Source organism: Pistacia vera, unplaced genomic scaffold (genome assembly GCF_008641045.1).
Source record: "Pistacia vera cultivar Batoury unplaced genomic scaffold, PisVer_v2 Contig1318, whole genome shotgun sequence".
Taxonomy (NCBI): domain Eukaryota; kingdom Viridiplantae; phylum Streptophyta; class Magnoliopsida; order Sapindales; family Anacardiaceae; genus Pistacia; species Pistacia vera.
Window position 1 is genome coordinate 160,072 of NW_022195378.1, and position 144,179 is coordinate 304,250.

The window sequence follows — 144,179 nt, forward strand, 5'->3', positions numbered from 1 at the left end:
GGTAATTCCTAAAATACTTGATCCACTGGAACACAGTCAGTAGCTTATGGAACTTCAATGATTGGTTGTTCAACACTGGTTTGTACTTTAAGGGTGTTGTGAACTATGACCAATCTGTCACTTGAGGTGGAAGGTTGAGAATCTGAATGATCATGTTCAAGAACAATGTTCCTAATTTCATTACTCCCACTAATCAAGTCATACTCAAGAAACTAGTGATGTGAGATGGACAATAAAATATGTACAACTTAGACCTTTCAGCGTATCCAACGAAATACGCACTAATGGTCCTTGGGTTTAGCTTCTTCTCTTGTGGATTATATATTCTCACTTTAAACGGGCATCCCCAAATGCGCATATGTTGCAAACTTGGTTTCCAACCTTTCAATAATTAAAATGGTGTCCTTGGGATAGCCTTGGTTGGAACTTAGTTTAATATATACATAGTCATCTTTAGTGCTTCAGTCCACAAGGATTTAAGAAGATTGGAGCCGTTAAGCATGCTCCTCACCATGTCCAACAATGTTCGGTTTCTTCTTTTTGCCACACCATTTTGGTTTAATGAACTAGGCATGGTATATTGGGCAACTATTCCATGTTCTTGAAGAAACTTAGCGAATGGACTAGATGCTTGTCCATCCTTAGTGTATCTGCCATAGTACTCTCCACCTCTATCTAATCTCACGATCTTTATTTGCTTCCCACATTATTTCCCTACTTCAGCCTCAAAGGTTTTAAACGTATCTAATGATTTGTTCTTGTTATGAAGTAAGTAGAGATACATATATCATGAGTAGTCATCAATAAAGGCAATGAAGTATCTTTGACCATGTAAGTCCTTGTTTGGACTACATATATCAGTATTTATGATTTCTAATATGTCTCAACTCCTATTGGCATCTTTCTTAGATTTGTTGGTCTGCTTTCCCTTAATGCAGTCTACACATGTTTCAAAATCAGTGAAATCTAGAGTACTAAGTACTCCAATATCATTGACTAATCTCTTAATTCTATCTATGGCGATTTGTCCTAATCTCTGATTCCATAACATAGAGGAGTCCTCGTTGATAACCGCTTAGACTTAGTGTGAACATGCATTGAATTATAAGTGATATTATCTTGTAAATTAATACGATAAAGACCATTAAACAGAATACCATTCCCAACACAATAAAAAATATAAAATAAATTGAATGATGTTTCTGAAAAATTAAAGGAATATCCCAAAGGTACAAGTTTGGAAACTGAAATCAAGTTTCATGAAAAACTTGGAACATAGAAAGTCCTATCCAATTCTAAAACAAAACCACTACTTAAAATTTAAACACATGTTCCTATAGCCTCCACATGTGAGCCCATCTTGTTTCCGGATAAGATGCTTTGCTCATTTCCCATTGGCTTCCTTAGATTTTGCATGCCTTGGAAGGAGTTTGCAATATGGATTGTAGATCTAGAGTCAATCCACCAGGTGTTAATATTAACATTAATCATATTAGATTCATAACAAACAAACAATGTTGGATTACTTTTATCCTGAAGCTATTTCTAAAATTTGGCACATTCTTTCTTCACGTGTCCCTTCTTTTTATATAAGAAACATTTGGCCTCTTTCTTGATATTAGCTTGGGGAGGTATTTTACCTCTCCCCTTTTGATTGGCTTGAGGTTTGCCTTATTTGCGTGTTGCTGCCAGCATTGCACTTTCACCGAGCTCCATCACAAGCCTTCCTTCCTCTTGAACACACATGGTCATTAATTCATTGATTGACCATTTGTCCTTATATGTGTTGTCCGAGATTTTGAATGGCCCGCACTGTTGTGGGAGGGTGTATAGGATATAGTACACTAGGAAGGATTCAAACATCTCAACCTAGAGTTTCTTAAGTTGAGTCACAATGTCCCTCATATGCATGATGTGCTCACGCACACCTTTCACATTGGTGAGTCTGATGGATGAAAACTTCATGATTAAGGTGCTTGCCAATGCCTTATCTAAAGTGATGTATTGATCATCAATGACTTTTAGGTAGTCTTGGACCTTTTCATGTTGATCGACATAGCCATATATACTAGCAGTAATTTTAGTCTTAATGAACATCATGCTGAGACAATTAGATCACTCCTATCGCTCATAAAGCGCGATGTCCACTAGAGTGTTGGTATCAATGATAGTTGGTGGTTCGTCTTTCCTAATAGCATAGTCAATATCCATCCATCCTAAATGGAGGAGAATTCTCTCCTTCCATACCTTATAGTTATCACATTTCAGTTTAGGGATATCGCAACAAATATTAGAGAAATTAGCTGGTTGTGAAGCTGTATTAATTAAAATTGCTTATGTAAAAAATATGAGGTCTAATTAAATAAATAGCATGTTTTACCAATGCAAAACATGTAAGAATTGAATCTAATGACATAAAATTTGCTAGTGAGCTAAAATTTTAATTCAAGTAGATTCATGTATAGCTTATGATAGAATCATCAAATTATGTTCTTAATTAATAATTAGTAGGTATATTATGAGAGTAATTTGATATTCTATCCTAATCTTTATGATAAAACTATCAAATTATGTTCCTTCTCCTAATTCCTGTGGGTAAATTAAGAAATATAATCTGATATTCTACCCTAATTAATTATATAAGTATAAAAAAAAATCTCGTGGGATAAAATTTATTATATTAAGTATAATTAATTGCAATTAATGTCTATAATTCTTTACGTGATCCTAAACAATCATAATATATAATTTTATTTAACTAAAGATGCCGTGGTTAATCCCTAATTAATTAAAATTATATGGATCACAAGACATTATAAAATTAAGTTTTATGAGAATATTCATATATAACATAAGAAAAACTCAATATAAGAATAATAAATTGCATAATTTTAACTATAACTAACATGTTTTTATCATGCACAAAATATTCTCACAACTTATGTATAAAATATTGCATAATTTAAAGTTATAATATATATGCATAACATTTAATTTCATGCTTTTATCCATATATAATTGCGTGTATTAATTTAGAAAAAAGATAATCAATTCTTGGAAAAATAAATATGAACATAATTAATTTAGAATTTTGCACAATTTAACTTATCCAAATTGCATATGATTAAACCAAAATGAATATAATATGCATAATTAAAATGAGCAAAATTAGACATATTTCTAAATAAATGACCCAAAAAAAAAAAAAAAAATCGTCATCTTCAACCTCCAACCGGGTCGCATAGACCCGGTTCATACTTGCGGATCTAGCAGCCAAACTCGACTAGAAATCTGCCATCTAAATGCCAAAATCATTGTTTTAAAGCCCATAAATGATAGAAATCCAATTTCCTAATGATTTCTAACATTTATTTGCATTAAAAAAAACTAAAAAACAAACTTTGATATAGAAATTGTTTTTCAAATGGCCAAGAACAGAGAGCTCCAACAATTTTTGAAAAACATCAAGGCAAAGGTATTATCAGCTTGGATACCAAATGTTGAATAATCTTTGATTCTAGATGCGGAATTGACAAACTAAAGAGATCAAAATAACTTAAGATAATACAAGAAACTTACCTCTAACCATTGATGCTCTCAAGCACACACTCACTGTTTTCTGTCACGTTTTGGCTCTTCTAAGCTCTTAGAATGCTCAATATGATGGTGTATTTTGTTTGAGTCGAGTGAGTGAGCCTAGGCACCAAAATCTCAATTTATAGCCAAAGCTCCCATCAAACTTTAATGGCCAAAGTTAATGGCTACCATAACTTTGGTTATAATGGTTACAAAAACTGAAAAGAAATGTCCAAAATTGAAGCAAAACGTGGACCATTAATACAATAAACTGATTTAATACAAAATCAATTTTTAACTTTTATGTTGTATGTAACGTAAATGTTACATTGACCTCATTAAAATGTAATCAAGGGTGGTTAAGTTGAGTTTCATGGAATTCGGATAATTCTAGGAAGGGGAGGTTTTTATCTCAATACTTTTTATTGTTTGATTTAGTAGAGACTTTGAAATCAGAACTTCGAATGTTTATGGGATGTACGAGTTAATATTCTTGTTGTTGGACTACTCTACAGCAGAAGATTAGATCTTTGAAATTTTTAGATTTTCTTGGTTTTGAAGTGGTGTTGATTTTTGATTTTGTTTTGTTGGCATATGTTGAATGTTGAGTTCAGTTTTGTTGAACAGTTGTATTCAAATTTAAGCCATTTAATGTGTGTGTTTGGTTGATGAGAAATGAGTGAGTTTTGTGATATTAGTGCTATGAAAGTGTGGAATTTTTATTTTTGTTTTAACTTTTTTTTGGCTTGTAAGAGGTCATGATTTGTGTACTTTTTTTTGTTGGTAAACCTAGTTATTGTATGGAAGAAGAGAGAAAAATACAGAGAGACGAAACAAACCCCACAACCAACCACCCTTGGACATGCCCAAAGGAGTAGGCGTAAAAAGAAATAGCCATCACCCAGGATGTACACAATAATAGAGGCCCTACACCGAAAAAAAAAAAAAAAAAAAAGGACCTAAACACCGAGGACAAAAACTATACAAACGAAACAGGAAAACCTACTTATGAACATCCAGGATAACTTACAAAAACACAACAGCCAAATTATCAATAAATATCAGCACCAAACGAGCCACCACGCCAAACCAACCAGAACGCGGACAAATAACATGAACAGTCCACAAGAAAGCAAGGATTGACGAGAACCCACAAAGCCGTAAAATAGGAAGACACCAGATACCCAAACCAAATATCAATCAACGGAAGGGGAGCCTTTGAGGCAATAATCGATGGGTAAGCCCCACTCATCCAAAGCTTTACGAACCCACAAACAGTCTCTAAACTTCAGACTAAGCATTCTAAGTCTGACCTCTTCAAAGACAACCTTCTGGACTTCCTCTACAGTTCTTCTCCTGCCCTTAATAATACAGAAGTTCCTTTCCTACCATATGAAATACACGGTTGCCCCAAACAATAGTTTATTGATAACAGATCTTATGCTTTTACCTTTGAACAAACTAGAACACCAAGAGATGATGTTATCCTACCAAGTGGAAGGAGAGTTAAAATGGTCCTTAGAATGAATAAAACTCCAAACACCCCCTGGAGAAAGGGCCCATGAAAAACAAGTGATCGTGAGAGTCTTGTTATGCAAAATTAATATTATCAACCTCCTAAACTAACAAATAAACCACAAAACCAGACAGATCAAGAATCAACAATCCCCCAAAGCACAAGAAACACACACGAAACTTTTACCATAGTTCACCTATCCAATATTGGATAAACTACATCCATATTGAGCTCCAGTAAACTTGGGGCTCACAGCACTATAAATCAAGAGATTCACATGTACAACTTCTCCGAATTTACACAATACTCTCACTCTCTGCTAACCCTCTTAAATCCTATACTGTAACCCTTTTACCTATGAGAAATCTAACCTTTTTTCTTAGACATTGAACGAAACTCAGCCCCCAACTCACGATTACACAGATCATAGAAGATTACAAGATTTGAGATTGATTTGAATAAATCCTAGCAGAAGTTCTATTACAAAAACAAAGAGAGGACGAATCTGTCGACTTTATTGCTTAAATAGGTTGACCTGATTGATGACTAATGACTGTTAGATCAAGCTAGAAGCAATGGTCATGATTGACATCTAAGAAGGCTTAAAATGATAGTGTTTTGATTAATATCCAACGACACCGTTTTGAGCTTCACTTTAACAATCTCTACCTTGAAGCTCAAACTCTTCAACCAGATTCATAACTTCACTATTGTAGCTAGCACCCAAGAACCCTTCACAGCTCAGTTGCTGTTATTAATTCACAAACAACAGGTTCAAGCAATGCTTGAACTTAGCAGCAGTAACTACCTTTGTGCAAACATCAGTTGGGTTATCTTCAGTGGCCACATTTTTTAAGTTGATCACCCCTTGAGCAACCAAGTCCATGACATAATGAAATTGCACATTCATGTGTTCAGTCCTCTCATGGTAGACAGGATTCTTACTCAGGTGAATAGCACTTTTGCTGTCTGAATATATAGTCACCACCCTATCAAGCAACTCCACTTTTGATAGGTCTCCTTGAAGCCACAAAGCTTCCTTGAACACATTAGCTACAACAACATACTCTGCCTCAGTTGAGGAGAGTGCCACAATAGGTTGAAGTTGGGATTTCCAGCTTACACAATTTCCACCCAATGTGAAGAAGTAAGAAGTGGTTGACTTCCTAGTATCTTTGTCACCTACAAAATTAGAGTCTACAAATCCCATAAGATCAAGTGAATTTCCTCCTTTACAATACTCCAAACCAATGTGTGAAGTGCTATTGATATATCTTAATACCCATTTTAATGCATGCCAGTGTTCTGTCCCAGGGTTTGACATAAATCTACTAAGTAGTGAGATGGCAAAGGACAAGTTAGGTCTGGTGCTAATCATTGCATACATGACTGACCCTATAACATTAGCATAAGGTACATTTTCCATTTTAATTACCTTAGCATCAGACTTAGGTGCTTGGGACTTACTCAACATAAAATGACTAGCTAAGGGCATAGATACCAACCTAGAACCAGACATACCAAATTTTGAGACTAGTTTCTGTAAGTAAGAGGACTGATGAGTTTTCTGCTCATAGTTGTTTCTATTTCTATCTATTATCATTCCTAGGATCCTTTTAGCATATCCTAAGTCTGTCATATCAAACTCAGAATTGAGTTTTGCTTTTAGTTCATTAATTCTAGACTTAGACCTTCTAATTAACAGCATATCATCTACATACAAGAGCATATATATAAGCATGTCATTGTCCAAGGCATAATAAAAACAACTATCATATTCACTCCTACTAAAAGCAATACTTACTATAAAAGCATCAAACCTTTTATACCACTGTCTAAGGGACTGTTTGAGACCATATAAGGACTTATGTAACAAACAAACATGATTGGGGAGGTTATGATTTATAAACCCAACAGGTTGTCTCATGTAATATCCTATATAGCTAGTAATTCTGTAAGAAATATAAGATAAAATTTACTAAATAACTTTTACAAACATATATACATAATGTAAATCGAAAATTCTAATTTTTAATTCATATAAATATACACACAAAACATTGATATACTTTAGTAAACATAAGGTAATCTTGAACAGTGCCGCCAAACTCCACCACTTCTTGACGTCCTACCCGATTGCAAATCATCTAGTACCTGCAAAACAGTAAATTAATGGAGTGACCACTAATTGCTTAGTAAGTAAACCAAACAGCACTACTGTATTTCCTCCGTTACTCATGTTATGATTTTTCTTTTTCTCACTTTATTCTTTGATTATATTCTTCATTCTTTTCTGTTTCCGTTTCTCTTATGCTGTAATCTCTTTCTTTTCTTTTCTGTTTATGTTTCTTTTATGTTGTAATCTCTTCCTTTTCTGTTTCTGTTTTTGTTTCTTTTATTTCTTCTTTCTAGTTTGCCGATCGGACTAGGTTGATGCATGGATTTGGAACCAAGGCATCAGGTAAATTGCTCAAATGGGCCATGGAATTGAGTGAGTTCGATCTGCAGTACATATCGAAAGCAACCATCAAAGGGCAGGCTATTGCCATTTCATCTCAGAATTTTCATATCATCCGACTAAGGAATCCGAGCAACAAGCCAGCAAAGCCGACTAGGAAACTATTTAGAATCTATCGACCTGGAGCCTATACGTCAACGGATCATCAAACAGAAAGAGGGCTGGGACAGGTCTCCTCCTCTTAAGTCCCGAAGGGACCCGTATTCATGGCATCCTCTGGTGTAGGTTCAAAGTGACCAATAATGAGGCTGAGTATGAAGCTCTACTTACTGGGTTGCGGTTGGCCAGAGAAATGGGATCGATCGCGATCAGCATCCATAGCGACTCTATGCTGGTTGTCAACCAGATTTTGGGGGAGTACCAAGCCAAGGAAGAAAATATGATCAGCTATCTGAAGAAAGCTAAGGCCGCACTCAAGCTGTTCAAGCACTTCATGATCACACAGATTCCTAGAGATAGCAACTCTGTGGTAGATGCCTAGGCAAGGATAGTCTTGTCGCTAGACCCAAACGCACCAGAAAGTATTCCTGTTTGGTTTACTGAGGCCTTTAGTGTTAGCCCGACCGAACAGGCCGTGAATACTGTAGAATCAGTTTTCTGGATGACTCTAATAATTCAGTATCTCCGAGATGAGACCTTGCCCAACGACAAAGTCGAAGCAAGGACCTTGCGAGCAAGAGCTGCTCGTTACATAGTTATAAGAGACCAACTATACAGGCGAGGGTTTAGCGCCCCTTTCTCTGATGTGTAACCAGCGAAGAAGCAGACTACTTCATGAGGGAGATACATGAAAGGATCTGCGGTAATCACATAGCTGCATGATCTCTTGCCAACAAAGTTGTTCGTCAAGGGTATTATTGGCCTTTGATCCAAGAAGATACCCACAACTTTGTCAAAAAATGTGACAAGTGCCAGCGGTTCGCGAACATATCGCGAGCTCCTTCCCACCAGTTGATAACCATGACCAGCCCCTAGCCATTCTCCATGTGGGGAATCGATGTCATTGGTCTTATGCCATTTGGTAAAAGGGGAGTCAAGTATGTAGTGGTCGCAGTAGATTACTTCACCAAGTGGGTCAAAGCAGAACCATTCGCTGCGATCACCATTAAAAAGCTTCAGGACATCGTCTTCAAGAACATTGTGTACCGTTAGGGATTCCTACTACTCTGATCTCTGATAACGGAAAGTAGTTTGATAACGAGGAGTTCAAGCAATTTTGCGACGCAGCTAGGTATTCACAAAAAATTGGCCTCAGTCGCAAGACCGAAAGCAAATGGTCAAGTTGAAGCTGTCAACAAAACCATCAAGCACACTCTGAAGGCCAAACTTGGCTCAGCCAAGGGAAATTGGGCCGACGACCTTCCTGAAGTCCTGTGGGCATATAGAACAAGTCTGAGAACCTCTACCTTAGAAACCCCTTTTTCGCTAGTATATGGCTGCGAAGTGTTGATCCTTGTAGAGGTAGGGACTGGTTCACTTCCGAGGGACTTATTCAATGAAACCGACAATGAAGCGCTTATGCATGCAAGTCTTGACCTAGTTGAAGAACATTGTAGCAAGGCTCAGCTAAGAATAGCAGCCTATTAGCAACGCACGAAAAGGTTCTTCGACTCCAAGGTCAGAAAAAGAGACTTCCAAGTCGGCGACCTAGTTTTGAAAGAAGTCTTCCTCGGTACTAGAAAACCGACTGCGGGAGTTTTGGAACCAAACTGGGAGGGCCCATACCGCATCGCTAAAGTGATAAGACCGGGGACTTATCACCTTAAAAGGCTAAATGGTTCCGTAGTACCGCGAGCTTGGAATACTAAACATCTCTGGCCGTATTATCAGTAATTCCGAACTCAATTTTTCCTTGTAAAGATCTTAGTTTTCTTAGTCCTTACAAATGTCAATAACAAGTGTAATTCTGTTCGTTTGTAATCATTTTTACATGTATAATTCTGTTCGCATAGACTTGTTCCGATGTAATTATAAATAGTTAGAATGCGACTTTATGTAATGTAATACAGGGTACGAAAGTTATAAGTACTCATGAGAGATAAACGAATGCGATGTCTTTATTTATTTTAAAAGGGAAAATACATAAACGAGCAGGACAAAGACTATAAGAGAAGATCACTGATCCTCGTCCCGAGGCCTCAGAGGGGCAACCTCAACATCCCCGGGCTGGTCGCTGACCTCCTGTTTGGGTGCGGGCTCCTCTGGGACGTACTCTGGATGCTCCTCTTCCAAGTCAAGTCCTCGAGCCGCTTCCTCAGCCTCGGCCTACGCCATGAAAGCCAGTTTATTTCGATACTCGTCAAGGAGGTCAGACAGATCCATCTTAGGGTTCTTCGACTAAAGGGCGAAGATGGACTGAATCGTCCACTCTACAGCCCTCTTCTCGATCTCTGCCTCCTGCTACTGCATTTTCGTAGTTAGCAAAGTGACGCGACCCTGAGTAAAGTAGAGTTCGGCCTCAAGCGCTGATCGTTGCTTCTCAGTAGCCTCTCAAAGCTCCCCCCTTTCCTGTTCTGCTCGTAAGGCTCGCTCGGAGGTCGTTTACAATGCTTGGTCTTTCTCGCCAGCCTCTCTAGTGAGTCTGGCCACAATCCTCTGGAGCTCCTTTACCTCCTCGCTGCACTTGTCTAGCTCAACCTTCTGGAAGTCCATTGTGCGACGGGCAGCATCCCTCTCAAACAAATACCAGCTTGCCTGAATGATGGACGAGTCTCTGTCTGCTCATGCGGCTTCTAGTTCCTACTTAAGTTGTGTATTCTCCTCCCTTAGCTCAACCAATCCCTCGGCAGCCCCCAGCTGAACCTTCTACTGGGACATATGCAGGGAAAGCAAGGCCTGTATGATAGAGAATAAAGAGTTTAGCCAACTCATGCATGCAATTTCTCTTTGGATTTTCATCAAACACTTCATATGCACATGCAACTACCTTGTTGGATACACTTCCACAACTCTCTAATTCAACTAAATTGTGAGCCAAAAACTCACTAATTATAGCATCAAACCTGTCAATTTTCAACAATTCTCTACACTTCAAAAATTTCAACCCAAAATCTTCCACAACTTCACCAAATCATCACATAACCATACACTACTTCTCATGGCTAGAATTAATACATCAACAAACATCAAAAACAGCCCGTAATTCTCTCATACCATCACATACAAACATGCAAAAATTCATTCAACACAAGTTTTGCTCAAATTAAGGTTCAAATTAGGTTTACTTACCTTGAATATGTAAGATTACTTCCCTTTTGCTCTAAATCTCTTCCTCTTGGACCTAAATCATATAAAAAACCATAAGAATTTAAAACTTTAAAGTTTAATCACACTCCTTTTGCTAGAGTTTTACCTTAGGATGCTTGAAGATTGAAAATCTTCAAAAATCTAAACCAAATCCTATGATTTTCCTTTGAAATTTAGTGAAGAAAATTGAGAGAAAATAGGGTAGAGTGGCGTGAACAAGAGCTGAATATGTGTTAGGGTTTCTTCTAATAAAGCCTTATATCAACTAATATAAGCATGTGTTCCCATTTTGCCCTTGCACTTTCTCTAAAATTCCCTTTATGTCCTTTAGTCAATTACTAAAATACCCTCATTTTTATTAACTTCTCCATGTTATTCTATTCTTTTCACTCCCCACTCTTTCATCTAGTTAAGAGTGAAATGACCATTTTACCACTAATGAACTTTTAAGGAATTTTCTTCGCATTTGTTAAGGTAACTCCAAAGAAATCCAGCTAAGGGTATTAGGGCATAAGTAAAATTACGTACCTTAATGTGGGCGTTACATCTCATGAAAATTTTCTCCTCTAAGTTACCATGCAGAAAAGCAGTCTTGACATCAAGTTGCTCTAATTCTAAATTTTGATGAACTACTACAGATAACATGAGCCTAATAATTTTATACTTAACTACAAGGAAAAATATTTCATAAAAATCTATACCTTCCCTTTGTCTACCAATCTTGCCTTATACTAAGAGGGTCAGAGAGAATTATACCTTCTTTAACCTTCAATAACCATCTGCACTCCACCAGTTTTTGATCTTTGGGATTTGGAACCAAAGACCAGGTTCCTTCAACTTTAGGGAGTGCATCTCTTCTTCCATGGCAATCTACCACTTCTCTTTGTCCTTTGATCTGATTACCTTCTCATAGCTATCAAGTTCTGTTCTCTCAACTTTAGCACCAGCCACTAAGGCGGTGTAGATCAGATCAGCACAAGAAAATCTGGCTAGTGGTCTGATTTCCCTTATGGTTCTAGTGATCCATCTTGAGGTACTTTAGGGTTCTCTACTAGTTCATCTTTAGAGTCATGTTCCAGGATTGCTGTACCAATCTCAACATCTGGATCTTCTACTTTAGGTTGAGCTCTTAAAGGCTTCACCTTAATTTGTGTCCCTACAAATTGATCTTTACTCATAGAGTCATTGCTTGAAGTACTTGTATCATGGTTAGTGGATTTGAAAGGAAACTAATTTTCATTAAAGATAACATCTCTGCTAAGGATAATTTTTATTCCTGGTGCATTTCTCTCCTATAACCTATACCCCTTATTCCCTTCTTGATATCCTAGGAACACACATTTTATAGATCTTGGTTCTAATTTCCCTTCATTGGTGTGTGCATAGGCAGCACACCAAAAGCCCTAAGGTGATTTAGGTTTGGCTTCTTGTTAAACATATTTTCCTCGAGGCACATAAAAGTTATGGCATTAGAGGGGCTCCTATTGACTAGGTATGTAACAATGTTCAAGGTTTCCCCCTAAAAGGTTTTTGGTAGCCCTGATGTAAATAGTAGACACCTAACCTTCTCTAGCTAGGTTTTGTTTTTCCTCTTAGCATCTTTATTTTGCTGAGTGGTTTTCTTAACAATTATGTGCCTAAGTATGCCGTGATTACTATAGCATTGATTAAACTCTGAATTGCAGAATTTTAACCCATTGCTAGTCATAAGAGCCTTTACTTTCTTGTCTATCTAAATCTCTACTAGTAATTTCTAGCTCTTAAACCTATTCAGAGCCTCATCCTCAGTCTTAAGTGTGTATACCTACATTTTTCTACTATAATAATCTACTATGGACAGGAAGTAGCTGCTTCCCCATGTGATTTCACTTCTACAAGCCCCCACAAGTCAACATGTAGGTATTCTAAACAGTTTGTAGCAAGGTGACTTCCCGATTGGAAACTCTCCTTGTGTTGCTTACCCATTATGCATGTTTCACAGAAATTAAGAGTGTCAATAGAATCCTTACCAAAAAAACCATGATTGCTTAGGATATCTAATCCTTTTTTGCTCACGTGGCCCAATCTGAGATGCCATTTCTCTATAATAGTAAAGTTAGCTGAAAACAGTGTAGAATTAAAGTAATCTGAGTAGTAGTTTCCACATAGGATATATACACCATTTCTTTTTTCCCCCTTTAGGACAATGTTGTTATTCTTATACATATTAAGGCAACCCTTTTCAGCTCTATAATAGCATCTAGACCCATCCAGGTTTCCTAGTGAGATGAAGTTCCTTTTTAGTTCTAGGATGTACCTAACCCTAGTTAGCTTGACCAATTTCCCATTGTTAAGCCTTAGAGTTATACTACCAATCCCCTAGACCTTACAAGCATTATTGTTTCCCATGAACACAGTCTCAAGTTGATTTGTTTCAAAATCCTGGAACCACTCTTTGTTAGGACTCATATGGAATGAACAACCAGAATCTAGTACCCACTTCTGCATACTATTAGACTTAGACACTACGAGGACTTCAAATTCCTCAATATTGTTTTTAGTGGTGGTCAAATTACTCCCTATTATTTTGTTTTTGTTTTTGTTTTTGTTTTTGTTTTTGTTTTTGTTTTTGTTTTTTAATCCACTCGTAAGAATTCTTCTCTAAGTGTCCTGTCTTGTTGCAATAGAAACATTTTCTAGTTTCCCCCTTAGGTTTGGGTGTGTTTTTAGCCTTCTTCTTATTCCTAGGACTAGTGGTATAGTGAGCATTACTACCCATCCAACTTGATTCTCCCTTTGCCTTTACAAACAGGTTGTTCCCATTCCTCTTTTGAACCCAAAGTTCTAGTTCCCTAGCCTTTAATCCCAAAACATTTAAATCAAGGCTAGGGACTGTGCCAATGTATTATAGAACACTTTTTACAACTTGTTACTCTTCTGTAACTGAGTTCAACAAAATCATTACTAAATAGGAATCACTGAGTTCTTGATTAGTACCCTTAAGAACTAGGGTCATTTTCAAGAACTCTTCTAGATTTTCCTCCACAGTTTTAGAACTATCTTTTTTATATGAAATCAAATATGTTAAATTAGGTGCAGACTGTAAAGCATAAATGGTTTTTATTTTTTCCTAGAGAGTAATTGGCTTCTCAATGCCACTTTCTTTTCTTAAAACATTTTTTGAGAGATTCATTATGATGAGGTTGTAGGCTTCCTCATCAACCTTTGCTTTCTTCTTCAACTTATCCTCTAACCATTTAGTTGCATCTTTTTCTAGTGTAAGTGCCACCTTGTTGTGGGACAGCAGTGCCTTCATCTTCTTTTTCCAACTGTTGAAGTTGATCTTCCCATCATACTGGGTGATCTCGACTTGTGTAGTACTCATGGTGGTTTAAGTGTTTGTCTTCGTAATTATCTAAAGAAACCCAAGAAGAATTACAAGAAATCAAGATCGATTTCTATTTCTAAGAAATTGATAACACGAATTTGAGGATTTAATAACCCTAGACTACATCGAGGCTATTGAACCAAAAATCGCCAAAATTTGACAGCCTTAGATTTCAAGAAAAGAAACTCTAGAGATTGACAAACCCTAAACACAGGCTGATACCACTATTATGCAAAACAAATATTATCAACCTCCTAAACTAGCAAATAAACCACACAACCAAACAGATCAAGAATTAACAACAACCTAAAGCACAAGAAACACACATGAAACTTTTACTGTGGTTCACCTATCCAATATTGGATAGACTACATCCACGTTGAGCTCCAATAAACTTGGGGCTCGCTACACTAAAGATCAAGAGATTCAAATGTACGACTTCTCCGAATTTACACGATACTGTCACTGTCTGCTAACCCCCTCAAATCCTATACTGTAACCCTTTTACCTATGATAAATCTAACCCTGGTTCTCAGCCATTGAAGGAAACTCAACCCCCAACTCACGATTACACAAATCGTAGAAGATTACAAGATTTGAGACTAATTTGAATAAAACCTAGCAGAAGTTCTATTGCAAAAACGAAGAAAGGAAGAATCTGCCGACTTTGCTGCTTAAATAGGTTAACCTAATTGATGACTAATGACCGTCAGATCAAGCTAGAAGCAATAGTCACGATTGACATCTGAGAAGGCTTAAATCGACAACGTTTGCATTAATATCCAACGTCACCGTTTTGAGCTACAATTCAGCAAGTTTCTTATGCCTTGACAAAGAGAACATACCATATCCTCATTATCAGCCCAAGTTCTCAAATTGTCCTGAGCAAGGAGTTTCCATTTAGTGGCAAGCCAAAAAACAAATTGGTGGCAAGGGATACATGTCCCCGTCCAAATGAGAGAACTCTAGAAAACCAGTAGATTAGCAGGAGACAAATCAAAACAAACCTGCTTGGGAGAAAACTTCACCACATTCCCATCACAAGACATCTGAAGGACCGAGTCCCGCAATTGAGAGCCGAAAGGAGAACCATTGACCACCTCAGGAAACTCCATTTAGATGTTGTCTGGCCAATTCCAAATCCCATTAGAGAGCACATCCTTAACCATGGCTTCATGACTCAAACCAGATTAAAAAATATTCTTAGACAGAATGAAAACATTCAAAGGACCAATGGGTGCCAGTTGTCATACCACAAAGAAGAATCATGGCCATTACCAATAACAACCCCAATGTGATTTTTAACCTTACCTCTCAACTTCAAAATTTTATGCCAAGTCCAACTCGCATCCCAGGGAATTTTTAAGCTCTAGAAGCTTTTACTAGATATATGAAAGAGTGAATCCATTTAACCCATAAGAACTCCCTTTTAGAAATCGCTCTCCAAAGGTGAAAAACCGTAAGGTCAGAATTGCAAACTCCCAAAGGTCTAATAGCAAGCCTACCTTTAGACTTAGACATATAGATATCCTCCCAAGCAACCATAACTTCACCTTTAACCCACTCACTACCAGCCCAAAGGAAGGACTACATCAATTTTTCCACGGTTCTGGTCACAAGCTTAAGAAGGATGAAAACCGAAGTCGAAAAAACTTGAAGAGAAGAAAGAAGCGAAATGACAAGTTGCAATCTCCCTGCATACGAAAGACATTTGTTCTTCCAGGAATGGAGCTGCTTCTTAATCCTTTCAATTAACCATAAACAATCTCTGAGCTTTAGACTAGAACCCCCATGTATTTAATTGAAAGCTGGCCCTTTTCAAAATAATACACTTAATAGAATCCTTTAAAGCATGGTCCACCCCATAAAGAAAGGAGGAGCATTTAGCTAGGCTAGGAACAATGCTAGATAAACTAGCAAAGGCGGTGAGAGAATCTTTCAAAATCTGAATAGAAAGAGGCTTGCCATAATAGAAAAGAAACAAATCACCAGTAAAGCTCAGGTGAGTTATTTCCTGAGTTGCACATCTATAGTGAAACTTAAAACCTTTCCCCTCATGAATATTCCTATGGATGATAAAAGACAAGACTTGCACAACCAACGTGAAAAGGTACGAGGATAACGGGTCTTCTTCCCTTAACCATCTTGTTCCTTTGAAGAACCCATGGTTAAAACCTTTGATATAAACTAAAAAACTTGTAGTAGTAATACATTCCCAAATCCAACCAATAATTTTCTAAGGAAACCTAAATAAGGACAAAAAATGAATAATAAACTTCTAGGTGACGGAGTCATAAGCTTCCTAAATGTCGATTTTAAATGCACATCCAGGAGGCCCAATAGTCCTATGGTAATTCTTGAAAATTTCTTGGTCAAGGAAGATGTTGTCACTAATCCTCCTACTAGACACAAAAGTTGACTTCGTATCATCAATAATAGAATCCAAACACCCCTTCAATTTGTTGGCAATAATTTAAGAAATACATTTATAGAGTACATTGCAACAGGATATAGATATGTAACACTAACTCTCATAGGGACCTCAATCTTAAAAACCAAGGCGATGACAACAGCATTCAACTTCTTAAGAAGTCTGCCACTAACAAAAAAAAATCAATAATTGCTTTCGAAACCTTGTCCCCAATAATCACCCCTGGCTTCCTTGAAGAATTTGGCCGAAAACCCATAAGGACTCGAAGCTTTCTTATGACCACGTGAGAAAAGGACTTTTCTAACCTCATTTTTAGTGATCAGCTGGACCATACGGATCTTATGGTTTTTAGGAACCTTTTTCACAAATAAATCTTCAAGACCTTCCAAAGAAGAACTCGGTTGACTAGAACCCAAGCGGCTTTCATAAAAATCAACAAACTCTTTAGCCATAACCGAACCCTCAACAAATCTCACTAGACTCCAAAGTAACCTTCTCAATTCTTCTTGAAATATAATTAAAAAGAAAGAGTCCTAAGAAAGAAAGCCAAATTTCTGTCCCCAACACTCAACCAATGCACTTTGGCTTTTTGCTTGAGGAAACGCTCTTCATCCAACAGAGCTTCTCTGAATGCTGCTGAGACTTGAACTTTAAGATCACTATTGAGCGGGTCATTATGAAGCACCATCTGAATATTTTCCACTTTTTTTCTCAAAGTGAACACTATGGAAATAAGGTTACCCTGCTTTCTATTAAGAGCCCAGCAACACAACTTCAACAATTTAAGCTTCTTCACCATAGAAAACATAGGAAGGTCCCCAATATTATTCTCCCTAATAAAATATCCAGATTTTCTAGAAACATTCTGATATTTTGTAAAATAATAATAAAAAAGAAAATGAAATAATTAAGAAATAGAAAAAATGTAGAAAAATAGGGAGAGCTCTAGAATTCGTAGGTCGGTTAAAACCACCGACTTTACACGCTATAAATATGTGGTTGCCTTACGCTTGTATTAAGCCAAGCAAATAATAATAACGAAAGCCTTCATCAAATCCTATCAAGCTCTCTACTATTTCCTATAGCCCATAACCTATAGCCAACTTTCTCTACTTCCCAAAAAATCTTCATGTCCCTTCACTCTCACCTTCATCAATAAACCAACTCTACTATTTCAAACTCTTTCTCAAATACTCAAAATAGGTCACATCCCAATATCCTCTATATTTGCAAAACAATTAATTATTAGTGGTATTAGAGCTGCGTTCAATCATTTATCAGGCGTAGTAAAATTATGGTTGAGACTAGCTGTCCTATTATTCTACTTTCATTATTTAACGGAGAAAACTATGATTTTTAGTCCATCAAAATAAGGACCTATTTTCACACCTAAAATTTATGGAAAGTAGTTAAAGAGGGACTAATTCCTGAAGACACTTCCATTCTCATAGTTGCTTAGAAGAAAGTGTTTGATGAGAGTTTACAAAAAGGCTCCCAAGCTATTTGCTCTTTAGCAAGCAATGTCGGAAGAAATTTTTCCGAGAATCATGAGTGTGACAATTGCCAAACAAGTGTGGGATATGTTGTAGAGGGAGTTTCAAAGATCTAAAAAGAGGTACTGTTAAGCTTTAATCTTTTAGAAGAGATTTTGAAAATCTTAAAATGGAAGATAGTGAGACAACTAAAGATTATTATTCAAGAATAAAAGAATTAGTAAATCAAATGAGAACCTATGGAGAAAATATAATTGATAAGAAAATAGTACAAAAAGTACTAATAACTTGCACTAAAAAGTATGATTCGATAATTTCTGCTATTGAAGAATCTAAAGATTTAGAAAAATTAACACCAACTGAAATAATAGGCTCTCTTGAAGCATATGAAAAAAGATTAAATAGGCAAATTGAAAATACTATAGAAAATGAATTTCCATCTAAAACAAATATGTGGTCTAAAAAATTAAAAGAAAGTGGGAGAAAGACAATAGAAAACTTTAAAAATCAAAATCAAAATCAAGATAATTATTTTGAAAATAAAAGAATTTTTCCTCCATGTGGAATTTGTAATAGAAAAAGTCACTTGGAAAAAGATTGTTGGTTTAAAGAAAAACCACAATATAGAAGCCATAAAAAATCAGGGCATGTTGAAAAAGAGTGCCAACTAAAAAGAAATCATCAAGCTAATTTTTCAAAAGAAAAAGAAGAAACTTATCTTTTCCATGTCTCCCAAACTGTATCTAAAGAAGAAAATAATATATGGCTTTTAGATAGTGACTGTACTAATCATATGACAAAAGATGAAAGTATTTTCTGTAACATTGATAAAACAAAAACGAAAGTAAAAATTGGAAATGGTGAGTATGTAGAAGCAATAGGGAAAGGTACCATTGCTGTTGATACAAAAAAGGGCAAGAGGTACATTAGTGAAGTACTTTTAGTTCCAAACATAACTCAAAATCTATTAAGTGTTGGTCAAATTATCGAGAAAGGTTACTCCTTGCATTTTGAAAGAAATTCTTGCACTATATATGAAAAAAGGGATAAATCCCTTATAATTGCAAGAGTAAAAATGCAAGAGAACAGGTGTTTCCCTATGCAATGGAGATATGCAATTGACACAGCCATGACGGCACAAGTGGACGAATCATGGTTGTGGCATAGAAGGTTTGGGCACTTCAACTTCCACAGGGTTGAAGATCCTCAAACAAAAGAATATGATGTGAGATTTACCAACAATAAAAGAGATGGACGATACATGCGAAGGATGTATGCTTAATAAACAACATCGACAACCTTTCCCATCTGGAAAAGCTTGGAGAGCCAAGAAGCTACTAGAACTAGTCCATACAGACGTTTGCAGCCCAATGCGCACTCTATCAGATGATCAAAACATATACTTCATCCTGTTCATTGATGACTACACCAAAATGAGGTGGGTCTACTTCCTATAGGATCGATCACAAGTCTTTTGAATCTTCAAGAAGTTCAAAGCCTATGTTGAGAAACAAAATGGTCACTTCATAAAAACAATCAAAAGTGATAGAGGCAAAGAATACACCTCCAAGGAGTTTGATAAGTTCTGCGAAGAAGAAGGCATACAACATCAACTCACAGTTGGATATGCCCCAGAACAAAATGGTGTATCTGAAAGAAAGAATAGAATCGTGATGGAGACAACAAGGGCTATGCTAATAGAGAAGGGACTTCCGAAAACCTTTTAGGCAGAAGCTGTATACACTGTAGTCTACCTACTAAACAAATGTCCAACCAACAAAGTAAAAGACAAGACACTAGTTGAAGCTTGGAGTGGATGCAAACCATCAACAAAGTATTTGGTTGGATCTACTATGCTCACATTCTGCAAGAAAAAAGGAGCAAGCTAGATGAGAAGACCAAAAAAGGATTTTCTTAGGCTATAGTACTCAATCAAAGGGTTATCGAATTTATACCTTAAGAACAAAGAAACTTATCATTAGTAGAGAAGTCTAGTTCGACGAAGACGCAGCGTACAATTGGGAGACAGAAAAGATCGAAAGGAAAAGTATCAACTTACCGACACAACACATAACCAGGAAGAAGAAGAGACTGATTAGCTAGAGTCACCAACTCAAGTATCAATACAAGAATCAATCTAACAACATGAATCATCTCCTGAAGCATCACCAAGAAGAACTAGATCTTTATCAGACATATACGAAAGATGTAACTTGATTATTGTGGAGTGATAAACCAATATCTGCCTAGTATTTTGTTACGTTATTGGCTGTTTTTGTGTGTTTTACCTTAAGAATATGTTACTTTGAGGTAGTTTTTGCCATTTTGAAGGTACATGAGCTTTTGGAATGCATTTGGAAGAAATTGTGCAAAATGGGTTGAGAATCGAAGTTGAAAAGAGGAAGACAAATACGAAGCAATTAGATCGCGCTGCCGCAGAGTTTCTCTGTGTCGAGACGCAAAAAAAAGTTATCGGGGCAGAAAGTTAATGCCGTGTCGTGAAGAATTCGGCGTTGTGACGCTTAAAGGTGATCTGGGCAAAAAGTTAATGCCGCGACATGAAGAATTCGGTGCTGTGGCATGAAAGAGTTGAAGGTTTGTGGGAAGAATTCGGCACCGTGGCGCCATAAAATTACGCAGTAGCGTGGATCGCGAAGAAAATAAATTTCTCACATTTTCCAACTCTGACATGAACTTGGACTTTCCCAAAAACACCTTTAGCAAGAAAAAAACTAGAAATACAAAATTATAATTTATTTTAGGGAGAATTCTCTTTGACCTAAATTGAGAGTTTTATGTTCTTGAGAGTGTTACTTTAGTGAGAGAAATTGTGAGTTTTCAACAAGAGAGAGAAGGAAGAGGATCAATCTACTTCAATTCCTAGGTGATTTCTTTTCAGTTACATCTTATTTTGCAATATGATTAGTTTTTCATTCAATGAGTTCATTGGTTTGAGTTTGATTATGAACAACTAACAATATTGTGGGAGTTTAGTTTAACCATCATGATTGTATGGGGTATTTGGTGATTTGTTTTATGAAAATTTTAGATTGTTTCTTGTTTAATTGTTCTTCATGATATTAATTATAATTTGTTGATTGGCCAATTGCTTTTTATAATTAAAATTGAGAATTAGGGTTCTAGTGATCATCTTGCCTTAATTAAGCTCTATTAAACAAGAGTTCAAATTGAATACATGATCATTGTTTTGATTTGGATGGTTGTGTGATTTCCTAGTGCGGATTACAATTAATTAGTTAACAACTTGATCATAGAAGTTAATTAGTTAATTATAATTGGAGAATAAACATGATCATTGGAATTCTCTACGGTTTAGTGGAAAAATCAACAATATGAATTTATCGTTTAATTGTTTTATTTGCCAAATATTCCAATACATGATTGAGAAGTTACCTAAATCCCTACTATCACTCTCATTGATTTAATTCACTTCAGCAAATTGCATTCGTTAATTTTAATTAATTTACAGTTTTATTTTAGAATAATCTCATCCATCTTTTGGTTAAAGTGTTAGGATTTAATTAATTGTTTAGTTTCGTTGTTAAAGAAAATAAATTAAGAATTTAGACCACTATAATTTGATGAGAGATCAACCATGGGAGTAAACTTATCACTAGCTATTAGTGATTCATGTGCTTGCGAGTATTAAATTTGCACATCAAGATTTTGGCGCCGTTGCCGGGGAATTGACGTTTAAATTCTATATTTGTTTTCTTAGTTTTGTTTGAATTTTGTTTTGTTTTTGTTTTTGTTTTTGTTTTGTTTTGTTTTGCTTTGTTTGAATTTTTCTTGGTTTTGTTTCAGGTATATGCAAGGTCGAAGGTCCTTAGGAGGAAACCTTGTACCACCAATTGATAATATTCATAGGATAAGGGAGAATTTGCAGAAGATAGTTGAAGAACATCCTGAGGACATCTTTGAAGAAGAGCCATTACATTCTGAGGACGAAAAGGAAAACTTTGAAGAAACAAAAAACATGGAGCCAACAGGGAACCAAAGGACGATGAAGGAATATGCAAGGCCAATCATTGGGATTGCCATATCTTGCATACAATTGGGGGAAGTAGCAAGGAATTATGAGCTGAAAAATATCCATTATAGCATGTTGCCTTCTTCTACAGAGTTTCTAATGAAGATCCATTGACGTTCATAAGAGATTTTTATGCTATTGTGCAAACTTTTCCATTGCAAGGACTCAGTGAGGATCAATTGAGGATGAGATGTTTTCCCTATACCTTGAATGTAATACTTTCTCTCTAGTTAGTATACTCGGAAAATAAACAATATTATAAGAAAATATATAAATATAGATGAGTATGAAATAATGGGCCCATAATTAATTTTTCTTTATATATAAATCTTTACATAATATACTAAAGTCACAAATTAGTATCTCGACAGTGTCGCCAAACCCTTGCGCTTCTTGATGTTCCATGTGACCGCGTCTCACTTACTACCTGCAAAAACATTGAAAACAATGGGGTGAGAACTAATTTCTCAGTAAGTAAACCCGCTATGTTACCCTTCTCTCTCTATTGCTTAAATGCTGAATTTCTTTCCTTACATCACACTTCTCTATTCTTCTCTGTTCTTTCTCTATTCTTTCTCTATTCTTTCTCTGTTCTTTCTCAATTTCTAATTTCTCATTAGATAATAGGCATGGTATTTTGCATAGATATGATGCAAATGCACAAATGCATAGAATGTGCATTTTCTTTTCTATTTTTCTTATTCTGTTTTCTTATTCTGTTTCTTTTTCCGTATTTCTTTCTTTCTTTCTTTCTTTCTTGCCGATCGGACTCGGTTGAGGCATGGATTTGGAACCCTGGCCGTGTGAGTGTATTCTCTAATTCTGGGTTCATTCCTCATCCACATGCACTTCTAACAGACTGTACAATTCTTCTTTCTGAATTCTGAGGCCACTCACTAAAGGCGGCGTGCATGCGGGGCTATGTCACTCTCGAGTTCCCCATCCCAACAACCTTCTCTTCTTTTATCTTTTTACACTTCTTTAAATAAAAATTCAGATTTGAATTTCTTTAATATTCTCATTTCTTTCTATTTACTCTTTAATATTCTTTAATGCTTTTTCATGCTCTCATGAGTATGTATGCATGTAGATGGTTCATGCTTATAATTCTTTCTAAATTCTCATGTTTAGATGCAATAATGCAATATGGAATGCAAACATGTGATTCTCTACCATCTACTAGCTCATCTCAAAATAACACATAACCATACTCATACATGCACTTCTCTTTGACATTTCATCAAACAACTTATGTGCACATCTAAGCTCTAAATTGGCTACACTTCTACTTCTTTTCTAAGCCACCAAAATTTGGAACAAAATCTTCCAAGATTAACGCCAAACCTGTCCAAATGCAGACTCCATAATTTCTACTCCAATTCTTCCAAATCATCCAAACTCTCATTAAACATCAAATACACAAACACTACTTCTTCTCATGGATAAGTTCTAACCTCATACAACCTCAAATCCATCAACAATTCTTCATAAAACACATATATGCATAAAAGAAATTCTCTACACAATATTGCTATCATAACTAGGGTACGATTTACTTACTTAGATGTGAGCAATGTAACAACTGCTGTAAACTAATATAATGCATGCTAATAACAATAGAAAATTGGCCCAAAAATTTTCCTTTTTATTATAATTCATACGTCTTTTAACTCAAGAATGTCAATTACAAAAATGCCATTTTAAAAGACAAAACAGGGGAAACAGGTGAGCTATTGCTCCTCGCTTGCCGACGCCCCTCCGACTGCATCATCACCTAGATCCTGCATCCACAAAGGAAAATAACGGGGTGAGCACAAAATAATGCTCAGTAAGTAAAACCCTCTATCTGTCTATCCCCGTATGTATTACTCTAATTCTTTCCTCACACTTCTATTGTTCCTAATAACTCATGGCCTCATCTTACCGGAGGTACGGCCGGATGGCGTTCACACAACACCATCTCACTCTTCATGACTATCGGGTAGAATTCACACTGCACCAACCCGTTTCTAGTGACTACCAAGTGGGGATCACGAAGCACCTACCCGTTTTTCGTAACTATCGGTGAGACCACATAGCACCTACCCGTTCCTCATGAATTCGGGTAACGATCACAAGCATTAACCCGTTCTTAATCACTGTCGGTGATGATCACAAAGCATCAACCCATCTCTAATAAATATCGGTGATATACACAAAGCATCAACCCCTTCTCTAATAACTAACCGGGTGGTCACAAAGCATCCACCCGTTTCTAATACCCATCGGGTGATGATCACCAAGCATCAACCCATTCTACTGCTATTCGGGTGGTGATCACAAAGCATCAACCCGATTCTCATAACTGTCGGGTGATGATCACAAAGCATCAACCCATTTCTAATACTCTTCTCATTCACTCTAGTCTAGCACTTCTCATTCTCTCTACCCTTGAGTAGTTGCTCCACAAAGTTCTCTACTCATAGAGCAAGTGCATACACAAAGTTTCCTACTCTTTCTTAGGTCACTTCCAATGCACAATTAATGCCTATGGATGGTTCATCTCCATTATGCACTTATGAAATGCCAACTGCAATGTTGCAATAATTAAGGTTTATTACTGTACTCAAACCTCTATTAGGCATTTCATCAAAACACTAAGTGCATAATAAACTCTACTATAACAATAATTCTAAGTCTTTCTCTAACCATCCAAAATGGGGAGAAACCCCTCACATCCATAAATCCTGCCAAAGAAGACATTTCCAAAAAGGATTCTCAATATCCTTTAATTTAATCTCAAACTACCTTTCCAACCCACATGCATTTCTTAATGCAAGTATAAACAACCAAAAAGCACTAGAAATCTCTATTTAAGCCTCAATAACATGTATATAATATACTAAGTGCTATCAAAACCCTAATCAAGAAAATTCCCAAATCTCAACTTGGGTTAGGGTTTACTTACCTTGTTATGGAGAATTTCACTAACTCTTCCTTTCACTTGGTTTGCTTGACTTTTCTCTACTCTTAAACAAATGACAAAAACCCTCAATATCATATATACTAAAACTCACAAAGCTTCACAACCAAGCAAGAGTCCTTACCTTAGGATGCCTTAGGTTGATTTCTACCCTTAATCACTCCAAAAGCCCTTTAAAACTCCTTGATCAAAATAAAGAGAATTTGAGAGAGAAGCAAGAGAGGAGAGTGGCGATGGATAAGAAAATGAAGGGTTTGCAATGACTTAATTCCTTTTATGAAATTTATACCAAGCATTCCCATTTTGCCCTTACTCTTCTTTGGGAATTCTATCTATATCCTTTGATTCATTACAAACACACCCCCATAGCAACATATTCTCCATGAAAATTCCTTACATTTTACTCCCCACTTTTCCTGCTAATTAGGGGTAGAATGGTCAAATTGCCCTTAGGGAAGAAAATATCTAAAACTTAACAAACATTTTGGTCGGCCTGTCGCCGCGGCGAGGAAACTTCTGTCGCCGCGGCGAAACTGTCCAGCAGCTTCCTCGTGGCTTCAACACCTCTTCGCCGTGGCGAAGATTATTCTTCGCCCCGGCGAAGCATAAAATACTGAACTTCTTCTATTTTCAACCAATTTCAGGGCAAGTATTCAACATAACACTCAATCAAAGGTCAACCAAACAATATTACCAAGAAACCAACTCAAATAAGAGCAAAAGAAGAAACAATAACTACGTACCTCAAGTGGGGCGTTACAAGCAATCCAACACTTTAACACTCTTCTTTGATCCAACTCTCTTTCTTTTAAATCCTATGAACACAAATCATCAAAATTCAACACTTTAAAAATTGAAACTCACTTCTTAGTGCTAGGATCTTACCTAAGGATGTTTGGGATTGAAATTCCACTAAAAATAACCCAAAATCTATGAATTCCCCTTGAAAAAGAATTGAAGAAATTGAGAGAATTTGGGGATGAAGGTGGCGTGAGAGTGGAGGAAGAATGGCTAGGGTTTCATTTTTCCACTCTTGATGTAACATAATATTATTTATAGTTTCCCATTTTACCCTTGCACTTTCTATGAAATTCCATCTATGTCCCTTAGTCAATTACCATAATGCCCTCATTTTTATTGCATTCTTCATGAAATTCTATCTCTTTTCACTCCCCACATTTTCAACTAATTATGAGTGAAAAGACCATTTTACCCCTAATGACAATTTAAGGGTTTTTCTTCACACTTGTTTAAGATAACTTTAATAAAATTTAACTAAGGGTATTAGGGCATAAGTAAAACTACGTACCTCGATGTGGGCGTTACACTGAAGGATAGAGCTAAAGCTTGGTTTATGACTCTTCATCCTGGTTCATTTACTACATGGGAGGCGGTTTACAATAAATTCATGGGAAAATTTTACTCTCATCAAAAGACCGTTGACTTGAGGACCAAGATTGCAACATTTTCTCAAATGGAGGGAGAGCCTTTTCATGAAGCATGAGACAGATTTAAGTTGCTTCTCATCCAATGTCTTCATTATCATTACCCGTTTAATTACAAAATCAGGTTTTCTATGAGGGATTTACACAATAATGTCAATATATGGTGGACAACGCCGCTGGTGGAGCAATGGGTGAGAAAACTTCTACAAAAATGTTTGAGCTATACGAGATGTTGGGTGCTAATTCCCAACAAGAGAGTGTGAGAGGAAGAAGAGTTGGAGTACATGAATTAAGCTCCAACAATGAGATGGCTATGCAAATTGCTAATTGACTAAGCAAGTCAAACTTCTGACTACCAAAAATACAGTGAATAATGAGGTATGTGGAGTTTGTGGTGTTTTAGGGCATGGTGCTAACACTTGTTCTTTGTCTTATGACTCTTATGCAAGGAATGAACCAGAACAAGCCAATTTGATGGAGTCTTACCAACCTAAGCCTAGGAATGATCCTTATTCAAACACTTATAATCCTGGGTGGAGAAATCATCCTAATTTCTCCTGGAAAACTAATAATAATCCTGCCGTTACTCAAAACCCAAGTCCTAGTCAATTTCCAAACCAAGCCATACCACTTAACCAACCTAGAAATCCAACCTTGGAAGAAAGCTTGAATGCCTTTATTCAAGTTAGTAGAGAAAAGAGAAATAATCAAAGGCTGGATTCTCTAAAAGCATCTATGAAGAGGGTAGCAGTGCAAGTTGGGCAACTTGCGAGTCAACTACAAGGACATCAACAAGGAAAGTTACCGAGTCAACCTGAGCAAGCGAAGGCTATTACAATCCTTCAAAGTGGTAAGATTTTAAATAAAGATTTTGATAATAAAGATTCTAATGACTTACCACATGATGCAAAAAATTGGGACAAGGAGTGTGATTGACAAGAAATTCCTAAGGAAGTGCAAGAAAAGGATGTTCAATCATCCAAACCAATCAACAAGGATGAAGGAACAAAGGATTTTTGCTCACCAACAGTCCATGAGGTGATGGAGCCTTATAGACCTCTAATTCCTTATCCAAATCGACTAAAAGACAATAAACAAAATAAGCAATTTTCTAAAATTTTTGATATGCTTTCTAAAGTTAACATTAACTTGCCTCTTTTGGATGTTATTAGGAATATGCCTTCCTATGCAAAGTTTTTCAAGGAATTGATTACCAAAAAAAGGAGACATGGGAAGAACAAGAAAGTCATGGTTTCAGAAGTTGCTAGTGCGACGTTCCAACAAAACTTGCCTCTTAAATTGAAAGATCCCAGAAGTTTCAACATAAACATCACCATGGGAGACAAGAAAATCAAGAAAGCTATGCTAGACGTGGGAGCGAGTATCAATCTCATGCCTTACTCAATACTTACAAATAGGTTTGGGGGAGTTTAAGCCATCAACTATGACCCTTCAACTTGCGGATAGATAGGTCAAATAGCCAAAGGGGATAGTTGAGGATTTGTTGGTGCAAGTTGACAAGCTGATTGTTCTCGTCGACTTTGTGGTTTTGGAGATGGAAGGAGTACCTTCAAAGGACAAGGAACATACAATTTTGCTTGGTAGACCATTCATGGTGACAACCAAGACAATTATAGATGTCCATAAAGGGAAGTTATCCATGACAGTCTTGGGAGAGATTGTTGAATTTAAAGTGTTTGGTTCCCTACCTGTTCCTTCTACTTCTACTTATGATGAGTGTTCTTTTATTGATTGTGTGGACTCACTTGTTTGTGACACTTATTTGCTAGAGAAGATAGAAGATGAGCTTAAAGTTGCACTAACGCTTGATAGGGTAGAGGAAACACTTGATGAGGAAACTAATAAGGGATTCCATGAGATACTAGATAGAGCAATTCCTATTTTACCACAAGAAAAGTCTAGTAAACCCTTAGAGTTACCAACATCCCCACATAGGGACGAACCTAATCCACCTAAGCTAGAGCTTAAAGAGTTACCTAAGCACCTTAAATATGCATTTGTGGGAGAGGGAGATACTTATCCTATCATAATTTCAGCAAAACTTGACCTGAACCCAAGAAGAGCGATTAGTAAGGGAGCTTAGTAGGCTTAGGAAAGCTATAGGTTGGAGCTTAAGTGACATTAGGGGTATTAGTCGTGCAATGAGCATGCATAAGATAATTTTAGATGACGATGCCAAACCTATTAGAGAGGCCCAAATGAGACTAAACCCTAACATGCAAGAGGTAGTGAAAAAGGAAATTTTAAAACTCTTAGACGTAGGAGTAATTTATCCTATCTTTGATAGTAAGTGTGTTAGTCCTGTTCATGTAGTGCCAAAAAAACTAGGCATTATTATGGTGAGAAATGAGAAGAATGAGTTAGTTCCTACTAGGATGACTACTGGGTGGAAAATGTGCATTGACTATAGGAAACTAAATGCTGCCACTAGAAAGGACCATTTTCCACTTCCTTTCATTGATCAGATGTCAGAGAGATTAGTAGGGCATTAATTTTACTGTTTTCTTGATGGTCTTTCAGGTTATTACCAAGTTCCTATTGTGCCAAAAGATCAAGGGAAGACAACATTCACTTGCCCGTTTGGGATGTTTGCCTTTAAAAGGATGCCATTCGGTTTATGCAATGCCCCTGCCATATTCCAAAGATGCACGCTGTCAATATTTTTGGATATGGTGGAAAAAGTCATCGAGGTATTTATGGATGATTTTTTAGTCTTTGGAACCTCATTTGATGATTGCTTGCATAAATTGACTCTTGTACTTGAAAGATGCATTGAATGTAATTTAACACTTAGTTGGAAAAAGAGTCATGTCATGGTTCAGCATGGCATTGTATTAGGACATGTGATTTCTAGTAAGGGTATTGAAGTTGATAAAGCAAAAATTGTGTTGATTGCTAAATTGCCACCCCTAACTTCGGTAAAGGGTATTAGGAGTTTCTTAGGACATGCAAGTTTTTATAGGCGATTCATTAAAGTTTTTTCTAAAATAAGTTTCCCATTATGTAACTTGTTATCTATAGATGTTCCTTTCTTGTTTGATGATGATTGCTTGATTGCTTTTAATACCTTGAAAGAGAAATTAACATCAGCACCTATTATCATGGCACCTAATTGGTCATTGCCTTTGAAATTATGTGTGATGCATTTGACTATGCTATAGGAGTTGTTTTGGGGTAGAGAGTGGAGAAGCGTTTACATGTTATCTATTATACTAGTAGAACACTCAATGATGCCCAATTAAATTATTCCACCACCGAAAAAGAATTTTTGGCTATTGTGTTTGCATTAGAAAAATTTAGGACTTATTTAATAAAGTCTAAAGTCATTGTGCATTCAGATCATGCAACATTGAGATATTTATTGACTAAGCCAAATGCTAAGCCAAGATTAATTAGGTGGGTTTTACTTTTGCGAGAATTTGACCTAGAGATAAGGGATAAGAAGGGTAGTGAAAATGTTGTTGCGAATCACCTCTTTAGGTTAATTTCTCACTTTAACACACATGAACATAAAGAAAAAGACATTGCTGAAAATTTTCCTGATGAACAATTGTTTATTGTAAGTCGTGAGCCATGGTGTGCCGATATTGTTAATTATTTAGCTTGTGGTGCATTGTGGCCTAACCTTACTTTTCAGGAAAGGAAGAGATTTATATCCACTTGCAGGCACTGTTTTTGGGATAATTTTTATTTGTTTAAGCTTTGTCAAGATCAAATCGTCTGGAGATGTGTGCCCGAGGACGAGCATGAGAGCATTTTAACCTTTTGCCATGAACTTCATTGTGGGGGTCATTTTGGTGGTAAGAAAATGGCCCTCAAGGTATTGCAATCAGGTTTTTATTGGCTTACTCTTTAAAGATGCTCATACTTTTTGCGTGCATTGTGATAAGTGTCAAAGGAGTGGTAGCCTTAGCAAAAGGAAGGAGATGCCTTTAACCAATAATCTTGTGGTTGAGCTTTTTGATGTGTGGAGGATTGATTTTATGAGTCCTATTCCATCTTCGCATGGTTTTGAATATATATTAGTTGCTATTGATTATGTGTCCAAATGGGTTGAGGCTATACCTACCCGAACTGACGATGCCACATGTGTTGTAAAATTCTTGAAAGATGTGATATTCAACAGGTTTGGTATGCCAAGGGCAATCATTAGTGACGGAGGAAGACACTTCTACAATAAACTCTTTGATGAGTTGTTGAAGAAATACAATATCACTCACAAAGTAGCAACTCCTTATCATCCTCAAACCTTAGGCCAATTGGAGGTGAGCAATAGGCAACTCAAGGGAATTTTGGAAAAGGTAGTGCGACTTTCATGGAAGGATTGGGCAATAGAACTAAATGATGCATTGTGGGCATATTGCACAGCGTACAAAACACCCATTGGAATGAGTCCTTATCGATTGGTTTTTGGTAAGGCATTCCCCTATTGAACTTGAGCATAGAGCCTATTGGGCAATCATGGAGCTGAACATGGATTTGTAAAAGTGGGTGAGAAGAGTTTGCTTCAACTTAATGAGTTAGAAGAGATTCGAGATGAAGCCTATGAGAATGCCAAGATCTATAAAGAACGAACTAAGCATTACCATGACAAAGGCCTATTGTGTAAGTCTCTTTATCTGGGAATGAAAGTTCTTTTGTTTAACTCTTATTTTAATTTTTTTCTAGGAAAGTTGAAATCAAAATGGGGTGGACCGTTTCCAATAGTTCAAGTTTTTCCCCATGGAGCGGTTGAATTGTTAAACCCAAGGACTAATGAGACATTCAAAGTCAATGGGCATCATGTGAAGCCCTATTTGGAAGGAGTCCAAGGAAAGGGGACTGTTGAGTGCATTGATGTGCATGATCCTTGAACACGCAAGGGGAAATGTCTTGCCAAGACGTTAAAGAAAGCGCTTGGTGGGAGGCAACCCACCTATATTTGGTAGTTTCTTTCTTTTTTCTTGCTAATTTGTGTTTTTTAGGTTTTAGTTTTATTTATTTACTTATTTGTTCCCTTTAAATGCTTTTCTAAACTCATGCTTTCTTTGCAAACATTGAGGACACTGTTTAGTTAAGGTTTAGGGGTGCACAAATTTTGTTTTAAAAAAAAAAAAATTGATTTTTGGTTAGTAACTAGATCTTTTATGTAATTTGTGTTTATTTTGTTAGCATTTTCAAAAGTTTGATGTGTAAATTGATGCATACTCATGTTCCATAAACCATGCTCTTGATATTGAAGTTGAGATGAACTTAGGATTAATGATTAAGAAATGAATAGTGGAGACTACCTTGTGAGTTCTTTGAGCCATAAGCGTTTTGATTGAGAAAGTAAGTTTTCTTGAATGTCTTAAACACTTTTTTCAAATTTGTACTTACATTAGGATGGTCTCATTAGGCATTTATACTAGGTAGCTCCAAGTTGGAAGAACCTTGAGAGATGATGTTAGGCTATGCATTTTTTCCCCTATTAAAAGCCTTAATCCGTACCCTTTTGTGTGTGCCAATTACCACTTTTGAAGCCAAACACTTAGCCTTTTCTTTCATCACCTACATCAAGCCTTACCCATTCAACCCAATTTTAAGCCATACCTTATAGCTTGAGAATGCCAAAGTGACGAGCCAAGTTAAGAAGGCTGAACTTCGTATAAAAAATATGGTGAGTGCCAAGGAAATGTTTGTTGTTTCTTCATTGAAAAACAATAAAAAAAGGGGTATAGCATCCTGGTCACCAAAATGAATTCAAGGAGGAGAGCTTGCTTTTTAATTAAAATGAAGATGAAGCTTTGGTATGTTTCAAGCTCTAGTTTTTCCATACTTTTCTTTCTTAACCCCAACCGAGCCTTACGTTACGACCATAATAAAGACTTGACTGATCTTTTGGGAAATCTTGCTTGGAGATAAGGAATGTATGTCTATTCCATGTACTTGGTTCTTTTCGTGAGACCTATTTTGTGAACATATGAGCATTTATTGATTATACCCATATTCGTGTGCGAGAATATATTTGCTATTCATTGTCTATATAACTTCTACTTGCACATGCTTGATGAGTGCGTAAGTCTAAGATCAGTGTCATATAATGAGTGAATCTTGTGAGATCTAGAGTTGAAGCAAATTCCTATTCTTGACGTTAAGTTTGGGGAGATCGAGACATATATGTTTTGAGCATTGGAATATGGTAGTGTGGTGTGTATGGTATTTGCATAAAATGCTTTGTTGTGCTAAAATTTTGAATACCATGTACTAAATGTATTTAGTTGCCAATTACAGTGTAATTTAAAAATTGAGGTTTGAGTTGAGTTTTTCTTTTCTTTCTTCATTGTTGTTTTGCTCGAGGATGGGCAAAATCTAGGTTTCGGGGATTTTGATAAACAATATCGCCCTATTATTTTGTTATTGTGTGTTTTACCTTAAGAATACGTTACTTTGAGGTAGTTTTTGTTAGAGTAGGTGCCCTAGAGCCAATCAATTATTGTAGAATTGACTTTTTTGTAATAATGTTCATTGATCAATAAAATACATTTTATTCATATCGCGTAAATCATTATTATTGCAATATGTATTGATATTGTCCTTAGAATGGTAGAACCGTGACGAGGGTATCAAGTGTTTCAAATCTTGATAGTGAGAACCCTATGAGCACATATGGTGGCCATTCTAGAAACGTCCGATCCCCAGTATTATTCTGAAGTAAGGGCACAGAGAATACGGTAGGCTATCATAGTGTTGAACGACCCTGTCGAAAGCAGTGACTGATCTCACTTTCAAGGTTGTTTGGTGAAACTTGGTGCAACACATGGTGCTTATTGTAGGCAAGTTCACTAGACTGATCCACCGGAGGATTCCATATGGATGTAACCCAGTGTCTATGGAACAAATCCTCTAACGAATGGTGGTGCATGTGATCCTTAGACTTGGATCACCAGAGCACCTTGTGCACCGATTGGTTAGTTTGACACTAGCCTAACGCAGTTCTATTCCGAGCTGTCAATACGGTAGTGATTGGCTACATCAAAGAGTGTATCAAGACTATGTGGATAGACAGAGGATTCATCACTCCCAGGTACGGGAGAATTATCTCACGGCGCAATTCAGTAAATGACAAGGACATTAAAACTGTGGCCACAGTGGGATGAGTTTGTTGCTCTACCAGTTTATAATCCAGTCATTGGTCCAGTAACTGAATACACAATATCGGAGTAAACAAAGGTTTGACACTATTTCTATGCCTCGGTCTCGTTGAGATAACGGATGATGAAAGGATCGAATTGTACGGCTAACCATATCGTTGACAGGTAGCTACTTTGCTGAATCCGAATCTATCGGGTGGTCATGATGCCTTGTTAGGGGCAAATCTTGGTCTGTGTATTAGTGAGACGATTAATTGGTGTTAATCGCGATACTATACACTACCAGTATGATGAGGAGCCTATGGGTCACACACATAGAAGATAATTTAAGAGCCAAGAAGTTAGAAGGGAGTTTTCGTCTCTTTGGGCGAAAGGTTATTTTGGTAATTTTACAGTGCAATTAAATTTACTGAGGTTGTAGCCTTTATTTAATTTGTTAGAAAAATTAAATAAGTGAAATTACGTTTAAATATGTGTTAGCATATATTTAAATAAATTATCATTATTGTTAAATGTTAATATATCTATTAAATATATATTAATTGATTTTAATTGAGATAATGATGAATTAAGATAAATATCTAATTGGGAGTGTTTGGAAACAAGGGGTGTTTGGGTTGGAGCCCAAGCCTATTCCATATGGGAATAGGCCAATTAAACTTTACTATAAAAGAAAAAGGTTAATTGAAAAAGGTGCAGATTTTTCATTTCACTCATTCATTGAAAAAGAGAAAAACCTCCAGCCCCTTAAACACTCTCCCACATCAGAATGGTTTTTGCCTAAAATCAAATTTCTTTGATTTTTCTTATTTGTTCTTAAGGCTAAAGAGGATCTAGCAAATCCCTCTTAGTTCTTTGCGATTGTCTTCGTGTGGACTACATTGGTTCGATCCTACACTTGGGTCGGTAGCAAAATACATCCAGAGACAACTTGGAGGAGCCTACAAATGTGTTTATGATTCCTTAAAACTCTAAACTAATTTCTGCAGATTCTTATTTTGATATAAATTGTAAATTTGTACCCTGATCTTGGTTCTATTTAACGATCCGTGTTGTTATTAATTTTTGTTTTCCAGTGCCTCAATGGATCGTTTCCTAACAGTTTTTACAATTTTGAAAGTACATGAGCTTTTGGAATGCATTTTGAATAAATCATGCAAAATGGGTCGAGAATTGGAGTTGAAAAGAGGAAGAATTGCGAAGCAACTGGATGGCGTTGCAGCAAAGTTTTTCTATGCTACGGCATGAAAAAAAGTTACTGGGGTAGAAAGTTAATGGCACAGCGTGAAGAATTTGACGTCGCAACGCTTAAAGATGATCTGGGCAAAAACTTAATGTCGCGGTGTGAAGAATTTGGTGCTGTGGTGCAAAAGAGTTTAAGGTTTGCGGGAAGAATTTGGCGCCGTGGCGCCATAAAATCATGCAGCGGCGACTAGATCATGAAGAAAATAAAATCCTTACCTTTTCCAACTTCGATTGAACTTGGACATTCCCAAAAACACCTCTAGCAAGGAAAAACTACAAATAGGAAATTGTAATTTATTTTAGGGAGAATTCTCTTTGACCTAAACTGAGAGTTTTATGTTTTTGAGAGTGTTGCTTTAGTGAGAGAAAGTGTGAGTTTTCAACAAGGGAGAGAAGGAAGAGGATCAATCTACTTCAATTCCTAGGTGATTTCTTTTTAGTTACATCTTATTTTTGCAATATGATCAGTTTTTCATTCATTGGTTTGAGTTTGATTACGAGCAACTAACAATATTGTGGGAGTTTAGTTTAACCATCATGATTGTATTGGGTATTTGGTGATTTGTTTTATGAAAATTTTAGATTGTTTCTTGTTTAACTGTTCTTCATGATATTAATTATAATTTGTTGACTGGCCAATTGCTTTTTATAATTAAACTTGAGAATTAGGGTTATAGTGATCATCTTGCCTTAATTAAGCTCTATTAAACAAGAGTTCAAATTGAATACATGATCATTGTTTTGATTTGGATGGTTGTGTGATTTCCTAGTGCGGATTACAATTAATTAGTTGACAACTTGATCATAGAAGTTAATTAGTTAATTATAATTGGAGAATAAACATGATCATTGGAATTCTCTACGGTTTAGTGGAAAAATCAACAATATGAATTTATCGTTTAATTGTTTTATTTGCCAAATATTCCAATACATGATTGAGAAGTTAGCTAAATCCCCACTATCACTCTCATTGATTTAATTCACTTCAGCAAATTGCATTCATTAATTTTAATTAATTTACATTTTTATTTTAGATTAATCTCATCCATCTTTTGGTTAGAGTGTTAGGATTTAATTAATTGTTTAGTTTAGTTGTTAAAGAAAATAAATTAAGAACTTAGACCATTGCAATTTTGCAAGAGATCAACCTTGGGAGTAAACTTGTTGCTAGCTATTAGTGATTTGTGTGCTTGCAAGTATTAAATTTGCACATCATGGAGCTAGAAAGCTATGAAGTAGCTTCAAAAAAAGAAGTATGGAGAAAAGCTACGGTAGAGGAAATAAAGATGATCGAGAAGAACAAGACGTGGAAGCTCACAGACTGTCCTCAAGACAAAAAGGTCATTGAGGTTAAGTGGGTCTACAAAACCAAACTTAACTCTGATGGCTCAATCCAGAAGAACAAAGCAAGACTTGTCGCAAGGGATACTCACAACAATAAGACATCGACTAAGATGAGACGTTTGCACCAATAGCACGCCTAGACACCAATCGACCATTGATTGCACTAGCCGCACAGAAAAGTGGAAAATCTACCAACTAGATGTGAAGGTTGCATTCCTTAACGGCTATATGCAAGAAGAGATCTATGTTGAGCAATCGCAAGGGTTCGTGGTTCAAGGTAAAGAAGATAAAGTTCTCAAGTTGAAGAAGGCCTTGTGTGGGTTAAAGCAAGCTCCACAAGCCTGGTACAACAGGATAGAAAATTATTTCACAGAGTGAGGATTCAGGAGGAGCCAGAGTGAGCCAACACTATACATCAAGATTGACGAAGGTACGAAAAACACACTCATCGTCTCTCTATATGTGGATGATGTATTCTACATAGGCAATTGCGAAAAGATGGTTCGAGATTTTAAGGAAGACATGATGAGCACATTCGAGATGACAGATCTGGGTTTGATGCACTACTTTCTTAGAATCGCGATAAGCCAAAGAAAAGAAGGAACCTTTATTAGTTAGAAGAAATACACCAAAACTCTACTAAAGAAGTACAAGATGGAAGGATGCAAGACAGTTGCTATTCTACTCGACAACAACAAAGCTCTGTAAAAAGAAGATGTTTCACCAAGCGTAGATCAAACAAAATTTTGAAGCCTTATTGGGAGTCTACTCTACCTAACAACCACAAGACCAAACATCATGTATGTGACCTTTCTACTATCAAGATTCATGCAAAGTCCAACACAAATTCACTATGTAGTAGCAAAGCAAGTACTCAGACACTTACAAGGAACAAAGAAATCTAGTATGAATTCACAACTAACTCAAGACTAATTGGGTACACCAACAACGACTAGGCAGGATCCGTGGATGACATGAAAAATACATCAAGATATGCATTCACACTCAGTTTGGGAATATTTTCTTAGGCATCGAAGAAACAAGAAACAGTTGCACAATCATCAATAGAAGTAGAGTATATTGTAGCAGCATTAACTATAAGTCAAGCTGTATGGCTAAAGCGCATACTTGAAGATATAAGAGAAACAAAAAAAGAAGCTACGAAGATCAATTGCGACAACAAATTTGCAATAGCAATGGCGAAGAATCCCGTGTTTCACAACAGGACTAAACACATAAGCATCAAATATCACTTTATCAGAGAAGTAGAAGCAAACAAAGAGATCAAACTCAAGTACTGCAAGACCGAAGAACAACTAACCAATATTTTTACCAAAGCACTATCGAGAGGACCGTTTAAGTGATTAAAAGACTTAATCGGACTCATAAGAATGAGCATCAAGAAGGAGTAATAAAATATGATGCACATTCCAGATCTTCTAGAAACATTCAGATATTTTGTAAAATAATAATGAAGAAAATGAAATAATTAGGAAATAGAAAAAAATGTAGAAAAATAAGGAGAGCTCTAGAATCTGTAGGTCGGTTAAAATCACCAACTTTACACACTACAAATAGGTGGCTGCCTTACTCTTGTTTTAAGCTAAGCAAATAATAATAATGAAAGCTTTCATCGAATCCCATCAAGCTCTCTACTATTTCTTATAGCCTATAACCTATAGCCCACTTTCTCTACTTCCCAAAAATCTTCACGTCCCTTCACTTTTCTCTTCATGAATAAACCAACTCTACTATTTCAAACTCTTTCTCAAACACTCAAAATAGGTCGCATCCCAATATCCTTTATATTTTTAAAACAAATAATTATCACTCCCAAATACTAAGAACAATGCTCTGAAAATCAGATTTGGGCACCAGGTAAATGAAGAATTTGAATGGTCTTGATTGAGTATAAGAATGGAGAGGAAACGCTATAACCGAGGGACTGTTATCACTAATCCCTTAAGGAAGAAAAAAAGAATTTATTCTCAAGAACTGACTACAGAGAGAGGTTTCCCATGACGCTATCCAACTTCTTTAAAGCCCATCCAACTTGATGGGCATTCCAAGTCAAAAGAATCCCAGCTTGATAGATATCCTCCACCACTAGATCCTCCACAGAATCTCTAAACACCATCATCCCCGAGTTAAAATTCGAATTACCTCCCAAGCTTTCATTAAGGTTCAAAGTAACATTGAAATCCCCACAAACAATCCACAGGTTCTCACCAATCAACGCCTGATAGTTATGTAAAGAATTCCAAATATTTCCTATATGACCCTTATCCGCATCAGCAAACGAACAGAAGAAAGAACATCCCCCATTGGTCAATCTAACATCAATAACTGATGAACAATTTTATAACCTTGCAAGTGCATGATTCGCTCTCGTTTCTAGTATGCAAAGCAGGTCGATCCCACAAGATTTTTAGTAATTTACTAATCCTAATAACTATGCTTCAATTAAAACTAATAACAAGACTTAATATGAAGAATTAAGGAAGATCACTTGAAAAGCAATAACTGAATAAAACTAAAAATTAACAACTATTAAAATATCAAAAACCTAATTGACCAAAACCTAGGGCTCCAATTTCACCATAACTATCCAGTTCTGTGTCAACCATCTATCTATTATTTATCAATTAAGTTTCTAGGGTTCACATTCAATAAATCAAGGTATTACTAAGGCTTTTGGGATTAACCTAGTATTTTTAAACACAGACTAGCTAGGGTGTATAGTCTAGCCTATGAAAAAACCCATTAAACACAAGAATACTTGAAATCAAGAACAAAGGCGCATCTGTCAGGGCATATGCCATACACTAATTATTCAAGAAATCATGAACCTATTAATACTCTGTTAGGGTGCATGCACAGAGTACTAATCATTCATTCACATGAGTTATTCGACTAAAATATAATATATGTCTAATCTCAACCAATCAATCTAATAATTCACACAAGTGTCTTCACACAATAATGAAAGTAAGAATAAATTATAACATGAATGAATCAGATTTCCATTAAATTGATAACAATAACAAATTTTTAACACAAAGCCTTTCCATTAGGCTACATTGGATCCCTAGAGAACAAATTAGTTACCCACTGACTCAAGAACAAACCTTAATTCCCCCAAAAGCATAAAATCCAAACCCTTGGAAGAATCTACTTCTCTTTCTTACTACCAGTGGCTCTCATTTAGGTAAAAAGTATCCCTAAAATAAATTACAAAGTCTTATTTATACTTTTCCTTTGCAAGGGGTGTTTTTGGGAAAATACAGTTCAAGTCGAATTGGAAAAGGTGAGGTTTTTCTTTTTCTCCGATCCATCCCGCGACATGATTTCCTGCACCGTAGTGCCATATTCACTGTGGACTTGAATTTCCTTCGTGCCGCGCATTGACTTCTCCTGCCACGGCATGATCTTTCTGCCCAAACTTCCTCTTTCTGCTGCGGTGAAGAAAATCTTTGTCGCGGCGCCAACCTGTTGTTTCACTTTTTCTTCTTCCTCTTAATGATCTGATTTCTCTTCCTTAGCGTGTCTAAGGCCTCCAACCATCTTGCAAGCATACAACATCCCTTTTCCACCTGAAAACCTGAAACTCATACACATACCTGTAACGCCCCGCTTGAGGTACGTTGTTATTGTTTCCTCTTTTGCCCTTATTCGAGTTGGCTTTTGTTGTTATGTTGTTGAATGTTTGCCCTGAAAATTTGATGAAACAAAAGAAGTTCAGTCTGCCGTGCTTCGCCGGGGCGAAGAAGAACTTCGCCGCGGCGAAGATGTGTTGAACACAGGGGAACTCCCTGGACAGTTTCGCCGCGGCGACAGAGGTTTTCTCGCCGCGGCGACGGGCCGAATAAAGGTTGATTGAGTTTTAGATATTTTCTTCCTTAAGGACAATTTGACCTTCTACCCCTAATAGCAGAAAAGTGGGGAGTTAATTGTAAGGATATTTCATGGAGATAGTTTGAGATAGGGGTGAGTTTTGTATGAATCAAAGTATATGGATGGAATTCCCAAAATAGAACAAGGGCAAAATGGGAATGAGTGTGTTAATATTTCATTAAAAGGAATTAGAATCAAGAACCCTTCATTTCTTCTTCTCCAAAAGTGAGCTCTTCATTCTTCTCCTCTCAACTTCTCTTTTCTTTTGTCAAGGTTTTCCAAGGGATTTTTGAAGTGTTGGGTAGAAAACAACCTAGGCCCTAAGGTAAGGATTTCTCCTTAAGTTTGTGATTTGTGAGATTTAGTTCATTTTGGTGTTTAGGGTTTTCTTCTTTTGGTTAAGATTAGAGGAAAAGTCAAGCTATCAAGTGAAGGAAGAGTTTGTGAATTCTCTCCTTAACAAGTAAGTAAAACCCAACCCAAGTTGAGATTTGTGAATTTTCTTGATAGGTTTTGATAGAAATGATGTATGTTGTGATGTGCATGTAATATGCATGTAGAAGGATTAAATAGAGATTTCTATGCTTTGTGATTGTCTATACCTTGCAAATTTGAGAAATGGGTTGTTGGTTTGGCAAGGTAGTTGAGATGGAATTTAAGGGTTTATGTATTCCCTTTTTGGAAGTGTTTTCTATGGCGGTTTTTGTGGCTTTGTGAAGGGGTTTTTCCCCATTTTGGATGGCTAAGAAAAGTTTTAGAATCATGGCTATGATAGAGTTTATTAGTGCACTGAGTTTTTTGATAATGCCTAATAGAGGTTGAGTATCAGAAATGAACCTTAATTCTTGCAACATGGCATGTTGCATCTCATAAGTGCATTGGTGAAGATGAACCATCCATAGCACTAGTTGTATATGAAAAAGTGACCTAAGAGTGTAAGAAATGGGTTATGCAATTACCCTATGAGTAGAGACTTAGTGGTAAAAGTACTCTAAGGGTAGAGAGTTTGAAAAATGCTACAATAATGAATTAGAAGAGTAGTATAGTTGGGATGATGCTTTGTGATCATCACCCGACCGTTATGGGAATCGGATTGATGCTTGGTGATCATCATCCGAATAGCCCTTAGAGTGATGTTCGACGCTTTGTGATCTTCACCCGATGAGTAGTAGAGATGGGTAGATGCTTTGTGACCGCTACCCGTTAGTGATAGATAAGTAGGTTGGCTTTGTGATCTCATCCGATATTTAGTAGAAACGGGTTGATGCTTTGTGACCATCACCCGATAGTGACTGAGACGGTAATGCTTGGTGATCGTTACCCAAAATTCATGAGGAACGGGTAGGCGCTAGTGATCTCCACCCGATAGTTAGAAACCGAGTGGTGCTTTGTGATCCTCATCGGTAGTCACTAAGAACGGTTGGTACTGTGTGAATTCCACCCGATAGCCATAGAGAGTGAGATGGTGCTGTGTGAACGCCATCCGGCGTACCCTCCGGTAAGATGGCCAAGATGTTATTAGAAACAGAATAGAATCAGAGATAGCATAAGGAAAGAATTAAGAGTTGTTCATACGGGGACAGAAATAGAAGAGTTTACTTACTGAGCATATTTTTGTGCTCACCCCGTTATTTTCCTTTGTGGATGCAGGTTCTAGATGATGTTGCGGTCGGAGGGGCGTCGCAAGCAATGAGGAATAGCTACACTGTTCCCCTGTTTTGTCTTTTAAAATACATTTTTGTAAACGGTACTCTTTATGTATAAAAGACACATGTTTTGTAATGAAAAGAAAACTTTGGGCCCAACTTTTCATTGATATTAGCATGCATTTACAGTTTTCAGTAGATGTCCACTTTTTGGTATCAAAGCAAAGATTTTGGGATTGAACAGTGTACTATTCTCATCGCCACACGTCCATACCGACCGTGTGAGTAATTCTTTCCTTATAGTAATTGTCTCTTGAATTCATAAGTGTGATCATTTTGTAGATGAGCGTAGTTATCGAAATCACGGTAAGGTGTGGTGAATGAAGGAGAACCTTCTAACCCACCAGAGTCTCCGCCCCCTCCCTTGATGAAGCTAGAATCCGGGATATACAACAGCAAGTTATGGCTGAAACTCAGGGGAGAGTTGTACCTCCCGTACAGACACCGCCGTTATCCTGTCGAAGAGAGGCAACGGTCCCTCCCCCATACCGAACAGAGTGGAACCGATCTACGGTCTTTCTAGTCAGCATCAACCCTCAGAGTTTAAGGGTACTACAGATCCTGATAGCAGAAGAGTGGCTTGGGTCAGTAGAACGAGCCACAGGTTTTTTCCCATGACAGACCGGAGAAGATCCGGTATGCGAGTTTCTTGTTTCGGGGTGATGCCCGAATTTGGTGGGAATTAATGAAGAAACTCATGACACGACAGTGATGACGTGGGAGAGTTTAGGCAAGAGTTTGAGGCTGAGTATAGAACAGAGACCAGTTCATGAGAGTCCAAGAATTTCAGTCTACAGCAAGGACAAGCGCTGTGAAGAGTACTCAGTAAAGTTCAACGCTCTTGCGAGGTTTGCACCGGGATAGTTATTACTCCGGCCTTGAGAGGGATAAGTTTGTGCATGGATTGAAGCCGAGATAGCCCGGATATTATGACAAGCTCCAACCCTCCTCGGAATTACAGTGAGGCTTGAGGCGGGCAATAAAGGCGGAGATTTTTGAGAATAAAATCTTCCCCGTAGATCCTCGACAGGAGGACCAAAGAGCTACCCTCTACTCCCCAGAAGAGAAGCATGAGGGTGTAAGAGGCAAAGAAATAAAGAATCAGAAAGAATTTTCAATTTAAACAGAATAGAAAAGAGTGGAGAATAAACGACCTCGGACGAGGGGTTTCCTCTGCCCTAAATGTGGGAAGAATCACCCGGGAGAGTGTCTAGGGATCAGAGAGTGTGCTATAGTGCCGACAGCCAGGCACATGATGAGAGATTGTAAGCTCCTCTTCATCAACCACCCAGGGTTCAGGAGGTACTTGCGAATGCCAAGTGTTACTGTGGCACAGGGTGAAGCAAGGCCAGTCCATCACCGTTACTGGTCAGTTATTATTTCATGCAGTCCCTTTATATGCTTTAATTGATTCAGGTGCTACCCATCGTTTATTTCTTATGGGATGCTTAGAGATTAGGTTTGAAACCTACTAGAACGACACAACCCATTAAGTGAATTACCCGATGGGGTTAGTGTTGTGACTCAAGAGATTTTGTTAGAGAGTCCTTAGTATCCAGGGTAGAGAGTTAATCGTTGACTTGATAGTCTTCGATATGCCCGATTTTGATGTAATTTTGGGTATGGGACTTCTTAGGAAGATTGGAGTAAGATTGACTGTCGGAAAAAGAAAGCAGGTTTAACCTCGTTGTGGAGATAAGTTTAGTTTTGGAGAAGCCAACAGTTAAGCATGCTGATTAGTAGTGTGAAAGCCAGAAGATGTTGAGAAAGGGTGTTCGGGGTATATTGCCCATGTACTGCAGAGTGTGATGTTCCACAGTTAGAGATTCAGAGGTGCCGGTAGTTCGAGACTTCTAGATGTGTTTCCGATGAGTTACCGGTTTGCCTCCAGAGAGGGAGGTAGAATTTAGTATCGAACTAGCACCAGGAACAGCACCCATATCCAAAGCCCCTTATCGAATGGCCCCAGCTGAGCTCCAAGAACTAAAGAAGCAACTCCAAGAGCTTTTAGATAAAGGCTTCATCCACCGAGTCATTCCCCTTGGGGAGCTCCAATCCTGTTTGTGAAAAAGAAGGATGGATCACTAAGGATGTGTATTGATTATAGGGAGCTGAATAAAGTTACAGTGAAGAATAAGTATCCGCTACCCCGATAGATGACCTTTTTGATCAATTGAAAGGAGCGGCATGTTCTCCAAAATTGATTTGAGGTCCGGTTATCATCAGGTACGAGTGGTTGAGCAAGATGTGGCTAAGACTGCCTTTCGTACAAGATATGGGCATTATGAATTTGTAGTGATGCCATTTGGTTTGACTATTGCCCCAGCAGTTTTTTGGACCTGATGAACAGGGTATTTCATGAGTATTTGGATCAGTTCATTGTTGTCTTCATCGACGCACATTCTGATTTACTCATATCTAGAGAAAACGAGGAACACTTGAGATTAGTATTGCAACCTGAGAGAAAAGAAGTTGTGTGCTAAATTTTCCAAGTGTGAATTTTGGCTGAACCAAGATATTCCTGGGTCATACCGTATCAAAGGAAGGATTTCGGTAGATCCAGTAAAGTGCAAGCAATCCTGGAATGGCAAAAGCCGAGAACTTGAAAGAAATCAAAGTTTCCTAGGCTTAGCAGGCTACTATCGGCGATTTGAGCGGGATTCGCCCAATTGGCTAAACCGTTGACAGCTCTTACTAAGCAAAAACTCTCCTTTTGTCTGGTCCAGCATGTGAAGAAACTTCAAGAGTTGAAGAAGGTTAACATCAGCTCCTGACTAGTGTTACCACAGGAGGGTGTAATTATGACATTTATACAGACCCTCTTTGCAGGGACTTGGTGCTGTGTTAATGCAGTTGGTGTGGTTATAGCTTATGCTTCTCGAAATTGAAAGAGTACGAGACCAGATACCCTACGCTGACTTAAATTGCAGCCGTGGTCTTTGCCTTAAAGATTTGGAGGCATTACCTTTATGGTGTGAAGAGTAAATCTACACCGATCATAAGAGTCTAAAGTACTTCTTCCCCCAAAAGGAGTTGAACATGAGGCAGAGAAGTGGTTAGAGCTGGTCAAGATTATGATTGTGAGATCAAATATCAACCGGGGAAAGCCAATGTGTAGCCGATGCTCTTAGTAGAAAAGCCCATGTTTTCCGGCTTACCAGACAGAAATGTAATAGAGAATTGACTAAGGAACAGATGAGGTGGTTCCGAGGATTGCCAGCCTTAGGGTACGTCCTCTTTACTAGAGGAAATTGAGAAAAGCAATGGCTGATGAGTGGTGTCAGAAAATAGTTCAGCAAGTGCATGAGGGCCAGACATCGAATCTTTGTGAGAGATGGTATCCTCTATTTTAGAAATCGGTTGTGTATACCTCCAATTGAGGAGTTAAACAGAAATTCATATGGAGGCTCATGACACACCGTACACCGCTCATCCGGGAGCAACCGATGTATCAGATATTAAGAAAGGCTATTGGTGGTCGGGTATGAAGAAAGACATCACAGAGTTTGTGGCTAATGTCTAACTTGCCAGCAGGTGAAAGCGAACACCAACGCGTCAGGGTTGCTTCAACCATTGAGTATTCCGGAGTGAAAGGGAGAGCATTTCATGGATTTTATCACGATCTTCCCAAGTGCAGAAAGGGTGTAATGCAATATGGGTGATTGTGATAGATTAACCAAGTCAGCCCATTTTCTCCCAGTAAAGGAAGTACCACTACAGATCAATTGGCTCAGATTTACCAAGGAATAGTTGATTGCATGGTGTGCCCAAACTATAGTGTCAGATAGAGATTCCAGATTTGTTTCAGCCTTCTGGACGTTACAGGGATTTTGGGTACCCGTTTAGCATTCAGTACTGCCTATCATCCTCAGACAGATTGGCACTACCACCTAGTATGGACAGGGTGTATGATGTCTTCCATGTCTCGATGCTACGAAGTATGTAAGTGATCCCCTCCACATCCTGAGCGTAGAAGACGTTGAAGTAACAGAGAATCTAATATACAAGACGCCCAGTTCAGATTTTAGATCGAAGGTTAAAGAACTTCGGAACAAGAGTGTTCCGCTAGTGAAGGTCCTTTGGAGGAATCACAAAGTGGAAGAGGCCACTTGGGAAGTAAACGAGACATGCAGAATCGTTTCCCAGAGTTATTTGCATGAATTTCGGGGACAAATTCTTTTAAGGGGGAGATTTGTAACGCCCCGCTTGAGGTACGTTGTTATTGTTTCCTCTTTTGCCCTTATTCGAGTTGGCTTTTGTTGTTATTGTTTGTTGAATGTTTGCCCTGAAAATTTGATGAAAACAAAAGAAGTTCAGTCTGCCGTGCTTCGCCGGGGCGAAGAAGAAGCTTCGCCGCGGCGAAGATGTGTTAAACAAGGGAACTCCCTGGACAGTTTCGCCGCGGCGACAGAGGTTTCTTTGCCGCGCGACGGGCCGATAAAAGGTTGATGAGTTTTAGATTTTTTCTTCCTTAAGGACAATTTGACCTTTCTACCCCTAATTAGCGAAAAGTGGGAGTTAATTGTAAGGATATTTCATGGAGAATAGTTGAGATAGGGTGAGTTTGTAATGAATCAAAGGATATGGATGGAATTCCCAAAATAGAACAAGGGCAAATGGGAATGATGTGTTTAATATTTCATTAAAAGGAATTAGAATCAAGAACCCTTCATTTCTTCTTCTCAAAAACGTGACTCTTCATTCTTCTCCTCTCAACTTCTCTTTCTTTTGATCAAGGTTTTCCAAGGGATTTTTGAATTGATTTGGAGTAGAAAGCAACCTAGGGCTTCCTAAGGTAAGGATTTCTCCTTAAGTTGTGTGTTTGTGAGATTTAGTTCATTTTGGTGTTTGAGGTTTTCTTTCTTTTGGTTAAGATTAGAGGAAAATAAGCTATCAAGTGAAAGGAAGAGTTTTGTGAATTCTCTCTTAACAAGTAAGTAAAACCCAACCCAAGTTGAGATTTGTGAATTTTCTTGATTAGGGTTTTGATAGAAATGATGTATGTATGTGATGTGCATGTAATAGACATGTATAAGGATTAATAGAGATTTCTATGCTTTGTGATTGTCTTACCTTGCAAATTTGAGAAATGGTTGTTGGTTTGGCAAGGTATTTGAGATGGATTTAAGGTATTATGTATTCCCTTTTTGGAGTGTTTTCTATGGCGTTTTGTGGCTTTGTGAAGGGGTTTTTCCCCATTTTGATGGCTAGAAAAGTTTTAGAATCAGGGCTATGATAGAGTTTATAGTGCACATGAGTTGTTTGATGAAATGCCTAATAGAGGTTTGAGTATCAGAAATGACCTTATTCTTGCAACATTGCATGTTGGAATCTCATAAGTGCATTGGTGAAGGAGACCATCCATAGGCACAGTTGTATATGAAAAGTGACCTAAGAAAGTGTAAGGAAATGGGTTATGCAATTACCCTATGAGTAGGGCTTAGGGGTAAAGTACTCTAAGGGTAGAGATATTGAAAAATGCACAATAGAATGAATTAAAGAGTAGTATAGTTGGGATATGCTTTGTGATCATCACCCGACCGTTATGGGAATCGGATTGATGCTTGGTGATCATCATCCGAATAGCCCTTAGAGTGATGGGTCGACCTTTGTGATCGTCACCCGGATAGTAGAGATGGGTAGATGCTTTGTGACCGCTACCCGGTTAGTGATAGATAAGGTTGATGCTTTGTGATCATCATCCGATATTTAGTAGAAAGGGTTGATGCTTTGTGACCATCACCCGATAGTGACTAGAGACGGGTAAGCTTGGTGATCGTTACCCAAAATTCATGAGGAACGGGTAGGCGCTAGGTTCTCCACCCGATAGTTAGAAAGAACCGAGTGGTGCTTTGTGATCCTCACTCGGTAGTCACTAAGAACGTTGGTACTGTGTGATTCCACCCGATAGCCATAGAGAGTGAATGGTGCTGTTTGAACGCCATCCGCCGTACCTCCGGTAAGATGAGGCCAAGATGTTTTAGAAACAGAAATAGAATCAGAGATAGCATAAGGAAAAATTAGAGTTGTTCATACGGGGACAGAAAGATAGAGAGTTTTACTTACTGAGCTTTTGTGCTCACCCCGTTATTTTCCTTTGTGGATGCAGGTTCTAGATGATGTTGCGGTCGGAGGGGCGTCGGCAAGCAATGAGGGAATAGCTACACTGTTTCCCCTGTTTTGTCTTTAAATACATTTTGTAAACGGTACTCTTTATGTATAAAGACACATGTTTTGTAAGAAAAGAAACTTTGGGCCCAACTTTCTATTGATATTATGCATGCATTGTACAGTTTTCAGTAGATGTCATAATACCCGTGATTCTTGAAAATAAACATATATAAAGAATTTGCATAAAATTAATCCTTAAAGTCAATGAATTTCATACAATCTGCCCCTAGAATCACAGAATGTAAATACAATTTCACCACTCATCAATAACACATTTTGATCACATCCCAACCACACAAAGATTAACCATGTTTGGATCCCACTCATAGCTATACGACAATCTCTATTCCCAAACCCACATTAGAGACCCACACCAACTATGGAACACCCCATTGACACCCATTCACAATTAATACTAGAAACTCTCGTTTCTCGTTTCCAAAACAACACACAAAGCAACCTCTTTTCTTTCAAAAGATTTTGCATTTCCTTCTGCTTACAAGGTGGTTGAGCCCTCTAACGTTCCAACAAGCCAGACTAAACATGAGGAGACATGGTTTTTAGGGGGTTTCCAACCCCTCCCCTATAGGAAACTCTACCAAGAAAAGTCCAAAACATCACCCCCATCCTAAATAAAACCCATAGTTGAGACATTATCTGAGTCCACATCAAAGCTTTCCCACTCACCCCCACAGAGGAAAGGCATTGAAAGGAGTTACCGACAAGAACCACATGACTCCTATCATGGGGAATATCTCTAACAGCAGGAGACTTTACCTTGTTACCTCTAGGGTTCATCTTTGGGAAATATTGCTTCCCTTTACCTTTACGGTTATTGGCTTGTAACCCCTTCTAATCCATCAAGGTAGATTTTAGCTCATTGATTTCTTTGGATTCATCATTGGGCTAAAGAGGACACTTAGAAGTTTTGTGGCAAAAAACACAACAAATCTCACACTGGGAAGGCCTCCACTGTTATTTAACTGTAACCTCCACCTTAATAAAACCACATTTTTCTTCCAATGACAGCTCTACCAAAATCTCCTTAGGTAATTTTCTATCAGCTTCCACCTCCACCAGGACACAAGCAAATGCAATGTGGCCTATACCATGCCGACAAGTCTCCTCAGTTAGCCTATCCATGCCTAGAGGCTTCCCCACAACACTCGCTAAATAGCTTAAACCTTTCCAACTCCAATATTCCAACGGCATGGCATACAATTCAATCCACATGGGAATAAACCTCGGTGACTCCTTGTTGAGAACCATAGTTAGTTGTCATTTCTAAAGAAAACTCGGTCTATTGTGGAACATCCAAGGACCATCCTCAAGGCATTGCTCCACGTTTTCCACTGAGCCAAATTTGAAAATGAAAAATCCTTTTTCGTTCATCATAACTTCCATTAAACTAGAATGCTGCCAAATTTTATATGCCAAGGATTGCACTTCCAAAAACAACATTTTTTTTCTCAATGAAGGAACCAATAAAGAGCTAGCCCACTTTCTCCTCCCTTTTATTGCCACAGAAATGGCGGGTGCACTCTGACCATACCATTTGAGCTAACTGATAAGTGCTTGAAAAGACACTTATACTTAGTGGTTTATAGGTACCGTTTATGGGAAATTAGGATTAATTTGCATGAATTAACATAATTGTTTCATAAATGCACTTTTCGAGATCACATGTATTTTTGTTGTGTTTTCAGGGAATAAAGCTTAAAAATAATATTTAGATGAGAGATGATGTTGGCGAGATAATTTTTGATGATTGGAAACAAACAGCTCAAGAATTGGAGTTGAATTGAAGAAGTTATGGAGCTTTGAAGTAAAGAGGAGATTCTAGATTACGCTCCAGTTTGAGCACACCTTAGTTGCTTGTGTGCTGCCATGTGTGGGAGGTGCTGGCCACATGCTCCAGCATGTGGCCTTGGGCTGTGGTGTTGCAAACGGCATAGTAGTAGCCTTGTGCAGCAGCGCATGCAAATGTGTTGTTGTTGTCCCCCCTACTTGCTGCTGTTTTGGGGCTACCTCGTGGTGGCCAAGTGCTCCCAGCACTTGGCCTTGATTGAAACTTGGTTTTTTAGCCAAGGGCCTGATCTGGTGTGCGTTAAAATGTACACCAAATTTGGATTTTTTGGGCGGCCCACGTAAAGATGTAATGGGCTGAATTTTGGGTCGTGATCGCATTGTTATGCGATAATTTTTTAATCCATAATTTTCTAAAATGTTACTGCATGCTAGAAACATTCTGGAGGCCCAATTGAGTGAGGCTTGTTAACAAGGGACTAAAATGAGAATTTCAAAACTTGTTGGACTTAAAGAATTGTCAAAAATCAAGGGTTAACTTGTAATTTACCAACCTAATAAAAAATTCAATTTTGATTGTTTTATGCATGATTCTTGTATGTGAATATGCATGGTGTATGGTGCATAAGCCTTTGGACCTAGTTTAATTTTGGATTATGTAATTTGAAAATAGGGTTTGCGTGCCCTGCCTTTGTTGCATTTCTCTCTCTCATCTCACTCCACTCGAATGTAACTCGAGGTTTCTTTTCAAATATGTAAAATTAAATTTGTAATTTTATTTTGAAATTTGTGTAATATTCGAGAAGAAGTAGCGAAGGAGGAAGAAGGCGAATTACTTGAAGAATCCAAAGTTGTAATTAAACCTAGGTTGACCTACCGATTCCTCTAGGCTCAGAGAATCGGTTTTAGTTAAGGCTATGCACCAACATGTTTATTTTACGCTTAATATGCATGCTAAGGGTGTATGTTATGACTAAAACATGCTAAACAAGATAAAACTGGTGAGACACACAAAATAAAAATCCCTCGATAAAGAATATTAAATCATTAATAACCTTCTATCCACGAGTTTAATCAAACCACTGTTTGTCAGAACCTTGTTCGCCGAAGCAAAGGGTACACTTCTACTAGTGGGAGGTTAAACTTCATTAGAGTTTTCCTTAATGGTGATGGATCGGCTTAAATGATATGTTTTGCTTGTTCACCAAAGCGAAGGTTGATAAGCATATCATAGACATAGTAGAGAAGTGCACTTTACAAGTCTACGTGGTGAAATATAGTGTCCACTTTACTGATATTGAGAATTTCACTTGAGGACAATGGCAATGGTTGGTGCCATTGAATTGTGTAATTGGCTTGTTGACTTGGTTTACATTAAAGGTTGGTAGTTGGAGCTATCAACTAGTGTAAGTTAAGTTTGTTAGCCTACCTAATCAACCCATTTTGGCTTGTTCGCTAAAGCGATGGTTTGAAATGGGCTACATGGGATCTCAGTCTACTAGGAAAAGCCAACGAGCTTTCCTAGGTTAATAGTGAGGGCTATTAGCTTGAGGAAAATAGTGGGAGCAATTATTTAATAAAAGACCTTATTAAATAATAATAATAAACATGATAATAACTTTTTCTTTTTCTTTTGCATTTATAGATTCATTAAAATGAGCAATATGAACCTATCATCAATGTGACAAATCATCAAACTGGGAAACAAATGGAATGGCGAGAATTTTGTTGACTGGTATAGAAGTATAAACAATATACTTAAGTCAAGCAATAGATTATACACCATTGAGCAGGTTTTGTCACTAGAGCCTGCTGATAGTTCTATTTATCAAACTAGGTATGTATATAAGAAGCATACATATGATGCTAAAGTAGAAACGACAAGATACATTGTGCTTGCATCAATGACACCATTACTGCTATTGTAATGCCAAGATATGGACTTAGATTCCATTCTTTATACTTTCTAGAAAAATGAGAAACATATGGTGTCTCAATCACTGTTTAGATGTAAGATGGAAGAGGGTACCAAAATTGGCAATCATATACTCAAGTTGACCGAGTATATGAACAAGCTTGAGATTTTGGGATGTAGACTTAATGAGGGTCTAGCAATAGACCTAACATTTAGAATCTTTACTAGATTCTTATTCTCAATTTGTCCATGATTTTATTGAGGATGATAAGAATAATACCCTTTCCGAGCTTCTAGATATTTTAAAGGCTACTGAGTCAGGTATCAAAATGTCAGAAACATTGATATTGGTTGAAGCTAACTCAAGTGTGAATGAAAAGGCTTAGAAGTCGTTGGAAGAAACTATTGTAGATAGGAATGGCGTTTGTCCTCACTATAGGAATCCCAACCACTAGAGGAAACATTGCAAGACCTTCCTAGCGAAAACAAAGAAGAATGCTGCTTCTTCATCACGCACATTCATGATTGAGATTAACTGCTCCCCTTCAACATCATGGGTCATTGACACAGGATGTGGTACTTATATTTGTACTAATGTGTAGGGACTATGGCAGAGTAGATTGCTCGCCAAGGAAGAGGTGAACCTACTAGTTAGAAATGGAGCACGTGATGTTGCATTAGTTATAGGATCTTATTGTTTGACTTTTCCTGTGGGATTGTTATGGAACTTATGGATTATTATGATTTTCCCTCAGTTCCTAGAAATGATGTTTCTGTGTCCACTTAGGACAAATGAGAATATTGCTTTTATTACTAATGGATTGTTGTCTCTTAGTATAAATTATATTCTTTATGGAACTGTTTCATAATATTTTATATGTTCTTGAAATAGACAATATGAATAGTCTCAAGGTAACAACTATTGCCAAGAATAACAAGTTGAGTTAAACATACCTAAAGGAGTGTGGGATAGTTTCACAACTCACCCCTCCGTATACACCCTAACATAATGGTGTGTCTGAAAGAAGGAATAAAACCTTAGTTGATATGGTTAGGTCCATGATGCATTTTAGTGATCTACCCGCATCATTTTAGGGTTATGCCCTAGAGACTGCGACTCACATACTTAATTGTGTGCCGTCAAAGTCTGTGGATAAGAACTATGGAGTGGGCAAAATCCCAGTTTGTCTTATTTGAAGATTTGCGGCTGTGAAGCTTATGTCAAGAAATTGACTTCGAACAAGTTGGGCGCGGAATCTAATAAATGTATATTTGTGGGGTATCCTAAGGCGACCAAAGCATATTATTTCTACCACCTAGAAGAGCACAAAGTTTTTGTTGCTCATACTGGTCTCTTCTTAGAGAAGGAATTTCTTCTAAGAGGTACTAGTGGAAGAAAAGTAGAACTTGATGAAGTTCTAGTACTATAAGATACATTAGATGAAGGACGGGATGATGTGCCATAAGAAGTGGTTGAGCATCATGAGGAGGTTACTCCACGATCTGTGGATCAAAGTGAACCACCTCAAGTAGCACAAGAGCAATGTAGATCTAGAAGAGTATGCCATGAGCCTGAGAGATATGGTTTTCTCATGACTCAACATGGCGACGTACTAGTCTACTAAGACAATGAACCCAGGACCTATGATGATGCTATATTAAATATAGATTCTGTTATATGGCTTGAAGCCATGAAATCCGAGATAGACTCCATGTACCAAAACCAAGTATAATCTCTGGTGGATCCACCTGAAGGGGTAAAACCCATAAGGTGTAAATAGGTCTTCAAGAAAAAGACTAACATGGATGGCAAGGTGCATACCTATAAGGCATAACTAATTGCCAAAGATTTCAAACAAATTCATGGTATTGACTATGAAGAAACCTTTTTGCCGGTTGCCATGATTAAGTCTATCCGGATTATGCTTGCGATTGCTACATTTCATGACTATGAGATTTGGCAGATGGATGTCAAAACAACTTTCTTGAACGAAAACCTTGAGGAGGATGTGTATATGACACAACGTAATGGTTTTATTCTTGATGGATAAGCTGACATGATATGCAAATTGCAAAGGTCCATTTATGGACTCAAGCAAGCTTCAAGGAGCTGGAACATTCATTTTGATGAAGCCGTAAAAGAATTTGGTTTCATCAAGAATGAAGATGAGCCTTGTGTTTACAAGAAAGTAAGTGGGAGCACAATGACATTCTTTGTGTTGTATGTTGATGACATACTTCTCATCAAGAATGATATATCGAACTTACAGTCAGTAAAGACTTGGTTATCCAATTGCTTCTCCATGAAGGACTTAGGAGAGGCAGCCCACATCTTTGGAATAAAGATCTATCATGATAGATCGTGTAGGTTGCTTGGCCTAAGCTAAAGTACATATATAGACAGGGTACTAAAGAGATTCAGTGTGGAAGAATCCAATAAAAGAATTCTCTTGATGTCACATGTTGTCTATTTTTCTATGGATATGTGTCCTAAAACACACGATGAGAGAGATAGAATGAAGATGATTCCATATGCGTTAGCAATTGGATCTATCATGTATGCCATGTTGTGTACTCGGATTGTTGTCTTATATGCATTAAGCACTTGAAGTAGATATCAATCAGATCCAGGTAAACGACACTGGATAGCTATCAAGAACATCTTTAAGTACCTAAAAAAGACTAAGGATATGTTCTTGATTATGGAGGGGAAGATGAGCTTACTGTAAGAGGATACAGTGAGGCTAGTTTTCAAATGGATAAAGATGATTATCGTTCATAATTTGGGTTTGAATTTTGTCTTAATGGAGCTATAGTGAGCTGGAAGAGCTCTAAGCAAAGCACTGTAGCAGACTCTACACTAGAGGCTAAGTATATCGCATTATCCGATGTGGCTAAAGAGGCAGTTTGGATTAAGAAGTTTGTCACTGAACTTGGTGTGTTTTCCATGATGTTGATCTAATAGATGTTTATTGCGACAACAATGGAGCAATAGCTCAAGGAAAGGAACCACAACCTCACCAAAAGTCCAGACACATACTCAGGCGATTTCATCTCATCAGAGAAATGGTTGAGAGGAAAGATGTGCAGATTAGCAAAGTACATATTGATGACAATCTCACCAATCCACTAACGAAGCCCCTGTCACAGTAGAAGCACGAAAAGCACTTAAGGTCATTTGGTATTAAATACATGAATGATTGGCTATAGTGTAAGTAGAAGATTGTCAGAGTAGCTGCCTTAGAGCCAATCCAATATTGTAAATTGACTCTTTCTAATCATGTTTTATTATCAATAAAGGCATTTATCTATATCATGGGATCTGATTATATTTGTATAAGGAAATGATATATGTCCTTAGGATGGTAGAACCATGACGAGGGTATCGAGTGTTTCAAATCTTGATAGTGAGAACCCTATGATCACATATGGTGGCCATTCTAAAATGTCCATAGCCCCAGTATTACTTTGACAAAGAATACAGATAATATGGTAAGGCTATCATAGTGTTGAATGATCCTATCATAAGGTAGTGATTGGTCTCACTTGTCAAGGTTGTTTACCGATAACCTGGTGCAACACATGGGTGCTTGGCATAGGCAAATTCATTGGACAGACCCACCAGAGGATTCCACATAGATGGTAACCATAATGTATGTGGAATAAATCCTCTAACGGATGGTAGTACATGTGATCCTTAGACTTGAGATCATTGGAGCACCTTGTGCACCGATTTATGTGGTTTGACACTAGCCCAATGTAGTTCTACTCAGAACTATTAGAACAGTAGTGATTGGCTACATCGAGAAGTGTATCGAGACTATGGTGTATTGACAGAGGATTCATCCCTCTCGGGTACAGAAGAAATTATCTCACTGATTGATTCTATAAATGGCAACAATAGTAAATCTGTGGCCACAGTGGGATTGAGTTGTAGCTCAATCCAATCTATTCTGGTCATTGGTCCAATAATCGAATACCGAGATATCAGGGATATTTGAGGTTGACACTACTTTTGTACCTCGGCCTTGATGAGATAATAGATGATGAAATGATTGAATTGTACGGTAACCATATTGTTGATAGGTATTGGTTTCACCGAATTTGAATCTATCGAGTGGCCATGATGCATGGCTAGAGACCAATCTTGGTCAATGTCTAGTGGAATGGTTGATTGATTGTCAATCATGGTGCTATTCATTGCCAATATGATGAGAAGCCTTCGGGTCGCACACATAGATGACAGATTAAGAATAAGATTCATGAGAGGGGCATTTTTGTCTTTTAAAATGGAAGGGCATTTTGGTAATCTCACAGTGCAATTAAATTTGCTGAGGTTCTTGCCTACATTAAATTTCATATGGAAATTAAATTATTGAGATTGTATATTTAAATATTTAGTTTATACATATACATATATATATATTTAATATTAATATTGATAATGTGAAATTCAAATGTGATTTTAAATTTGAATTGAAATGCCATGTTTGGTCACGAGGGGAATTATTCAAATTAGGAATAAGTTGTTAGCTATTCCAAGTTGGAATAGATGGCTATTCCAAGTTGGAATAGGGTTTTAGTGGGCATTACTTAAGTGCAACTAAAATTAAATGAATTAATTGAGAGAAATTCATAAGTTGCAAAATTGAAACCCTAGCCTCCTCTCTCTCTCTAAAAATGTGAGCCTCCATTTGTGAGAAAGAATTTTTCTCTCAAAGAAAAATTCTATAGAATTTATTCTTATAGTTGAGTAATTTCCTAGCCTAAAAATTCCGCAATGGCCTTTGTCTTGTCTTCGTGTGGATATCGGGAGTTCATTCCTAACGTGGAGTGGGAGCGATTCACATCGATCGGAGGAGCCTCCAAACGCTGGTATAACATCACACTTTAGTTTAAATATTTTCTTGTATTAAATTGATGTAGGTCTGTAAAAGGATCATTGGGTCTTATAGTTTTGTGATTGAAAAATTATATTTTCCACTGCGTAATCGACCTGAAAACCAAAATTTATTTCTAATGATAGAGAGATAAGATCCTCTCAATCACTTTACAAAGTATGGTATATGTTCAATTTCCTGTTCTGTTTCTGTATTTAGGTCAACCCAACAAAACCTTCATCTCTTATCTGGAGGAGAAAACTAAATTATGACAATATCACCCTTTCGTTGTTTTCAATGACTTGGAAGGAGATAATTCACCTGGTATGTTACTTATTTAGATATCAAAAGCTTTTAATGGTGGAGATTATAACATGTATTCTTAATTAGAACTCAAGATCCACATGTTTTGTTTTCTGTCTTTACAAAATGCACAAATGAAATTGTCACAAGCTGTCTTTTCGATAATGCACGATAGTTGGGAATTTAGGTTAATTGCTAAGATGTTAACAATGACAAATCTTTGTCTCCCTTACTTAGTTCTTAATGTCTTTAATACTATTTCTTTTGTTTGGATAGGCCTCCAAAGGTATTCGAATTCTGTAGCATATTCGAGAACAAGTTGCTAAAGGAAGGTAACTTTACTTTACCATGTGTATCACAGCTTTGAAGAATCTTATCTGATCATAATTTCTAAACCTTTTTGTGGCATGTGCATCCTTATGATTTCATTTGCAGTGGGTTTTTATCAATCCATTTATTAAGCGATTTTAATATCTTCTCAAGGCATTCCCCTTGAGGGAGTTTGGTAATTTTTCTCCTTAAATATTCTATATTTATATTTTTTATAAGGGCATTTCATAGCATAAGAAATCAACTATTTATGTTAGTTTATTAATTAGATATTTATAATGAATAGCCCTACATCTCTATATCATATGTTTTACCTCAAGCTAGATCCTAAATCTGTCAAGTGTGTCTTTATAGTATATTTCCCTACTCAGAAAGGGTACAAATGCTTCAATCCAGCCACTAGGAAAACTTATGTGTCTGTTGATGTCACATTTGCTTAACCAGAAAGTTATTTTTCAAGTCCTTATCTTTAGAGGGAGACATTTGTTAGAGTAGGTGCCCTAGAGCCAATCAATTATTGTAGAATTGACTACTTTTAATAATGTTTATTAATCAATAAAAGGTAATTTTCTTCTATATCATCTAAATCATAATTGTGTGCATTGATATATGTCCTTAGGATGGTAAAATCGTGACGAGGGTATCAAGTGTTTCAAATCTTGATAGTGAGAACCCTATGATCACATATGGTGGCCATTACAGAAATACCTATAGCCCCAGTATTATTTTGACCAAGGACATAGATAATACGGTAAGGCTATCATAGTGTTGAACGATTCTGTCGAAAGACAATGACTGATCTCACTTGTCAAGGTTGTTTATTGATAACCTGGTGTGACACATAAGTGCTTGTTGCAGACAAGTACACTAGATAGACCCACTAGAGGATTCCATATGGATAGTAACCCCAGTGTCTATGGAATAAATCCTCTAACAAATGGTGGTGCATGTGATCCTTAGACTTGAGATCACTAGAGCACCTTGTGCATCGATTTGTGTAGTTTGACACTAGTCCAAATAGTTCTATTCAGAGCTATCAATACAGTAGTGATCGGCTGCATCGAGGAGTGTATCAAGACTATGATGGATCAACAAAGAATTCATCAATCCCAAGTACGGGAGAAGTTTTCTCACGCCGCAATTTAGTGAATGGCACTGAATCTGAATCTATCGGGTGACTATGATGCCTTGCTAGGGGCCAATCTTGGTCTATGAGTAGTGAGACAATTAATTAGTGTTAATTGCGATACTACTTACTACTTACACACTTAGAAGATAATTTAAGAATCGTTTTTTGTGAAAGGGGTATTTTTGTCTTTTAAGACGAAAGGGTATTTTGGTAATCTCATAGTGCAATTAAATTTGCTGAGGTTGTTGCTTGTATTTAATTTTAATATTAAAATTAAAATTAGTGAGATTATATTTAACTATATGTGCGCATATATTTAAATGGATTATTATTGTTAATTAAATGTTAATATGTTTTTTTTTTATATATTAATTGATTTTAATAATAATAATAATTAATTAAATTTAAAATACCATTAATGGGGTGTTTGGTTGCAAGGGTGGATTAGGGTTGGAGCCCATGGCTATTCCTAAGTAGAATAGGGTTTTTAATTGTTGCACTATATAAGTGCAACATAAAATTAAAAACAAATAACATTATTCAATAAAATAAAACCCTAGCCACCCTCTTCTCTCCCTCTCACGTTTTTGACATTGGTGGAGAGAAAATCCTTTTCTCTTCTTGGATTCTTGAAGCCATCAAGTGGATCTAGAAAATCCCTTAATGGTTCTACGGATTATCTTCATGTGGATGACATGAGTGCGATTCTACTTTGAATCGGGAGCGAAATCAAATCAGAGACATTTGAAAGAGCCTCCAAACGTACGTAAGTATTTTGATCTTTGTATGGACTTGATTTTATACAGATTTGTTAGTTTACATTAGTTATGTTTTAACATGCAAAACATTATAATCGTTGCCTGGATCTTTGGGTTTTAGAGTAATGACAAATTCAGTTTTAAATATTATGATTTTTATTGTGTTTTTCTGCTGTGCGAATCTGTTCATTTACTTACAACATCATCTAAGGAAGATAAGGTTTTTATTTTTTATTTTTTATTTTTTTATTTTTTTATTTTTTTATTTTTTTATTTTTTTATTTTTTTATTTTTTTATTTTTTTATTTTTTAAGAGAACCATCCATGTTAGTCAAAACATCTCCTATGCAAATTGACTAACTGAACTCCTATCTATACCTAATCTTGAAGTCGAGCCTATTGAGTCATCTATTGAATCATCTCCTAATCCTTCTAAAGAACCATCAATCCCTACACTCACACAACCAGTATAGGTTGACTTAAGAAGAATAAAGCCCACGATCGAACATGTGCAAGTTCAAGAAACTGGATCATCAATTAGGAATAGGGTAAGTCCTTCTACTAGAGTATCACCTACTATTCTTGATTTGGATCTACCCATAGCCACAAGAAAGGGTGTTAGAAAGTGCACAGAATACCCTTTATCCCAATTTGTCCTTTATAAAATTGTTAGCCCCACATAAAAGCTTCCTTACTCATCTGAACACTATAACCATCCCAATGACCTCATCTGAGGCACTTGATAAAGAGGAATGAAAGCATGCAATGAGAGTAGAAATGGAGGCCTTGGAGAAGAATACAACATGAGACGTAGTGGAATTACCAACTAGTAAGAGACCCGTAGGATGCAAATGGGTATTCATAATGAAATACAAGTCGGATGAATCCACTGAGAGGTATAAAGCGAGACTAGTAGCCAAGGGGTATACATAGACCTACGGAGTGGATTATTAGAAGACATTTGCACTAGTGACAAAGATGAATATAGTAAGGGTGTTGTTATCTCTTGCAGTAAACTATGATTGGACTTTACAACAGTTTGATGTGAAGAATGCCCTTGTACATGGAGATCTAGAAGAAAAAATTTATATGGAAGTTTCGCCTAGCTTTGGCATAAATCTTGGAGAAAACGGAGTGTATAGATTGAAAAAGGCATTGTATGGGCTCAAAAAATCTACCCGAGCAGGGTTTGGAAGTTTACTAAAGCAATGTTAAATATGAAGTACAAACAAAATCAAGGTGATCAAACATTGTTTATCAAGCAATTTGCTTCAAGGGGAGTCACTGCGTTGATAGTTTATCTAGATGATATTATAGTGATTGGAAATGATCTAGATGAAAAGGAAGCTCTTCAGAAATATTTACCAAAAGAATTCAAAATCAAGGACCTTGGGAAGTTAAAGTACTTGTTAGGAAGAGAAGTAACTTGGTCCAAGGAAGGAATCTTTATTTCACAACAAAAATATGTTCTTGATATGTTAGAAGAAACATGTAAACTCGGTTGTAGACCATCAGACACGTCTATTGAGCCAAACATAGACTTTGAGAGTCTATGGAAAGAGAACCTACTGACAAAGGCATGTACCAACAACTTGTTAGGAGGTTAATCTACTTGTCACACACAAGGCCTGACATTGCATATGTAGTGAGTGTGCTAAGTCAATTCATGTAAAATTCTAAGGATGTCCATCTCCATGTAGTATACCGGATATTGTAATATTTGAAAAGCAATCTGAGAAAAGGGATTCTCTTCAAAAAGAGCACAAGTATGGAACTAGAAGCCTACATAGATGCTAATTATACTGGCTTTGATACTGACAGAAGATCAACGTTTGGGTTTTGTATCTTTCTTGGTGGAAATTTGGTAAACTGGAAGAGTAAGAAACAATCAGTAGTAGCAAGATCTATTGTAGAGGCATAGTTCCGTTCAATGGCACAAGGTATTTTTGAGTTGTTATGGCTCAAAATTATCCTAAAGGACTTGAAGATTAAATGGAGACCCCAATGAAGCTTTATTTTGACAATAAGTCTACAATCAACATAGCTCATAACCCAGCTCAGCATGACACAACTAAATATGTGGAAGTTGATAGACATTTCATATAGGAGAAGCTTGAGAGTTGATTAATTTGCACTCCCTACATTTCTACAGAGGGTCAATTAGCAGATGTCTTAACTAATGGATTGACTCCACATTTCAAAGGATTGTAAGCAAGCTAGGGATTGAAAATATCTACTCCCCAACTTGAGGGGTAGTGTTGGAAATTCAAGATTAATTTAAATCCCAAGATTCTTGTGATTAGTAGTAATTACAAGGATTGACTTATATTTACCAGTAATTATAGGGATAGTAGTAATCATAGGGATTATAATAAATTAGTTGTAAATTAGTAGTTAATTGTTTCATGATTTCTAGGGATTTAACTTCCTAGAATAACAATTCATTACTGTATAAATTCTTTGTATTCAGTCATGTTGAATAAGAATCAAGAATTCCAGAATTCTCTTCAATTGGTAATTGCAATTATGTGTTAAATATTAACAATTTCATTTGGAATTCCAATCATAAACATACAAAAAACCAATCATAGTGAAAGCTTTGAGTGTAGTAGACCCATAAACATCTAAGTCTGAAATCAACCAAAAACGTATCTAAAAATGCTAGATGCATAGAGATTAAAGACATGTTGGGACATCGTTAATGGATGAAATAAAAAAAAATTGAGACTAGAAGAAACTAATAATTAGACTCTAGAGCTGATATTTCCATAAAGCCTCAACTCATAAAATAACACAAAGTAAATTGATCTTTGTTTAATAAAACCAAGAATCATTTGATTCAAGTTAAGAACTCTTGATCAAGAAATGTTGACGTTGGTTCTCGAAATTTTGACAGGAAATTATCTGTACCCATTCAATAGTAATCCAAGTAAGAAAGAAAAATAAAGGGAAGAGACAAGGAACTCATGGCTTAAACTAGTAGTATTTAGAACGTTTCCATCATCTTACCGAAATGACATAGACTAAACCACAAACAAAGAAGCATATAGCATGCTATATTTTGAAGAAGAACATGATCCTTTTGGCTTCCAGAATAATCAAGGAAAGCTTTTGTCATGACTGCAACATTGAAAGGAAAAACCATAACTTTAAAAACTGTATGTGATAGCTAATCGGTATTTGTTTGAGTATGTTAGTGAGCGTGATACTTTAGTTGAAGTTAAACCAAATTATACAAGGGGGATAGAAATATTGTACTAAAACTTAGGTAGTTAAAATTATTTAATACCTTATATCTACAATAATCCTGTTCAGGCATTGTTAATGAGGAAGAATCAAACACATTTTGACATGTTCTTAACAAAATGATGTGTTTGCTACAAGGTCAATCAAATCCTGATTTGCCAATTCAAATGGCCTTAGAGAACTATAGCCAACAGTAGAGAAAGAACATATATATAATTCTATGCCAAAAAGTTGTTGTTTGGGTTGATCTTATTTTTGGAGGTTGAATAAAAAATTATCACCGACTAGCCATAAGAAACAATCATCTAGAGAAGAGGGAAAGAAGAAAATAGGGAGGAAGAAACAAACAAATAAAACCTATGCGTACAAATTCTAATCAATTTAGTACCATGTGGTTTGGGCCGATCAACATTTTTGGAGTCTTCAAAAGGAACAAATATAGGGACAAAAAATATCATATATCTTACTAAACTAGAAGACATACAAGTTCTGCAGCATACTCCTTCCAGCCCAATACTCCAATACCTGCAAAATTTTACTAGAACATTATGTTCAAGACAACAGAATGCAAACAAAATCAAATAGTAACAACAAGAATAGCAGAATGAAGTATGCAAATAATGAAAATTCCCCCGAAAACGACTCTAAATTATTGTGTGAGACAAGGTTAGGAAGACGCCATATGCCAACTTTGAATAGCTCTCTTGAATGAATGATTTGTGTTTGTGCACACACCCCGTCAAATGCAGATTGGTTCTTGTTATAAGTGCTTCTTGTTCTTAATGGGTTTTAATTGTTAGACTAGACTACATGCCCTAGCTAGTTTAGTGTTAAAGATACTAGGTTAAATCCAGATGCCAAACAGTAATACCATAATAATTGAAGTACAAACCCTAGAAATTGGATTGAGATAACAATAGATTGATTATTGACATAAAATTGGATTATTATGGTGAAATTAGATACCTAGGTTTTAGTTCATTGGTTAAATTAAGATGAATATTGGTTTTATGATAGTTTATCTTGTGTTAGTTTATTTTTATTTTAGTTATTAGTTCTTTAATCTGCTTAAATTTATTTGGTTAATTAAGGCATATTATATTAGGATTAATTGAGTACTTACAAATCTCTGTGAGACCAACCCTTGCTTTTGGAGACTTTACTATGATATCGATTCGTGCTCTTGCGAGGAATTAAAATTGTTCATCAAGTTTTTGGCTCCGTTGTTGAGGATTTGATTTAAGTTACTCAGTTTTCTCTAATAAATTGTGCTTTAATTTTTCTTATTCAATTCTAGATTTATTTTTTGTCTAGGTTTCCTTTGTGTTTTTGTTGTCTTTTGTATTTTTAGTTAGTGAATGCAAGGTCGTTGGTCATTGGAAGAAGAATTATTTCCACACGTCGATGGAGTGGATTTAATTGGTAGAAAGAGGAAGGAACCAGAAATTTCTCAAGAATCATCAGAATCGATTTCAGAGATTAAAGAAAAGATGGCTGAGTTACCTTGACCCATGAAGGAGTACTGTAATACTTTCTTTCTAGCTAGTATACTCGTAAAATAATCATGAAAACATATATATGAAAATGCACATATAAACGAGTAATAAAGTATGGGCCCATATTTAATTTTTCTTTATATACAAATATGTACAAAATATACTCAAAAATAGCAACTCGGCAGTGTAGCCTAACCCTTCCACTGCGTGACGTTCTGAGCGACCGCAACTCACCTATTACCTGCAAAAACATTGAAAACAACGAAGTGAACACTGATTGCTCAGTAAGTAAACCCGTTATGCTACCCTTCTTTCTCTGTTGCTTAAGTTCTGAATTTTCTTTCCTTACATCTCATTTCATGATTATTCTCTATTCTTTCTCTGTTCTCTTCTCTGTTCTTTCTCTGTTCTTTCTCATTCTTTCTCTATTTTGCTGTCTGTTTTTCTTCTCAATTTTCTAATTTTTCACTACTCATGATAATGAGCATGGTATTATGCATCTTCACGATGCAAATGCACAAATGCATAGATTATGCATTTTCTTTTCTGTTTTTCTTATTCTATTTTCTATTTCTTTTTCTTTATTTATTTCTTTCTTTTCTAGTCTTTCTTTCTATTCTTTCTTTCTTTTCTATCTTTCTGTTCTTTCTTTCTTTTCTATTCTTGCCGATCGGACTCGGTTGAGGCATGGAATTGAAGCCTTGGCTGTGTGAGTGAATTCTCTAATTCTGTGTACAATCCTCATCCACATGCACTTCTAACGGACTGTATAATTCTTCTTTCTGTATTCTGAGGCCACTCACTAAAGGCGGCGTGCATGTGGGACTATGTCACTCACGGCTCCCCATCGCAACAACCTTCTCTTTCTTTTTTTTTTTTTTTAATTATCTTTTTACACTTCTTTAACTAAAAATTCAGATTTGAATATCTTTAATATTCTCATTTCTTTCTATTTTCTCTTTAACATATTTTAGTGCTTTTTCATGCTCTCATGAATATGTATGCATGTAAATGGTTTAATGCTTATAATTCTTTCTAAATTCACATGTCTAAATGCAATTATGCATTACGGAATGCAAACATGTCATTCTCTACCATCTACAAACTCATCCCAAAGTAATACATAATCATACTCATACATGCACTTTTCTTTGGCATTTCATCAAACAACTCATGTGCACAAATCAACACTAATTTGGCTACACTTCTATCTCTATTTTAGGCCACCAAAAATTTGGAATAAACTCCTCCATAATTAACGCCAAATCTGCCCAAAATACACACTTTAAAATTTTCACTTCAACTGTTCCAAATCTCAACCAAACACTCATCAAGTATCACCTACACCAACCCAACTTCTCATGGATAGGTTCTAATTATTATTCAACACCAAATCCATCAACAATTCCACATATAACATATATATGCATAAAGGAAATTCTCTACACGACATAACTTAAATCATACTTAGGGTAGGATTTACTTACCTTTGATATGAGCAAATTCAACCCTTTAAGAATCTTCTTTGATCAAACTCTCTTCCTCTTAAATCCTATGCGCATAAACCATCAAAATCAACACTTTAAAAACTAAAAATCACTTCTTAGTGCAAGGATCTTACCTAAAGGTGCTTGGGATTGAAAATCCACTCAAAAATACCAAAGATCTATGAATTTCTTTTGAAAAAGAAGTGAAGAAATTGAGAGGATTTGGAAGAGAAGTGGCGTGAAAATGGGTTGAAGAGTGGCTAGGATTTCACTCTTCAATCCTTGATATAACATTAAATTATATTAGTTTCCCATTTTGCCCTAGCACTTTCTTTAAAATTCCATCTATATCCCTTAGTCAATTACCATAATGCCCTCATTTTATTGCATTCTCCATGAAATTCTATCTCTTTTCACTCCCCATTTTTTCAACTAATTTTGAGTGAAAAGACCACTCTACCCTTAATGCAAGTTTAAGGCATTTTCTTCACATTTTCCTTAAAATAACCTTAGCAAAAATCAACTAAAGGTATAAGAGCATAAATTAAATTCGTACCTCCACGTGGGCGTTACAAGTACGCGTCCTACCATTGGAACATCACCATCGTGCATAGTCCTGAATGATGTGTCACGACCGGGGACTATCCTCTATCTCACCACCTTCAGGCTCAAGGGCTTTCCCCGCATGTCGGACACGTCCAAGGTATTGTCCGCTATGGGTCCTTCTGGCCACGCCTCCTTCGAACCCTCACGGCTTTGCTTCTCTTCATGGTCTTTTTTCCACCTTGCGAATGCCTCCCCCATGACTTGAACCTTGGCCAAGTAACATGAGTACCATTGGGCCATATTGGCCCAATGGTACTCATGTTACTTGGAAAATAAATAAAGTGGTCATTTGGATAGCTGATTTGGCTATCCAAATGACCACTTTATTTAGAGGGATAAATAAAGTGAATTCCAACATTGATTTGGCTGTGCAGGTTTAAGAGTTGACCAAACAAATGAAAACCATGTGCACAATGATTATGGGGCAAAGATCATCTAATGCTAATGAGGTATATGTTATGTGTGGAATCAGTGGTCATTTGGATAGCTCTTGTCTTTCTAATGGGAATTTTTCAGAGTATACACAGCAGCAAATATAATGAACTCTTATAACCCGAGGTCTAAATATGATCCATTCAAACATGTACAACTTGGGTTGGAGGAGTCATCCTATTTTTTCATGGAATAACAATCAGTAGCAGTCTAGCTCAAATGATCAATCAAGGATATCTTCACTAGAAAAGACATTGAATAACTTCATCCAAGTTTCTTAGCAGAACCAACAGAGCAATGAAAAAAAAATCTCAACAACAAGAAGCATCGCTGAGGAAGTTGGAAATTCAAGTTGGGCAAATTGTGGAGGCATTTAAGGCCATGTTCCTGGGAAATTTTCAGGCCAACTTGGGCAAGCTAAAGCGACCATAGTGCTTCGAAGTGGTAAGGTTATTGATTAAACAATTAATTTTGAAGCTAATGAAACTATAAATGATCATGTAGGGGAAGGCAGTGATAAGGAGAACCAACCAAATGCATCCAGTTAGAATGAGGGATTTAGTCCTGCCATTGTTGCACCAGAAGTCTACAAGGAGCTGAAGTCTTATTTTCCACTCATTCCTTTTCTAAGATGATTGAAGAAAAGCAAATAGGATAGTTAATTCTCTAAAATTTATGATATTTTATTTAAAATTAATGTGAATTTACTCTTGCTTGATGTGATAAGGAATGTGCTAGCTTACACAAAGTTCTTGAAGGATTTGATTACTTGCAAGCGTCAGTTTGAACCCAATGAAAAGGTAATGGTTCCTAAAAAGGTAAGTGCTATGCTTCAAAGGAATTTGCCACCCAAATTGAAAGATCCAGGTAGTTTCATCATCAACTTTTCCGTGGGTGATGAAAAGGAAGAACGAGTAATGCTAGATTTGGGAGCAAGTATTAATCTCATGCCCTACTCCACTTATCTACGATTAGGATTTGGGGAACTAAAGCCGACAACAATGTCTCTACAACTTGCTAAATGTTCAATTAAATATCCAAGAGGTATTGTAGAGAATGTCTTGGTTAAACTTGATAAACTAATAATTCCTATTGATTTTCTAGTCTTAGATATGTAGAAGTCGTCAACTCATGATAAAGATTTGCACATTTTGTTCGGCCCCTCGTTTATGGCTATAGCTAAGGCAATGATTGATGTTTAGAATGGCAAGCTCACTATGATGGTTTTGGATGAAACAGTGGAGTTCGTAGTTTTTGACTCCTTGGTGTTTCCCTATGATTCTAATGATTGAACCATAGACCGTTGATGCGCTCTAAGATGTGTGTTTAGCAAGTGCACAAATCGTAAGAAGTAATAAAGAGATATGTAGAGTATCATTCCCATGAGGATAGTGTTACTAAGTACCAATTTCGCTTGTTTTAATACTAACTGAAGAATCAAACAATAAAGTGATAGAATATTGACAATCTAAAGAAAAATTAACAACTAATGAATGAAAATGAAATTAAAGTAAAAACCCAAAATCCAAACAAATCAAATAGTACTAAACAATGCTAGGGTGTTAATTACACCTAGATACATAAACTCAATTTATAAAATCTAATACACAAGTTCTAATTCCTTTGATTGAGAATCAAATTCCCTATGTTGTTTGGTACTCCTCAGGTTATGCCACCCCACCTATTCCTATTAACCTTCCGAACCCATAAAATTGAAGTGTAATAGTGCAAAGTCTCCTAAGTTTTGTTGAATTCTTCATAGTTTATCTATCTCTACTTTTTGCTCAATCTATGGTGTTTATCCCAAGAAGTACACATCATGAATCACTTCTTAGTCTCATCATGAACAACACATCATTTGAATGGTGATCAAGCATCTAAAGACAATAAGCATAGAAATAAACACTCAAATCATGAAATTAGAACTAAAAGCAACTCAAATCATATAAATTGAATCATTGTAACAAGATTACATCAAACCCTAGCTAAACAACTTAGTTCACACTAGAAAATGAAATAAAACAACAGGAACAAGAAGAATCAAGGTTCATCATGGAAAAATAAACAAAGTTGAAGAATCTTCTCTAGGATTTTGCTCTAATCTTCACTTCTCTTCTTCACCAAGGTTGTTCTTCTTCCACAAACGAACCAGAGACCTTCTAGCGTCCTTTTCCCTTCATTTTTGCTTAAATTTATACCCCTCTCACTTAAGGACAAAGCCTTAGCAAGCCAAAACGCATTGTTTTATGTATTGCCATTTTGCCCTTGCACTTTTTATGAAATTTCATCTATGTCCTTTAGTCAATTACTAAAATACCCTCATTTTTATTATCTTCTTCACATTATCTTGCTTCCTTTCACTTCGCACTTTTTCATCTAATTATGAGTGAAAAGACCATTTTACCCCTAATGAAGTTTTAAGGAATTTTCTTCACATTTGTCTACAGTAACATCAAAGACATCCAACTAAGGGTACTAGGGCATAAATAAAATTACATACCTTGATGTGGGTGTTACATTACAACAATATGATAAATCCATACAAGGATTCAGAATGCTTAAACACCTTTGGAGGCTTCTCCCAATATATTTGATTTTGCTCACGAACACTGTTCACAATACTATTCACCGGCTACTGTTCATCGATATCGTTCATCGACACTGTTCATGTGATTCTTTGCTAATCGATCCAAAGTTGGATCACAGTCACGAAAATCCACACAAAGACAATTCGCAGAACCTTTGATTATTTTGCTAGAACAATCAAAGGGCTTCAAGAATCAAGAAAGAAGAACAAGAAAAATATTCTTCTTCACTCAAAAGTGTAACGTGAGAGAGAGAAAGAGAGAGTTAGGGTGGCTAGGGTTTTTTTTTTTTTTTTTAATGAATAATTCTTCTTTGTTTTAATTTTAAGTTGCACTTATATAGTGCAACAATTAAACCCTTTATGGTATTTTAATTAATTAATTATTATTATAATTAAAATAATTAATATATAATAATATAATAACATTTAATTAATAATAATAATTCATTTAAATATATACATAGATAAATTTAAATATAATCTCACTAATTTAATTTTAATATTAAAATTAAATACAGGCAACAACCTCAGCAAATTTATTTGCACTGTGAGATTACCAAAATACCCTTCTCACAAATTGATTCTTAAATTATCTTCTAAGTGTGTGACTTGTAGGCTCCTCATCATATCGACAGTGTGTAGTGTCGCGATTAACACCAATTAATCGTCTCACTACACACAGACCAAGATTGGCCCCTAGCAAGGCATTATGGCCACCCGATAGATTCGGATTCAGCGAAACTACAACCTGTCAATTGTATGGTTACCGTACAATCCAATCCTTTTATCATCTGTTATCTCATCAAGACTGAGGTACAAAAATAGTGTCAACCTCAGATATCCTTAACATGCTTGTATTTAATTAATGGACCAATGACCGGAATAATAAATTGGATTGAGCATCAACTCAATCCACTGTGGCCACAGATTTAGTGTCATTGCCATTTACTGAATTACCCAGTGAGATAAATTCTCCAATACCCAAGAGTGATGAATCCTTTGTCGATCCACCACAGTCTCGATACACTTCTCAATGTAGCCAATCACTACTGTATTGATAGCTCTGAATAGAACTACGTTGGGTTAGTGTCAAACTACACCAATTGATGCACAAGGCACCTTGGTGATCTCAAGTCTAAGGATCACACGCACCACCATCCGTTAGAGGATTTATTCCATAGACACTGGGGTTACCATCCATATGGAATCCTCTAGTGGGTCTATCCAGTGAACTTGCCTCTAGCAAGCACCAATGCATTGCACCAGGATGTCGGCAAACAACCTTGACAAGTGAGATCAGTCACTACCTTTTGACAGGATCGTTCAACGCTATGATAGCCTTACCGTATTATTTGTGTCCTTGGTCAGAATAATACTAGGGCTACGGACCTTTCTAGAATGGCCGTGATCATAGGGTTCTCACTATCAAGATTTGAGAAACTTGATACCCTCATCACAGTTCTACCATTCTAAGGACATATATCAATACATACAATGATGATTTACGAACCTTGATTGCGATCGATAATCATCTTTATCCGTTTGGAAACTAGCATCACTGTATCCTTTTACAGTGAGCTCATCTTCCCCTTCATAAACCAAGAACTATTAGAGTAGATGCCCTAGAGCCAATCAATTATTGTAAAATTGACTCTTTGTAATAATGTTCATTGATCAATAAACGGCATTTTATTCTATATCGCGTAAATCATCGTTGTATGTATTGATATATGTCCTTAGAATGGTAGAACCGTGATAAGGGTATCAAGTGTTTCAAATCTTGATGGTGAAAACCCTATGAGCACATATGTTGGCCATTCTAGAAACGTCCGTAGCCCTAATATTATTCTGAAGTAAGGGCATAGATAATACGGTAAGGCTATCATAGTGTTGAATGACCCTGTCGAAAGGCAGTGGCTGATCTCACTTGTCAAGGTTGTTTGGTGACAACCTTATGCAACACATGGGTGCTTGCTATAGGCAAGTTCACTGGACTGACCAACCAGAGGATTTCATATGGATGGTAACCCTAGTGTCTACGGAACAAATCCTTTAACGAATGGTGGTGCATGTGATCCTTAGACTTGAGATCATTAGAGTGCCTTGTGCACCGATTGGTGTAGTTTGACACTAGCCTAACATAGTTCTATTCAGAGCTATCAATATGGTGGTGATTAGCTACATTAAGGAGTGTATCAAGACTATGGTGGATAGACAGAGGATTCATCACTCCCGGGTACGGGAGAAGTTATCTCACGGCACAATTCAGTAAATGGCAATGACACTAAAACTGTGGCCACAGTGGGATTGAGTTGTTGCTCTATCCAGTTTATAATACAGGTCGTTGGTCCAGTAACTGAATACAAAATATCGAGAGTAACCAAAGGTTGACACTATTTCTATGCCTCAGTCTTGTCGAGATAACGGATGATGAAAGGATCGGATTGTACGGTAACCATATCGTTGACAGCTAGCTGCTTCGTTGAATCTGAATCTATCGGGTGGTCATGATGCCTTGCTAGGGGCCAATCTTGGTCTGTGTGTAGTGAGATGATTAATTGGTGTTAATCATGATACTACACACTACCGGTATGATGAGGAGCCTATGGGTCACACACATAGAAGATAATTTAAGAGCCAACTTAGAAGAAGGGCGTTTTCATCTTTTTAGGCGAAAGGGTATTTTGGTAATTTCATAGTGTAATTAAATTTGTTGAGGTCGTAGCCTTTATTTAATTTGATATTAAAATTAAATAAGTGAGATTACGTTTAAATATGTGTTCACATATATTTAAATAAATTATCATTATCATTATTGTTAAATGTTAATATATATATATATATATATATTAATTGAATTTAATTGAGATAATGATAAATTAAAATTAAAAATATCTTAAAGGGGGTGTTTGGGTTGTAGCCCAAGCCCATTCCATGAAGGAATAGGGTATAGTGTGCACTATATAAGTGCACACTTTGTGACATATTAAATTGATTCATTCATTTAATTGAAAACAAATATTCCAGCCCCTTTTCTCTTCTCAAGCCAGTTTTTGCTTTTTGCTAAAATCAAATACATTTGATTTCTTCTTGGTTCTTAAAGGCTAAAGAGGATCTAGCAAATCCCTCTTTAGTTCCTTGAGGTTGTCTTCGTGTGGACTACATTGGTTCGATCCTACACTTGGGTCAGCAGTGAAACCCATTTAGAGACAAATTGGAGGAGCCTCCAAACGTGGGTATGGTTTCTAAACCTTTAAACTAATTTTCTGCTGATTTGATTATAATGTATAAACTGTAATTTTTGTACCCTGATCTTGGTTCTAAGGAACGATCTATCATGTAATTTATTTTGTTTTTCGCTGCCATAAAATGATCGTTTCCTAACAAGAACATGTCCTTAGTCCTCTTCAGTTACTTAAGGATGTTCTTTACAACTATCTAGTGACACTCACCTAGATCCGATTGATATCTACTACAAGTGCTCAATGCACATGAGACATCAATCCGAGTACACAACATGTCATACATGAAGGATCCAATTACTGACGCATATGAGATCTTCTTCATTCTATCTCTCTCATCGTGTGTTTTAGGACACATATCCTTAGAGAGATATATACCATGTGACATTGGAAGAAATCCCTTCTTGGATTCTTCCATACTAAATCTCTTCAGTATCTTGTCAATGTATGTACTCTGACTTAGGCCAAGCAACCTACGTGATCTATCTTGGTAGATCTTTATTCCGAAGATGTAGGCTGCTTCTCCTAAGTCCTTCATGGAGAAGCACTTGGATAACCAAGTCTTTACCAACTGCAAGTTTGGTATATCATTCTCAATCAGAAGTATTCATCGACATACAACACTAGGAATGCCACTGCATTCCAACTCACTTTCTTGTAAACACAAGGCTCATCTTTATTCTTGATAAAATCAAATTCTTTTACGGCTTCATCGAAATGAATGTTCCAGCTCCTTGAAGCTTGTTTGAGTCCATAAATGGATCTCTGCAACTTGCATATCTTATTAGCTTGACCATCAAGAACAAAACCATCGGGTTGTGTCATATACACATCCTCTTTAAGGTTTCCGTTCAGGAAAGCTGTTTTGACATCATTTCCCAAATTTCATAGTCATGATATGCAACAATCGCAAGCATAATCCCTATGGATTTAATCATGGCAACCACCAAAAAGGTTTCTTTATAGTCAATACCATGAATTTGTTTGAAACCTTTGGCAACCAGTCGTGCCTTATAAGTGTGCACCTTGCCATCCATGTCAGTCTTCTTCTTGAAGACCCATTTGCACCTTATGGGTTTTACCCCTTTAGGTGGTTCCATCAGAGACCATACTTGGTTCTAGTATATGGAGTCCATCTCAGATTTCATAGCTTCGAGCCATTTAACGGAATCTGGATCTGATATAGCATCTTCGTAGGTTTTGGGTTTATCATCTTGGTATACTAGTACGTCACGATGTTTAGTCACGAGATAACCGTATCTTTCTAGCTCATGGCATACTCTCCTAGATCTACGTAGCTCCTGTGCTATTTGAGGTGGTTCACTTTGATCCATGGATTATGGAATGACCTCCTCACGATGTTCAACCACCTCTTGTGGCACATCTTTCCGTCCTTGGTCTAATGTACCTTGTGGTTCTAGAACTTTACTGAGTTCTACTTTTCTCCCACTTGTACTTCTTAGGAAAAATTCCTTTTCTAGGAAGACACTAGTACGAGCGACAAAAATTTTGCGCTCTTGTGGGTGGTAGAAATAGTACCCTTTGGTTTCCCTATGATACCCCATGAAAATGCATCTCTCAGATTTTGGGCCCAACTTGTTCGAAGTCAATTTCTTGACATAAGCTTCACAACCCCAAATCCTTAGATAAGATAAGTTGGGCTTTCGCCCACTCCATAGTTCATATGGAGTATTATCTATAGACTTTGACAGCACATGGTTCAATATCTGAGTTGTAGTCTCTAGAGCATAACCCTAGAATGATGCAAGTAGATCACTAAAACTCATCATGGACCTAACCATGTCAAGTAAGGTCCTATTCCTCCTCTCAGACACTCCATTGTGTTGGGGTGTATACGAGGAGGTGAGTTATGATACTATCCCACATTCCTTCAGGTATTCAGAAAACCCTGAGATCAAGTATTCATCTTCTCGATCCGATCGAAGAGCCTTAATACTTTTGCCCAACATATTCTATACTTCATTCCTGAATTCCATGAACTTATCAAAGGCTTCATATTTATGTCTCATGTGCTAGAGTAGATGTCCTAGACCCAATCAATTATTGTAGAATTGACTTTTTGTAATAATGTTCATTGATCAATAAAAGACATTTTATACTATATCGTGTAAATCATCATTGTATGTATTGATATATGTCCTTAGAATGGTAGAACCGTGACGAGGGTATCAAGTGTTTCAAATCTTGATAGTGAGAACCTTATGAGCACATATTGTGACCATTCTAGAAACGTCTGTAGCCTCAATATTATTCTAAAGTAAGGGCACAGATAATACGGTAAGGCTATCATACTGTTGAATGACCCTGTCGAATAGCAGTGACTAATCTCACTTGTCAAGGTTGTTTGGTGACAACCTAGTGCAACACATGGGTGCTTGCTGTAGGCAAGTTCATTGGATTGACCCACCAGAGGATTCCATATGGATGGTAATCCTAGTGTCTGTGGAACAAATCCTCTAATGAATGGTGGTACATGTGATCCTTAGACTTGAGATCACCGGAGTGCCTTGTGCACCGATTGGTGTAGTTTGACACTAGCCTAACGCAGTTTTATTCAGAGTTGTCAATACGGTAGTGATTAACTACATCAAGGAGTGTATTAAGACTATGGTGGGTAGACAGAGGATTCATCACTCCCGGGTACGGGAGAAGTTATCTCACGGCGCAATTCAGTATATGGTAATGACACTAAAACTGTGGCCACAGTGGGATTGAGTTGTTGCTCTATCTAGTTTATAATACAAGTTATTGGTCTAGTAACTGAATACACAATATCGAGAGTAACCGAAGGTTGACACTGTTTCTATGCCTCTGTCTTGTCGAGATAACGGATGATGAAATGATCGAATTGTATGGTAACCATATCGTTGATAGGTAGCTACTTTGGTAAATCCGAATCTATTGGGTGGCCATGATGCGTTGCTAGGGGCCAATCTTAGTCTATGTTTAGTGAGACGATTAATTGGTGTTAATCGCGATACTACACACTTCCGGTAAGATGAGGAGCCTATGGGTCACACACATAGAAGATAATTTAAGAGCCAGAAAGAAAGAAGGGTGTTTTCGTCTTTTTAGGCAAAAGGGTATTTTGGTAATTCCACTGTGCAATTAAATTTGCTGAGGTCGTAGCCTTTATTTAATTTGTTAGAAAAATTAAATAAGTGAGATTACATTTAAATATGTGTTCGCATATATTTAAATAAATTATCATTATTGTTAAATGTTAATATATATTAATTGATTTTAATTAAGATAATGATAAACAAAATTAAAATATCTAAATGGTAGTGTTTGGAAACAAGAGGTGTTTAGGTTGGAGCCTAAGCCTATTCCATAAGGGAATAAGGCAATTAAACTTGCACTATAAAAGAAAAGGTTTAATTGAGAGAGATGAAGGATTTTCATTTTTCATTTCATTGAAAAGAAAAAGCTATAGCCCATTGAAAAACTCTCTCACGCCAGATTTGGGTTTTGGTTTTAAATCAAATACACTTCATTTTCTTCTTTGTTCTTAAGGCTAAAGAGGATCTAGCAAATGCCTCTTTAGTTCCTTGTGATTATCTTCGTGTGGACTACATTGGTTCGATCCTACACTTGGGTCGGTAGCAAAAAACGTTCAGAGACAAAGTTGGAGAGCCTCCAAACGTGTGTATGATTTCTTAAACTCTAAACTAATTTTCTGTAGATTCTTATTTTGATATAAACTGTAAATTTGTGCCATGATCTTGGTTCTATAGAACGATTCATGTTGTTATTGATTTTTGTTTTTCGCTGCGTCAATGGATCGTTTACTAACATCATGAGGTAGACATAACCATATCTACCAAAATCATCAGTAAATATGATGAAGTAGGAATATCCACCTCTGGTTTCAACTATTAGTGGACCACATACATCACTATGGATGATGCCTAAGAGTTCAGTAGGCCTTTCACTCTGTCCTATGAAAGGTGACTTGGTCATCTTGCCTAAAAGGCATGACTCGCATACCTCAAATGACCGGAAGTCAAAAGGGTCCAAAACTCCATCCCTTTGAAGTTTTGCAATGCAGGTCTGATTAACATGACCCAATCTACAATGCCAGAGGTATGTATGGTTTTGATCGCTATGTTTAGCTTTCTTAGTTTCAATGTTGAGAATATCCTTATTGTTTAAATCAAGAAAATATAATTTGTTATATAACCTTGCAATTCCAAATAGAATACCATTCAAACTAAAGGACAACATCCATTAGAAATTTCAAAACGATATCCTATATTATCCAAAGCGGATACTGAAATAATGTTTTTAGAAATCGCAGGTACAAAATAACAGTCTTTGAGTTCTAATAATAAGCCTGTAGGCAAAGACAAACAATAAGTCCCTATAGCTAATGCAGCCACATGTGCTCCATTTCCAACTCGTAGGTCAACTTCTCCCTTAGCGAGCAATCTACTCTGCCTTAGTCCCTGTACATCAGTACAAATGTGAGTACCACATCCTGTGTCAATGACCCAAGATGTTGAAGGAGAGAAGTTAATCTCAATCATGTACATACCTGAAGTCGAAGGATGTGACTTCTTCTTGTTCACGAGGAAAGTCTTGCAGTGTTTTCTCTAGTGGCTAGGCTTGCCACAATAGAAGCAGATTACCTTCCCACCTTTCCCAACGCCACCCTCAAGTTTGAGAGCATCATGTCCTTTGGGCTTGAGTTTGGGTTTAGGATTGGCATTGGCCTTTCCCTTGCCCTTACCCTTTCCTTTATTGGTAGCAACCAGTAAAACAGGCTTAGACTTTTTCATGTCCTGCTCTGGAGTCTTCAGCATGTTCAAAAGCTCTGACAAAGGTTTCATCATGGTGTTCATATTGAAGTTCATTATGAACGATGAAAAAGTATCAAGTAAGGATTGCAGAATTAAATCCACTTGTAATTCGGCATCCAACCCAAATCTAAAAGTCTTAAGCCTCTCTATGTACCAAATCATCTTGAGCACATGAGGACCAACTTGGGCTCCCTCAGTCATGTGACTTCTAAACAATGCACTCAACACCTTGTACCTCTTATGTCGAGTGTTTCCTTCGAAAAGCTCCTTGAGGTGTAGAATTATGGCAGTCGCGTCCATATTCTCATGCTACTTTTGCAGCTCAGGTGTCATCGATGCTAACATAAGGCATTGAATAGTATCAATATCATCAAGGAACCTTTGGTAAGTTTCCTGTACTTCTTGAGTGGCATCAAGATCAGGCTCAGCCAAATAAGGCTTGCCAAGGATATATAATTTCTTTTTAGACTTCAGTATAATCTAAAGATTTCGATACCAGTCCAAGAAATTAGATCCATCCAACCTGTTTTCTTTCTCGATTATCGATCGTAGGTTGATGTTGCTCATTTTAAATGAATCTACAATACAGAAAAGTAAAGTTATTATCATGATTATTTTCATTATTTAATAAGGCCTTTTATTAAAAAAATCGCTCCCACTATTTTCCTCAAGCTAATAGCCTTCACTATTAACTCGGGAAAGCCCGTTGGCTTTCCTACTGGACTAAGATCCCATCTAGCCCATTTCAAACCTTCGCTTTGGCAAACAAGCCAAAATGGCTTGATTAGGTAAGCCAACAACCTTAATCCACACCAGTTGATAGCTCCCACTACCAACCTCAAATGTGAAGCAAGCCAACCACACAATCCAATGGCCTAGTCGTCGTCCTCAAGTGTGATTCCTAGTATCAGTAGAGTGGACACTACATGTTGCCACGTACACATAACGAGTGTACTTCTCTACAATGCCTATGACGTGTTTATCAACCTTCACTTTGGTGAACAAGCAAAACTGTTATTTTAAGTCGACCCATCACCATTAAGGAAAACTCCAATGAATTTTAACCCTCCACTGGTAGAAGTGTACCTTTCGCTTTAGCGAACAAGGTTCCGACGAACAGTGGTTTAATTAAAACCATGGTAATGGAAGGCATACGTGACTTAATATACTTAAGTTGAGGGTTTTTTATTTAATGTCTCACCAGATTATTATCTTTGTTAGAATGCCATTGTTTGGCATATTATTGAACATTCAACCTTAGCATGCATTCTAAACAAAATAAAATATGCCAATACATGGCCCACTAAAACCGATTTCCTCGAGCCTAGAGGAATCGGTGGGTCATCCTAGGGGTTTAAAAGTAAATCTTGGGTCATCAAGTTATTCCTATTCATAGCTCCTTCGTTTCTTCTTCACGGTCATTACAAAGTATTTTTATAATAAAAAAATCCTATTGTAATTTACATCGATAAAATAGAAACCTCGCATTACATACGAGGGGAGTGAGATGAGAAGAAGAAATACATAAAGATATAAGAGAGAGAGGCAGGACACGTAGGTCCTATTTCTTTATAAAATTACAAGCAAACCCAAAATTACAAAAATATACCAAAGGTCTAAGGCTCATGTACCGGGCACCATGCAATTTCAAACAAGACATTGTATACATCCAAAATTAACATTTTGAATTTAGGTGGGTGGAATTATTAAATTACCCTTCTTATATGTACAGAATTATTATTGGTTTTATTGGTTCAAAAACTGCAATTTGGCCTCCTGTGCGAAAAATAGAAAAGCAAAACGGAATAAAAGCTTTCTTGCTACGACAAAGAAATTTCTTCACCGCGGCGAAGTTCATACACACATGGTTGCTACAGCGAAGTTTTATTTCGCCGTAACAAATGCCATAAACTTCCAGAAAACACAAAATGTTCTAGAGAGATTAATGTCGCAGCGAAGTTTTATTTCGCCACAGCTAGATCTACTTTTCCAGTAGTTAGCTGCAATAAAGGTTTATTTCGCTGTGGCCAGATTCACTTTTTGCATCTTGGCTAATGCTGCAAAACAGTGAATTGCATAGTAACCTTTTTTGCAGTTTTTTTGGATCCAAATCAAATCTAATGCACAAGCACTCGACCAGGACATCAACCAACCAATACGTCACTCATCAACACATCATTAGTCAATTGATCAATTAAACTAATCAATATACAAAACCTACCAGATTCATGAAAACATATTATGCAAAAACATGTTATCAAACAAATCATGTTATCAAACATCAATGATTAAACAAAATAATCTGGTACCCAAGGCTCTGATACCACTATTAGCATGTGATCGAGTTTATGCAGTGGAAAAACACAATTTTAAAATAAATAAAAACCGATCATATGCTTTAATCCCAAATCTAGGTACAAATTATAATGTTTACAAGTTTTGCATTACAGCAATATGATAAATCCATACAAGGATTCATAATGCTCACACACGTTTGGATGCTCCTCCGAATATCTCTGATTTCACTCACGAACACTGTTCACAGCACTGTTCATTGACACTGTTCACGTGATTCTTCGCTAATCGATCCAAAATACGATCGCACTCATGGAAATCCACACGAAAACAATCCGCAGAACCCTTGATTATTTTGCTAGAACAATAAAAGGGCTTCAAGAATCAAGAAAGAAGAATAAGAAAAATATTCTTCTTCACTCAAGAGTGTAATGTGAGAGAGAGAGAGAGAGAGAGAGAGAGATAGGGTGGCTAGGGTTTTTGATTATTGAATAATTAATATTTGTTTTAATTTTAAGTTGCACTTATATAGTGCAACAATAAAACCCTTTATGGTATTTTAATTAATTAATTAATTATTATTATAATTAAAATCAATTAATATATAATAATATATTAACATTTAGTTAATAATAATAATTCATTTAAATATATGTTAGGAAACGATCCATTGAGGCAGCGGAAAAAAAAAAACAATAATAGCAAGGATCATTCCATAGAACCAAGATCAGGGAACAATTTTACAGTTTATACCAAATAAGAATCTGCAGAAAATTAATCTAGAGTTTAAGAAAACATACACACGTTTGGAGGCTCCTCCAAATTTGTCTCAGAATGTATTTTGCTACCTACCCAAGTGTAGGGTCGAACCGACGTAGTCCACACGAAGACAATCGCAAGGAACTAAGGAAGGATTTGCTAGATCCTCTTTAGCCTTAAGAATCAAGAAGAAATGAAAAAGTGTTTGATTTTCAATCAAAACCCAAAACTGGCATGAGAGAGTTTACAAGGGGCTGTGTGTGTTTCTCTTTTTCAATGAATGAATAAAATGAAATTCACTTACCTTTTACAATTAAAACTTTTCTTTTATAGTAAAGTTTAATTGCTCTATTCCCATATGGAATAGGCTTGGGCTCCAACCCAAACACCTCGTGTTTCCAAACACTCCCAATTAGATATTTATTTTTAATTCATCATTATCTCAATTAAAATCAATTAATATATATATTAGCATTTAACAATAATGATAATTTATTTAAATATATGCTAACACATATTTAAACGTAATTTCACTTATTTAATTTTTCTAACAAATTAAATAAAAAGGCTACGACCTCAGCAAATTTAATTGCACTGTGAAATTACCAAAATACCTTTTTACCTAAAAAGACGAAAACACCTTTCTTACTTCCTGAGTCTTAAATTATCTTCTATGTGTGTGATCCATAGGCTCCTCATCATATCGGTACTGTATAGTATCGCGATTAACACCAATTAATCGTCTCACTAATACACAGACCAAGATTGGCCCCTAGCAAGGTATCATGGCCACCCAATAGATTCAAATTCAGCAAAGTAGCTACCTGTCAACGATATGGTTAACCGTATGTAGCAACCCCTGCCACACAGCTTGGGCTTAGGCCAGATCACACAGTTGACCCAGACCAGACACACAGCCGGCCCGCTACTCACAAAGTACTGTCCCCCCCCTTAAGAGATTTTCTTTCGCCTCCCTCACCACTCGAACCCAAGACCAAGGGGCTATAGTCATTTGGGGAGCATGGTGAGTACCATCAGGCTAGCAGCCCCTTGGTCTTGGGTTTGAGTGGTAAGGGAGGCAAAAGAAAATCCCTTAAGGGGGGGGACAGTACTTTGTGAGTAGCGGGCCGGCTGTGTGTCTGGTCTGGGTCGGCTGTGTGATCTGGCCTAAGCCCAAGCTGTGTGGCAGGGGTTGCTACACCGTACAATTCGATCCTTTCATCATACGTTATCTCGACGAGACGAAGGCATAGAAATAGTGTCAACCTTTGGTTACTCTTGATATTATGTATTCAGTTTTTGGACCAATGACCTGTATTATAAACTAGATAGAGCAACAACTCAATCCCACTGTGGCCACAGTTTTAGTGTCATTGCCATATACTGAATTGCGCCGTGAGATCTCCCGTACCCGGGAGTGATGAATCCTCTGTCTATCCACCATAGTCTTGATACACTCCTTGATGTAGCCAATCACCACCATATTGATAGCTTTGAATAGAACTGTGTTAGGCTAGTGTCAAACTGCAGCAATCGGTGCACAAGGCGCTCTGGTGATCTCAAGTCTAAGGATCACATGCACCACCATTCTTTAGAGGATTTTTTCCATAGACACTGGGGTTACCATCCATATGGAATCCTCTGATGGGTCAGTCCAGTGAACTTGCTGTGGTGTATTCGCCTATAGCGAACACCCATGTGTTGCACCAGGTTGTCACCAAACAACCTTGACAAGTGAGATCGGTCACTGGCTTTTGATAGGGTCGTTCAACACTATGATAGCCTTACCGTATTATCTGTGCCCTAACTTCAGAATAATACTGGGGTTATGGACGTTTCTAGAATGGCCACCATATGTGCTCATAGGGTTCTCACTATCAAGATTTGAAACACTTGATACCCTCATCACGGTTCTACCATTCTAAGGATATATATCAATACATATTGCAATAATAATGATTTACGCGATATAGAATAAAATGCTTTTTATTATTGATTAATGAACATTATTACAAAGAGTCAATTCTACAATAATTGATTGGCTCTAGGGCATCTACTCTAACAATATATACATAGATATATTTAAATATAATCTCACTAATTTAATTTTAATATTAAAATTAAATACAGGCAACAACCTCAGCAAATTTAATTGCACTATGAGATTACCAAAATACCTTTTCATCTTGAAAGACGAAAATACCCTTCTCACAAATTGATTCTTAAATTATCTTCTAAGTGTGTGACCCGTAGGCTCCTCATCATATTGGCAGTGTGTAGTATCGCGATTAACACCAATTAATCGTCTCACTACACATATACCAAGATTGGCCCCTAGTAAGGTATCATAGCCACCCGATAGATTTAGATTCAGTGAAACCGCAGCCTGTCAATGGTATGGTTACCGTGTAATCCAATCCTTTCATCATCTATTATCTCATTAAGACTAGGGTAAAGAAATAGTGTCAACCTCATATATCCTCGATATGTTTGTGTTCAGTTAATGGACCAATGACCAAAATAATAAATCGGATTGAGCATCAACTCAATCCCACTGTGGCCACAGATTTAGTGTCATTGTCATTTACTGAATTACCCAGTGAGATAACTTCTCCAGTACCCAAGAGTGATGAATCCTTTGTTGATCCACCATAGTCTCGATACAATTCTCAATGTAGCCAATCACTACTGTATTGATAGCTCTAAAAAGAACTACGTTGGGCTAGTGTCAAACTACACCAATTGATGCACAAGGCGCTTCGATGATCTCAAGTCTAAGGATCACATGCACCACCATCCATTAGAGGATTTATTCCATAGACAGTAGGGTTGCCATCCATATTGAATCCTCTGGTGGGTCTGTCCAGTGAACTTGCCTCTAGCAAGCACCCATGCGTTGCACCAGGTTGTCGGCAAACAACCTTGACAAGTGAGATCAGTCACTGCCTCTCAACAAAGTCATTCAATGCTATGATAGCCTTACCGTATTATCTGTGTCCTTGGTCAGAATAATACTAGGGCTACGAACATTTCTAGAATGGCCACTATATGTGATCATAGGGTTCTCACTATCAAGATTTGAAACACTTGATACCCTTGTCATGGTTCTACCATCCTAAGGACATATATCATTACATATAATTATGATTTGCACGGTATAGAAGAATATATCTTTTATTGATAAATAAACATTTATTACAAAGTCAATATTACAATAATTGATTGGCTCTAGGGCACCTACTCTAACAATGATTTCTCTAGATTTGCTTGGGTTGATTTTTTTAAATAGAAGTCTGATTCCTTCGATGGCTTTCAAAAACTAGTCAAAAGGTTACAAGTTGAGAAGAGTAACATGGCTAAAAGGATTGTGAGAATTTGGAGAGATCATGGGAAGGAATTTGAGAACACTAACTTTGCCAATTTTTGTGATATGCAGGGTCTCTCCCATAAATTTTTTTCCCTAAAGAAACCCTAACAAAACGGTGTGGTGGAAAGGGAAAACAGAGTTCTTCAAGAAATGGCTAGGGTGATGCTTAATTTGAAAAAACTTCCCAAGAGACTTTGGCTGAAGCCATAAATACAACTTGTCACATTTCCAACAGAGTGTTTCTTAGAAAAGGTACTCATCAAACTCCTTGTAAGTTATGGAAAGGTAAGAAACCGAATCTCTCTTATTTCCATGTTTTCGGATGCAAATGCTATGTGTTAAATGATAGAGAAAATTTGGGAAAGTTTGATGCAAGAGTGATGAAGGGGTTTTTCTTGGATCCTCCTCAAATGGTAGAGCTTTCAGGATCTATAACATGTGTACTGATCACATTATAGAATATTTTAATGTTGTGTTTAGTGATGCAGATGATTTTTCAAAATACAAGAAGTGGAAATCGATGAAATATCTGCTCCAAGTGTGCCCACGGAAGGAAATGGTGTTAACACTCTTGAGTCTTAAGAACCAAAAACTTCCACAAGTGTTCCCATATCATCTAATGCTAAAGCAACTAGACACCATATGAACTTGGAAAGAGGAATACTTCGAGAAGGAAAGATCTACCTACCCGGATTAAGAAGGCACATCCTCCATCAACCCTGATTGGAGATCCAAACAAGGTAATGGTTAATAGAAGGAGAAGACAAAATGAGATTAACTATCTTTGTTATGTGTCCTTTGCAGAGCCAAAAATGTCAAGCAAGCATTTGAGAACGATTGTTGGATATAAGCAATGTATGAAAAGCTTGAGCAATTTGAAAGGAATGGCATGTGGACCTTAGTGCCAAGGCTAGAAGGAATCAACATCATCAAAACCAAGTGGATTTTCAAGAACATAACCGATGAATTTGGTAATGTTGTGAGGAACAAAGCTAGACTCATGGCTCAAGGATACACTCAAGTGGAAGGGATAGACTTCAATGAAACATTTGCTCCTATAGCCAGACTTGAGTCAATCTGTTTGCTGATGGCTATTGCATGCTACCTTAAGATTAAGTTGTTTCAAATGGACATAAAAAGTGTTTTCTTGAATGGGATGCTATCAGAAGAAGTTTATGTGGAACAATCGGTTGGTTTTCAAGATCCACACAAGCTAGATCATGTGTACAGATTGAAAAGGGCTCTTTATAGGCTGAAACAAGCCCCTTGGGCCTCGTGTGAGAGATTGAAAACCTTTCTCCTTGAGCATAATTACAAGAGAGGTAATTCAGATAAAACTTTGTTTATCAAACATGTTAATGGTGAGATTCTATGTGCACGGATCTATGTTGATGATATTGTGTTTGGCTTAGCTTCTCACACACATTCACTTGAGTTCAATTGTTTGATGAAAAATGAATTTGAAATGGGCATGGTAGAAGAGTTAAATATGTTTCTAGGGAGATTAAACAATTAGAAGATGGCATGTTTGTTTCCCAATCTAAACATGCTAGAAACATGTTGAAGATGTTTAGCCTAGAAAATGCAAAACATGCTAGAACACCCATGAGCTATACCCTTAAGTTGCCCAAAGATGAACATGGTAAGAAGGTAGACAGTAAATTGTATCGAAGCATGATCGGAAGCCTTTTATACTTGACTACTAGCAAACCTAATTTGTGTTTTAATGCTGGGATATGTGCTAGATTTCAAGCCAATCCAATTGAGTTACAACTGACGGCTGTGAAAAGGATTATCAAATACATTTTAGGTACTAGTAATTTTAGCTTATGTTATTCATTTGATTCTAATAGTTGTTTGGTTAGATATAGCGCTGATCGGGCAGAAAGTCTTGATGATCAAAAAAGCACTTCAGCTGGCTGTTTCTACCTTGGAAACAATCTTGTCACATGGTATAGTAAGAAACAAAATGCTATCTCTCTATCTACTACCGAGGTTGAGTATATTGCCGTAGGGAGTTGTTGCACATAGGTTTTGTGGTTAAAGAAAATGTTATGTGATTATGGTATTGACCAAGAATGTGTGAGTGCGTTCCGTGATAACACTAGTGCAATTAACATCTCTAAGAACCACCATGTGCAACACTCTAGGACTAAACGCATTGATATTAGACAACACTTCATTAGAGAGTTAGTTGAAGAAAAAGTCATTGTAGTTGCACGTGTCAGCACAAAATCCTAGTTTGCAGATTTATTTACAAAAAGCACTTGACTACAATACCTTTGTTTACTTGCGAAATTCTATTGGACTACTTGAACAGGTGTTTTTGTTTTGCTAAATAAATCATGAAGGAGTTTTCTTTCTTTTATTTTGTCAAGATTGTTTATCTGTGCTAGCACATTGTTATTTGTTTCTTTCTTGCATATGTGCTAACTCTTTTAGGATGTGCCCACATTGTTTGACTCTCTTTGTAGCATGACTTTGTCTTATCTTGAGCAGTTTGTTTGTTTTATGCTTGTCACCATGTGGAAGAGCTACCTTGCTTGAAAGTGTGACAATCATTTTTGAGTAATTTTCTGAAATGTAAAGACCCCTATGCTTTGGAAAATCTACCATTAAGAGGGCTACCTCCTTGCAAGTGTGAAAGGTACACTTGGTTATGTTTTGAGAGTTATTTGCCCTTTGTGTCAAAACGAAATAGAAAAAGACTAATCATTATCTTGAAATGCTGAAAAAGAACAAAAATGTTATAAGGCATGAGGGAAGGGGGAGTTTTCTTGTAAAGATCTTGCTTGACCAATGTGTCATTTAATCCTCCCTCCCCCCCTCTGCCTTCCTTGAGAACACTACCACACACTCTACATGAACTTTTGTGACTATCCTTCTGTTGACTTTGATTTAGGAAGTGTTATTTGTTTGTCAAATTTGTTTGGATTAGTCCTTATGTTTTGGGTGCTTTTCAAGATTGAGAAAGGGATACATTGCTTGTCTATGTACATATTGATATTTCTTGATCTTATAAAATCAAGTGAAACTTCTCATGAATTCATCCTATTAAAATTTTCATTTCTAATAAAGTCCGTTGCTTTTGGGTATGTGTTGTCACAATGGGAAATTGTGCGAACATTCTTTATATGACTTGTATTCTTTGTGCCTACTTCGTGCGTGCTCATACTTGTTGAATGCTCACACACTTTGTTGAGTCTACTTGTTGTGTGCCTACATTGTCATGCAATCCACACATCTATTTGAGTAGAGTCCTTATTTAAGTGAATCTCGTTTTCAGGGTTTTTGATTTTATCATGCTATCACACCTCTTGTCTGTAATAAAACCTTTTTGCACTGGGCCTGATTTTTTTTTTCTCTCAACTCTTTGCTCTAATCTTGTTTGTTTCTTCAATTTTTCTCCTCCATTTCCTTCATGGATCTTCAAAAGTCATCTTTGGCAGGAAAGCAAGCAGAGGAATACTTCCCACTCATAGATCAAGTCACCATTGGGGTTTGGTTCAAACCTTATGAGCGGGAGTAGAGTTGAGGAGGAGTGGAGTGTAGTTGCTGTGTTTGTGGTGATTTGTTCCTTCCTTTGTTGGTAGTACTCTAGCTATTTTTTTACTGCATATTTGATCTTATTTTGGTTGTTTCTCTTTGGTTGAACTAATGAAGTTACTTTTGTTTCTAGTTGACCCTCTAAGGGAGAGTCGTATCCTTTTATGATGCTGAACTGAATTTTATTCTGCTAAACTTTTATATTTAATTTTGTGTAAGTTGCTGATGCGGTTTACGTCACGGAAAACAAAAAAATACCTCCAACAACAACCGTGAACCCAAGATCCATATACTCGATTTACGTTATTTGCATATGAAATGATATTGAATATAAAATTTCCAGATTTCATACCAGCGTTTGGAGGCTCCTTCAATCAATACGACCACTCTCACTATAAGATAAGAGTGAACTCTCGGTATCCACATGAAGACAGGATGTCGATCACCTAGTAGTTCGATGTGCTAGCCAAACTCGCAAGGACCAAAGATGGGAATGCAGCAGAATTTTTTTCTTTGAAAAAATTCTCTTCTCTACTTTTAGAGAGGAAAAACGTGTGAAAGAGAGAGATAGGGTGGCTAGGGTTTTGATTTTGTAAAAACCAATGTATCACTTAATTTTTAGTTGCACTTAAATAGTGCACACTAAAAACCTAATCTAATATGGAATAGCAATCTACTTATTCCATATTTAGATTAGCAATATTCCAAATACCAAACAAAGCATTTCAATTCAAATTTGAATTCCATATTATCAAATTAAATATTAATAATTATTAATATTAAATAATATGTATTATATATATATAAACCAAATATTTAAATATACAATCTCACTAATTTAATTTCCATATGAAATTAAATATAGGCAACAACCTCACCAAATTTAATTGCACTATGAGATTACATAAATGCCCTTTCATCATAAATGACGAAAACGCCCCTTTTACTTATCCATTCTTAATTTGTCTTCTATGTGTGTGGCCCAAAGGCTCCTCATCATATCGGCAGTGAGTAGTCTCACCATTGACAATAATCAATTGTCTCACTAAACACAAACCAAGATTGGCTTCTAACAAGGCATCGTGGCCACTCGATAGATTCAGATTCAGCGAAACAGCTTACCTATCAACGATATGGTTACCGTGCAATTCAATCCTTTCATCATCTATTAAATCATCAAGGCCGAGGCACAGAAGTAGTGTCAACCTCGGATATCCTTGATATCTCGATATTCGGTTATTGGACCAACGACCGATATAGATTGGATTGAGCTACAACTCAATCCTACTGTGGCCACAGATTTAATGTCGTTGCCATCTACCGAATTACTCAGCGAGATAATTTCTCCCGTACCCAGGAGTGATAAATCCTCTATCGATCCACCATAGTCTCGATATACTTCTCGATATAGTTAATCACTACAATTCTGATAGTTCTGAGTAGAACTACGTTAGGCTAGTATCAAACCACACCAATTGGAGCACAAGGCGCTCCAGTGATCTCAAGTCTAAGGATGATAACATGCACCACCATCCGTTAGAAGATTTATTCCAAAGACATTGGGGCTACCATCTGTGTGGAATTCTCTAGTGGGTTTGTAACTTGCCTATGACAAGCACTCATGTGTTGCACCAAGTTGTCAACAAACAACCTTGACAGGTAAGATCAGTCACTATCTTTCAACAGGGTTGTTCAACACAATGATAGTCTTACTGTATTATCTGTGTCCTTGGTTAGAATAATACAGGGGCTATGGACGTTTTCTAGAATGGCCACTATATGTGCTCATAGGATACTCACTATCAAGATTTGAAACATTCGATACCCTCATCATCATGGTTCTACCATCTTAAGGACATACATTATAAAATATATTAAATATGAATTACATAATGTAGGAAATGCCTTTTATTGATTATAAACATTATTACAAGAGTCAACATTTACAAAATGGATTGGCTTTGGGCACCTACTCTAACATTTTGTTCATGAACTAATTTCATAATTTCATTTTTAATTTACATGTTGTGTTTTTGACACTCTTTATTGTTGTTTTATTTAAGTCTCTCTTTATGTGATGTTGGTTGTTTTTGTGAAATAAGTATGTATTGATATTTTGATCAATTTGGTGCTTTTTTCATAAGTTTGGCAAGGGGTGAGATTACTGATGTTTTTTGTCAAACTTATGTTATCATGTGTGCACATATGTTATGTGCTTGCACACTTATGTCAAACATATACATGTTGCAGTTTATTTAACATTTTATTTCAAGTATGTGCACACTTCTTTTACTATGCTAACATTAGTTGTCTAACTCATTTTGCCAAGTGGCATTCTCTCTTTGTTGTCTTGCCCATCAAGCTAATTTTGATTCATGATATATTTGTGTGAGCTAACTTTACAAGTGTCACAATTTCCGTATGTGGTCTCAAAAAGTTGTAAGGCTTTGTTTGTGGTCTCGCAAGAAAGAGAAAATATATGTTTGTGGTCCAACAAAATGTTGGAATTCTTTTTGTCCTCCACGTGTACAGCTATGTCAGGCTTATGCCTTTTGCATTTTCATTTCATGTGTGTGCATAGTGGATTTGTGTTTGCACACTTTTGTCAAACATATATATGTTAGATTTTATTTCACATTTTACTTTTAGTTCGTGCATACTTTATTTATGTGCTAACATCACATGTCTGAATCAGTTTTGCGCAAGTTGCGTTTTTTTACTTAACAGCTAAGATATTTTTTCCTATCTGTTGTGCTATCATGAGGACCACTTACAGGTGTCCTAAAATCCTCAAGTGGTCTAGGAAAATAAGCTTTTTCCCGTTTTGGTTGTGGTCCTAAGAGATTGGTGAAATCTTTTCCATTTTTGGACCAACATATGCCAGCCCTTGTTTGCTGACTTGGCAAGAATTATTGAGCATGAAATTGACCTATATCATCTTCATTCTTGCTCATTTGTTAAGCAAACCCGGTTATTCATATTGTTTGTGCTATGAAATTTTCAAAGAGTTTATTCCTTAATAGGTTCTATTTATGTTTTGGTGCTAAACATTCATCATCATTCATTTTTGTTGAATGGCAGCTAGAACTTGGTTCCATTGTTGATGTTGGAGCGTGGCTTCAGCGTGTGAAGCTTGAGTGGAGCTCAAGCATTCTTCGAGAGTGTTCCTGGTGTGAAGTGATCCTAGAAGTGATGAAGCGTTAGAGATAGAGGGTGGTGTTTAGTGTAATGCAGAACATGGAGTTCTCTTTGCCTCAACTAAAATTAACTTTGAGTGATATCTTGTAATGTTTGTTGTTATAGTGGATTAGTTTCACTCTGGACAAGATCCCATGGATGTAGGTTAAGAGTGGTTTTAGTCGAACCATGTATATGCTTGTGTGCTTTATGTTCACAGCTTATGGTTGTTGATTCACACTTAACTTGGTAACATTTAATCAACTTGGTAAAATCTTCTGTTGCACTTTAAAAGAATGGGTATCTAACGATAAATAGAGTTCACCAACTCTAACAAGGTAAAATATTTTCACAAAATCACAAAAATGAACACAAATTCCAAATCATTCACTTTAAAAACATTTAATGATGAGATGCTATTACACTTAACGACAAACAAGAACATCCCTTAACCATGTGTTCGAAGAAAATGACAATATAATTACTTTTAAAAGGAAGAAAACAAATCACACAATGAATTAAAATTCTGAAATAGTTCAGCGTTTTGTTTTTCATATTTAAATTACTTTTATATAATTTTTTTTTTTTTTGGGGTTTATGTATCGTCTTCTAGATTCTATTTTTTCCTGTAACAAACATTTTGAGAAGTGAATTTCATTTCGTCTCCCTTTATATAAAATACATGTATTTCTTATTAAACTGATGCTATTTAACCCCCACGTTTTATTTAACAAAACCCCACGTCTTAATAAACCCACAAAAAGTTTTAAATTTTTTCTAATCTTTGAACATACCCCATTTCTTTCCAATTTTGCCCTAACTTATTTTTAGTCAACGTATTGAAACCCCATGTGAATGTAATGAGGTTTTCTTCAAGTTTGACTTGTTTTTGAGATTTTCTTATGAGTTCCTGAAATGGGTCGAAAATGAATCCGAGTTTGAAGCTCTTAATGCCTTTATACATTATGCATGTATGTGTTTTTATGTATGTCTGCTTGTTCATGTATGCATTCATGTCTGTTTTGTTGATGAGAAATGAGTGAGCTTTTTGGTATTAGTTTTGTGAAAGTTTGAATTTTTTTTTTTTTCTTGGTTTTGAAGTGGTGGTGATTTTTTGTTTCTGTTTTATTGGCATCTGTGGAATGTTGAGTTTAGTTTTGTTGAACAATTGTATTGAAATTGACCCCATTTTTTGTATGTGTGATGGTTGATGAGAAATGAGTGAGTTTTGTGATATTAGTGCTGTGAAAGTGTGGAATTCTGATTTTTGTTTATTTATTTATTTTTGGTTTGAAGTGGTGATGATTTGTGTAGCCTTTTTGAGTTCATTTTTTGACAATTGGATTGGAGTTGATCTCATTATAATGTAATCAAGGATGGTTAAGTTGAGTTTCATGAAATTCAAGAGATAGAGCAAAAATTCCAATCTAAAATGTACAACTTATCATGTTACATGCTAGCATTTGAGATTTTCTTCAAGCTATTAATTTGAGCACTTTGTAAAGGTTGAATTATTAAAAGTTACGATAAAGTAATGGTGAGAAAAAATTTACCACAAATCCAGTTATTTTCATCCACCACTAGAGAATTGTCTTTGCCTACACATTGTGGATGATAGGATTTGAGGCAGTTCCTGTGACCAATGGACATGAAAATGCAAAGGGCTTAGGCAACGTTCTCTTTCAAGGCATGAACAAGTTTTGATTGAGTGAAAATAAAGGAGCAAAAGTAACATTGAATCATCATAAAATATGCATATAATGTAATGGACAAACTGATTTAAGAGACCTCGGGACCAGAAATTATGGGCTAATTTTAAAATTTCTACACAACTTGGACAATATGATACATAGGAAAGTTCATGTCTTTGCAATATACCCCCTCCCCATTCAATGATCTACAACTACTAAAGTTATGAGCTCAAAATGCTTCACTATTTGAAACTTAACTCTCTAAATGACACGGCATTTTGTAAGAAAAAATAGAAAAGAGAGAGAGAGAGAGAAACAAAAACTCATTTCAAACAAAGCAAAACCCATACCTTGAATTTGAAGAAATTAATTAAGAACTACAAATCTACAGTGGAATACTAAAGCTTTTTTAAACTACCCACTTCAAAGAAGAAGCTAAAAACTGAGACTTTATGATATGGAACAAAGGACCTTTTTTTTTTTTTTTTTTAAAGAAGAGTTTGGTGCTGTTAAGTTTGAAAACAAAACATAATGAGCAAAAGAAACTCTCTCTCCCTTCAAACTATTAGCTTAAACAATCAAAAACGGAGTTTCCGAGATGACCTTGCAGAAAAAATAAGAAACTAAAACAGAAATCTTTTTAAAACAAGAAATATAGAGCAAAGCTTTAAACTTCCAAAACTGCAAACGAATTGACAAATTTTTACTTTTTTCTTTTCTTTTCCAAATTAGTGACCATGTGACTGTTGTGCAGCAGAAACATAAATTCTAACGCTAGCTATTGAAATGTAATAATAAAAACTACTAGAGCAAAAATAAATGGCCAAATAAATGCAAAATAAAGAATATCAAGAATTTAACGAGGTTTGATATCGTTACCTACATCCTTGGGCGCTGCAGAAAAACTTTACTATTCTTGAAAAACATTACAACCTTTTGGGAAATACTACAAATACTCAAAACAATAGGAATATAGAAAAAACTCTAAACTACAGGGTAAGAACCCTTTGTAATAGAAGTATAAGAGACAATATAATCCCATTCATATTCCCACTTGACGTAGGATTGCTAATTATTCTATTCCTACTAGATATGGGATTGTTAGTTATTCCAATCCTACTAGATATGGAATTGCTAATCATCCCATTCCTATTTCAACTAGGAGTGGGGTTTCCAATGAGTCACTTTCTAACAAATCTCCACCTTGACGAATTAACAAACCTTCAAAATTCTTCTGTATTCTTCTGACAAATTTGGCAACACCTTCAAATGTGTCAAATGATGCGATCAAACACATAGGTTCCATTTCATAGCTTGCCAATATCCTTGACCAGGATCATGCAAATACCTGCTTACAATTCCAATTGCATGTGAAGTGTTGGGCCTAGTACACACTATTGCATGCCAATGATCAATATGATTTCTTTTGTACTTCTGCCTCATCATAAACCTATCAAATAGCTTGTGCCACTATCTTGGTGACTTCTTCAATAGCGATTTCTCTCATTTGCAAACCCAATTTTCCTTTCCAAGACTAAGACATGTAGATTTCTTCTTCAAATCATTATGTGGAAACACAATATTTACATCAAGTTGAACTGGTTCAAGAATCATTGCACTACTTAGGCCAACAAAATCCAAATGGAAGAATGTGCCACTACTAGAGACAACACTTCATTAATTTCTTCCTTCTGGGCGCATCCCCTTGTTACCAACCTGGCCTTGTATCAAACATCTTCTTTGCTAGGAAATCATTCATTCTTTGCATATACCCATTTGCACCCAATCACTTTCTATAAGGATTACATTTCATCGTTCATGGCTTGCCTCCATGATTCACAATTCGAGCTCCTCACCGCTTTTTTAAAATTGGTAGGAATATCATCACCTATGATTGGAAGTTCATAGGCCACCATATCAACAAAATGAGCAAGCTTCCGAATTTCTATTCTTGGCGTATTATATGCAATCGATTCCGATTGCTCTAGAGATTTTTGGAATAAAATCTCCTCTTCATTTTCAATGATCTCTGCTATCACAAGAGTGTCAAAATTTCTAGTAAGGCTAACGGTTGTTGTTTCAAACTCCTCCTGCTGTAGAGTACTATTAACCTTTATCTGACTTCATGTTTTCTTCTCTAATGTAGATGACTCATCAAATGTCACATCCCTACTAAACAATATTATCTTTGAACGTGGACACCAAAGAAAGTATCCTTTCACACCTGAGGTAATCCCTATGAATTTTACTTTCTTTGCTCTAGGATCTAACTTGGACTCTTCACATGATAATAAGCAGTGGAACCAAAAACATGTAAAGAGTTATAATCAGAAACAGGTTTTCTAGACTAAACCTCTAATGGAGTTTTTCCTCCAATTGTAGTTGATGGTAAACGATTAATGAGATGGTGCACGTAAGTAATTGCCTTAACCCCAAAATTCCTCACCTAACCAAGCAGTAGACAACATACATTGAACTTTCTCCAGTATAGTTCGATTCATGTGTTTTGCCACCCTATTTTGTTGTGGTGTATTTCTTACTGTAAAGTGACATACTATACCCTCATCTTGACAAGCTTTCAGAAAAGGATCACTACAATACTCCCCACCGTTATCTGTTCGTAGCTGCTTGATCTTTCTATCGGTCTAAGTCTCAATCATCTTTTTCCATTTAAGGAAAACCTAGAGTACATCATCTTTAGTCTTCATAACACACACCCAAACTCTTTTAGAAAAATCATCTACAAAAGTGACTAAGTAGTGCATACCTCCCAAAGATGTTGTTTTGATAGGTCCCCAATATTAGTGAAAGACCCAGTTACGCAGCGGAAAACAAAAACATAAACTACATGGATTGTTCCTTAGAACCAAGATCCGGGTATAAAAATCACAGTTTATACAAAAATAATCAAATCTGCAGAAAAATCAGTTCAAGGTTTAAGAAACATACGCACGTTTGGAGGCTCCTCCAAGTTGTTTCTGAATGTATTTTGCTACCCACCGAAGTGTAAGATCGAACCGATGAAGTCCACACGAAGACAATCGCAAGGAACTAAGGAGGGATTTGCTAGATCCTCCTTAGCCTTAAGAAACAAGAAGAAAAATGAGGAGTATTTGATTTTTCAATCAAAACTAAAAGTGGTGTGGGAGAGAGTATTTGGGGCTGGAGGTTTTTGCTTTTCAATGAAAAAGTAATGAATGAATAAAATCTATTCTTTTTCAACGAAACATTTTCTTTTATAGTGATCTTTCAATTGCCCTATTCCCATATGGAATGGACTTGGGCTCCAACCCAAACACCCCATGTTACCAAACACTCCCAATTAGATATTTATTTTAATTCATCATTATCTTCAATTAAAATCAATTAATATATATTTAATATATATATTAACATTTAACAAAAATGATAATTTATTTAAATATATGCTAACACATATTTAAATGTAATTTCACTTATTTAATTTTTCTAACAAATTAAATAAAAGGCTACAACCTCAGCAAATTTAATTGCACTGTGAAATTACCAAAATACCCTTTCGCCTTAAAAGACGAAAACGCCCTTCTTTCTTCTTGCATCTTAAATTGTCTTCTATGTGTGTGACCCTTAGGCTCCTCATCATATCGGCAGTGTATAGTATTGCGATTAACACCAATTAATCGTCTCACTAATACACAGACCAAGATTGGCCCCTAGCAAGGCATCATGGCCACCCGATAGATTCGGATTCAGCAAAGTAGCTACCTGTCAACGATATGGTTACCGTGCAATTCGATCCTTTCATCATACGTTATCTCGACGAGACGAAGGCATAGAAATAGTGTCAACCTTCGGTTACTCTCGATATTATTTATTCAGTTTCTGGACCAATGACCCGTATTATAAACTGGATAGAGCAACAACTCAATCCCACTGTGGCCACAGTTTTAGTGTCATTGCCATATACTGAATTGCGCCGTGAGATAACTTTCTCCCGTACCCGGGAGTGATGAATCCTCTGTCAATCCACCATAGTCTTGATACACTCCTTGATGCAGCCAATCACCACCGTATTGACAGCTCTGAAAAGAACTGCGTTAGGCTAGTGTCAAACTACACCAATCGGTGCACAAGGCGCTCCGGTGATCTCAAGTCTAAGGATCACATGCACCACCATTCGTTAGAGGATTTGTTCCATAGACACTGGGGTTACCATCCATATGGAATCCTCTGGTGGGTCAGTCCAGTGAACTTGCTGTGGTGTAATCGCCTACAACAAACACCCATGTGTTGCACCAGGTTGTCACCAAACAACCTTGACAAGTGAGATCAGTCACTGCCTTTCGACAGGGTCGTTCAACACTATGATAGCCTTACCGTATTATCTGTGCCCTTAGTTCAGAATAATACTGGGGCTACGGACGTTTCTAGAATGGCCACCATATGTGCTCATAGGGTTCTCACTATCAAGATTTGAAACACTTGATACCCTCGTCACGGCTCTACCATTCTAAGGACATATATCAATACATATTGCAATAATAATGATTTACGCGATATAGAATAAAATGCCTTTTATTGATTAATGAACATTATTACAAAGAGTCAATTCTACAATAATTGATTGGCTCTAGGGCATCTACTCTAACACCCACACATTAGAATGAACATAATCCAGAATACCCTTAGTACTGTGGATTGTAGTGCCAAACTTGTAACGCCCACATCGAGGTACGTAGCTTTACTTATTCCCTAATACCCTTAATTGAATTTTGTTAAAGTTATCTTGAACAAGTGTGAAGAAAATTCCCTAAAATTCCATTAGGGGTAAAATGGTCTTTTCACTCATAATTAGTTGAAAATATGGGGAGTGAAAAGAGATAGAATTCATGGAGAATGCAATAAAAATGAGGGCATTATGGTAATTGACTAAGGGACATAGATGAAATTTCATAGAAAGTGCAAGGGTAAAATGGGAAACTATAAATAATATTTTGCTATATCAAGAGTTGAAGAATGAAACCCTAGCCATTTCTTCTCCTCTTTCACGCCACCTTCATCCCCAAATTCTCTTAATTTCTTCAATTCTTTTTCAAGGGAAATTCATAGATTTTTGGTTATTTTTAGTGGAATTTCAATCCCAAACATCCTTAGGTAATATCCTTGCACTAAGATATGAGTTTTAATTTTTAAAGTGTTGAATTCTTATGATTTGTGTTCATAGGATTTAAGAGAAAGAGAGTTGGATCAAAGAAGACGAAGTGTTGGATTGCTCACATCTAAGGTAAGTAAATCCAACCCTAGTTATGATTGGAGTAAACTTGTGTAGACAATTTCTTTTATGCATGTATGTGCTTATATATGAAGAATTGTTGATGGAATGGATGTTGAATGATGGTTAGAATTTATCCATGAGAAGTAGTGTTTGTGTACTTGATGTTTTATGAGAGTTTGGATGAATTATGGAAGAATTGGAGTAGAATTTATGGAGTGTGAATCCTGGACAGGTTTGACGTTAATCTTGGTGTGTTTTGTTCCAAATTCTGGTGGCTTAGAAGAGAAGTAGAAGTGTAGCCGATTTGGAGCCTGTGTGTGCATATAAATTGTTTGATGAAATGTCAAAGAAAAGTGCATGTATGAGTATGATTATTTGTTATCTTGAGATGAGTTGTAGATGGTAGAGAATGACATGTTTACATTCCATATTGCATTGTTGCATCTAAACATGTGAATTTAGAAAGAATTATAAGCATGAGCTCATCTACATGCATACATACCCATAAGAGCATTAAAAAGCATTAAAGAACATTAAAGAACAAATAGAAAGAAATGAGAATATTAAAGAAGTTCAAATCTGAATTTTTATTTAAAGAAGTGTAAAAAGATAAAAGAAGAGAAGGTTGTTGTGATGGGGAACCCGTGAGTGACATAGCCCCACATGCACGCTGCCTTTAGTGAGCGGCCTCAGAATTCAGAAAGAAGAATTGTACAGTTCGTTAGAAGTGCATATGGATGAGGACTGTACCCAGAATTAGAGAATACACTCACACAGCTAGGGTTCCAAATATATGCCTCAACCGAGTCCGATCAGTAAGAAAGAAAGAAAGAATAGAAAAGAAAGGAAGAATAGAAAGAAAGAATGGAAAGAAAGAAAGACTAGAAAAGAAAAGAAAGAAAGAAATACAAAGAAAAGAAATAGGAAATAGAATAAGAAAAACAGAAAAGAAAATGCACATTATATGCATTTGTGCATTTTCATCATACCTATGCATGATACCATGCCTATTATCATGAGTAGTGAGAAATTAGAAATTGAGAAAGAACAGAGAAAAAAAACAGAGAAAGAACAGAGAAAGAACAGAGAAGAATAGAGAAGTGTGATGTAAGGAAAGAAATTCAAAATTTAAGCAACAGAGAGAGAAGGGTAGCATAGCGGGTTTACTTACTAAGCAATTAGTGCTCACCCCGTTGTTTTCAATTTTTTGCAGGTAGTAGGTGAGATGCGGTCGCTTGGAACATCAAGAAGCAGAAGGGTTTGGCAACACTGTCGAGTTACTGTTTTGAGACTTCATTATATTAAGTAAAGATTTGTATATAAAGAAAAAATTAGTTATGGGCCCATTATTTTATACTCGTCTACATGTATATTTTCTTATATATATTTAGTGAGTTTTACTGTTATTTTACGAGTGTACTAGCTAGAGAGAAAGTATTACAAAACTTCACTCTTGTCTGCTTTCCCAGAACACAATTCTCACAAAATTCTAGCTTACATGTTTTTGCACCTTTCAATAAGCCTTGATTCATCAAATTAAGTAAGGTTTTTTCACCTGCATGCCCTAAATGCATATGCCATAGCCTAATCATTTATGAATTTGGATCCTTCTATGCGACTATAGCTACCGCTACAATATTTGTACTACCATTATAGTAATACAGGTTGTTTCTCCTTGTACATTTCATTAGCACACGAGCGCTTGAAGAAACCTTTACAATTCCATCTCGCATATTCAACGTACAACCTTTAGATTCCAAGGCTCCCAAAGAGATGATATTCTTCTTCAACTTTGATACATACCCAACATCTTCCAAAATTCTAGCTGAGCCATCATGATTCTTCATTCGAATTAAACTTATCCCAATTATTCTACAAGCATCATCATTTCTCATATAATCAACCCTATCACATTCTTCATAATTAAAGAACCACTCTTGGTGAGAACATATATGAGAGGTACAACCTAAATCTAGAATCCACTCATTTGCCTTGATGTGGACAGTAGACTAAATAGAGAAAAATCTTACTCATATTCTTTACGCTCAACAACATATGCATCATAAACAACTTCGCCTTCTTTCTTTTGCAACTTCGGACAATCTTTCTTCCAATGCCCTTTCTCACCACAAAAGGCACATTGATCTCTATTAACTTTTCCCCTCAAATGAGATCTTCCCTTTTTCTCCTTACGACTGTGGCTATACCTTCTTATTGTAAGCACCTCTGCTAACTCATTTCTATTCTCTTTTTGATCTTTCTTTCGAATTTCATGAATAGACAAGGCAGAATAAACTTCTTCAAAGGACAAATTTTCTTTCCCATGAAGAAGTGTAATATTAAAATGATCTAACTCATCCGAAAGAGAACCAATCAACAGCATGGCTTTATGTTCATCTTTGAATGTTTGATCCAAATTTAACAAATCAATAATCAGTTTGGTAAATGTATCAATGTAACTATCGATACTCGTACCTGGTTGCAATTGAAGACGAAACAATATTTTCATCAAATATAGTCAGTTCTCATTACTTTTCTTCATGTATTTGTTTTCCAATGCCTTCCATGACTTAGTGATAGACTTCTGTTTCATGAATGAGTACTTTTGCTCTTTACAAAGACATGAGCAAATCATCCCACAAGCTTTTACATTTAACCTCATCCAGTCTTTCTTATTGATATCTTCTAGTTTTTCCTCTTCTAGAACTATATCTAGATCTTGTTGACACAAGCTATTCATTACCTCATACTACCATAAGCCAAAGTTATTTTGACCACCAAATTCTTCAACATCAATTTTTGCATTTGTTACTAAAAGTTTTAATTACTTTATCAAGTGAATTAAACTTATGCAGAAAGGGTTGCTAAGTTGATTTTAAGAGTCCATTTAACATAAACATAAAGCAATAAAAAATGAACCAAAATAAAGAACACCAGGTTTTTACATGGTTCGACAAAATGCCTACATCCATGGGACCAAGTCTAGAATGAAGCCAATCCACTAAGGTGTAAATTTCAATTTAATTATAAAGCCAAAGATTAAGCCTCGGTTGCAAGAACACCCCCGGTTTTGCAGTGCTTCAATCTCTACCCTTTGGTCAAACTAGGTACTGCCAGAGCTAGCTCCAAGTAATGAAACCAGTTGGTCAAGCTTGAGCTCCTGTCAAGGTACAACGACGAAGATCCACTTCGGTTGAAGAAGCTTAGCAAGCTTCAAGCATCAGCTACGTAACCAAACATAGAGAGTAAGGAAAAATTCAAGGAACTTTGAAGAAGGTATTTTTAAGCTTACCTAAGCATAGAAACCTAATAAAAACAAAAGAAAACTTTAGAAATATTCAGAGTACTTTCAAGGATAATATCAAGCTTAAAACAATTGCATTAGAGAAGAGTTTATATAAGGAAAAATCGGCCAATGCAAAGGACAGGTGGCTAACAAGAACTATATGGATTTCAACTTTATGAAAAGTTTATTCCATTTTTTCTTGGGACCACCAATCAAAGAGAATAAACTTTCTAGCGCATTGTATAACAATTCGACAAGTGTTATGGACCACACAAATATCTAATAAAGGGAATAATGACAGCTCATGGGAATATTGAAATAAAATACGTGTTTAACCAAAACATTTGACAGATGCATTGTGACAACTCTGACTCTAAGGTGCTCATACGATATAACAGAAAAACAACTTAATTGAAGGTGGCCACTTTGACAGAAGGTAGTCACACTGTAAATTTAAACAAAACGATTATGCTAAAGCCAAAGTGAGTTGTTCATACCATGACTTAATGTTACCACACTAGATTCATAAGTTGACAAATAACTTACAATCTCCCCCTTTGTTCTTTTTAAAGATGAACATGTCTCAAAAATCATCAATCATTCAACATTAGACAGATTTATAAACAAACACAAAAACAATGTCTCATCAAAGGCATAATCATTAGAACAAAGATATGCAAGACATAAAAAACAATCATTTGAACACAATTTAAATAGTAAGTCATTCGTCAACTTATGAATCTAGTGTGGTAACACTAAGTCATGGTATGAACACCTCACTTTGTCTTTAGCAGAATCGTTTTGTTTAAATTTCCAACGTGACCACCTTCATTCAAAGTCACCACCTTCAATTAAGTTGTTTTTTCTGTTATATTGTGTGAGCACCTCAGAGTCAAAGTGGTGACAATGCATCTAGCGTATATTTTGGTTAAACAAGTATTGTATTTCAATACTCCCATGAGTTTTCATTATTCCTTTTATGAGATATTTGTGTGTGGAATAAACTTTTCATAAAGTTGAAATCCATAAAGTTCTTGTTAGCCACCAATCCTATGCATTGGCTGGTTTTTCCTTATATAAACTCTTCTCCAATGCAATTGGTTTTTAAGCCTAATATTATCCTTGAAAGTACTCTAAACATTTCTAAAGTTTTCTTTTGTTTTTATCAGGTTTCTTTGGTTAGGTAAGCTTACAAATACCTTCTTCAAAGTTCCTAGAAATTGTCCTTACTCTCTACATTTGTTTACATAGTTGATGCTTGAAGCTTGCTGAGCTTCTTCAACCGAAGTGGATCTTCGTTGCTATACTTTGAGAGGAGCTCAAGGCTGACCAGGTGGTTTCGTGTACTTAGAGCTAGCTTTGGTAGTACGTAGTTTGACCAAAGGGTAGAGATTGAAGCGTTATGTAATAACTCTTTTCTAGCTAATAGACTTTGGAAAATATAATAGGAAGTCACTAAATATATCATAAAAACAATATATGTATTTAAGAACAAAATAGTGGGCCCAAAATTTTCTTTACTTTTATATACTAAATTCTTTACAACCACAAAAGTATCATATAAATAATCTCAAAATATGGTGGACAGTAATGCCATTTTTCCCTCCGCTTCTCGACATTCCATCCGACCGCTTGTCACCTATTTTCTACAAAAACATTTGAAAACAACGGGGTGAGCACTAGTTGCTCAGTAAGTAAATCCGCTACACTATTCTTCTATCTCCGTTGTTCATATTCTGCATTCTTTCCTTACATCACCTTTTTCTCTTCTTCTCGGTTCTTTCTCTATTTCTAGTTCTCTTTGCTCTTTCTTTCTAATTCTCTCTGTTATTTCTTTATTCTACTTTCTCACTACTCATGATAGAAATCATGGCATCATACATAGGAATGATGCAAATGCACAAATGCATAGGACGTGCATTCTTCTTTCTACTTTTCTATTTCTTATTCTGTTTTTCTTTCTTTTCTGTGTTTCTTTCTTCTTTCTTCTTTCTTTCTTTCTATTCTTTCTATTCTTTCTTTTCTTTCCATTCTTTTCTTTTCTTCTTTTCTCTTCTTTCTTTTCTTTTCTTTTCTTTCTTATTCTCTTCTTTTCTTTCTTATTCTTCTCTTTCTATTCTTTTCTTTCTTTCTTTCTTATTCTTTGCTTCTTTCTTTTCTTTCTATTCTTTTCTTTTCTTTTCTTATTCTTTGTCGATCGGTCTCGGTTGAGGCATGGATTCGGAACCTTGGCCGTGTGAGTGAGTACAGTCTTCATCTACATGCACTCTTACGGACTCTACAAATTCTTCTTCTTTTTAGGTTGCTCACTAAAGGCGGCTGCATGTAGGTATATTCTTCTGGATACAGCCCTCATCCATATGCACTCTTACGGACTATACAAATTCTTCTTCTTATTCTTAGGCCGCTCATTGAAGGCGGCGTGCATGTAGGGATATTTTTCTTCTTGTCACTCATGGGTTCCCCATCGCAACAACCTTTCTTTTCTCTTATCTTTCTTTTAGAAATTAATATTCAATTTCTTTTCTTTAGCACTCTTCTTTCTTTCTTTTTGTTCTTTAATGTGCTTATATGCATGTATGCATGTAGATGGATTCTTCTTATTGTTCTTTCCCAATTTCATGTTAAATGCAAGAATGCAATATGGCATGTAAACATGTCATTCTCTACTTTCTCTACCATCTACAAGCTTATGTGATAATAATAAATCAATATACTCATACATGCATTTCTCTATGAAATTTCATCAAAGACTTTGTATGCACAAACAAGCTCTAAATTAACTACACTTCTACCTCTTTTTCTAGCTACTAGAATTTAGAGCATAATTCTCTAAAACCAACTTCAAACCTGGCCAGGAAAATACACTCCATATTTCTACTTAAATTCTTTCTTAGCTCATACAACTTCCATCAATTTCTATAAACACAATCATCACTCCTCATGATGGAATTCTAACCATGAATCATCATCAATTCCATCACCAATTCTCAATACTCAAGCATACAAAAACATATAAGAAAATTATCTACTCAAGTATTGCTGAAATCAAGGGCTATAATTGGATTTACTTACCTTGATCTTGGGTAGTTCCACACTAGAATCTCTCTCTTTGGTAGACTTCCTTTTCTTCTTAAACCCTAAGCATATAAACTATAAGAATTCAACACTTAACAAATTAATCTCACATCTTATTGCTAGAATTCTTACCTTTGGATGCTTAGGATTGAAAGTCTAACAAAATCTAACCAAAATCCTCTAAATTTCCTTGGAAAATTGGTGAAGAGATTTGAGAGAATTGGGGATGAAGGTGGCGTGTGAAGGGTAGAGAATTGTAGGGTTTTCATTCTTGAACCCTTAATATTTCATATTAATACGTATACTTTCCCATTTTGGCCTTGTACTTTCTATGAAATTCCATCTTTGCCCTTTAGTTAATTACAAAACTACCCTCATCTCCATTGCATTCTCCATGAAATTCTACTACTTTTCACTCCCTACATTTTCAACTAATTATGGGTGGAATGACCATTTTGCACTTAAGGAAGTTTTCTAGAATTTTCTCAAAAATGTCAACAAGTTCTTTGCCTCGGCGAAGCTTTTTCTTCTCCTCGGCGAGACATTCTAGAGCATAAGTTGCCATGGCAAACTTTATTCCTCGTCGTGGTGAAGTTTGTAATTCTAAAACACGAATTGGGCAGCGTGTATAATGCCGTGGCGACAAAACTCCTTTGCCGCGGCGAAGTCTAAAATTTATAATCTTTCAATCTTTCACCTTGAAATAAGCAAAATTAAGGGCATTAAAGCATAACTAAACTACGTACCTCAATGTGGGCGTTACACGTTGCAAAACAGGGGGTGTTCTTGCAATTGAGGCTTAATCTTTGGCTTTGTAATTAAACTGAAAATTATACCTTAGTGGATTGGCTTTATTCTAGACTTGGTCCCATGGATGTAGGCATTTTGCCGAACCATTTAAAAACTTGGTGTTCTTTATTTTGGTTCATTTTTTATTACTTTATGTTTATGTTTAATAGACTCCTAAAATCAACTTAGCAACCTTTTTCACTTAAGTTTAATTCATTTGGTAAAATTATTAAAACTTTCAGTAACTGTCATCGGTTTTATTGATGTAAACAATGATGCCATTTGTGTCTTATTCAATTGACTTGGTAGTCAATCTTCTTCAATAACTCAGCTCCACAAATTATTATATTCAATAGCTAACAAAAAAATAATAATAATAATAACTATAGCCTAGGATAGTAGTAAGTGCTGAAAATGATTCAATATGCACCAAGAAAATTCCTAGGAAGCATTGGACATGTCACAAACTATCCCACTTAAAACCTAACCTTTTTAGATATTTATTGTCTTGTTGGCAAAATTTTCCTAGACATGCATATACCCTATAATAGCTACTCACTATCTTAAACCTTAGTTCTGATACAACTTGTTGTGCAACAAAAATACAAACTCTAACACTAGCTATTGAAATATAATAATAACAACTACTAGAGCAAAAATAAATGGTGAAATAAATGCAAAATAAAGAACCCCAAGAATTTAACAAGGTCTGGTATTGTTACCTACATCCTTGGGCGCTACAAAAAAACTTCACTATTCTTGAAGAATATTACAAATTTTTGGGCAATACTACAGATATCCAAAATAAAGGGAATATAGAAAAAACTCTAAACTATAGGGTAAGAACCCTTTGTAATAGGTGTAGAAGAGACAATATTTTTGGGATTGTAAATAATTGATCTACCATACGCAGCAGAAAATAAAAATCAATCGATAAATAAATTACATTTCTTTGCCTAGATCCGAGTATAGATTATACCGTTTATATGTTTATAAACAAAAATTTGTATAAAGTAAATCCATTTAAGGATTAGAATACTTACGTACGTTTGGAGGCTCCTTCGAATATCTCTGATTTCGGACAGGAACACTGTTCACAGTACTGTTCACGGTTACTGTTCACGTGATTTTTCGCCAATAGATCCAAAGTAGGATCACACTCACAGAAGTCCACACGAAGATAATCTGTAGAACCCTTGATTATTTTGCTAGAACAATCAAGGGCTTCAAAAATCAAGAAAGAAGAACAAGAAAAGTTTTCTTCTTGAGAGAGAGAGATAGGGTAGCTAGGGTTTTAATTGAATGAATAATTCTATTTGTTTTAATTTTAAGTTGCACTTATATAGTGCAACAATTAAAATTCTGTTCCACTTAGGAATAGCCATGGGCTCCAACCCTAGTTCACCCTTGCAACCAAACACACATTTTATGGTATTTTAATTAATTAATTATTATTATTATTAAAATCAATTAATATATAATAATATATTAACATTTAATTAATAATAATAATTCATTTAAATATATACAGAGATATATTTAAATATAATCTCACTAATTTAATTTTAATATTAAAATTAAATACAGGCAACAACCTTAGCAAATTTAATTGCACTGTGATATTACCATAATATCTTTTCAGCCTAAAAGATGAAAATACCATTCTCACAAATTGATTCTTAAATTATCTTCTAATTGTGTGACCTATAAGCTCCTCATCATATCGGCAGTGTGTAGTATCACGATTAACACAAATTAATCGTCTCACTACACACAGACCAAGATCAGCCCCTAGCAAGGCATCATGGCCACCTGATAGATTTGAATTCAACGAAACTGCAGCCTGTCAACGGTTTAGTTACCGTGCAATCAAATCCATTCATCAACTGTTATCTCATCAAGACTAAGGTACAGAAATAGTGTCAACCTCATATATCCTCGACATGTTTGTATTCAGTTACTGGACCAATGAAAAGAATATTAAATTGGATTGAGCATCAACTCAATCCCATTGTGGCTACAGATTTAGTGTCATTGCCATTTATTGAATTACCCAGTGAGATAACTTTTCCCGTACCCAAGAGTGATGAATCCTTTGTCGATCTACCATAGTCTCAATACATTTCTCAATGTAGCCAATCACTACCGTATTGATAACTTTGAATAGAACTACGTTGGGCTAGTGTCAAACTACACCAATTGGTGCACAAGGCGCTCCAGTGATCTCAAGTCCAAGGATCACATGCACCACCATCCGTTAGGGGATTTATTTCATAAACATTGGGGCTACCATCCATATGGAATCCTCTTCTGGGTCTGTCTAATGAACTTGCCTCTAGTAAGCACCCATACGTTGCACCAGGTTGTCGGCAAACAACCTTGGCAAGTGAGATCAGTCACTACCTTTCAACAAGGTCATTCAACACTATGATAGCCTCACCGTATTATCTATGTCCTTGGTCCGAATAATATTGGGGCTACGGACATTTCTAGAATGGCCACCATATGTGATCATAGGATTCTCACTATCAAGATTTGAAACACTTGATACCCTCGTCACGGTTCTACCATCCTAAGGACATATATCATTATATACACGATATAGAAGAATATGCCTTTTATTGATAAATAAACATTTATTACAGAGTCAATTTTACAATAATTGATTGCCTCTAGGGCACTTGCTCTAACAATCTCCCACTTGCACTATAGCCAATCATTCATGTATTTAATACCGAATGACCTTAAGTGTTTTTCATGCTTTTGTTGCGACAGAGACTTCGTCAGTGGATCGGCAAGATTGTCATCAGTATGCACTTTACTAATTTGTACATCTTTCCTCTCAACCATTTCTCTGATGAGATGAAAATGTCTGAGTATGTGTCTGGACTTCTGGTGGCACCGTGGTTCCTTTGCTTGAGCAATTGCTCCATTGTTGTCACAATAGACATCTATCGGATCAACAATCGTGGAAACCACACCAAGTTCGGTGATGAACTTCTTAATCTAGACTATCTCCTTGGACGCATTAGATAATGCAATGTACTCAACCTCCATTGTAGAGTCCGCTACATTGCTTTGCTTGGAGCTCTTCCAGCTCACTGCACCCCCATTGAGACAAAATACAAACTCTGATTGCGATCGATAATCATCTTTATCCATTTGGAAACTAGCATCACTGTATCCTCTTACAGTAAACTCATCTTCCCCTCCATAAACCAAGAACATGTTCGTAGTCCTCTTCAAGTACTTAATGATGTTCTTGACAGCTATCCAATGATGCTCACCTGGATCCGATTGATATCTACTACAAGTACTTAACGCACATGAGACATCAATCCGAATACATAACATGGCATACATGATGGATCCAATTGCTGACGCATATGGGATCTCTTCATTCTATCTCTCTCATTGTGTGTTTTAGGACACATATCTTTAGAGAGATAGACACCATGTGACATCGGAAGAAATCCCTTCTTGGATTCTTCCATACTGAATCTCTTCAATACCTTGTCAATGTATGTACTCTAACTTAGGCCAAGCAACCTACGTGATCTATCTCGATAGATCTTTATTCCGAGGATGTAGGTTGTTTCTCCTAAGTCTTTTATGGAGAAGCACTAGGATAACCAAGTCTTTACCGACTGCAAGTTCGGTATATCATTCCTAATCAGAAGTATGTCATCGACATACAACACTAGGAATGCCACTGCGCTCCCACTCACTTTCTTGTAAACACAAGGCTCATCTTCATTCTTGATAAAACCGAATTCCTTTATGGCTTCATCAAAATGAATGTTCCAGCTCCTTGAAGCTTGATTGAGTCCATAAATGGATCTCTGCAACTTGCATATCTTCTCAGCTTGCCCATCAAGAACGAAACCATCGGGTTGTGTCATATACATATCCTCTTCAAGGTTTCCGTTCAGGAAAGCCGTTTTGACTTCCATTTGTCAAATCTTATAATCATGATGTGCAGCAATCATAAGCATAATCCGGATGGATTTAATCACGGCAACCAGTGAAAAGGTTTCCTCATAGTCAATACCATGAATTTGTTTGAAACCTTTGGCAACTAGACGTGCTTTATAAGTGTGCACCTTGCCATCCATGTCAGTCTTCTTCTTGAAGACCCATTTACACCCTATGGGTTTTACCCCTTCAGGTGGTTCCACCAAAGACCATACTTGGTTCTGGTACATGGAGTTCATCTCAGATTTCATGGCTTCAAGCCATTTAACGGAATCTGGATTCAATATAGCGTCTTCGTAGGTTCTGGGTTCATCGTCTTGGTAGACTAGTACGTCACGATGTTGAGTCATGAGATAATCGTATCTCTCTGGCTCATGGCGTACTCTCCCGATCTACATAGCTCTTATGCTACTTGAGGTGGTTCACTTCATTCCTGAATTCTTTGAACTTATCAAAGACTTCAGATTTATGTCTCATGAGGTAGACATAACCATATCTACTGAAATCATTAGTAAATGTGATGAAGTAGGAATATCCACCTTTGGCTTCAATTGTTAATAGACCACATACATCACTTTGGATGATGCCTAATAGTTCAGTAGCCCTTTCACTTTGTCCTGTGAAAGGTGACTTGGTCATCTTGCCTAAAAGGCATGACTCGCATACTTCAAATGAATGGAAGTCAAAACGGTCCAAAACTCTACCCATTTGAAGTTTTGCAATGCAGGTCTGATTAACATGACTCGATCGTTAATGCCATAGGTATGTATGGTTTTGTTCGCTATGTTTAGCTTTCTTAGTTTCAACGTTGAGAATATCCTTATTGTTCAAATCAAGAACCTATAATCTGTTATATAACCTTGCAATTCCAAATAGAACATCATTCAAACTAAAGGACAACAATCCATAAGAAATCTCAAACGATATCCTATATTATCCAAAGCGAATATTGAAATAACGTTTCTAGAAATCGCAGGTACAAAATAACAGTCTTTGAGTTCTAATAATAAGCCCAAAGGCAAAGATAAACAATAAGTCCCTACAGCTAATGCAGCCACATGTGCTCCATTTCCAACTCGTAAGTCCACTTCTCCCTTGGCGAGCAATCTACTCTGCCTTAGACCCTGCACATCAGTACAAATATGAGTACCACATCCTGTGTCAATGACCCAAGATGTTGAAGGAGAGAAGTTAATCTCAATCATAAACATACCTGAAGTCGAAGCATCTGACTTCTTCATGTTTATGAGGAAAGCCTTGTAATGCTTCCTCCAATGGCTAGGCTTGCCACAATAGAAGCAGACTATCTTCCTACCTTTCCCAATGCCACCCACAAGCGTGAGACCATCCTGTCCTTTAGGCTTAGGCTTGGGATTGGCCTTGGCATTTCCCTTGCCCTTACCCTTTCCTTTATTGGCAGCTACTAGTAAAACAGGCTTGGACTTCTTCAAGTCTTGCTCTGCAGTCCTTAGCATGTTCAAAATCTCCAACAAGGTTTTCACCATATCGTTCATATTGAAGTTCATTATGAACGGTGCATAAGAGTTAGGCAAGAATTGCAGAATTAAATCCACTTGTAATTCTGCATCCAACTCAAACCCCAAAGTCTCAAGCCTCTCCATGTGCTCGATCATTTTGAGCACATGAGGGCCAACTTGGGCTCCCTCGGTCAGGCGACTTCCAAACAGTGCTTTTAACACCTTGTACTCTAATGTCGAGCATTCCCTTCGTAAAGCTCCTTGAGGTGTAGAATAATGGCAACAGCGTCCATATTATCATGCTGTTTTTGCAGCACTAGTGTCATCGATGCTAACATCAAGCATTGAACGCCATCAACATCATCAAGGAACTTTTGATAAGTATCATTTACTTCCTAAGTGGCATCAGGATCAGGGTCAACCATGTATGGCTTATCAAGGATATACAATTTTTTTTCGAACTTAAGTATAATTCGAAGATTACGATACCAGTCCGAGAAATTGGATCCATCCAACCTGTTTTCTTTCTCGATTATCGGTCACAGGTTCATAATGCTCATTTTTAAGTGGATCTACAATTCAAAAAAGTAAAGTCAATATAATGTTTATTATTTCTTAAAACGGTCTTTTATTAAAAAACACTCCCACTATTTTCCTCAAGCCAATAGCTCTCACTATTAACTCAGGAAAGCCCGTTGGCTTTCCTAGTGGACTGAGATCCCATCTGGTCCGTTTCAAACCTTCGTTGTGGCGAACAAGCCAAAATGGGTTGACTAGGTAGGCCAACAAACTTACCAGTTGATAGCTCCCACTACAAACCTCAAATGTGAAGTAAGCTAACAAGCCAATCACACAATCCAACGACCTAGCTATCATCCTCAAGTGTGATCCCCAGTATCAGTAGAGTGGACACTACATGTCACCACGTACACTCAACATGTGTACTTCTATGCCTATGATGTGTTTATCAACCTTCGCTATGGCGAACAAGCAAAACTATCATTTTAAGTTGACCTATCATCATTAAGGAAAACTCCAATGAATTTTAACCTCCCATTAGTAGAAGTGTACCCTTCGCTGTGGCGAACATGGTTTTGACAAACAGTGGTTTGATTAAAACCATGGTGATGGAAGGCATACATGACTTAATATATCTTATTTGAGGGTTTTTATTTAATGTCTCACCAAATTATTATCTTTGTTAGAATGACATTGTTTGGCATGTTATTAAACATTCAACCTTAGCATGCATTCTAAACAAAAAATTAAACGTGTCGATACATGGCCCACTAAAACCGATTTCCTCGAGCCTAGAGGAATCTGTTGGTCAACCTAGGGTTTAAAAATAAATCTTGGATCTTCAAGTTATTCCTCTTCATAGCTCCTTCGTTTCTTCTTCACGATCATTACAAATAATTTTATAATAAAAAACCTATTCTAATTTACATCAATAAAATAGAAACCTCGCGTTACATATGAGGGGAGTGAGATGAGGAGAAGAAATACGTAGAGATTTAAAAGAGAGAGGCATGACACACATGTCCTATTTGTTTATAAAAAATTACTAACAAACCCAACAAACAATAAACAATAGTTCTAAGGCTCATGTACCGGGCACCATGCAATTATCAAACAAGAACATTGCATACATTCAAAAACAATCAATTTTTGAATTGGGTGGGCTGAATTATCAAGTTACCACCTTAAACGTGCAGAATGAATATTGGCTTTAAAGGTTCAAAAAATTGCAATTTAGCCCCTATGCAAAAAACAGAGAGCAAAAACGGAACAATAGGTTTCTTGTCGCGGCGAAGAAATTCTTTGCCCCGGCGAAGTTCATCCACACATGGTCATTGCGGTGAAGTTTTATTTTGCCACGGTGACTGTGAACACAAATCATTCTAGAGAGTTTTATGCCGCAGCGAAGTTTTATTTCGCTGCGACTAGATCTACTTTTCCGAAATTTCGCCACAGCGAAGGTTTATTTCGCCGTAGCCAGATTCACTTTTTGCATCTCACCGCGGCGAAGTGTTATTTCGCAACAGCTAACGCCGCAAAACAGTGAATCACGCACAGTAACGTCTTTTGCAATTTTTCACATAATGACACGAATCCAAATCAAATCGAATGCTTAAACATTCGACCAGGATACCAACCAACCAATACACATTCAATCAACACATTATTTAATCAATTGATTACTTAAGACATTCAACATACATCATTTTTCCAAATTTAAAAACACTTCAAATCATGCAATAATATGTTATCAAACAAATATACATGTTATCAAACATCAATTAAACAATATAATCTAATACCCGAGGCTCTGATACCACTATAAGTAATTGATCTACCATACAAAGCGGAAAACAAAAATCAATCGGTAAATCAATTACCTTTCTTTGCCTAAATCCGAGTATAGATTATACCGTTTACATGTTTATAAACAAAAATCTGTATAAAGTAAATCCATTCAAGGATTAGAATACTTACGTACGTTTGGAGGCTCCTTCGAATATCTCTGATTTCGATCAAAAACACTGTTTCAATTNTACGAGAGGAGTGAGATGAGGAGAAGAAATACAGGGAGATTTAAGAGAGAGAGGCATGACACACAGGTCCTATTTGTTTATAAAAATTACAAACAAACCCAAAAACAATAGGTCTAAGGTTCTTGTACCGAGCACCATGCAATTATCAAACAAGAACATTGCATACATTCAAAAACAATCAATTTTTGAATTGGGTGGGTTGAATTATCAAGTTACCATCTTAAACGTGCAGAATGAATATTGGCTTTAAAGGTTCAAAAAATTGCAATTTAGCCCCAGTATGAAAAACGGAAAACAAAAACGGAATAGTAGGTTTCTTACTGCGGCAAAGAAATTCTTTGCCCCGGCGAAGTTCATGCACACATGGTCGCTGCAGCGAAGTTTTATTTTGCCTCGGCGATCGTGAACTTCCAGAAAACATAAATCATTCTAGAGAGTTTTATGCCGCGGCGAAGTTTTATTTCGCCGCAGCTAGATCTACTTTTTTGTTTATTTCGCCACGGCTAGATCACTTTTTGTATCTCGCCACGGCGAAGTTTTATTTCGCTGCGACTAGATCTAATTTTCCGGAATTTCGCCGCGGCGAAGTGTTATTTCGCTGCGGCTTACACCGGAAAACAGTGAATCAGGCACAGTAACGTCTTTTGCAATTTTTCACATAATGACATATCCAAATCAAATCGAATGCTAAACATTCGACCAGGATACCAACCAACCAATACACATTCAATCAACACATTATTTAATCAATAGATTAATTAAGACATTCAACATACAGAATTTTTCCAGATTTAAAAAACACTTCAAATCATGCAATAACATGTTATAAAACAAATATACATGTTATCAAACATCAATTAAATAATATAATCTAATACCTGAGGCTTTGATACCACCGTAAGTAATTGATCTACCATACACAACAGAAAACAAAAATTTAATCAGTAAATCAATTACCTTTCTTTGCCTAGATCCGAGTATAGATTATATCGTTTACATGTTTATAAACAAAATATGTATAAAGTAAATGCATTCAAGGATTAGAATACTTACGTACGTTTGGAGGCTTCTTCGAATATCTCTGATTTCGGACAGAAACACAGTTCACGGTACTGTTCACGTGATTTTTCGCCAATCGATCCAAAGTAGGATCGCACTCGTGGAAATCCACATGAAGATAATCTGCAGAACCCTTGATTATTTTGCTAGAACAATCAAGGGCTTCAAGAATCAAGGAAGAAGAATAAGAAAAGTTTTCTTCTTGAGAGAGAGAGATAGGGTGGCTAGGGTTTTAATTGAATAAATAATACTCATATGTTTTAATTTTAAGTTGCACTTATAAAGTGCAACAATTAAAACCCTATTCCACTTAGGAATAGCCATGGGCTCCAACTCCAGTTCACCCTTGCAACCAAACACACCCTTTATGGTATTTTAATTAATTAATTTTATTATAATTAAAATCAATTAATATCTAATAATATATTAACATTCAATTAATAATAATAATTCATTTAAATATATACATAGATATATTTAAATATAATCTCACTAATTTAATTTTAATATTAAAACTAAATACAGGCAACAATCTCAGCAAATTTAATTGCACTGTGAGATTACCAAAATACCCTTTCGTCCTGAAAGACGAAATACCCTTCTCTCAAATTGATTCTTAAATTATCTTCTAAGTGTGTGACTCGTAGGCTCCTTTTCATATCGACAGTGCGTAGTATCGTGATTAACACCAATTAATCGCCTCACTACACACAGACCAAGATTGGCCCCTAGCAAGGCATCATGGCCACCCGATAGATTCAGATTCAGCGAAACCGCAGCCTGTCAATGGTATGGTTACCATGCAATCAAATCCTTTTATCAATTGTTACTGAGGTACATAAATAGTGTTAACATAAGATATCCTCGACATGTTTGTATTCAGTTACTGGACCAATGACATGAATATTTAATTGGATTGAGCATCAACTCAATCCCACTATGGCCACAGATTTAGTGTCATTGTCATTTACTGAATTACCCAGTGAAATAACTTCTCTCGTACCCAGGAGTGATGAATCCTTTGTCGATCCATCATAGTCTCGATACACTTCTCAATGTAGCCAATCACTACCGTATTGATAGCTCTAAATAGAACTACGTTGGGCTAGTGTCAAACTACACCAATTGGTGCACAAGGTGCTCCGGTGATCTCAAGTCTAAGGATCACATGAACCACTATCCGTAGAGGATTTATTCCATAGACACTGGGGTTACCATCCATATAGAATCCTCTGGTGGGTCTATCTAATGAACTTGCCTCTAGCAAGCACCTATGCGTTGCACCAGGTTGTCGGCAAACAACCTGGACAAGTGAGATCAGTCACTACCTTTTGACAGGGTCATTCAACACTATGATAGCCTTACCGTATTATTTGTGTCCTTGGTCAGAATAATACTGGGGCTACGAATGTTTCTAGAATGACCACCATATGTGATCATAGGGTTCTCACTATCAAGATTTGAAACACTTGATACCCTCGTCACGGTTCTACCATCCTAAAGACATATATCAATACATATAATATGATTTACGTGATATAGTAGAATATGCCTTTTATTGATAAATAAACATTTATTACAGAGTTAATTTTACAATAATTGATTGGCTCTAGGGCACCTACTCTAATAGGAGATTTAGATAAAAGGAAATCTACTTCTAGATATGTATTCTTACTGAATGGCGGGGTCGTATCTTGGAGCAGTAAGAAACAATTGTAGGGTTATGGTTGAATAATATGCGGAATATAAGCCAATTTTTTTATTCAATTAACCCGTTAATCCCATGATCAAGATTGATATATGCTAGGGGTAGGATAAACCGGTTAACCATTCGGTTTGGAGAAAATCCAAACCGAAAACCGGACTGGTTTCGGTTAAAAATCGAATGTAAACCGAACCGAATTTTCGGTTCGGTTACCGGTTAACCGGTTTTCAAATTACCCTTTAATCCTTAAAATTCTTCAATGTTTTATTCAAGCCCCTAAATTCAAATATTTATTATTATTATATATAATTTCATACTATGTTTCTCTTTTATTTTGTATTATTGTTGTATTCTTTGTATGAAAAATACATTAACATATTAAATTACTTATTTGCAGATACTGAATCCAGAATTTGAAATAAAAACATAAAGAATTCAATTACACATCATTGAATAGTCAATATTCATTAATAAACTCAAATACATAACATAAAATTACAAAGTAAAAAAACTTAATATAACATAAATCATCTTCATCCCACAATGTTGGTGTTAGTGAAGTTTCTTGATTCCGCACTCCCCGGATTTGTTAATGGCACACGAAGAAGAAGATCATTATCTGCAATTAACAATATATAAATGAAATAATGAAATAAAACATATGAACATTTAACCATCCAAAATGCTTCCACCAAGTCCAAAATCATAACACTCATAGCCCCCTTACGGCTTACACTCATCCATTTTATCCACATATCAACATTTGCACTTCAATACTACTAAGATACCAAACAAACGCAAATATGCACTCCATCACCAAACATAAAAAACAAAAAACCAAACAAACGCTTTCTATGCACCCACCAAATACACTTAACACTCAAGTACTCACAAAACAAAACCAAAATAAATAAGAAAACCCAACAATTTATTCTAATAAACCCAAAAACTACCTTAAAGCAACTGGAAACAAAGAAACACAAAATCTCACCATCAAAAAATAAAATTTAAAGATAAAAAACTAAAATAGCAACAATGTATAATTCAATTACTCAATAGTCAAAACTCATTAATAAGCTTATAGTTAGTAACTCTCCAAAAAATTAAAACAAAACATATGTTGTGATAACTTTAATGATAATATACCTCATATATTGGAAATTTGGAAACCTTCAATCATCAAGATGGGTTATACACTTTCCGCTCTCGAAGAGATACCTCTACACAAAGTGGACAAACAAGTTAGCTAGAATCATAATAATGAAGAAAAATATAATTATAATTGAAAGTTAACAAAAAAAGTCACCTGACTCAAGTCGAGATATTCCCCAAGCTTTCCTCAATGGTCAATGGACCAATCGTATTCCTAATCCAATCCTGTGTACAGTAAGAGTCTCTACCGTCTTGTAGTAAGGGAGCTACGAAATGGATAATACATGACCCCCTGTTACAAAAGCCGATCAGATGCAACCGTTGAAACAGGCATAGCCAGCACATCTCGTGACTCATAGAGAGTACAACATATTTTGTTGAATTCGTCTTCCACCAATTCAAGATATCAAAAGTGTTGCCGTCGTCATCCTCACAATCATCCGCTAAATACTTATCCAAATCCGTTCTATGCTAAACAACTTTCTTTGCCACCTTTTTCTCCTTCTACATAACCTTATGAAGTCTCATTAGCAACATTTACATTATGCACATCAACGTTAATTAGGACTTGAGATTCTCTCGACCACTCATTGTCATCCACTTTAGCAAACTATATTGCTCAATAAAGACAACAAAGCTTCCTTCACTCTTTTCATCAACTTGTCAGCTACAACAACATCATAGGCCTCATCACCAACTCAGTCCCACTAATCCAATTTGTGCCTAGGATCCAGTACCTCTGCAGTGAATAACATAATGTTGATATATCAACATTTGACCAATACGTTATCAAATTTCACTTTCATCCTGTAGCCATATTTCTATAAGCCAGATCAGGACTTTTAACCATGTTGAAACTTCAACCCAACGTCGAAAAACTCGCATATATGCATACCAGTACATAAAGAGACCCAGAGACACGTAGAGTAGCATCGTAAAATACTTGCAAGAAAGGTAACAAAATAATGAGCATACTCTAATCAGTACTCGTAGGCAAACCTCATGACATACCACTAGTAAGTTCATCTGCATACTTGCTATCTTCCAATGCCAACAACTCAAAAGCTTTTAAAATTTAATGCCACTTCCAACCTCAAGTATGTAGAGTTCCACCGGGTTTCTACATCAAGAACCAAATGACTTTTTCTTGCAATTTTTTCTTTTCCACACACGCCTTAAATCTCTGTAACCCTGCTGGAGAAGACCTTACATACTTCACTGCTGAGCGTATTCTAAATATGGAGTCATCCATATCCTTTAACCTCCTTTCACAATTAAACTCAAAATATGTGCACAACATCTCATGTGTAGAAAATCACCGTCCAATACACTTCCCTTCCAACTTGCTAGTCTAGTCTTCAAATAGCTTACCCCAACATCATTCGAACTAGCATTATACTGTGATTGTGAATAACTTATAAATACCAATCAAGCAAATACTCTAACTGCCTTGCCAATCATTATACCTTTATGACTAGTGATTGGACAGAAATTTAAAATTCTTTCTGTAGTTGCCAATGACATCAATGAAATGCGCAGTAAGGCACATATAATTAAGGTTCTGAATGCTTGTCCATGTATCAGTCGTCAGACAAACTCGGTGCGAAAACTTACTGAAAAACTTCTTCAACTTTTGGCACTCTGCAATATATATTTGAAGCAATCTTTAGTCACAGTTCTCCGAAAGGTACTTGAAACCTAGGTTGTGTCACTTCATAAAGTACGGAACCCCACGCTCACAAAACTAAAAGGTAGCTCATCAACAATGTTCATTTTTGCTATAGCTTCTCTAATCAGATCTGGATCATATTTCCATGACACAATGAAGATGTGTGGAGGGAGCAATGCCGCTTGAGAGATCAAGTAATCCACTTCCTTGTTGAAAAATTAGGGTCTTCTGTCTCTGTCTGCCACATTTGGAGGTACTTTTTGCATCTATTTAAGTGGTTACGTAGACAACTCGTACCACTCTAGTCGGACATGCTAGAACACTCCACAATAACTACACGTCGCAGTCAAATCATCCTTATGCTCACAATCACTCTTAACAAAGTGATCCCACACTGAGAACTATTCTTCCTAGAAATTGTTGCCCTTGTACGTTTGGGGGCTAAAGGAGCTGGTGGTGCCATGGAATTTGGAGTTGGAGTGGAATTAGAGTGTATACATTGTCGGTGTCTCACCGTATTGTCCGCGGCCAATGACATCTACAATTCATTAAGTAAATATGCAGTAAGTAAATAAGACATCCATATAAATCATATTCTTTTTATTTGACAGTAACTAAAAATAAAAGAGAAAATTTAGGGTATGTAAACAAATTCATAATCTTAAGAAATTTAGGGTATGTTAATCATGTTGTGCCCAAATTATATTTGCATATATGCTAAAGATTTATAAAATCTAAGGGTGAATAAGCTAGAGTATTTTATCAAATATTAACGTACACATCATGACTTTAGAGGTTATTAAACATTAAAGATTTTTTTTTTGTTTTTATTTTTCAGCCCCTTTATTCATTAAACTTTAACTTTGCCCTCTAGAGACTATAATGCAACATATTGAATGATTTTTTTTTTCTTTGATCTCATGCTTGCAAGGGGGCATACCATAAAGAAACCAAAAGTGTGCATGTAAAAAATGATTTGTTGTTTTACACGAAAAGAGATAAGTGGAATACGACATAACCATTTCCAACTTGACAAAAATATATTTCAATCCAAATGTCATTATCAGTAATTGTCCTTGTCCAATATCAAGTCATTAACCACTTCAATTAGATCTATAATCTTTAACTTAATGTAAATCCAAATGCAATTCAAACATGAGCCTGGCTCAAAAGAGATCATCTAGCTATATGTGTGTTCCTACAACATGCAATATGTAGCAAGTATACTAATCGCCACAGTAATATAATGATGAGTAGAGTATCGTTCCCACGAGGATAGTGTACTAAGTACGATTCCTAGTTTAAGTCGAATTGAGAAGAAACAATAAATTGGATGATGGGAAAATTAACAACTAAATACAAATTAACAAAAATATAAATGAATGAATATGAAATTAAAGCAAAACCCAACAACTTAACTAATTAACAATGCTTAAAAAAAATGCTAGGGTGTGATCACCTAGATACGCTAACCCAAATCTAGAATCTATAGCCGAGTTCTAATTCCTTGTAAATTCGAATTCCCTAAGTTGTAAAACATACCTTCTCAGGCTACATTTCCCTACTATCCCTATTAACTTCCACCCAACAAAATGAAGATTAATAGTTCAAAGTGTTTAGCTTATGGAATTCTATCTAGATTTTCGTAGATCGCTAACCTATCTCTAGCGTTTCACTTATCTATGATATTTATCTCAAGGGCACAATCACAAATCAATTCTCAGTCTCATTGTGAACAACACACATTTGAATGGTGATCAAGGCATCCAAAAATCATTAAGCGAAGAGCAAACACTCAATCATGAAATTAAAACTCAAAGTAAATCAATTCATATAAATTTGAATCATTGTATCAAGATTACATCAAACCCTAGCTAAACAACTCAGTTCATAGTCAAAAACAAAATAAAATAACAGAAACAAACTGAATCAAGATTCATCATTGAAAAACAAGCAAAAGATGGAGAAATCTTCTCTAATTTGAAGCTCAAATCTTCAATAATCTTCTTCTTCCATGAGCTGCCTCCCAAATGACGAACCAAGACTATTTTCTCTTCCTTTTCGCTCTAATTTATACCTCTCTCACTTAAGGATCAAGCCCTAGCAAGCCAAAACGCATTGTTTTATTTTTAAATCTGACGCAGGTTTCGCCGCGGCGAAGCTTTGTCTTAGACGCGGTGAATACTTTCAGACCAAATTTTAGCATGATAGAGTCTGAATCTGGAAAAGTGTTAAACATATGAATTGTAGCCCTTTAAATTATCTTTCTGGTAGTTCAAGAATAAGCACAATCAGAGGTCTAAAGCTCAAGTTATGGCAGAAATACGGAAGCACATCCAAAGACGTTTTTCTTCAGTTCCCAGCGTACTTTTCACAATTTCAAGCCAAGTTTTCACCATTGTCCAGTCAGAATTAGAAAAAACCCAAAACATGAAAGTTGTAGCTCTTCTTCTTAGATTTCCAAAGCTTCTTAATTCAGGTCATTCTGAGTTTCCAAGCTCAAGTTACACAATTTACGCTCAAAACTATCATTTATGCTCAAAATCATTGTTTAGGCTTGCAAAGACAAATTAATAGAATTAGGTAGCGATTATGGCCCAAATTGAATGAAAAGTATCCTAAATCCTATCAAAATTCAATGCAAAATCATAGTGTAAAATATGATTATCAGCTATCTAGTCCATGCTTCTGTGTTGGTCAATACTCAGTACTCTTTGAACAAAGCAGAAAAGATTATTGTTGGAGGGACAAGGCAACACTACCTTTATGTTTATTCCTTCTGAAATTTTCAAGTGCAATGAAGCTAGAAAGCAGGAAAATTCAATACACAAAACATTCACTCATTGATGACATATTGCAAATATATACAAGATTGTACATGTTTTGTTTCAACAGTCAATATCTTTTCAACTATATGCAAGTAATAGCACATCCACATCTCCAAAAATGCTTTAACAAAATACCAATCTCAAAATCATTTACTAAAACCTCAAAACACCAGAATTAATACACCAAAACTGAGACCAGAAACACAAAACCTTCGATCTGCTCACGCCTCATGGTGGGTCTGCTCAAGCCTCACGGTGGGTCTGCTCACTCCTCACGGTGGGTCTGCTGAAGCCTCACGGTGGGTCTACTCACGCCTCACGATGGAGTCTGCTGGAGTGCTGGGTGCTTGCGAACGATGAACGTAGCTCACGGTGTGGATGGAGTAGCTCACGGTGGGTCTACTGAAGCCTCACGGTGGGTCTGCTCACGCCTCACGGTGGAGTCTACTGGAGTGCTAGNATATGCAAGTAATAGCACATCCACATCTCCAAAAATGCTTTAACAAAATACCAATCTCAAAATCATTTACTAAAACCTCAAAACACCAGAATTAATACACCAAAACTGAGACCAGAAACACAAAACCTTCGATCTGCTCACGCCTCATGGTGGGTCTGCTCAAGCCTCACGGTGGGTCTGCTCACTCCTCACGGTGGGTCTGCTGAAGCCTCACGGTGGGTCTACTCACGCCTCACGATGGAGTCTGCTGGAGTGCTGGGTGCTAGCGAACGATGAACGTAGCTCACGGTGTGGATGGAGTAGCTCACGGTGGGTCTACTGAAGCCTCACGGTGGGTCTGCTCACGCCTCACGGTGGAGTCTACTGGAGTGCTAGGTGCTGGCGAACAACGAACGAAGCTCACGGTGTGGATGGAGTAGCTCACGGTGACTGGACAGTGGATTGAGTCAGCTGCTCTGCTCAGTAGCTCACGGTGGGAAACTGACAAACTGTGGATGGAGTGGACTGTGGATGGAGTCACGGTGTGGAAGACTGGAACTGCTAGCGAACTTGAGTCTGGAACTTTGGTCTTTGGAAGTTTTAAAATTTTCAGATTTGGACTTTGGAGAATGGAGGCAGAGAACGAGAGAAAGACGAAAGCGTGAGTGGCTGAGTGCATGACTGCGTCTGCGTGAGGGTCAATGACTGAGGATAAAAAAAAATTTCTTTTATATTTAGGGTTAAACCGGTTTAAAAACCAGTTTTCGGTTAACCGGTTTGAATTTGTTTTCAAACCGAAAACCGAACCGGTTTTCCGTTTTTTGAAATCCCCAAACCGAAAACCAAACCGGTTTGTAAAAAAACCTAATTTTTGGTTTGGTTTCGGTTCAGTTCAGTTTTCAGATTTTTTATCCCACCCCTAATATATGCAATCCGTTTATAAAATAAAACAACCCATACAAGATTGGTTGTTATTATTTGCATTTGGAGGCTCCTTCGGGTTTATTTGATTTGCTTTTCGCTAGTCAATTTAAGATAGAATCGCTCCTGAGAAGTCCACACAAAGGCTAGGAGGCTAATCCACACGCAAGGAAGTTTGCTAGAATCCTTGGGTGCAAGAAGAGAGAACACGCAATTGAGAGAAAGAAATTTTCTCTCAAAAGCTAATAGGTGGCTAGGGTTTTTGCTTGGGAGAAAATAATGAACTTATTATTATTTAATTTTCCCATTCATTTTCTTATATAGTGAGGAATAAAATATTCCCCATTAAGAATAAGAATATTTTTATTCCTTATTTTGGAATGGGATACTTCCCAATTAAATCCATATTAATATTAATGTTTTATATTAATATTAATATAATTACACTTTGCTAAATTAACTTCAATATAAATATTGAATGTTAGCAACGACCTTCAGCAAATTTAATCGCACAGCAAAATTACCAAAATACCTTTTTCGTCCAAAAGAAGAAATTACCCTTCATTTTCATTCTCAATAAAATTGCCTTTAATGTGTGTGACCAATAGGCTCTTTATTATGGTGGTAGTGACCAAATTTATAATTAAGCATCAACTAATTAATGTTCCGTACACTAATCAACATTGGCCTTTAGCAAGGCATCATGATTACCCAACAAATAAAGATTCAGCGAAGTAGCTACTTTTCAACAATATGGTTACCATGCCTATTAGTAAACGGTCCCATATACGCAGCGGAACCAAAAAAATATAATTCAAGGATCGTTTACATGAGCCAAGATCAAGGGTAAAATTTTACAATTCATATTAAATAAAATCTGCAGAAAAATAAATATGAGTTTAAAGAAAACAAACGCACGTCGGAGGCTCCTCCAAATTTGTCAATGAATGTTTTGCTACCGATCCAAGTGTAGGATCGAACCTGCGTAGTCCACACGAAGACAATCTCAAAAGAACCAAAGAGGGATTTGCTAGATCCTCTTTGGCTTCAAGATTAAGAAGAAAGCAAATCAATTGAAATTGATTTCTAAGCAAAAATTGTTTCTGCCGTGGGAGTGTTTTGGAGTGGCTGCTGTGTGTGTTTTAACTTCAAGAGAAATCAATTAATTAAAAAACAATTAACACACACTTTTCTTTTTATAGTTAATTAAGTTGCCCTAATCCCATATGGAATAGGCTTGGGCTCCAACCCAAACGCCTCATGTTGCCAAACACTCCAATTTGATATTTTTTATTTTTCCATCATTATCTCAATTAAAATCAATTAATATATATTAACATTTAACAATAATGATAATATATTTAAATATGTGCGAACACACATTTAAACGTAATTTCACTTATTTAATTTTTCTAACAAATTAAATAAAGGCTACGACCTCAGCAAATTTAATTGCACTGTAAAATTACCAAAATACCCTTTCGCCTTAAAAGACGAAAACGCCCTTCTTTCTTCTTGCATCTTAAATTGTCTTCTATGTGTGTGACCCTTAGGCTCCTCATCATATCGGCAGTGTATAGTATTGCGATTAACACCAATTAATCGTCTCACTAATACACAGACCAAGATTGGCCCCTAGCAAGGCATCATGGCCACCCGATAGATTCGGATTCAGCAAAGTAGCTACCTGTCAACGATATGGTTACCGTGCAATTCGATCCTTTCATCATACGTTATCTCGACGAGACGAAGGCATAGAAATAGTGTCAACCTTCGGTTACTCTCGATATTATTTATTCAGTTTCTGGACCAATGACCCGTATTATAAACTGGATAGAGCAACAACTCAATCCCACTGTGGCCACAGTTTTAGTGTCATTGCCATATACTGAATTGCGCCGTGAGATAACTTTCTCCCGTACCCGGGAGTGATAAATCCTCTGTCAATCCACCATAGTCTTGATACACTCCTTGATGCAGCCAATCACCACCGTATTGACAGCTCTGAAAAGAACTGCGTTAGGCTAGTGTCAAACTACACCAATCGGTGCACAAGGCGCTCCGGTGATCTCAAGTCTAAGGATCACATGCACCACCATTCGTTAGAGGATTTGTTCCATAGACACTGGGGTTACCATCCATATGGAATCCTCTGGTGGGTCAGTCCAGTGAACTTGCTGTGGTGTAATCGCCTACAACAAACACCCATGTGTTGCACCAGGTTGTCACCAAACAACCTTGACAAGTGAGATCAGTCACTGCCTTTCGACAGGGTCGTTCAACACTATGATAGCCTTACCGTATTATCTGTGCCCTTACTTCAGAATAATACTGGGGCTACAGACGTTTCTAGAATGGCCACCATATATGCTCATAGGGTTCTCACTATCAAGATTTGAAACACTTGATACCCTCGCCACGGTTCTATCATTCTAAGGACATATATCAATACATATTGCAATAATAATTATTTACGCGATATAGAATAAAATACCTTTTATTGATTAATGAACATTATTACAAAGAGTCAATTCTACAATAATTGATTGGCTCTAGGGCATCTACTCTAACAATGCACTTCCAATCTTTTCATCATCATTTATTCCATCAAGGTTTGAAGTATAGAAGTAGGGTCAATTTCAATGAATGTACCTTAATATTTTTATTTGGGTGTTGAATCAACGACCATATAAATTGGATTCGAGTAGCAACTCGATTCCACTATGGCCATAGATTTTGCGGTCGTGGTTCCTTACCGAATATCTTAGTTAGATAATTTCTCATGTAAGCAGGAGTGATAAATCCTTTGTTGATTCACCATAGCCATAGTGTACTTCTCGATGTAACCAACGACTACCGTATTGATAACCCCAAATAGCATTACGTTAGGCTAGTGTCAAATTACACTAATAATTACACACAGCGCTCTGGTGATCTCAAGTCGGTGATCACATGCACCACCATCCATTGAATGATATATTCCACAAACATTGGTGTTACCATCTTGTGTGGAATCCTTCGGTGGGTTGATCCAGTGAACTTATCATTAGCAAGCACTCATGTGTCACACCAGGTTGTCACCTAACAATCTTGACATGTGAGAACTGTCACTACCTTTTGGTAGGGTCGTTCAACACTATGATAGCCTTACGGTATAATCTATGTCCTTGGTTAGATTAATACTGGGGCTACGGACAGTTCTAGAATGGCCACTATATGTGATCAAAGGGTCTTCACAATTAAGATTTAAAACACTTAAATCCCTCGTCATGGTTCAACCTTTCTAAGTACATATATCAATATATATACGAATATATAAATGAATGCTATGATATATAAATTATGCATTTATTGATATTCAATAATATTATTACAAATGTCCTAATATTATTGGCTTTAGTGCACCTATCCTAACAACAATAATATATAGCCCTTTCTACAAGGGAGGCTGAGTTTGTAGCATTTTCAGCTACAGTGCAAGCAGCCGTTTAGTTGAGACGGTTCATGAATCATCTAGGAATAATTAATGTTACTATTGAACTAGTGAGAGTAAACTGTGATAGTCAAGCAACAATAGCATACACTAAGGATACCAAATATCATGGTAAAACAAAACGCATAGATACGAAATACAATTTTGTGCGAGATTTGGTGGCACAAAAAGAGGTGAGCATGAAGTACATATCTATGCATGACATAGTTACGGATCCATTTACAAAGCCTATACCAAGAGATACATTTAATAGACATGTTAGATCTCTAGGCTTACGTAGATGTTGAATGTACTCATACTTTAAGATTTCCCAAAATGTTCACGTTTATCTTATCAATATTAAATAACAATATTATCAATGTTCAATTTCGTTTATTATGGAACATACATGAAGGAGAGTATATATATATATATATATATATATATATATACATGTATTTTGAAAAGTATGTTGGACAGTTAAAAGATTAGTCTTCTCACACAGTCAATCACCTCCATTACTTTGTAGGAATGGAGATGAGACGATTTTAAGCTTATTATCTAAGTGATAATAGAGAGCCAAGCTTAAAATATTTAACGTCGCCTAAAATAGAATAAGAATAATGTCATAATGAAGTATGACCATAAGTGATAAATCATCAAAATTTATTACTTTATCTGTCTAATTGCTAGATTAGAGTTATGATGAATTAAAAGTATGTAGAGTGAACTCAAGTTACATATTAGGTATGTCTGAACTAAAATCTGTATGGCATTTATAAGAAAAAAAAAAATAAAAAACAAAACACATGCACTCCATGGGAAAGGAGGAAATGTCGTAGCATGTGATTCATACCACATGTGCAAAAATATTGAGCAAAAGGGTAATGAAAGTCAAAATCTCAACTTTAGCATTGTGTGAGACCTTGAGATTATAAGAATAAAATCTCATAGAATACCCTTATTACTCTATTCTGTTTCTTGAAAACTTTGTTTAATGATTGCTGTTTTAGAATGTTGCCAAAAGATTAAGATAAATTCAACATGTTGGGACATAGCTGAAAAAGCAAATTAAATGAAAGTTGCAAGAATCGAGAAAAGAGAAAGATTACAATTTTTTGGATTATCACACTACAATCATGTGTATTCATTGATTAACCAATTATGTTTTGTTTTTTATGTAAAGACAAAACCTACTTATGAATACAGTAGATGTTTATTATATATGAGATCGTTAGAGGAAAATTTGATAAGTAATCTAAGGTATTGCATACAATATATAACCCAAGTTTCACAATTCAAGAAGTTATATATTCCTAACAGATATATGACTAATATGCTTTCGATTCATGCACGGTCACACGTTATATTTACTAAAGTATGAATCTTGAAAAAGCATAGAGGGAAATAGTCCCATTATATGTGAATGGGAGATATCAGATTTGGGTGGGACACCCATGATGGAACCCACCCAATTACATAGCAATTGCCTTGCCGCATATATATAAGAAAGTTTTTATTCAAGAAAAACTCTCTTACTCTCTTAACTCTGATTTCTTTCTTTTTTTCACAATTTTACAGTAATTAAGGAAGATGGTGGTTTGTACTTGTGATTCAACTTCCGTTGAAAAAAATGAGATATTTATGCTGTGATCCTTTTATTACAGTTTGTTTATGAAATGTGATTGCAATAATGACATATTCATATGATCTTGGGATAAATTAGGAATATGTGTTTTTCTTAATTAACTGACATAAATAAATTTATGATAAAAACTGTAAAAGTCTTAAATAGTACGAGCATGATCTAATCCAAAAATTGCACTTGGAGTTCGACAAATAGGAGTTAAAAGTATAGAAGGGATGACATGTACCTGATTACTTTTTTTGATCATGNAACTCTGGTCACACCACTTTTGCTTTGTTTAAAAAGTCCAAAGATCTAAGTAACAATCTGCCCACTACAATTCTAATCATAATCACACCCAAATGCAATGCTTTAAAAAAGAGAAGACATTTCATTAAGGAAGTAAATTCAAGACCAAGTGTTTTGATTGAACACAAATTTAAAAAACAAAAATAAATAAGAGCTTATAAGTTTAAAGTTTGAATTACCAGAAATTTGAATACATAGTATCCCCTTCCCTTTGTTATTTTGTAGCCATGAATCTCATACATTCTGCTCTTATCAGCCAGGCCTTCATGGAGGAGGCATAATAGTGACTCAAACTGATTTCGATTCATGGAATCTCCGACAAGCATTAGCCTTTTACCTCTTAGTCTCTCCAAAAAGTCAGTCGCATTAAACCTACCAATGAAAGGTAAATGAAGAAAATAGTGAACTCTTAATAACTCCAAAAAATTTTAAACCAAAAACCAACAAAAAAACCAGTACAAAAAAAGAAAGCATTGAGCATTCAGGAAAATCAACTTGGATAATGTATCTAAAAGTGGAGTGAAACATAAGGCCTTCATGTTAATGAGATGCTGCAAATTCTAGATTGGCATTCCAATAATTCAATAATACACCCCAAAGAAGAATGAAAACAGCCATCATATGCAGAGGCTGAAGTTCACTGACCATCTTGAGAATCTATATACCAAAGAAATGTGCTTCAGCACCAAGATGCCTTAGGTTATCAATAAGGTATACAGCTCTTGGTGATCAATTAATCAGGTTTGAAATCTTGAATTGAGATTTAGTCTAAGCGCTTGTATATACAGTTTTAAGCTGCAGAGAGGAACCGAGAAATTTTAGAAAACTTCTAATAATGAGGCAGAAATTACATCAGTATATTTGCATAAGACATAATAAGGTAAGGAAAAAATCATTTCTTGGCAAAGAAGGAAAAGTAAAGAATGAATGAACATATCATTTTTAGGCAGAGAAAGTTGATAAAAAAAAATCTTAATCTTCAAGATGATAGCGAATTTTAGCCAGACAGTTCTATAGTTAACTATAAATAAAGAGGTGGGCCTCCACCAATTGAAGGCCATGGTGATATGTTTTAACCAATGAAATGATAGGGAATAAGTGTAAAGAAGTGTTAGTCTTACAAAGACAAATACAAAGGAAGCATACAAAGACAATCCCCATCCTTGATCTTCATAATTTCTCTCTCTCTCTCTTTCTCTTTTTCCGTTTTTTTTTTTTGTGTTTTTTTCTTCACTTTGTAGGCTTCTTTGTATAAGTCTTTGTAAGGATAGACTTATTCATAATTGTATGACCAATAGTATGGGATGTGTTTATATTGGCCACTAGAGAGGAAAAGAAAATGATGACACAATATGTCATCAGGTGCACCTGAGTGGATCTTAAATTTCTACCAAAAAGGGCCAAAGAGTGACAAGTCCATTTCCCTTGGCAAGGCCCTGATTCAAGCCCACCAAGCCAAACTCTCTAAAACATCCCAAAAAGCAAACTAATTCAAGAATCCTGCTGCAGATTCACACCGAATCTCATTTTTACAATAAATAATATGCATGATATATGTTACGCCTAATGCCATCTTGATACCAACAAATGAAACATAGTTCATGTGCTCATTTTTCTATTTGTACAGAAAATTCTATTTATATTCATAATCTAGAATTAAATATACATAATTATAATATAAATTCTGTACAGAAATCATCACAAAAACACAATTAAAAATATAATATTCATCACAATTTTGATTTGTATTTGAAATCTACAATGGCTGATCTGATAAAATGAGTTTGCTGCCATAAAATAAGAACAGATACAAGAGCATATCTAAGAAGGATAAATAAGTTACTTATTTTCAAGAGGTTCACTACTTCACTGTACTAATGGAATGTTTAAAAAGAAAGTGAGGAACAAACATAAAAAGTAGATAAAGCATGATGTCAAAAGGTAATTTTATTAAATTTACTAAAAGCAACGTAGATTAAACTTCTGAGATTAAAACTGCATCAGTTTCTTCTAAATATCCAATGTCAAGGTTGAAATGTGAGACGAACCCTCAAGTGAAAAATATTAAAAAAATTAACAAAATTAAAGAGAATAAAAAATAAAATAATATAAAAAGGAATTTTTCTGCTCTCTTGATCGAACACTTCCTTTACAGCAGTTATTATGGTGTGTTTTCAGGTCAGCCACCCTTTCAAGCTCATTGACAACTGCCCCTTATGGTGTGTTTTGAGATCAGATACCCTTTTAAGCTCATTGGAAGAAGAGGAGCCCAGACAAAGGATCAATGCACACTAATTAATTTAATAGAAACATTCACAAGGGGCAGTTGTTAATGAGCTTGAAAAGGTGTCTAACCTTAAAACACACCGTAACAACTGATGTAAAGGAACTGTTCGAAAAAGACAGCGAAAAGATCTTCAGGTTGACCAAGGTCATCAATTGGTACTTATCATATTCGAAGGTAGTGCCGAAAATTATAGCTCTATGGATGATTTTGGAAGGATCTAGTGAAAACACCTAGCAGACCCTCTGGATCAACAATGACGAATAGAAGTCATTCAACATTAAAGGCAACCAGGGCCTTCGGGAATGAGTTCAGGTGCTCTAAGTTTGCAGGTATATACTGTGAGGTGAGAGAGTTTGACCACTGATTCAGTGACGCAGATGCATTTCAAGGAAGAAAATCTATTGTGTTTGGGAAGCATTAGGAATTAGAACAACTTTGGCACCACTTGATGCATTATAATAAATAGGAAGGGATGAAAACAGAGAAGGGGCAGAAGAACTAGAAAGGTAATAAAGAGAAAAAATCATAAAATAGGAAAAAAGTATAATCAAAGGGAAAAAGAACTAGAAGAGAGAGATTGAGATTAGACTTCCATATTATTTTTAAGGAAAAACTTTTGATAAGCTTCCTTGGCTTTGAAAATCATCATAACCAGCTAAGGAAAACATCAAAAACATCCTTATTTCTTTTATATCTATTTTGAAATTATTTTGAAATTATAACTTAAGGCCCTACTACTTATAAAGGCTAAAACTATAACACCCTGAATCCACCATGCCTACCAACACAACTTGAGCCGACGACGTTAGCAAAACTTCCAATTCTAAAACTTTCGAATCTCAAACAATTAAACATACTGAACTTATCTATCCATGACGACAGGACTCATCTTGATTCCCTGCTCGAAATCTAGGACGACCTCGTGAAATGCTGACTACTTTGACTATTCTTTGTCAATTGATGTAGTTGAAGATGAATTTAATATGTATAACTATGTCCATCATGCCCAAAGACAACTTTTCTATAATAAACATCACGTAGGCCAATTTCAATAACTCAAAATCTTACATGCACAAAACCCCGCAAAAACTTGCAAAGTGCAAGATGAAAGGGTGAAAGCTAAAGCCCAATAAGTGGATATAATTTTTTAAATAAGATATTACTCTAAAACTATAGAACTGAATCATATGCTTTTCGTTTACCTTGAAACACAAGTACTGATCCATAACTGAAAACTTTATATAAATAATTATATAACGTTAAATGCTATATAAACTTGTATTGTGATGGAACCCTCTTCTACAACTGAACCAAGCAACAATTGCACAGCAAGCCAAATAGCAAAAGCCAGCAAAACAGTAGAAGGCACAGCCAAAACCCAGAAAGATGATAAGTATATTGATATATACTGTTGAGGTGTACAAATTAAATGTTTTAGGAATATGATCTTTAGAATAGGAAATTAGATCATTCCCTTTCCTAATTTAGATTATTTCATTTCCTTATATGGACTGCTGAATGTGTATATATTGTTGTATTTTGTTCACAATCAATATGAAGAAAATTCTTCTGATTTCACATGGTATCAGAGCTAAGAAATTAGAAACCCTACAAAAATTTTCTTTTCTTTTTCTGGCGATATTTCCCTGCGAAGTTCAGGCTATCTCCTTCTGGTGTTGAATCACTCTTCTAACCACACCAGCCTGTTCGTCTTCTCCTCGTCGGCAAAACTGAAAATTTCATCGCTACTCACTACCGCACGCGCCTCCACGCACCGGTCTTCTTTCCAACAGCTTCTTCTCTGATCACCTTCTCCGCAAACGTGAGGTGTCACCGCTGGCACCTGTGCACTCAAACACCACCGGCAAGCACACCCATCACCGTCCAACGATGCATTGTAATCACCGGCGCCGGAAATAGCCCACTACTGCCGGAATATCTTCTTTTTCCGATCTGCCCAAAATTAGTTTTGTTTTTCAGCCTAGATGAGTTCAATCTCTCCCACAAGACAATCATGCTCCCTGAAGGATCCAAAACCAAATCAAATTCTGTTTCTTTTTTGTCTTTTCCTCCGATCACAACTGAAAAATTAATAGGCATCTCCAATTATTCCTCATGGGCTGCCTTTGTTGAACTGTGGTGTATGGGACATGGTCTGGTGGATCACTTGACTACTAAGGCTGAAGATGTCATGGATGATAAGACTACCTGGATAAAGACAGATGCTTTGGTATGTGGTTTATTATGGTAGTCTATTGACCCTCACCTTCATTCTACTTATAAAATATATCGAACCTGTTTTGAGGTATGGCGACAGGCTAAATTGCTTTATACTAATGATATCCAGAGACTCTATTTTGTTGTGTCCAATTTGGTTAATCTCATACAATAAGATATGGGCATGTCTGATTTTCTTGGCAGGATGGTCTCTCTCAAGGCAGAATTTAATTTGTTATTACCTGTTGGCAAGTCTGAAGCAGAAGATCTGGCACAACGAGACAAATTCTTTATGGTTCTTACTCTTGCCGCTATCAGTCTTGCTCTCACTCCAGTACGAGATCAGATTCTGGCAAGTGCTATTATGCCTTCTCTTGATGAAGTTTTTGATCGATTACTTTGAGTCTCCTCCCCTGGTGTTGTGGTTGGATCTTCCCCAGTTGATTCTTCTGTCCTGGCCTCTCAGTCTTAAACTTTTGTTAAAGGAGAATAGGAGGATCGTAGTGGCAGGGGAGGTCGACCCAAGTGTAGTTATTGTCATAGGTGGGGGCATATCCGGGAAAAATGCTACAAATTACATGTGCGTCCTTCTCGGGTTGCCAATGTCGCTTATCCTGATCATCATTCTGAATCTTCTGAAGAACCAAGTCAGCCATCCTTGACTCTTACAGGCGCTAATTATGACGAATATCCCCAGTTCCAGGCAAATAAGCAGTCTTCTTCATCTGCTGGTTCCATTGCTCAGTTGGGAAAATCAGTTGCATGCCTCACTCAGTCGTCTCCTCAAGGGTCTTGGGTTCTTGATTCTAGTGCATCAGATCATATCTCTGATAACCCCCGTTTGCTCTCTCATCTTATTAATACTACCTCTTTGTCTCCTGTTACCTTAGCCAATGGGACCAAAGCAGTTGTTAAGGTAGTAAGTCATGCACAACCACTTTCCTCCATGACTTTAGATTTTGTCTTGTATATTCCCCATTGCCCTTTTAACCTTCTATCTATCAATAAACTCACCTGCCCTTTAAATTGTTCTATCACTTTTACTAATGATTCTGTTGTTATACAGGACCGCAGCACGGGATGAATGATTGGCGCAGGACATGAGTCACAGGACCTCTATCATCTCAAGTTACCTTCTGCCTCCATTGCCTACACTGTCTCCGATTCTCCTCTTCTCATTCATAATCGTTTGGGTTATCCTAGTTTAACAAAGCTTCAGAAGATGGTTCCAGGTCTATCTACTTTACGTCTTTAAATTGTGAGTCCTGTCAACTTGGAAAACATTCTCGTAGTACATTTCCAAAGCGTGTCAATAAACAGGCTATGTCCCCTTTTGAGTTAGTTCATTCCGATGTCTGGAGTCCTTGTCGAGTCTCGTCCATTTTAGGGTTTCAGTATTTTGTTACATTTATTGACGATTATTCTCGTTGCGCTTGGTTATTTTTAATGAAAAGTCGTTCCGAATTATTTTCTATATTTGAATCCTTTTGTGCTGAAATTAAGACATAATTTAATGCTGTTATTCGTGTGTTTCGGAATGATAATGCTCGTGAATGATAATCGTTGGATTTATACTGTCAAGGTTGGCCCAGATGGTCAAGTTAATCAACTAAAGGCACGGTTGATTGCAAAAAGGTATACTCAGACTAAGATGTCTTCTGTCCGCTTGTTTTTATCTATGGCTGCTCTCCGCCACTGGCCTCTGTACCAATTAGACGTTAAGAATGTCTTTCTTCATGGTGAGCTTCAAGAAGAAATCTATATGGAGCAACCACTTAGCTTTGTTGCTCAGGAGGAGTCTGCCTTGGTATGTAAACTTCGTCGCTCTTTGTATGGTTTAAAACAGTCCCCTCGTGCCTGGTTTGAACGATTCAGTAATGTCATTCAAGAGTTTGGGATGATTTGGTGTGAGTCTGATCACTCTATTTTCTATAAACGTAACTCATCAAGGCAATGCATATATCTGGTTGTCTATGTCAATGATATTGTTATTACGGGAAGTGATCAGGATGGCATTAAATAGTTGAAGACACTTGTTCCACCACTTTCAGACCAAATATTTGGGATTACTTAGATACTTCCTTGGTATCGAAGTGGCTCAATTTAGCTCAGGTATTGTTATTTCTCAGAGGAAATATGCATTGGATATTTTGGAAGAAACAGGATGTCAAACTGTAGACCGATAAACTCTCCTATGAATCCTAATTCAAAGCTCTCACCTGTACAGAGGGAGCCTCTTGCAGATGCTGGGAAATACCGAAGACTGCTTGGTAAACTTAACTATCTCACCATTACACGACCTAATTTTCTTCTCCATCAGTGTTGTTAGTCAGTTTCTACAGTCTCCTTGTGATGGTCATTGGGATGCAGTAATTCGGATTTTAAGATATATCAAGGGTACACCAATCAAGGTCTGTTATATGAAAACAGGGGCCATACACAGATTGTCGGATATTCTGATGTTGATTGGGCAAGTTCTCCATTTGATAGACGTTCCACTTCAGGTCTTTGTATTCTTGTGGGAGGAAACCTTGTATCTTGGAAAAGTAAGAAGCAAGATGTCGTTGCCAGATCGAGTGCAGAGACAGAATACCGTGCAATGGCTCGAGCAACTTCTGAGCTTATTTGGTTGAAGCAACTAATCAAGAATTGAAGTTTACAGAAGTAGTAAAGATAAAGTTACTTTGTGATAATCAAGCTGCTCTCCATATTATCTCCAACTTGGTGTTTCATGAGAGGACTAAGCATATAGAAATTGACTGCCATTTTATCAGAGAGAAAATCTTATTTGGTTGTATTACCACTAGTCATGTCAGCTCAAATGATCAACTAGCAGATATCCTCACTAAATCACTTAGGGGTCCTCTTATTGACTTTATTTGTAACAAGCTTGGTGCATATGATTCATATGCCCTAGCTTGAGGGGGAGTGTTGAGTTGTACAAATCAAATGTGTTAGGAATAGGATCTTTAAAATAGGAAATTAGATCATTCCCTTTCCTAGTTTAGATTATTTCATTTCCTTATATGGACTGTTGAATGTGTATATATTGTTGTATTTTGTTCACAATCAATATGAAGAAAATTCTTCTGATTTCACATATACGAGAATTGTATCCGACAAGAACAACCAAAAATGAAAATTAACACAACCATAAGAATAGTAAAAGGATAACAAAAATGGACATAGACATGCTGGACTTTGAGGGCCAGCTCCTCCCTAATTGCTAACTTCAAGGGTTAGCTCCTCCCAAACTTCCCTATATTCTTCTCTACCCTAATCTGCTCTCTCCCTCTCTTTTTATCCTCCAGCTCTCTCTCTTTCTCCCTAACTGAATTCCTTTGTTGTCCCAACCCCAAATCGCCACCTGTCCTAGCCTAAACCCATGGAAGTTTCCTACCAACATCCCCTCAATCCACTACTTGTTATCTTATTTCACTTTTCCTACACCCTCAATCCACTACTTGGGGAGGGTAATGATGGGACCTGGATAATGAGGGTGTAGGAAAAGTGAAATAAGATAACAAGTAGTGGATTGAGGGGATGCTGGCAGGAAACTTCTATGGGTTTAGGCTAGGATAGATGGCGATTGGGGGTTGGGACAACAAAGGAATTCAGTTAGGGAGAAAGAGAGAGAGCTGGACGATAAAAAGAGAGGGAAAGAGCAGATTAGGGTAGAGAAGAATATAGGGAAGTTTGGGAGGAGCTACCCCTTGAAGTCAGCAATTAGGGAGGAGCTGGCCCTCGAAGTCCAACATGTCTATGTCCATTTTTGTTATCCTTTTACTGTTCTTGTGGTTGTGTTAATTTTCATTTTTGATTGTTCTTGTCTGATACAATTCTCGTACATATCAATATACTTATCATCTTTTTGGGTTTCGGCTATGCCTTCTACTATTTTGCTGGTTTTTGCTATTTGGTTTGCTTTGGAATTGTTGCTTGGTTCAGTTGTGGAAGAGGGTTCCATCATATTGCTTTTTCGAAGTATAACCTTATTCATAAAACAGTAAAATGCTATATTTTTTGTAAAGTTTTAGACTACTAGTCTCGCTCATTCACTGAAGTACTAGTTCACACAAATCATAAATCTACTAAACTAAATATCTTTTTTCTGAAATACTAACTAGTATAATCTATCATTGTTCAACTTTCATAATAAAGCTAATCTATATATGGAAAACCACACTAAACTAGGACCCAAGGGATATATTGGTTAAACCTGGCTGACTATCTCACGTAGGCAAAGTGGGGATAGGCTAGTCATACCTGACAAAATCTTTGTTGTAAAGTAGAGCAATAGTTATAGCTAGTCATAGCTAACAAAAAAAACTCATCACTCAAGCAGAGCAATCAATATTGATCATACCAGGCGAAAAACTCAATTCAAGCAGAGCAATAAATGTAGCTCGTCATATTTGACAGAAAACTGATCACTGAAGCATAGCCAAACCAAATCTGTATACTGAACACTGGGAAAGGGTACTTCGTCTGGTGGTTTGGAATCCACTAGTAGTGTGTTAACAAAAAGTATAGTTTTTCTTTACAGTAAGTACATATAAATTTTTCTTAAAACAAAAATATATTTCTAATATATTATTATATTCTATAAAATGTCTCTCTACATGTCAAATAACTCGAGCATTAAATAAAGGCATTTCCTTTTCTTAACTATGTAACTTCTCAAAAGTATTAAAGACCAACATGCAACTTTCATGTAATAAAATATTCCAAAGTACCATAATGTAAAAACTTTGAAAGCTAGAACTCATTGGGTAATTTACAGGTGGTGTACAAAATAGTCAAATCATTTTAGAGAGCTCATTCACCAAGCTTGCAAAAGTTTCAAGTCATATCAACAGAAGCCAATGCCGCTCAACATGTCACTCTACACAAATTCTTAATCCATTATTCCAACCAAAATCCAATTAATTAAAACTTATTTATAATCATTCGTAGCATGAGCACACAAGTCTTAATAATAATTGACAAAGTTTTGAAAACATGTATTAGCTACACATCACCCAATTTAAGCATAATGAATTAAATATTATGCTATTCCAGGAAAAGAAAAAAGAAAAAAAAGAAAAAAAAAAATGATTCATATAATATCATTAACCTTAGCCAACATTAAAATAACTCAAAACTTAGGTCTTTTGAGAATAATTAAAATTTCAACCCATATAATAATAGACCAAGCACAAACTGTAATTTAATTAAGGAATTTCTATAACCATAATTTGATTAAACACAATTAATTATAACACATTTATTATAAAAGCATTTTTAAAGTTTCCCCTCACCTTTGTTCTTTTCTTTTTTTTTTTCCTCTTCTTTGCATATATGATAAGAGATGGCATTAGTTGTTGAATTGAAAGATACAAGATTTGTAGAGGAACAAAGCTTTGATTTCTTTTATTACAAGAAATATATGTAGTGATGGAACATTAACTACTTTCCTCAGAAAGAGATTTCTCAAGTAGAGATAAAGAAGCTGTTTATCCTCTAATTAATGATATGGGCATATGGTGAAGAACGTATACTGGCCAATAGACCTAGCAATAATATGGTTCCATCGTCATTTGTGACCCAAGACTACTCCAAGCATCTTCAATCTAGATGTCTTGCAAGATTTGTATAAATAGCTTCTTGCTCTCATCATGAGTTCACAATTGCTTTCTCCTTCAACATGAATTGTGATTTAATGCTTGCTCTTCAAACCCACTAGTTAACTGATTCTATCTCCAATATATTTGCACATCAGATGCTTCAAATAAGGTTAATTTTACCTAAAGAATAACACTACACAATTGAATAATCCACCAGCAAGAAACTTGCGACCAATATGTGCAATCTCAACTCAACTTAGTAGGTCTTCCATTCACTAATGACAAGCAGTCAGCTCTCTATTGATAATATTGCAAAATATGATGTTTTAGGCCATAAAATGCCTTCTCGTCTGCCCTCCAAAACAAACTTCACCAAGTTTATTGATTTCAATTGTCACCACAACAGAGAATATGAATCTGACCTTGATCACTAATTATCTAAGAACAAACATCAACTAATATAGAACTTGAATGCAATATGCAACTTAAATCCGCAAGTGCTTACTTGTACTTGCCAAAAATATGTGTTAAACCATAAGCCACACACTCATCTTCCCGAGCTTCTTTTCTCTATAGTCCTACAGAAACTACTAAGCAAATAGAAATCAATTCCCCAGAAAAACCTTCAGTCAAAAAATCTGTTTCCCAAACTAGGACATTACAACCCTACGCTCTCAAGGATAACCTCATCATTGAATCATAAATGTCAGCAGTAACTTATGAATTTGAGTAACTCTATTATTATAATTCTTGCGATAGTTTTTGTTTGTCCTGAATTTACATTCCCCTCTTTCATTAAAATATAGACACAAATTTTGTGATTCTGTTTATTGACATTTATTGCAATTATACTTTGATGGGCTAGCATGACAATAAACTAACAAACTGTAAAAAGACCTATGATTTATAGTCTAATCAAGCTCCAAATGTGGATCACATAGTGAAAGATTGAAGAAGATATACCTAGGAAGAACACACGCATGAGGCTTCCATCGCCATTTGAAATGCAGAATCTTGTGCGTCCTTGCTTTGGCAATCGAATGACTTCGTGCTACATAAGGCACGAACCCGGTCATAAATTGGATACTCTTCGTCTCTCACCAACTCCCCATATATAAATTACACTTTTAAGTTCTCAAACTCACTTGCCGAACCACTCTCATTTTTAGCACAGTCCTATATATGGAATTCTTCTTAGGGTGGTTAACATTTCTCAAAGGACTCATTTCCGGTTTCTCCGCAAATCTGGAGTATTACAGAAATGGTCGCATATGTCGTGGTTGAGTGGGACTGACTCGAACTCAGAGTAGACTCAGGCGAGCTTAACAAGGTTTGTGAGAGAGAACAGTCCCTGTAAAAAGAAGAGAAGAGGTCTTAGAGTGCGTTCGGAAGAAAAATGCTAAGAGAACAAGACAAGGATCATGGATGTAATTTGTGTAAAGGTTCTTGTTGCCCTCTAGGATTTTGTTTGAGAGAGACGCCGATGCCGTCTCATTAGAGAGAAGAAAACACTCTCCCACATAATTCGGGTTTTAACATCTTAGTGCAGCGTTTATTCTATTACACCTTCTGAGATTGCTTAGTACTAATTCATCCACGTTGTGTTTAAAAAACATTAAAAACACCCCTATGGTTGGTGATATACAAATAAGGGTTTCTTATTTTAAACCCAAATGTCTGTTTTACCCCTTTCTCAGCGCTTACCAAGTTAAAAACAATTTTAAACCATACTTATCGTCCAAATTTACAAATTCAACATTGAACTTACAATTTACTTTTCAAGGTTACACATTTATAAATACTAAACAAACTTTGATAAAAAAAATGTTCAAATTAAAAATGAATTTATTAAAATGAATTAATAAAATATGTAAAGATAAGTTTATTTGAAAGAAATTTTTGAAGTTAGATATTTTGAAATTAAATTATGAGATAACAATAGTTTGGAAACTATAACCACCTTGAAATAATTATAATTAAGATAAATAAACAAATAACGATGTTTTGGTATAATATTTTTTTTTTCCCAAGATGATGAATATAATACAATGATAATATATGTGGAAACATTCCGTGTTTTAATGATCTATAAAAATAGTGAGAAAAAAAAATATAATAAGTTTGTACGTTGTAGAATTGAATAGAAACCATTTTACTATATTACTAATGGTATGGGTGTTTTTAATACTTTGACTAAGGGATGAGTTTAATGCTATGAATCTCATAAGGGTGTTAAAAAAATTTCTCTTTAGTCAACAAAACTCAATTATCCCTTACGATTTCTAAATCCCAAACTTTTTAGGCAATTATGTAATTTTTTATTTAATATCCTCATTTATTGAAGAATTAACATCACATCCCAAAACCCTAACGTTGTTAAGCTTTATTAATGATTTAACCCTAATTGTGTAAGAGTAAAATTACCTCTTGTTGTGCAGTCTTTCCGATAATTAGATTGTGCCACTGTCACTTTAACAGGTCGGGATCTACAGTTAAGCTCACTCCACGTGTTGCTCCCATAGCAGATGACTTTGTCAGCAAGATTATCGGTCTTAAGCATGGGTGGCCTAACTCAGATCCACCTCATAACAACCACTCTGAACCATTGTCAAACGATGTATAAAAGGAGAAACGACCTCCGTTTTGGAGGAGATCGATTATTCACACAAAACAAGGAACCCACTTAGAGAGAGTTTATCCTCGCTTTTACTCAGTCTAAATATAAGGCAAAAACAAAGCAATCAAATAGTGGACGTAGACTTGGTTTCAACTTGCCGAACCATTTAAAAATCTCCTCTGTTCTTATCATCTTTTTTCTAATCTATTCCAAGCGGTATTCATAGCATGCACACACTATTACCAATCGCCAAGGTCGATTGGGTATCTCTGGTTGTTGCGAGTTTTCGTAAAGCCTCCTCCTTGTCATCTTATTCGTCAATCACACTCAATAGTCATGGCACTTACCAGGTCCAAAAGTGGCGTTATCACACCAAAAGAATGAGCCTAGCCACTAGAGGTCGATCAGAGGGCTAGGTCGACTCACCCACATTGTTCCACTAGTGACTCAGTATGGGCAAGAACGTGTCCAACTTGGGGACTACCAGATGATGGACATGCTGAGGTCACTCACTGTGCATTCCAAGGCTTGCAAGAAGAGGTGGCAGGCATAAAGGAAGTTCGACAAGGAAACTAGTCTCAAACCAACAGGATTTGTCGCTAGAATGCAAAGTGGGAGCTTTAAAACTGCTAGTGGAACTTTAGTCGTCTCGCGGCCACCACCATTAGCGGCCAAAACTAGTGGAATGCAAAGACGTGAGGTTCAAGACCAAACAACCGAGCAGATGCCAAAGAATAGACAAGGGCTGAGAAAGAAGAGTGTCAGGAAACTGCTCGATGAGTGAGCAAACAGTCAACCTAGCATGCCAGTGTGAAACCACGCCCAGGTACTCTTGCGTTAGTTAGACACCCAAACCAATGTACGAGTTCGCACCTTGGATTTTTCTTTGGAAGCTCATCCAACATCGTTATAGTTTGTTTAACTCTTCTCCAAATCTATATATTCGTTAAACTTTAGCCTCAGTTGACAATCCATTCATATCGCCACTTCAACCTAGTTAGTAAAAACGCGTATTATACGCGAATATACGGACAGTGTATAATTCGCGTATAAAACGCGTATATGTATTTTTGTAAAATCTGTCGTATAATTCGCGTATAATAAAGAATCCCGTATAATTCGCGAACTATTGAAAAAAAAACAAAAAAATCTCACCCCTAAAACGACGTCGTTTTAGTGAGTTTTTTTAAAAATTAAAACAGATTGCAAAACCTCCCTCTTCGCTCAAATCGGAAACCCAAACAGTCGACAAACTCCCAAATTTCCACAAGCAATCAACTCCCACAATCAACACACAACATCAACTCCAGCAAACAAGCTATCAACTCCCACAACCGACTCTAACAACAAATTTCCATAAGACAGAAGAAGGGAGAGAAAGAAGGGAAGAGAACAAAATAGACATAAGTTTATACAAAGAGACGAAGGTAAGAAGGAATTGAAGAGAAGTTGGAGAAATCAAAGAGAAAGAAGATATGAAACTTACAGAAGAAAGAGAAGAAAAGTTTTGAAAGAAAGAGAAGAAAGAAGAAAGTTTTGAAAGAAGAAAGAGAGAAGAAGTTTTGAAAAAAACGAGAAAATGAAGAGAGAGAAAGGAGAGAGAAATTTAATAAAATATGTAGTTTTACTTTACCTGGTACATTTGTAATTTTTGTAAATTGACTGCCGTGTGTATTTGTAATTTTGTAAATAATTGGTTTTGTTATAACTGTGTTTGATTTGAGACTATAGTTGAATCTTGGCTAAATTTGTGTTGAGTTTGGACTATAATTTGAATATCAGTTATATTTATATATTGTGTATTTGTGTTATTGGTTAATTGAATACTTTATATTTGAAATGTTATATTGATTTTAACCAGATAGTCCATAAAAGGTTAAAACTAAGATTGATATTGCCGTATTTTTCAAAACGTATTATTGACAATGCACCGTATTAAACCCGTATATACCGTACCATATTTTTCCATATCTGAATTTTATGGCCGAATTTTTATAAACGTATTTTTTACTGTTTGCCGTATTATACCCGTAAAATTCCCGTACCCTTTTTTTGCCGTACCCGTATTTACTAACTAGGCTTCCAATGGATCTTTACTCTTAAGCTTAAACATTTGATGCGCTAAAGATTCAAGTATATCAACAGAACAACAAACATGTCATCATTTGGATACCCATTATGTCAAAGATGTCTAATTGAATGACTTCCCCGTCAAACTCCATTGTCAACGTCCCATTATGCACATCTATTTTCATAAGAGCTATTTTCATGAATGGTTTCCCCAAAAGCAATGGCATGGCTTTCACGTTGTTTCATCTTTCATGTCAAGCATGTAGAAATCCACTAGGAAAAAAAGTTCATTTACGTGCACCAAAACATCTACCAAAACTCCCTTTAGATAGGCATTAGATCGATCGGAGAGTTGAATAACTACGTCGACTCTTTACAAGTACCAAGACTTAATCGAGATAAATCGAATAAGGCATTACATTAATTGAAGCACCTAGTTTAACATTGCCTTTTCAAACCTTGTGTTGCCTATGATGCATGGTGTTGTGAAACTACCTGGATCTTTGCACTTCGGTGGAAGTTTCCTTTGCAAAACCACTAAAACATTCTCTCCTACCCTCACCACCTCGTTACCTTTGAGTTTCCTCATGTTGGTCTACAATTCTTTAAGAAATTTCGCATAACACAACAATTGCTTTATTGTGTCCAATAAAGGTATATTAACGTGTACTTTTCTAAAAGTTTCCAAAATTTCTTGCTCATGTTCCTCCTTCTTTGAGTTGCAAACTGCTAGGAAAGGCAAAGGAGGTTCATAAGTATTGGTAGGAACTTCAGAATGTACCTTAGGTGGCCCTTTGTGTCGATAGAATTAGTTGGCGAATTTTTTTGCACTTTGGACTGCTTTGTTCCACCTTCAATCACCTCATCCTCCATATCTTTCTCATCAATCAACTTCTTGTGAATTTCCTCAAGTTTTTCATTTCTCAAAGTAATGGCACTAGCATTCTCCTTAGGTTAACCATGGGTTCGGAAGGAATTTTTCCAAACCCTACGCCTCTAGTCTTCCAATGGTAGTAACTAATTGACTAAGTTGGCTTCCAAATTCTTGATTAACATTTTTGTTTCTTGTTGGAATTGAAGGGTGGAGTGGCTAATGAATCCACTATAACCTCCAAGATTTACCTTGAGGTTGGGAGTATTTTGGGGTCTTGCTTGATATGGTTGTTGAGCCCTGGATAAGGAAAATTGGGTGGATTGGTATAGGCAGCAGCTTGTTGATTTCCTCCATAGCTAAGATTAGGATGATCTCTCTATCCCAAGTTGTAGGTATTAAAGAATGGATCATACCTTTGCCTTTGCTACTTTGTATCCTCCCACAGCATATGCTTGTTCCATATTAGGTTCTTGAAGGGTAGGACAATATCGGTAGGATGCCCCCATTTGAGCAAATTTCGGGTGTCTTCACTTGTCCAAGTGCATTTGTTGCACAAGTGTAGTTAGGTTATTTAATTTTTGCAATATTGTTGGCTACTCCACTTTTTACCTTCATTTGTGGTTATTTAGATCGAGCACTAAATGTGAGAATTGGCAGCATGGTTGCAATTGGTTTTATCAACTAATGCTCCTCCAATTGTCAGCATCTATCATACTCCTCTCCATTGGCATCAATCCTTCATCGAAATATTGTAGTATTAGTTGTTCACTTATTTGATGGTGAGGACAACTAGCACACAATTTCTTAACCTTTCCAAATATTCATACAAGTTCTCCCCATTAGATTGCCTAGTACCACATATTTCTTTCCTAAAGAGTGTGGTTCTACACACTAGAAAATACTTCTCCAAGAAAAGCCTTTTCATCTCATTCCAAATAG

The 144,179-nt window shown here is 36.4% G+C and overlaps 1 non-coding gene across 1 annotated transcript; it reads right to left on the reverse strand.

The window, feature by feature from the left end:
- Positions 1 to 26,601: 26,601 nt before the first annotated feature.
- Positions 26,602 to 26,708, reverse strand: LOC116122129. The gene has a single exon (XR_004126843.1). It is a non-coding gene; the product is annotated as a small nucleolar RNA R71 (small nucleolar RNA).
- Positions 26,709 to 144,179: the final 117,471 nt, after the last annotated feature.